The sequence below is a fragment of the Notechis scutatus genome, chromosome 15, assembly GCF_049901735.1.
Source record: "Notechis scutatus isolate UNSWTSFEM ecotype Mainland chromosome 15, rNotScu1.2, whole genome shotgun sequence".
Taxonomy (NCBI): Eukaryota; Metazoa; Chordata; class Lepidosauria; order Squamata; family Elapidae; genus Notechis; species Notechis scutatus.
The window spans coordinates 7596535-7718430 of record NC_142023.1 but is presented as its reverse complement, the minus strand read 5'-3'; the positions used below and the strand labels follow the sequence as shown (position 1 = coordinate 7718430).

General features: G+C 44.2%; 4 protein-coding genes across 39 annotated transcripts; 3 read left to right on the top strand and 1 right to left on the bottom strand.

Moving 5' to 3' along the window:
• The first annotated feature begins 282 nt into the window (after positions 1 to 282).
• Positions 283 to 64537, top strand: FNBP1 (formin binding protein 1). Of its 35 annotated transcripts, none has more exons than XM_087944224.1 (19): positions 820 to 1271; positions 18956 to 19071; positions 20489 to 20545; positions 20886 to 21033; positions 24686 to 24748; positions 25573 to 25677; positions 34074 to 34202; positions 36305 to 36451; positions 37878 to 38072; positions 41392 to 41544; positions 44980 to 45069; positions 52095 to 52109; positions 52299 to 52334; positions 55642 to 55751; positions 56694 to 56826; positions 57470 to 57594; positions 59201 to 59340; positions 60194 to 60352; positions 60819 to 64537. In XM_087944224.1, the coding sequence occupies exons 1-19, from the start codon at positions 1248 to 1250 to the stop codon at positions 60824 to 60826; spliced, it is 1953 nt and encodes a 650-aa protein (XP_087800350.1). In that variant the 5' UTR covers positions 820 to 1247; the 3' UTR covers positions 60827 to 64537. The 35 variants fall into 35 exon arrangements, with proteins under 35 accessions (XP_087800366.1, XP_087800350.1, XP_087800346.1 ...); XM_087944220.1 differs by having other exon boundaries at positions 41362 to 41544; positions 59204 to 59340; XM_087944219.1 differs by having other exon boundaries at positions 41362 to 41544.
• Positions 64538 to 67723: 3186 nt separating this feature from the next.
• USP20 (ubiquitin specific peptidase 20) lies at positions 67724 to 93363 on the bottom strand. Of its 2 annotated transcripts, none has more exons than XM_026688488.2 (24): positions 93176 to 93363; positions 91864 to 91917; positions 91586 to 91648; positions 90968 to 91099; positions 89680 to 89776; positions 89480 to 89549; positions 88407 to 88520; positions 87062 to 87140; positions 86403 to 86829; positions 85841 to 85975; positions 85202 to 85314; positions 84577 to 84752; positions 83780 to 83874; positions 83312 to 83345; positions 82626 to 82671; positions 81632 to 81812; positions 81409 to 81535; positions 80421 to 80590; positions 79063 to 79144; positions 77596 to 77704; positions 76423 to 76525; positions 70401 to 70472; positions 70068 to 70246; positions 67724 to 69260 (listed from the first exon to the last, which is right to left on the bottom strand). In XM_026688488.2, the coding sequence occupies exons 1-23, from the start codon at positions 93254 to 93256 to the stop codon at positions 70086 to 70088; spliced, it is 2721 nt and encodes a 906-aa protein (XP_026544273.2). In that variant the 5' UTR covers positions 93257 to 93363; the 3' UTR covers positions 67724 to 69260; positions 70068 to 70085. The 2 variants fall into 2 exon arrangements, with proteins under 2 accessions (XP_026544273.2, XP_087800331.1); XM_087944205.1 differs by having other exon boundaries at positions 67724 to 68985.
• A 6034-nt stretch (positions 93364 to 99397) lies between these two features.
• On the top strand, positions 99398 to 104978 carry C15H9orf78 (chromosome 15 C9orf78 homolog). Its single transcript, XM_026688485.2, has 9 exons — positions 99398 to 99665; positions 100054 to 100113; positions 100982 to 101033; positions 101275 to 101345; positions 101551 to 101628; positions 101893 to 102090; positions 102602 to 102738; positions 103502 to 103600; positions 104711 to 104978. Exons 1-9 carry the CDS (start codon positions 99583 to 99585, stop codon positions 104800 to 104802), a joined length of 870 nt encoding a protein of 289 aa, XP_026544270.1. The 5' UTR covers positions 99398 to 99582; the 3' UTR covers positions 104803 to 104978.
• Positions 104979 to 105874: 896 nt separating this feature from the next.
• LOC113426139 (torsin-1A-like) lies at positions 105875 to 110513 on the top strand. Its single transcript, XM_026688483.2, has 5 exons — positions 105875 to 106133; positions 106750 to 107015; positions 107774 to 107949; positions 108702 to 108829; positions 109299 to 110513. Exons 1-5 carry the CDS (start codon positions 105923 to 105925, stop codon positions 109547 to 109549), a joined length of 1032 nt encoding a protein of 343 aa, XP_026544268.1. The 5' UTR covers positions 105875 to 105922; the 3' UTR covers positions 109550 to 110513.
• The last annotated feature ends 11383 nt before the right edge of the window (positions 110514 to 121896 follow it).

Genomic DNA, 121896 nt, shown 5'->3' with positions numbered 1-121896 from the left:
AGGAGAGAAGCAACCTAGAACTAAGGAGGAACTTCCTAAAAGTGAAGACAATTAATCAGAGGAACTCCTTGCCACCAGAAGTTGTGGGTGCTCCATCACTGGAGGTTTTTTAAGAAGAGACTGGACAGCTCCTTGTCTGAAATGGTGTAAGGTCTCCTATTTGAGCAGAGGGCTGGACTAGAAGACCTCCGAAGTCCCTTCCAGCTCTATCCCCGATGGATTGATTGTAGTTGCAGGGTTTGGACAGCTGGCTGACCACAGGCCTGAGGAAGGTGGCGGGGAGGGGGGGCGTTACGTCCACGCGGCCAGCCCAGTTAGCTGCAGCACGTCTGCTTCTGGCCAAGCAGAGTTGCGCCCTCTCCACCCCGCGGATCCGCCTTCAAGGCATTGGCGCGTCGGGTTCTCCTTTTGCAAAGGCGCAAATCCGGATCCAGTCCGCTGCGCTCTCCCGACAGCCAGGCTAAGGGGGGGGAGGCTTTTGCGCAGCTGACCGTCACCCCCCGACCCCACCCCAATATCTTTCCACACACCGCACCCCACCCCAGCTGCTGGCTGTCCTAAGGTTGCGCTGGAAGCTTTGCAAAAGGCGCCGGCGTCTTGCTCAACCCATTTAAGGTTGGGGTCTTTGTGCGTGTGTGTGTGTGTGCCAAAGACCCCCACCTTCTCGCGCTTGCGCAATCCCGGGAGCCCCCTGCTCTTCCTCCTCTCTTCCCCTCCCCCTCTTTTGCACGCTCGCTCCTTCTCTTCTTCACCCCCGGCGCATGCGTGCTCTCCCCATTTCCCCCCTCCCGCCTCCCCGAGCTGTCAATCTCCCCCCCTCCCTTCCCTAAGCTTTCGGAGTTGAGCCATACATATATTTTTTTGCTCCGGACGGAGGAAGCGATGAGCAGATAGCAAGTCCGGATTTTTAATTTTATTCTATTTTATTTTTGCTTGGTTTTTTTTTTAAAGGGAGTGGAGACGTCCCCGAAGAGACCTGACAGACAGACAGAAAGACAGACAGACAAAGCAGGCGAAAAGCCCCCCTTTCTCTCCTCTCCTTTTGCCTTCGGGGCTTTGCAATTGGCCGGCTTTATGCCAGTTGGGCAAAGGGCTCGGAAGGGGGCTCGCCTCCGACGGCGGGAGGCGGCAGCAAGAAGAAGGGGCTGAAGACCACCCCCTCCCCGAGACCCTTCCTTCCCCTCCAGCCCAGCCGCTTTGCAGAGGACCCCGCCGCCGCTTCGCCAGCCCCGCAGCCTGCTGGCACCATGAATTGGGGCACCGAGCTGTGGGTAAGTCTCCCCTTGGAATTGGGGAGAAGGGGGGGGGCAGGACAGTGCCAAGGCTGTAGCCAGGGTCCGGGGGGAAGGGGGGAGGTCTTTCTGGGCAGCAGGGGGAGAGCTGGAGCTCGCCCCTTCCCCTCGCTCAGCCCCCTCCCGCCGATGCGCAAACTTCCCCGGGCAAAGAAAACCGGAGAGAAAAATGAGAGAGAGAGATATATTTTTTTCCATCTTTCCTTCGCAGCGTTTTGGTTTTTTTTTTCTCCTCCGCCTCCCGGAGAGGAGGAAAAAGAGAGAGAAAATAACGGTCTGCAAAAAAGCGGAGTCCTCGTGTTCTTTTGCAGCCGATCCGTTTCCTCCCGATGAGTAAAATGCATTTGTGATGGAGGGAGGGGAGGCAGCTTTTGGGGGGAGCGTGTGCCTGGTCACCTCGGCTGCAATTCTTTATTTATTTATTTATTTATTTATTTATTTATTTTATTTATTTATTATCATTCACAAAAACTACAGTGTACACAGCAAATAAGAGAACTATGCTAGGTTATGATTTATTATTATTATTATTATTATTATTATTATTATTATTATTATTATTATTATTATTTCCACTGATGCAATCGCGAAGGACACGAGCCCCGGTGGGATGGAAGCGGCCAAAAAAAAAAAGAAAAAATCGCATTTTTCAACCGAAGGGACGGAAATGGGCTTTTTTTTTAAAAAAAAAAAAAATGTGGCTGAGTTTAAGCCGATCCGTCTTGGGTGGGAGAGAAGGAGGAAGGCTGGAGTGATGGGGTGTGGAAGCGAAGTCAGAAACGCCTGACCAACAGGACAGAGACCTGGAGAATCTTTGTGTGTATGGGGGGGTGTGAATAATGATTTCCACCCACCCCCCAAAATTCTGCTTTCTTCCTTCGCTAAAATAATATTTAAAAAAAGAATAATCAGGAGAGTCTGATATTTTTCTGCTTGGTGGTTTAAGGCAAAAACTATCTTGGTGACAGAGGCTGTTTCTTAATATATATATATATTTTGCACCTTCTTTTATAGGCAGGGGTCTTCGATGCAGGCACCTCCCCTTCCCCATGTTTTCCAGCGTTTCTCCTCCGTCCCCCCCCGCCCCCCTTGCGGCCTTCCCTCCCCCCTTTCGATTCCAGCCACCAAGATAGATAGATGGAGAGAAGGAGAGAGAGAGAGAGAGAGAGAGAGAGAGAGAGAGAGAGAGAGAGAGAGAGAGAAAACCAGGTTTAGCTAAAGGAGTGTGAATGCATGCAACCTCTTTAAGGTTTTTCCAAACCAGGAGGTACCTTTGGCTGGTAGTGCTGAGAACTACCTGGATGGAAGAGAAAGGCTGAAATCTTTTTTATTTAATGGGAGGGGGTGGAAGAAAGGTGCATTTATTTATTTCTGGTTTCTGTCTGCCTTTTCATGACATGAATCAGCTTGACTGCTTTTCTTGAAAAGATCATGTCTGTAAGAGACCATGTCTATCCGTCCATCTTTTTCTGCTTTTAAAAAGACGTTTCTGGAGTCTCTCTTGACGGTTTTACCCACCTTGTAAAGGGGGCTCTTTGGCTGTTCTTTCTCAGGGCTCTCTGGCTGTTCTTTCATGACAAGCCCCCAACCCCCCCGACTTTCAGAATTAAGTTGGGGGAGGGGGTCCTTTGCTCTTCGCCCAAACCCAAACATACCCCCAAATCAGCCAGGCTCTCCTTGGCCTCCGGTGTGAATCCAACCTTTTGGCTATATAAATCGGAGACATTAGCCCACAGCTTACACATGGGTGTGTTTTATGAACATAGGAGCGGTGCTCACTCAACAAGTTTAATCTTTTTTTTTTTCTGAAGTAACAGTTTTCAGCTTTGCACAAAGATAGTAACCTAATCGAATGGGCTGAGTAGCTAGAAGAAGAAAAAGATACAAGATAGTAAGGATATCGTGTGAATGCTGCCAGTTTTCAACTGGCCTAATTGAACGTGTTGGGTGAATGCAGCCTTTCTTTCTTTCTTTCTTTCTTTCTTTCTTTCTTTCTTTCTTTCTTTCTTTCTTTCTTTCTTTCTTTCTTTCTTTCTTTCTTTCTTTCTTTCTTTCTAATATGTATTCATGGCAAATTGGAAAGCAAAAGACTTTTAAGGAAGAATGACATTCACGATGAAATAGGGTGTCTTTGGCTTCCTGTTTCTGTTGACTCACATGTTCACTGGGGAAGTGGTGGGGGGAATATAAAAGCAAGAAAGAGAACAAACAACTTTGTAGTTGCGATCAATTAAGGAAAGGGAAATTAAGGGGGCGGTGATGCCTGCATATTTCATTCACTGAATTTTCTTCTGTCGGAAGATTGGAAAGGAAAGGAGACTGCAAGGGGTTGGACTAGAAGACCTCCAAGGTCCCTTCCAACTCTGGGATTCTGTTGTAGTGTCATGCACATTTAAAGCTTTACAGTGGATTTGGGAAGGAAACCTAATTTTTTGCCTCAAATATGAAATAAGACCAGTCACCCGGTTGGATAGATTAATCTCATTAAGCCATGTTTACTTTGGATTGTTGGATGAACGTAGTGGCCTATTTTGCTCAATAGGCCATAATTAGTGGCTTACAAAACAAGGTCCCAAAAACCAAATGTACTTTTGGTTAAAAGAGTGTATGAAAATTCAGCCTGAGGGGTTGAGCATGCTTTCATTGCTCGGCTCGGTGCACAAACCGAGCTGATGTGAGGTTTGGTTTAACAACTCTGTGAAGGAAACTCTGGTTTAGTGTAACAGGTGACCAAAACTAGGAAAACAGCATCAGTGCCAATGAGTGTACAGCCGCTCTGCGCTTGGTGGTTTTTCTTTCTGATGTTTCATGACCCAGCTAGGGAACATCATCAGTGCTAGGAAGGAGGGGAGTTTGTGGAATGGAGGAGGAGGAGGACAAGGAGAGGAGGAGGAGCGTGGAGTTTTTGGTGCTCTCTGAGTGTGGTTGTTTTCTTGCAGACATTTCATGACCCAGCTAGGGAACATGATCAGTCCAGCATGCGTTCCCTAGTTGCTCCCTAGCTCTGAACTTTCTGGTTTTCTTGCAGACATTTTCATTACCCAATTACAATCACCAGTTCACTAGTAATCTACTATAGAATACTAGTAATTAATAATCAGTAGCATCAGCGGGGCTAGAAGAAAGTAGAGTTTGTGGAGTGGAGAAGCGTGGAGCCTTTGATGCTCTCTGAACTTGGATTGTTTGCATGCAGACATTTCATTACCCATCATCCAGGCTAGTGAACGTGACTTGCTCCCTGTTTATATACAGCAGGTCTGAGGTTGGTTGTCTTCTTGCAAACGTTGCCTTACCAGAGAAGGTACCATCATCAGATGCTTTATTTCCCCCCTTGGGACTTTTTATAAGTCCTTTGGAGACAGGTGGCTTCTGTCAGCCGCTGGGTATAGTGTCCTTTAAGATTGTGACACTCTTCCTTTTCCTTGTTAGACACTGTGGAGCAAGGGAGAAATGGCTACTACCTGTATTGTTTGGGGAAACCGAGCCCAACAATTTTTCCTTTGGCGTTAGGAAAAGGAGCAAAGGGTTTTGAAATGGACTTATCCCCTCTCAGTGTCGTCCAAATGTAAACTGAGACTCCAGGTGCCAGGATTTGAACTGTTGACTGAAGAGTGTGTAATGCACTTGGTGCATTTCCAACTTCGAGGCCAGGTTGCCTGAGATAAGGAAGGCGTTGATCTACTGAAGAAGGACGGCCATTTTAGAAACCAAACAGGTTGGAGAATTGCAGAATCGTTGCTTGGATCAGGGTTGGTTCTCGGCGTTTGCAAGAGTCGGAGGGCTCGGCTGTCGAGTAATCAGCCAATTACGCGGCTGATGCTCTCTTTGACGGAGAACCTGTGGTGGTCGCTGAATAAGACAAGGCGGGCGGGGGATGATGGTATGTCTGCTGGTTGCTTAGGCCCTTGAATGCGTGGAATGGATGGTCTGGGTGAGCATGCTGCTCAAAGTAACAGGTGGCGCAGTGGTTAGAGGGCGGCATTGCAGGCTGACTCTGCCGACTGCCAGCAGCTCAATTCTGACTGGCTCAAGGTTGACTCAGCCTTCCATCCTTCCGAGGTCAGTAAAATAAGGAACCAGATTATTGGGAGCAAGAGGCTGACTCTGTAAACCACTTAGAGAGAGCAGTAAAGTATCATGAAGTAGTATATAAGTCTAAGTGCAATTGCTATTCCTTCCTTCCTTCCTTCCTTCCTTCCTTCCTTCCTTCCTTCCTTCCTTCCTTCCTTCCTTCCTTCCTTCCTTCCTTCCTTCCTTCCTTCCCTTCCTTCCTTCCTTTTCTTCCTTCCTTCCTTCCTTCCTTCCTTCCTTCCTTCCTTCTCTTCCTTCCTTTCCTTCCTTCCTTCCTTCCTTCCTTCCTTCCTTCCTTCCTTCCTTCTTCCTTCCTTCCTTCCTTCCTTCCTTCTTCCTTCCTTCCTTCCTTCCTTCCTTCCTTCCTTCTTTCCTTTCCTTCTTCTTCCTTCCTTCCTTCCTTCCTTCCTTCCTTTTTCCTTCTTCCTTCCTTCCTTCCTTCCTTCCTTCCTTCCTTCCTTCCTTCTTCTTCCTTCTCTTCTTCCTTCCTTCCTTCCTTTCTCTTCCTCCTCAGGAACTAGCCCCTGAGTAGCTCAGAGCAGCCTTTGGCCCTGTCTAACCTCCTTTCACCACCCACCTTGACTTTTAGTAGATAAATCCAATGTCCTGGTTTGTTTTTTCTTGGAAATAAACTCAGGCCCTTGTTCTAATGATAGATCTCTGTAACTTGTGGCTGCCGTGTGTGTATTTGTGGTTATGGAAGGCAGCTTTTTCCCCCGGTTGGTTTTGGAAGCGCTGGTGGGGTCACGTGGAGCTCAATCTTTAATTTTCTACAACTGGAAGAGAATGGGAGGGATTCGCTCTTCGGTACCATGAAATGCTTAACATTTGGTTTGGTTTGAAACTGGTCCTTCTCTGCATATCACACAAAGCCACGCGGGACTTCATTATCAGGGTTTAGCTACTAAGTCACCCTTGGTTTAGAGAGCATAAGTCAACCCAAGTTATCAAGTTAAAAACCTCTCGTCACTGGAAGGTCACAAGAGGATTACATGACCCCAGGAAAACTATAACCGTCGTAAATATGAGTCGTTTGCCAACTGTTGGAATTTGGACCACGTGACCCTGAGGATGCAATGGTCATAAGTGTGAAACATGGACATTTTTCAGTGCTGTTTAACTTTGAGCAATCACTAAATGATTGAGGGCGATCTGTATCTGCCCCCTACTGCTTCAGCCCAAACTTTCCACCCATATATTCAAATATCTGGCTGCTTAATAGTTTAATCCATTAATTGCCCCATCCAGAAAAATCCATTTATTATTTCCCTACTGATTGATTGCTAGGAAACATCTATTATATCTGCAGGGTTTTCTCTGTGTTTTATTTATAAACCGGTATCTGATCAAAATGCCAAACTTTACATCCGATTGTTTTGTGACGAGCATGAAATCCATAAATATGGATTTGAACAGGCAAAGCTTTGGGACATAAACTGTTATTACCCAGCGATTATATTCAATCTTGTTTGTGTATCAATAAATCATAAAAGCTGTGTGTGTGTGTGTTTGTAATCGATAACTTTATTCTTCTTCAATTAAATCCTGTTGCATTTTAGCAACTGTCTTTCACATTAGACAAATTCATATAGGAGCAAAGCAAACCCTTGGTTCCTCGTAGCCCATTTGGGGATTTTGAGCTATTTCTTTAAAAGATAAAATAATCCTGCATCCTTTTTCAGATGACGAAGCAAAGAATTAATTCAATTGAGAAGTATATCATATTTATTATATTTTAAAATGAAATTGATAGGGTGCCCATCTCGCTGTCCAAGGCAATTCTATAGGTAGTCCTTGATTTATGATCACAATTGATCCCCAAATTTCCAGAATCGAGTCCCAAAATGGTGATCACATGAGGCCACCACAAAGAGGAAGGGGTCAACTTATTTTCCAAAACACCAGAAGGTAGGACAAGAAACAACAGATGGAAACTAATCAAGGAGAAACACAACCTGCAATTAAGGAGAAACTTCCTGACAGTGAAAAACAATCAACCAGAGGAACCGCTTGCCACTAGAAGTTGTGGGTGCTGCATCACTGGAGGCTTTTAAGAAGAGACTGGACAACCTTTTCTCTGGAATGGCCCAGGTACGGTCTGCTGCTTAAGCAGGAGGTTGGAATAGAAGACCTCCAAGGTCCCTTCCAGGTCTATTCGGATTGATTGATTGTCTGTCTGTCTGTATAACGGGGAATATTTTTGCCACAACCATGGCAAGAAAGACTGTACAGTGGGGCAATAATTCCTGGTGTTTGCAGGATTTTAACTCCCAGAATCCTAAAATAGCACCAGAAGATCTGGAGTTGGATCCTGACCCAACTATAGAAGATGCCCAATGAAGGCACGTTTGAGTCAAATGTACAATCTTATGTCTGTCATGAGTGCTGCATTTGCAGAAGCCATGATGCGTGTTTTAACACACCCTCCTGATCAACTTCCTCTGAAAAAAAAAAATCCCTCTTCTTTCTCGGAACTTCCTCGAGCAGTTTGGTGTCTTCTATGCATTTCAGAGTTCAAAGTGTTTCCGAGTTGTGTTTCTGTCCAATTGATTTTGACAACCAGAAGTATATCCAAGACTAATATGTTCTTATCACAGTTGGTTGCACAGCCTGGATTTGGTCCCTTCCAAGGACCTGGGGTAACCAAACCTTGTCGTTGGATTGTGTCAAAGCCATCCTGGCAGGATGTAGGCTGTGCCAGGGGTCCTGGGGCCAGCCACTTTCTCTCAGCCCTAGGAAGGAGACAATGCCAAACCGTTTCTGCAAAACCTGGCCAAAAAAACGGCAGCGGCTTGTCCAGGAAGTCTCTTTGAGAATCGGACGTGATTGAACGGAAGGAAAAATGAAGTAAAATAAGAAGGAAGTTGAGACGTGACAGCGGTGGTAGCATCTGCAGAAACCAAGAGCTCTTAAGTTGTATTTTAGCATCGTAGAAAGCAAACGTAGTTGATGGTTTTGGGGGACATCGTTTTTTAATTTTTTTCCCATTAGCACCTATTTGCCTTTTTGAAGAACTCTCAGTCCTTGTTTTTATGTATTCCAGAACAGTGGACAGTCATTTGTCTGGAATTGGGGTAGGGTTCCTGCTTGAGCAGGGGGTTGGACTAGAAGACCTTCAAAGTCCCTTCCAACTCTGTTATTCTGTTTTTTTACTTTTGCACTGAAGAGGAATTGATTTTCCTCTTTTCTTTTCTTACAATGAGAAGGAGAGGGTTGTTGGTTTGTGTTTAGAGGTCCTGGCTTTTCGGAGAGGGGGAGCAGGAGGGGAAATGTGCAGTTACGTAGGTTTGTGTGTGTGTTTGTGTGCGCGCGTGTGTGTGTGTGTGAAGTGAGGCTGCAAAATAAACCAAGCGGAGGAAGAAACTAAGAGACAAAAGGAAGAGAGAATGGACAGGAAGGTCACCCTGGGGCCAAGAATGTGCTTCCTCCATTTTCAATATTCTACACAAAGAGATGAGACAGGATGCACAAACAACATGGTGGCATTTAGGTAACACGCACCAAGTGCAGGAACCCATCACTGCTGCATCCCCATGTTCCACAGCCTTGCAAATGTTGTAAAACTGCAGTGACAAGCATGAGAGTTCAGAATGAACTTGGGTTGCAGAATTATTTCTCCTTTTCCTTCTTCACTTCCTCCTCCTCCTCCCTCCTCTTCCTTCTCTTCCTATTTTTCCTCTTATTCCTCTTCCTCCTCCTTCCTCCTCTTCCCTTCTCTTCTTCCTCCTGTTCTTCCTTCCTCCTCCTCCTACTTCCCTACTCATTATCCATCTCCTCCTCCTCCTCCTGGTTTATCTTTTCCCTGTTCTCCTTTATTTCCTCCTGGAACATGGTATGGAAAAGCAGTTTGATTTTCTTTCCTTTCTCTCCTCCAGTGAAGGAGGCGCAAGTTTCTAGATCTCATGACTTTGAAAAAAAAAAACTCTGGAAAATGCCTGGGTAACTTTGAATGAGCTGAACTCGGAGCAAACACTTTATCTTGGTCAGGATGAACTGCAGGAGGAAATCTGTCTGTGCCACTTAACTGAACATGGCCAATTTTAAAATAAAGCTTTAAAAAAAAAGAGCAATGTTTGTTTTATTTGAATAATTTATGCCGTTTGCAAAGTGCTCCCTATTTTGTCAAAATAGATGCTTGTTGCAGAATTTTAAAATAATACTGTAGTAGCTAACACAGTCTCGGGCAGATATCCTAATTTTCTCCCGGTCATGAAAAATACTTATTTTTGCACTGTGGATTGCTATTTATGCTTGAGATTCTGTTGAAGAATGTAAGCAACAAAGAACGTTTCTGTGCTAAATCCCCTCTGGAAGAAAATATGAGTGGCTTTGTGAAAATAAAACCAAAACACAGAATCGTTTTGTTTTTTTGTTTTTAAAATCGATTCCAACTGGATAGATGCATACTTTAGCAGGACTCTTGCAGGAGTTAATGCTTTTAAAGCTGTGAGTTGGGGTTTCCTCCCCGCCCCCCCCAATCTCTCTTTTGAAGAGAAGCTAAAAAGGACAAATCATAACAGCCATCAGTGCTAAACAATCTCTCGTTTGGGTTTGAAGGTTGGACTCTCCTCTCCATAAATTGGTTGGGATGGGGGAATGGGTCTCTATGGTCAGGTCAGAAATACCAACCTCTCTCTTAGCTCCTTTCTGCTGGTCTTAAAATGAGGACTACCTCCTTCCCTTTGAAAGATCTCAGGTTTGTGGAAATAAGGAGGAATTCAGGAGTGCAAAGTGGACAATAATAAAACATAGAAACAAGGAAGAGCATCGTTTAAAAACAGACGGTTCTTTCTGCAAATTCTCAAATCCATCGTAGATAAGAATCTTGTCTTCTGCCTTGTGGTTTCTTTTTCTAAACTTCAGTTTCCTTTACTTTTCCTTCCTGTGCAAGGCAGATCTATTCTCCCCCTCTTTACTCTTTTAAAGTTACACATCGGAGATAGGCAGAAAATATCATCAGGGAGGGGGAAAAAAAACACTTTGCAAGGGGGAAAAAAAAAAACATTTTGGAGAACAATCAGCAGAACTCCTTGCCACCAGAAGTTGTGGGTGCTTCATCACTGGAGGTTTTCAAGAAGAGACCGGACAGCTGTTTGTCTGAAATGGTCTAGGATCTCCTGCTTGAGCAAAGGGTTGGACTAGATGTCCTCTGTGGTCCCTTCCAACTCTGTTATTCCTTAACTTATGAGCACAATTGAGGCCCAAGATTTATGTTGCTAAGTGAGACGTTTCTTCAGTGAGTTTTGCCCCATTTTAAGACGCTTCTTGCCACGTTTGTTAGGTGAGTCACTTTGAGGATTGCAATAGCGAGATCCTTTTGATCTTTTCCAGAATGAGCCAGTCTGGAAAATGCCCTGCTATGGATTTATCCTTGCCAGGCTGGATTTTGTCTGGAGTTCTGACCAGAAGATCTAATTGGCGTTTCCTGAGAAATATTCCTGTTATTACAGCTATGAAGTAAGCGTACAATGACCTAACTCTTTCAAGGAGGAAGGACTGCAAACACAATGAATTTAATGGATGTGAAGTTCCCGTAAATAATTCATTTGCTTGCCTAAACAACGGCCTTTTTCTTGCTTTCAGTGCCTCGGCGTTCTTTGCAAATATTTTCCCCTTCTTTTTTTTTTTTTTGTTCTTCATCCACTTCTGGGCATTCATGGACATCTGAAGGGGAAGCTTGTTCACTTGAATATTATCTAGAAGTTTTTAAAGTTTCTTTAAGGAAGAAAAAGTGGTTAGGGTGAGCGGTTTTGTTTTTGTCGCTAAGCAAGGAAGTGAATCCCCACCTGATGTTATAATCAGACGTCTGACAGGCTGATTGAAACCATTCCGTTAAAAACACCAATGCAATTACTCCTGAAATTTAACAGATTTAACAGATAATCAGAGTTGGAAGGGACCTTATAGGTCATCTAGTCCAACCCCATGCCCAAGCAGGAGACCCTACACCATTTCTGACAAATGGCAGTCCAGTCTCTTCTTGGAAGTCTCAGGTGATGAAGCTCCCACAACTTCTGAAGGCAACTTCTCTTCCATGGGTTGATTGCTCTCACTGTCAGAAAATTCCTCCTTATTTCCAGGTTGAATCTCTCCTTGATCAGTTTCCTTCCATTGTTCCTTGTCTGGCTTTCAGATGCTTTGCAAAATAGCTTGACCCCTTCCTCCTCTCTGTGACAGCCCCTCAAATATTGGAAGACTGCTATCATGTCTCCCCTGGTCCTTCTCTTCACTATGAACAAGCAGCTCCTGTTTATGTGAGATGAGGATTTTAAAAAAACCTGGGAAGGAGATCTTGAAGACCCGCTGAAACTTTCTTCCGAACCTCCCCAAATCTGGCATAGGGAGTTGTGTTGGCATCTTCTTGGCATTGCCAATTTTGCCCGCTCTGCTTCGGCTGAGTTGGGCCAACTCTTCGGCTGAGTTGGGCCAACTGCGGTGAGATCATTCCGGATTTTAAAACCACAGGACAGCATGTGTTGACCTGCTTTTTTTTTGGGGGGGGCAGCGGCAATCATTGTCAATTTGAACATCCCCCTCCCAAGTCTCTGGAAAAGAAAATTTCCTCTCTCTTTCGATCCTCAATGAAGTGAAGTCTTGGGTAAATTCCATCTCTGATCTTTTGACATGACTCTTGCAAGAGGTTAAGTCTGCTAGATTTTGTGGCCAAGGTAAGGTCCCTGAGAGGACATGGGGCAGATTCAGAAATCTCAGCAGAGGTTGTTTCCATACAGGTAGCCCCTGGCTGAGAACACAGGTAGTTCTTAACTTACAACCATTCGTTTAGTGACTGTCCAAACTCACAACGGCACTGAAAAAAGAATCGTTTTTCACATGGATGGATGGATGGATGGGTAGGTAGGTAGGTGGATAGGCAGGTAGATACACATACACACACACACACATATGATTTTACAATCTTTTTGTCGCAGTTGAAGAGTGAACCCAGGGGCCAGTAAATGAATTCGTTGCTTGTTATGTCACAGTTTTGCTGGAAAAGCAGAGCTCAGTGCCACATTTTGGCAAAATCTGTTTGTAAAACTCGGGCAGCGTCTTTTGAAGGAGTTTCCCTCTAGGTTGGGGCATTCTGTACAGTCTTCAAGGGAAGCCCCAGGTAAAGCACACACCACAGTTGTCTAGTCATGACGTCCTCCTCTGTTGCTCTCAGTCTCAGCCACACTTAGAACCAGGGTTGGCTTCCTCGTTCTGTGCCCTTGGGATCGTAGTTCTAACATGAGACTTCAGGAGCAGCCTTCAAAAGTTGGGTTTCCCCCTCCACCCCCAATGACCCAGATTGAAACGTGGAACTGTTAACGGTGTCGGTAGAATTCGGGTTTTCGTTTCCCCAAACTATCCTGAGAAAAGTTGTTCCTGGGTGAAGCCAACTTTCATTTTTTAAGAGATGTGAAATCGCCCATATCATTCTCATGTTGGTTATGCAGAGTCACAAGGTGCCCTTCTGATTGTGGATCGCCTTAGCGCTCCACAATTGCGTGCTCGTAACTCAGGGCAAGGAAGGATGTGTCTTCGGGTTTCTTTGGGTAATAATAAGCTCAACCTTATTCCCAGCTAAAAAAAATATGTGCACACCTCCACCTCCGCTTCAAGTGCAAATTTCCAACCCCCCCCCCCAAAAGGAGGTGTTAGTGTCTTAGCTAAGTGCAAAAGTGCGCCTCTCGTGATGTGGTGCTTCAGCCCATTTAAGGGTCTGCTTGGGCCACTCAGTTTAAAAATAGAATATTCCTCTGACAAACCTCAGCCTGGACTGTGAAACGCTTCTCATCAAAAAGGGAAGCAATTTTAATTTTCTGGCACCCCTAGGTGTAAAATTATCTATACATTTACTACCAGGGTGGGAAAAAAGAAGCGTCCTTTGCGTTAGGAGAATTAAGTACTGCAACTCGTTTGTGTTATTTGTTGGTAAATTTTTGCTTCCCGTTTTTGGTGGCAAGCGGTTAATTTCAGATCAGCTCTTTTGTGTTCTCTGTCTGAGTCTGTGTTCCAGGAGGAAATAAGGAAGCAAATTTCCCCCCTCCCTACTCAAAAGCAGTGGGAACATTCAGTCACTAAGCGTAAGTTCCTGACTTATAACCATTTGTTTAGTGACAGTTTCAACTTATTAAAAAAAAGAGACTCGGGTCTGTTTTTCACCCAACCGTTGCAATATTCCCAAGGTCACGTGATCAAAATTCAGAGGCTTGGCCACTGGCATGTACTTACGACAGTTGCGGGGGGGCCCTTTTTGCAACCTGCTGACAACTGAAGTCGATTGTTAAGCCAGATGACTTAACAATCAGGTTACTAACAAGTGCGGCGATTTGCTTAACAACAGTGGCAAGAAAGGTCATAAAACGGGGCCCAAGTCACCCGGAAGCTGTCTTGCTCAGTGGTGGGAATTTGGGGTTCAGTTGTTGTCTACTTAAGAATAGAATAGAATTCTTTATTGGCCAAGTGTGATCGGACACACAAGGAATTTCTCTTTGTCTTAACTTTTGTCTTACTTCTACATGTTTGCAACCGGCCTCCAATTATGTACACCCTTCTGCCTGCAGAGCCCTGACTGACAACCCCTGAGGCTGGTGGGCTTGCAGCTTGCACACATCTTCCAAGATTTATTTATTTTATTTATTTATTTATTTGATTTGCCAATTGTTTACAAGATAATAAGTATAAATGTATACATAGTTGTGAATACATGAAATGGTTACATATAAGAAAAATAAAAGAATAAGAGAAACAATAGGACAGGGACGGTAGGCACGTTGGTGCGCTTATGCACGCCCCCTACAGACCTCTTAGGAAAGGGGTGAGGTCAATAGTAGACAGTCTAAGGTTAAAGTTTTTGGGGTTTGGGGAAGAAACTACAGAGTCGGGTAGAGTATTCCAGACATTGACCACTCTATTGCTGAAGTCGTATTTCCTGCAATCAAGTTTGGTGCGGTTTACTTTGAGTTTGTATCTATTGTGTGCTCTTGTGTTGTTATGGTTGAAGCTGAAGTATTCATTGACAGGTAGGACATTGCAATGTATGATTTTGTATACCATGCTTAAGTCAGACCGAAGACGGCGTAATTCAAGGTTTTCTAGTTCTAGGATTTCAAGTCTGGTGGCATAAGGTATTCTACAGCGAGTAGAGGAGTGGAGAACTCTTCTTGTGAAATATTTCTGGACTTTCTCAATTGTGCTAATATCAGATGCTCACAAAAGATGGGAAACTGCGCGGGGGGGGAGAGTGTTGGGGAGAGGGACCCTGGCTTGGAATTGCCTTCTGCTTCCTGTCCTCCACAACGTTGCCACCCTGCAGCTTGGAGCAAACGGCAGGCTGGCAGGGCTCCTTTCCACAAAGCTCGGCTGGCGGAGGGCCTGATTGGTGGAGCAGGCTGGGGGGGGGGGGTGGGCTTCCTCGAATCAAACCACAGTTAGAAATGGAACAGCCTGGCAAGTGATGCTCTATTGGTGGAGAAGACCCAGCCCCCACCCTTCTAGGAATGCTGGCTCTGTTGCTATGGCAGCAGCTGAAAACTGCCCCTTCGGTCTCTTTTACTTGGGTCCTTGCAATTTGCTGGGAAGAAGCTAACCAGACCCGGAACAGCTGCTAGGTGGATTGTGACTTAAATTCCAAATCTTTGGGAGGGGGGGTGTGTGCATTGCTTATTTTACATTCCTCCAATCATCATTCACAGTTGAGAAACAGCCCTGGTTTACCCAGTTCCCACATTGCAGGAATCCACCAGCATCCTGCCTTTCGGTTCGGCGCGGTTTGATATTTCGCGTTTAAGGCTTAGTCGGTTGCATGGCCACATCTGTTTGAGGCTAATTGGAGAAATCGGGGTTGTATTTCATGGCAAGTATGGTTATGGGGTGGGAGATACATCCCATGGCGTGGTGTTTTGGATTTTGGGAATGGTGGTGGTGGGGGCTTGGACAGGGTGGGGCCGGAGGGTGGGAAGGTATTAAACTTCACAGAATTGTTTCGTTCAATTCAGATTCTGGCTGTATGAAAAAAGTTTTAAAAGCTGCCGTCCAGAAACGGCCGTTTTGCAACTTGACTTCAAGCCACTGGTGTTTGAACGGGTCTGGATGTATTAGAATCGTAGAATGATATGATTCAGGCGGGATCCTAAGAGTCATCTATCCCAACCCTCAGCAATGTGTAGAGAAGCGAGTTAAGCCTTTTGTGAAAGGGGGCTTCCCAATCTCTATCCCCAAATCTGCAAAGATGGAGAGCCCATCAAAAAGAAGGAATGAAGGAGGGAAGGAAAAAGGAAAGGAAAGGAAAGGAAAGGAAAGGAAAGGAAAGGAAAGGAAAGGAAGGAAGGAAAAGGAAAAGGAAAAGGAAGGAAGGAGGAAGGGGAGGAAGGAAGGGAAGGGAGGGAGGGAGGGAGGGAGGGAGGGAGGGAGGAGGAGGAAGGAAGGAAGGAAGGAAGGAAAGAAGGAAAGAAGGAAAGAAGGAAGGAAGGAGAAATAGAAACATGACAGAAAGGAAAAGGATAAAAGTAACTAAAAATAAAACAAATAGAAATAGAAAGATGAGGGAAGGAAGTAATAAGAAGAAGGGAAGGGGAGACGGAAGGAGAAAGAAAGATGAGTGAAAGAAGGAAGGAATAAGAAGAAGGGAAGAAGGAAGGAGAAAAAGGTGAGCAAAGGAAGGAAAGAAAGAAAAATAAGAGAAGGAATGGAGCAAGAAAAGTTAAAAGAAGAGATGAAAAGAAGAAGAAAAAGATGAGGAAGGAAGGAAGGAAGAAATAGAAACACGAGAGAAAGGAAGAAGGCACAAAATTAAACTCAGCTTTGATGTCTTCGACTCAGAGCTGCGGGTTATGGTATAAAAATTCTGACTTCTTTCGATGCATTTCTATGCTCCCTACTGCAGAATGATGCAGGTGAGTGACAAAGAGGAAAACTCTGTAAAAAAAAAAAACATCCCTGGATCTTTCTTTCCGGTAATAAATTTCTTCCTCTGAACTCTAGGGTTGATATAGAAGAGCCCACCTTTTAACAGAGATAATTATATTTGTCTCTTTTTAAGACTTAAAGTTGCTCATTTCCAAAGGCCTTTTCTAGCTTCATGAAGAACATTTTGGGAGCTTATGCAAGATTAACGAGGTGGCTCTTGTGTCTGGCTGATTAGCACTTTGCTCATCGCCCTGTCTGTGACTTGACAAAATGCAGAATATCCAAAATATCAAAGCCAATTTTCTTGCCCTCCTCTTGCTCATCATCTAGTTTTGAACTTTTGACCCTGACAGCGGAAAGTTGAAATGTCCATTTAGGACTGGGTAGGTTAACATGGCTTCCAAATTCTTTTCTTCAAATCTTCTGTTGGAAAATGACCATTTCTGGTGCTTCTCTAGTTATCCCAAAAAGAGTTTGAAGGGTTCTGGGGAAATCTAGAAAGAGAGACAGTTTGGTCAAGTGGAGGGGGCACCAGAAGAAACCAGGAGAAGGTGAGTTCTAGTCCTGTCTTAAGGCATCAAAGCCGGCTAGGTGACTTCGAGTGAATCACCAGGAGACTGGGAGTTCTAGCCCCACTTTAGGCATAAAAGCGAGATGGATAACTGAGTATTCAGCAGGAGATGGTGAGTTCTAGTTGTATCTTGGGCATGAAAGCCAGCTGGGTGACTTTGGGCCAATCACCAGGAGACTGGGAAATCTAGTACCGCCTTAGCCATGAAAGCTGGTTGGGTAACCTTGCGCCAGGAGACTGAGAGTTCTGGTCCTGTCTTAGGCATGAAAGCCAGCTGGGTGACTTTGGGCCAATCACCAGGAGATGGTGAATTCTAGTCACAACTTTAGGCATGAAAGCCAGCTGGGTGACTTTGGGCTCTTGATTGCAATCATAAGTTGAGGTTCAGCTGTATTGTAGCTTTATTAAATCAGCAAAATTTGCACAATTTCAAGAAGAGAGGTGTCATCAGATAACGACCTTTATAAAGACAATGCATGTAATTTGTATTTTTAAAAAATAAATAAATAATCTTTTTTTTTTTTTAAACTCTGTAGCGGACTTTCCTGTGGGGAACATATTCTACTTAATTCCTTTTTTTTCTCCTCCATTTTCTGTCTAACACCTCCTTACTTAAACAGAAACTTAGTAACCAAAAGGAAAAAAAATCACTCAAATTAACTTTAAAGTTGTAACTGTTCCAGCTCCTTGCAAGAAAGTTTATTTTTTAAAATCTTAAAACTTTGTTTCCAGGGTTGTATATTTGTAAACAGGAACTAGCTTTACTTCTTCTTTTGGTCCCATTGTGCTGGTTTGACATCTTGTTTTCTTTGAAAATTGATTGGTTTTGCTTAGTTAGTTAGTTTTGTATTATAAGTAAATAACACTGTTTTTATCTTCAGTAGAAGCCAAAACAGCACAGAAAAATTTTAAAAATGAATTTGGAATACACCGAATGAAGAACAATAACCAAACAGAGTTCAAACTGGGGTGCTGAAAAACGTCTTTTATATTTTTTAAAGAAAGCTAAGGCTGCCTTATTTAGGAATTAGTTAACTTTTAATTAACTTCATTTGGTCGGCGCAATTAACTTACACCAACCAAATGAAGTTAATTTAAAAAAATCTCTTGAGTTCTTCAAGGTAGAGAGATTCTGTAGCAAATCTTAATCTAAAATTTAGGTCAGGCAAGCAAAGATCACCCATAAAATCCCTTTCCTGCATCTTTCTTAGCAACACCTGGAAATATAATAATTATTATAATAATAAAAAAAATACAAATCTGCAGATCGTAATAGGATGACTCTGGCAAAAGAAAGCAAAGTTATTATCATTACCAATTAGTAATAAGCACCTTGGGTAACCTAGCTAGGGTGACCTAGAACTCACCGTCTCCTGATGATTGGCTCAAAATCACCCAGTCGACTTTCATGCCTAAGGCGGGACTAGAACTCACTGTCACCTGGTGATTGGTCTCAAATCACCCAGCCAGTTTTTGTGCCTACGGCAAAACTAGAACTCATGGTCTCCTGGTGATTTGCCCAAAGCCACCCAGCCAGCTTTCATGCTTAAGGTAGGACTAGAACTCCCAGTCTATAACCTAGAGAAATATTCCACTAGAACCAATATTTAAGTACCGAATAGCCATAGCTTTCTGCTTAATTAACATAATTAACATGGGGTTAGGGGCCAATTAGTGTTATGTAAAGCAGATTTTGCCTGCAAATTCACATAGATATTTTTCCTGGCATTTGAGTGACAATAAGTTTTTCTTCAGAGTTGCCCATTTCTTGACAACATCGGCCTGATTACTGGGGACAAATTGGTGAGCCAAAAGGTTATGCCTCTCAGCTGCTGCTGTTTTATTCCTTTGTAATGAACATGACAAAGGTGAGACCTAACCACAGAAGCTTTTCCTTCCAAATTACTCATCGTTTAAGGTCTGATAACTTCACGAGAAGAAGACTTTTTTTAAAAAAATAAAAAAATGTTTCTTTGAAAAGGATGAATAGCGTGATTAATCTTCCTTCAGGCTTGTTCCGAGTGGCCAATTAAATATTTCTCTGTCTCTTTTTTTCCTGAGCGGTTGGGGGGGGACTAGAAGACCTCAAAGGTCCCTTCCAACTTTGTCATTCTGTCTTCCTCTGCAGGATCAATTTGACACCCTCGAAAAACACACCCAGTGGGGTATCGACATTCTGGAAAAATATATCAAATTCGTCAAAGACCGGACTGAAATTGAGATCAATTATGCAAAGCAGCTTAGGTGAGTCCGAAGTGCGTAATCCTTGTAGAACTACCTGTATGGCTAAGTAAGTTTTGAACCATGTTTAATGGCAGAGATTTGTGGATTTAAAGCAACCTAAACTGGGCAAAGCTTGTTTTAATTTTTTGGTTAACCATTTCTGAGTTTCAGATTTAGGATTTACTGGACAAAACATGGTTTTTTTCTAGATATTTTGGCCCCCAGCAATCCTTAAAATTCAAAGAACCTTCTGCGGGCTGATTATTTTCTATCCAAAATCCTGTTTATAAGATTTGGGAGTTATTTTATCAATGGTTAGACAATAAAACATGGTAATGAAATATGTAGATTTTTAGAATATAAAGAATATATAAAGATGTATTATTTTTAGCATAATCATAATATAATTATAGGATAGATTTGGGGTGATAATATGAATTGTCATAAAATAAATCAATTAAAATATGGATTATCTTGCAAAACATGAATGAATGATAGCATAGTCAAATGATTGAGTAATAATGATATCAATGTATTTAGGAATATTTGATAGATAATATGAGAACATATACAAGGAATTGTAAGTGATGACTATGAAGTGGATGCACAAAACAATTTGTAAACCAACCGACACACTGTATGTACATATGTGGAAGATGGCTTGATGTTTTTATGTTGTGTTTGTTTGTTTGTCTAAAAATAATAATAAAACTTTTTCAAAAAAACAAAAACAAAATCCTGTTTGTTTATTTGCCCTTCAACTTATCCTGTCTCCTGCAAGTAACTCCTGAATGGGAACGGAGAAGAAATTTTGCTTCATTAGTTTTGTCATTTGTTTTATGCATTTTATCCCCAACCTGACCCATTCCACTTTCATCATAGTTTATGGCCGATACAGAAATAAGACTTAACTTCAGGCCTGGGTGTCTGATTGAAGTCTCCCCTTGTAAAATGTTTCATCGTTAGGACACATTGATTGCCTCATTGGTGAATCAACTTCACCCAAGTTCCAAATTTAGCAGGCTGCACTCTCGGAGAGAAATCCATTTCTCTTTATTTTTGGGAACAATATGAAGTTATCCCTTGAAAAAGACCAAGAAGGTGTTTCCGAGAGGCTGGGTAGAGAAATTAATCTTGGTTTTCAGTTGCTTCTACCCATCAATTCAAGGACTTCAGGCTGTCCTTGTCTTCACGTTCGTGCTTGAGCCCAGAATATTTTTTTTGGAAGTTTGCAATGGCTTGTTTTGTGTTTGCAAAATGGCTTTGCTTTCCTACGAGGGGGTCGTGAGAATTAAGTCTTATCTGAAACGGACGCAAACCAACCCAAACAAATGATCTTCCGCTTAAAGAAGAAAAAAAGCTTGCTAAACTATTTATCGGCATTTATTTATTTAGTTAATCCTTCTCTCTCTCTCTCTCTTTCTGGTTTTATTTTTAGGAACCTCGCCAAGAAATACCAGCCCAAAAAGAACTCCAAAGAAGAGGATGAATACACGTAGGTTTTCAGCCCAGGGAAATGAGAAAGTCATTTGCTAATCTTGTCTTCATAATACAGATAGTCCTTGAGTTATGGCTGTTTTGTTCAGCGGCAGTGCTGAAGGAAGGTCCTCGGAGCTTGATAAGACTTTCTGATTCTGGTAATGAAGGAAAATGTTTGGGAAGCCCTGTCATTTCACAGGGGTCAAGGGGTTGGGCAAGAAGACCACTGAAGTTCCTCCTAGTTTTATGATTCTCTATGTTCTACATGCTGCCTAGGAATAATGGAATGGGTCCAACATATCAAAAAGGAATATGATGTTTTTTTTAAAAAGTGTTTTTATTTTGGCTCCTTTTAGGTATTCATCATGTCAAGCTTTCCTGGCAACTTTGAACGAAATGAACGATTACGCCGGTCAACACGAGGTCATTTCAGAGAACATGACCTCCCAAATCACCACCGAGTTAGCCCGTTATGTACAAGAACTCAAGCAGGAAAGAAAATCGGTAAGGACGTTTCTCCGTTAAAACTTTCTGATTTCTTTGCAATGGATTGAATGGACTGAATGTAGCAGAAACCCAGGGCAGCTGTTGAAAAGCTGAAATACTAATTTAATCAATTTAAATGCCACCCGACTCTGGGAATCTAACCATCACGTTTCAATGTTATAAATTTTGTTTGATGAGAGGTTGAAACAGGAAGGGAAGGAGGGAGGGAAGGAAGGAAGGCAAAATCAAGGATGGATGGATAAATGGAATGGAGGGAGGGAGGGAAGGAAGGATGGAAGGAAGGAAGGAAGGATGGATGGTAGGTAGGTAGGAAGGAAGGAAGGAAGGAAGGAAGGAAAGGAAAGGGAGGAGGGGAAGGAAGGGAGGAAGGAAGGAAGGAAGGAGATTAAGGAAGGAAGGAAGGAAGGAAGGAAGGAAGGAAGGAAGGAAGGAAGGAAGGAAGGAGGACTCTATGGGCTAGTAACTTGACATACAAGCATGCAGGGCTCCTCATGGCTGCACAGTCATTTTATTTCTTGACAAGACCATCTAAACATCTCCTGAGCCAGCAAACGAAGAAAAGCAGGTGGTTCCTCTTGGGACTTTTTAATTCCCAGTTGGATGTTTCTGCAAACATCAGCGTCCTGTTGTTTCCTTGGCACAAAATATAAATAATGCATCGGTTGTTGCCCGCCGAGGCCTCACCGTTAGGGCTCCAATTGTCGGTGTGATTTCCTCCGAAGGATGCAGAGAAACAAATGAATGTTTTGAAGACTGGCAAGGAGCAAAGGCTGGTTTGCAAACGTGCAATTAACTTTGGCTGGAAAAGGGAATGCTGACATCTTGGTTATAATCTGAATTGATATGTCGGGCGGCTTATGCAGGGCAGGAAAAGCCAGGGGGGAGGGAGAGGGAGAGGAGAGAGAGAGAGAGAGAGAGAGAGAGAGAGAGATCATTAAAAATCCAAGTTTGATTTGTTTGGAGGTTTTTCTGCTTTGCCAGGACAAAAAAACAACAAACTCTTTTTTTCCCCTCGTTTTTGAGGCCCCCAAAAATGCAGCCGTCTTGAGTTTGCACAGACACGTGGGTGGGTAAGTGGGCAATTTTCACACTGCCCCAGGGCTGGGTTGTTGTTTTAAATCTCAGCCAAAAATTAGCCGGAGATCTCTGACATTTCAGCAGCTGAAGTCTCAGTGTTGACGTAGATAAAGCGGAAATAAATCGGTCTGCCTCCATGCTAACAAAAGGCATTGAAAAGAAAAGGGAGCAGAGATTTTACCATGCTCAGTGGTTCCCTCTGCCTGTGCGTCATCCTTTCCCATCACTATGGGTAATCCTTGGTTTACGACCGGTCGACCGTTCCAAGTAATGACAGACCTTCAAAAGAGATTTGGGACTCAGATGACCTGGCGAATGCAAATTGAATTGGTAGTCCACAGCTTATGGCTTCCACAATTTCCATTGCTTAGCCAAGGCGGCCGTTAAGTGAGCCGCGCCTGACTTGGCATCTTTTCATTAAGTGAATCACATGGTTGTTAAGCGAATCTAGCTTTCCCAGTTGACTTTGCTTAGTGGAAGCTGGCTGGGAAGGTCACGTGAGACCCCAGGATTCAGCAGCCAGTTGCTAAAACGCCCAGATTTTGATGACATGACTGTGACGGGGATATTGTGGTGGTCGTAGGCATGAGGACTGGCCATCGGTCACTTCTTCCAGTGCCGGGGTGATGCCGAACAGTCACAACATGAATGGGGATCGCGTGAGCCCATTGCAACCGTCATCAATGCACGCTGAATTTTGATCACGTGACTGTGGGGATATTGTGACGGTCGTAGGTACGGGGACTGGCCATCGGTCATTTTTTTTAGTGAACAGTGGTTGTAATTCGAGGACTCATTGTAGGATAACAAGCCCTGGTGGTGCAGGAAAAAAACCAAGAACTTGGAATAACTGCTAGGATCTCTTGCCATAACGTTGTCCGTGATTGGATTCTTCTTTGCTTGTGTTGTGAGTGTGAAGGGTGTCGGTTGTGCCTCTGGGTTGAGTTGCTGCCCCCTCTGAAGAGCTAGCAACCACAAGAAGCATCTCCTCTGTGCGGCTACTTGGCTGGTAGAACCTTGTGGTCAAAGCTGTTTGTCACATCGCCAACATCTCCTGATGCTTTGTGAGGAGCACCTGATGGTTTGGAGAAGGGACGGCCTCCTTTGATGATGGCCCTGGAGTCTTTCTCCCCGGCCTTCAGAAAGCAACTTCCTTCACCCTTCACCGAAGGGTGTTCCTTCTCTGGCCGGGTGCCCAGGAGATCCATTAAGCCTTGATGACTCTCTGGTGTTCCTCGTTCTGTGGCGTGAAGGACGTTGCTCTCAAAATAGAACGGCCGACTATGTGGTTGACTGAAGGGGAAACATTAATGGATAGGGTAGAGCAGGGGTCCCCAACCGCCGGTCCGCGGACCGGTACCGGGCCGCGGAACAAGCCTTACCGGGCCGCTGGTTGCTGGGCGCCGCCATCTTTTTGGTAAAAGCGCTTCTGGTGAGCTTTTCCGGGTAGAAAGCTCACCGGAAGCGCTGTTTCGTCATAAAAAGATGGCGGCGCCAGCACTCGATGAGCTTTTCCGGGTAGAAAGCCATTTCTACCGAAAAAGCTCACGGAAGCGCTGGCGCCGCCATCTTTTTGACGAAACAGCGCTCGTGACGTCACCGAAGCGCCTTTTCGTCATAAAAGATGGCGGCGCCCAGTTGACGCCGCACCGGGCCGCGGCGCCCAGCTGATGCCGGAACCGGGCCGCGGCGTCGAAAAGGTTGGGGATCCCTGGGGTAGAGGACTTTCGCTCAGTGTAGCTGGAGAAGACGGGAGGTCTGGTCAGATTCAAGGGGGCAGGTCTAGGGTCAGGCCTTCACGGTAGGACAGGTCAAGAGATAGATCTTACAAGGATCCAAGACTGTTGTAGGAAATAATCATCCCATCTTCAACCTTTTTCCAAGGAGGGCAACGTCAAGGTGGAGCTATTCTCAATCCCTGTTGTGGCCCGCCAGTGGCCAGAGGAGGTGGCAGCAGACTCGGATAGTTGGGGAGGTTGGGGAGGGACATGGGCCAGTCCTGGAGTCTGGGGAAGGCTCGGACGAGGGCTCTGTGTCAGAGGCAGAGATGGGGCCAGGGCCATCTGACAGTTATCAGCTGCCTTCGGAGTCGGAGATCAGTGGGGAAGAAGAACAGCTGGAGCCTGTTCCCAGTGTGCGCATGCACAGAGCTGCCAGGAGAAGGGAACAGTTAAGGAACAAGGGTTGACTTGGGAGTAAAGGCACAGGTGGACAGTGAATGGCCCCTCCCATAGGGAATAAAGAGGAGGGAAAGGGGAGTGGGGTTTTGCAGGAGACAATTAGTTCAATTTATTAGGGTGAAGATCTGTTCCTGACTTCTTGCCAAGTTATTGCTGCTATAGCATGGCATTTGGAAGATGTCGGCCTAGCAACTCTCCAAGCCTGATAAAGGTCTGTAGTTGTGAAATCTGAGTCGCTTTTTTCAGTGCTCTTGTAACTTTGAACGGTCGTTAAAATGTTTGTAAATTGTAAAAGACCCACAATCATAAAAAGGGCATTCAATTTGTCTCTTTTGACCCAGTCAGCCTGTATTTTTTTTCTTTAATAAGACTTTGTGAATTCTTCCTTCCAGCATTTTCATGACGGACGGAAAGCGCAGCAATATATAGAAACTTGTTGGAAACAGCTGGAATCGGTAAGTGTGAGGGACTCCGTCCTATGTTACGTTTGACGGTTCTAGGTTGTTCGTAAAAGTCTATCTGCTAACTAAAGGATGTTGGCTTGTTCCACCCACCAATGACTTCCAGAGTAAAGGTCATCCTCATTTAGGGATCTCAATTGGGACCCACAACTCAGTCATTAAGCAAAGCGGTTGCTAAATGAGACCATGAGGGTGTTTACGGGTCTGATTTCCACTTTCCATGGCTTCACTGACCGGAGAAGGTTGTAATTATGATCTGTTTTATTGATTGATTAAACTTTTTTTTTTTAATTGTATGTTGCCCATCTCCCCTAAAAGAGGATTCCGGGTGACTTATTACAGATTATAAAGAGACAAATAGGGAAATAATAAAAATATTAAAACTACGCGGATCGAAACATTAAAACAATTTCTGGTGGCAAGCTGTTCCACTGGTTATGTGTTTCTCTTTAATTCCAGGTTGCTTCTCTCCTTGATTAGTTTCCATCCCTTGTTTCTTGTCCTGTCTTCAGGGGCTTTGGAAAATAAGTTGACCCCTTCTTCTTTAGGGAAGCCCCTTAAATACTGGAAGACTGTCCCCCTTAGTCCTTCTTTTCACTAGGCTAGACAAACCCAATTCCTGCAAGCCTTCTTCATATGTTTTTGTCTCCAAGCCCTTAATCATTGATGCAGTCCGAGACCCCAAATGCTCTCTCTCTCTCTCTGTCTTTTTTTTAAAAATCAAAATAAAATGCCCAAGCAGGCAATTAACTTCGAAGAATGATCTAGCCATGCCAGGTTCTTTAGGACTTGGCTAACTCTCTGCCTTCCCTCGTCAGAGTAAACGGCGATTTGAACGGGATTGCAAAGAGGCAGACCGAGCGCAACAATACTTTGAGAAGATGGACGCGGACATCAACGTCACAAAAGCAGATGTCGAAAAGGTAAGAAGGTTTGGGTGTGTGTGTGTGTGTGTGTGTGTGTGTGAGAGAGAGAGAGAGAGAGAGAGAGAGAGAGAGAGAGAGAGAAGAGACGCACAAGAGAGAGAGAAACTTGTTTTCTTCTATTTTAATCACAGAATAACAGATTCGGAAGGGACCTTGGAGGTCATCTAGTCCAACCCCTTGCTTAAGTAGGAGACTGTATACAATACCATTCCAGACACGTGGGCGTCCAATCTCTTATTGAAAACCCTCTTTGGGCCGCGATCCTTTTGCAGCTCACAATTACTGCTTGTTAAACGGTTGCAATCGGGACCAGATTTTCCACTGTTGTAGTGGTTAAGTCAGCCGTGCCCCATTTTACGACTTTTTTTTTTTTTTTTTTGCTTAAGGGAATCACACGGTCGTTGAGCGAATCTGTCTGTCTCCCACCCATTGATTTTGCTTGTTGAAAGCCTGGTGGGGCCGTCCCTTGTCTTGGCACCCGTCAAATCGGGGATTTCTGGGGGTTCGACGCCACGCCGTCCGTGCCTGGTGTTGCAGATGACGCGTCGCTGGCCCGAGAGAATGGTGTGTGTGTATGTGCGTATTTGTGAAGTGTGTTAATTCTTAAGTCCCTTTTCTTTGCCTGGCTGGGGACATGTGATGCGAAGCTTACATAATTGTGGTGCAGAATAGCACATTGTTTATCCACAGGGCTCCTGCTGTTGTGGTTACTTCTGATTCTCTCTCTCTCCCTCTCTCTCTCAGTTTTATTTCTCTCTCTTCTCTTCCTCTTTTCTCTCTCTCTTCTCTTTCTGTCTTGCTCTTTTCTCTTTCTCTTTCTATCTCTCTCTTCTCTTTCTCTTCTCTTTTTATCTCTTCCCTTTCTTCTTTCTTTCTTTCTTTCTTTCTTTCTTTCTTTCTTTCTTTCTTTCTTTCTTTCTTTCTTTCTTTCTTTCTTTCTTTCTTTCTTTCTTTCTCTTTCTTTCTTTTCTATCTCTTCCCTTTCTCTCTCTCCTCTTTCTCTTTCTTTCTCTCTCTCTGTCTCCTCTTTCTATCTCTTCCCTTTCTCTTTCTCTCTCCTCTTTTTCTCTTTCTCTCTCTCCCTTCTCTTTCTCTTGTTCTACTCCCTTCTTTCTCTTCTTTCTCTTTCTATCTCTCTCTCTCTTTCTCTCTCTCTATCTCTCCTCTTTTATTTCTTCCCTTTCTCTCTCTCCTCTTCCTCTTTCTGTCTTTCTCTCTCTCCTCCTCTTTCTATCTCTTCCCTTTCTCTCTCTCTCTCCTCTTTCTATCTCTTCCCTTTCTCTTTCTCTCTCCTTTTTTTCTCTTTCTCTCTCTCTCTCCTTCTCTTTCTCTTGTTCTTCTCCCTTCTCTCTCTCTCTCAGTAGCTTAGTATTAACTTGGCCTTCCCAGGATGATGCAACCAAGTTGTTTTCAACCTCTCTCTTTTGTTACCAGCCCCTGGTTTTCTGGCTTTCCCTCGGCTTGGCTGCCTCCTTCCTGTGGCACGAGATTTCCCAGTCTCTGGAGGCATCTCCCTTGGTTTCGCGTTGAGTTGCAGAAAGCTAAAACAAAAGTTGTAGAAAGCAAAATAAGTTGTATTTCGGTGAGCTAGCCAGGTTAGGACAAGTTTGTTTGGCCAAGTTTGATGGGCCGACCTTGTTTTCAGCAATCGGATCTCACCATCGCTTTCTGTTGCTAAGCAAGCCAGTTGTTAAGTGAGTCGCAGCCAATTTTACAACCTTCTCTTTTTCTGGCCATGGTTGTTAAGTGAATTTGCTGCAGTTATATAGTGAGTCACGCTCTTGTGAAGCAGACCCAGCTTCGGAGAAGCAAAATCAACGGTCGCAAGTGTGAAAAACTAAGCCACGACTCACTTTTTTTTCTGTGGCGTTGCAACTTCGAACGACCTGTCGTACGTTGAGGGCTTCCCTAGAGGAAGGGTCTGGAGATTTTGTGGTCGATTTATTTTATAACATAATTCTTTCCAGTTCCCCTCTCGGCATTTTTGCCTTTTTTCCCAACCTGGGCAGGAAGACTGAAGACTTTTGGCCGAGTTGAAAAAAAAATAAAAAAATTGTGACGGTCTTGAAAAGTGAGCAGGCTCGGTTTTTTTAGCTCCAGCTTCGGTTCTTTTACCATTTTGGGGAAACTCACAGCAGCGAAGGGGAAAGAGGCTCCCTCCCATCTGCCGTTTCTCCTTTGGCTGGCTGAGAAACAGAGGAATTGGGCAGGTCTATTTTGACTGAACAGTAAAGCCCCTTTTGCGATCTGACGAGCAAAGCCCATGAAAAACCAGATTCACTTAACCCACCGTTTTCCTGATTTAACGGCCGCAGTCATCCACTTAACAACCGTGGCGAGAAAAGCCGTAAAACGGGGGGCAAAGTTCACTTCAGAAATATCTCCCTTAAGCAGCGTGAATGTTGGGCTCCCGGGTGGTTTTCCGAGTTAGAGGGCTGGGTATTGGCAGCTTGTGTGAATTGAAGGTTAGCACATCTGGGGCAGTGGGCTAGGATTTCGGGGTAGGATCTGAGGTCACAGCTCTGGTTAGAGCCTCATTAGGGTTTTCTTTGGTGCTTGTTTCTTCTTCGCTCATTAGCCGTGGGAGATAATTGGGCTGGATTCCATCCCTATTATAATATTTGGCTGAGGCTGGTTGAGGAAAGGCTGCATTTTGATGCTTGCGTTGAACTCGCTGGTGGTTGGGAAATATTTTTCCTTTCTAAGCAGTGCAAGGGAGAGTTTCTTCGTTTTCTTCTTCCCCTTCTGCTGTTTGTTTACCTCTTCCTTCTTCTTCTTTCTCCTTCTCCCTCCTCCTAGTCCTTCTCCTTTGTCTTCTATCTTCTCATTCTTTTCTTCCCCTTCTCCTGTTTATTTATTTCTCCTTCTCTTTCTCCTCCTCTTTCTCTTCTATCCTCTCATTCTTTTCTTCCCCTTCTCCTGTTTATTTATTTCTCCTTCTCTTTCTCCTCTTCTTTCTCTTCTATCTTCTCATTCTTTTCTTCCCCTTCTGTTTATTTGTTTCTCCTTCTTTCTCCTCTCCTTTCTCTTCTATCTTCTCATTCTTTTCTTCCCCTTCTCCTGTTTATTTATTTCTCCTTCTCTTTCTCCTCTTCTTTCTCTTCTATCTTCTCATTCTTTTCTTCCCCTTCCCTTCTGTTTATTTATCTCTTCCTTCTTCTTCTTTGTCCTCCTCCTCCTTCCCTACTTCTCCTCTTTATCTCCTCCTTCTGCTTCTCTTTCTCTTTTATCTTCTCCTTCTCTTCCTCCCCTTCTCCTATTTATTTATCTCTTCCTCCCCCTTCTTTCTCTTCATCCTCTTCCCTTCTTTCTGTATTTCCTCCTTCCTTCCTTCCTCTCCACTTCCTCCTTCTCTTCCTTCTCCTCCTCTTTCCAAGGCTGTTTTAATATGTACTGATGCTCCTTGCATAATAGGGACCAGTATCCTGTTTCCCACCCCAAACAAATTGGATTTCTTTTGCATCCTTCCAAAGAGAGCACCCTTTGGGGGGGGGGGGAATACCCACCTTTGTTGAGCTGTGAAAGTTCTAATTAATCTGAAAAAGTTCTAAAAGCAACTTGCGTTCTTTTGTGCTAGATTTCTACTTGTGAGGTTTATTGTGCTAGTTTTCTACATGCAGGGATTTTTTTATTAAAAAAAAAACCTCATTCAGATGCATCATTTATCTCATTCTGCCTCATTCAATAAATGATGTATCTGAATGCTGGTTTTTTTTTTAAAAAAATCCATGCATGTAGAAATCATTATGCATGTAGAAATTATTATTATTATTATTATACTCTTCAGAAAAGGTTAATCCCAGGCTCTCGGGGCCATACCACTTTGTTGTTTTCCCTCTTGTTCCTGAAACCACCCCACTTCCTAACACGAGGGTCTCTTTTTCAAATTATGTATTTGTTTAAAGACTCCCAACCAGCCAAACAAGCCGCAAAGGAACCCCTTGATCTAAAATCAGAGGCAAAACATATCCAGTTGCCGTTATCAGGCAATCACATCGGGTTTAAATAAATAAAAAAGATGAATCATTCTTCTGGAGCCCAGCAAACTCCAGCCTCGGTGGGTGTGGGGGAAGGGTAAATTAAGTTCCATGGAAAATACAGAGAAATTTATTTTCCTCCTGGGTGGTCCATCCACTGCCCTTGTACACCTATCTACCCAATTGCAAACACCACCTCCCAAACTGCACTTTGAAGCCCCACCAAAAGAGATGATTATCTTGAATTATCTCCCTGATTATTTTTTACAAAGAGCTGATGGGGGTGAAAGCAAGTTGCTTTTACAAAAAGGGAAGTGTGCAGAGGAAACCTGAACGCAGAGCAAGAGCCCAATCAAATTGGCAGCAGCTCCTCCGAGGGTTAAAACCACTGCATAGGTCAGGGGTCCCCAAACTTGGCAAGTTTAAGATTTGTGGACTTCAACTCCCAGAATTCCCCAGCCAGCAGGTTGGAGAATTCTGGGAATTGGAGTCCACAAGTATTAAAAGGTGCCAAGTTTGGAGACCTCTGGAATAGGTAGTCCTTGACTTATGACCACAATTGTGGGGGTGGTGGCAGAATTTCCGTGGCTAAGCAAGGCAGCTAGTAGTTCTCCAAATGCCAGAAAAGCAAAGCATGGTGTGTGAATCCAACTATACGAGGGCGCGTTGGATCATTTTTATTAAATATATCAGTCCTTTCCAGCCCTTTCATTGTATGTATGTATGATAACTTACTTTGGGTGTCCCCAATGCTAGCAGAATTGAAACATAACTCTACCTTGATGGATGCGTGAAAGCTGAAGTCCAAAATTTGAATTAAAAACAAAACATTCACCAGTGAGAGTAAACCTCCTTTAATCCAGTTTATTTTTGAAACAGAACTTGGCATGTCTTGTTTCCCCAGTTCTTGCCTTGTTTATCTTCTCGGATGCACAGCTGGTTTGGCAACAGTACAATGCAGGATTTGGCCTGGAAGAGGGAGGATCACCCCAAAACCCCGCTTCATCCTCCTCAAAAAGGAAAAAGTCCTTTCTGGCTTTGAGCGGGAAATCAAATTTCAGCAGGAGTCCGGAGTTTGGATTTTGGACTGTTATTCTTTTGTAGATCAGCTGTGCTTCTCTGGAATTAGCCTCTTGCAAGGGGCAGCCCATCCTCGGGTTCCCTTTGCAGGGAAAAATTGTTTGTAGGGAATTTTAAAAAGTCTATTTAATTGCAGTTTCTGGAATCTGGGAAGGAGAGGCAGAGGGATTGGATTTTGCAAAGCCAGGCTTGACGCTTCTTCGGCTAAGATGGAAAGGAGATAAATTAGAAGGGAGGCTTAAGAGCCCATTTTGTCCAGGAATTCTCAAGAGGGACTGGAATTGCAACAGCTTTATGCCCTCTGCTCTGTGTGAGTTACTGTTTTGGATTTAGGAATGTAGGGAAAGCCACTTCCTATGAGGAAGCTCTCCGTTGTGTCTCTGTATGAGTTATCTCCATGAATGCAGGGAGGTAGTCAATATCTCCCAAGTCACACCATTCAATGCAGTATTCATTCCTTCGTCAGTTTCCTAATTCTTTCGGGACTTCCATTCCCCTACCCCCCCCCTTTTTTTCCCATTCAGCAACATCAAGCAGGAAAAAAAAATACGTTAGTCAAAAATGAAGGCCAGCGTGGGATATATGGGGAAAGAAAATTGTGTGCAAAAGTGAGTGTGAAAAAATTACGTCGCATGGAAATTTCTGCAGGTTGTCATGCAGGACCTTTAATTAGAACCAAGAGCAGTTTCCGATGAGGAAACAGGATGGATTTAATGTCAAAAAGGTGAAAGGAACCAAAATATTTGTCTCTGTTTGTAATAATGAACATATGTGGATTCCGAGCATGTGGATGCTTTTTTTTAAAAAAATGACTTGCATTCTAAGTAATTGCCTGTAGTGGATTCTGACTGCATTAAATGCTTGCATTCTGTCCATTCTCTCCCCCACTCCACACACACACACACACCATTAATGCATTGTGACTGGAGCACCCCCCAAAGGGCATTTTCCCAAAGAAATTTAAGCAAAGTTGTCTATTTTAACACTGCAGCAAAATCCATGTTAGAGCCTTTCTCAAAGAGGCTTTTGTCTTTCTGATTGTTCTCAGAGTGCTTGAGAATTCCTTTCAAACTTTTCTCCTTCCACTCCTCTCTCCACCATCTCTCTTCCTTCTTCTTCCATTCCTCCACCTCCTCCCTCTTCCTCTCCTCCTCTTCTTCCTTCTCTCCTCCTCCTTTCTTCTCTTCCCTTCCTCCTTCTACACCCATCCTCCTCCTCTCCTTTTCTTTTCCTCTTTTTCTTCCTCTCCCTCCTTTCTCTTCTTTCTTCTCTCCTCCTCCTCTTCTTCTTCCACTTTCCCCCTTCTTCTTCCTCTCCTCCTCCTCCTCCTCCTCTTCTTCCACTTCCCCCTCTTCTTCTTCCTCTCTTCCTCCTCCTCTTCTTCTTCCACTTCCCCCCTCTTCTTCTTCCTCTCCTCCTCCTCCTCTTCTTCCACTTTCCCCCTCTTCTTCTTCCTCTCTCCTCCTCCTCCTCCTCTCCTCTTCTTCCACTTTCCCCCTCTTCTTCTTCCTCTCCTCCTCCTCCTCCTCTTCTTCCACTTCCCCCTCTTCTTCTTCCTCTCCTCCTCCTCCTCTTCTTCTTCCACTTCCCCCTCTTCTTCTTCCTCTCCTCCTCCTCCTCCTCCTCTTCTTCCACTTCCCCCCTCTTCTTCTTCCTCTCCTCCTCCTCCTCCTCTTCCACTTCCCCCTCTTCTTCTTCACCCCCTCTTCCTCCTCCTCTTCTTCCACTTTCCCCCCTTCTTCTTCCTCTCCTCCTCCTCCTCCTCCTCCTCTTCTTCTTCCCTTCCCCCTCTTCTTCTTCCTCTCCTCCTCCTCCTCCTCTTCTTCCACTTTCCCCCTCTTCTTCTTCCTCCTCCTCCTCCTCCTCCTTCCCTTCCCCCTCTTCTTCTTCACCCCCTCTTCCTCCTCCTCTTCTTCCACTTTCCCCCTTCTTCTTCCTCTCCTCCTCCTTTCCTCCCTTGCGATAGGATGCAACCTTAAGCAGTCAGGGAGGCCGCTGGAAGGAAAGCGGATAGAATTTTCAAGCCTCCCCCCCCCACTTTCTCCAGAATCTCACCAAATAAGGGCTGCCAGAAGACCCAACTCTCCCCCTCCTGGAGAACGCCCCCCCCCTCCGTTTTGTATTTTTTTCTTAAACAAAAGGGGGATTCTTTCAAAGGGCAGAGGAATGCGTTCTGCACACATGCAGGGGTGCCTTTTTCACCCTTGGCGTTGTTCCTCCCCAGAGCCTGGGTCCTTCCCAATAACAAGCTGCAACATCTGGGCTGCAAGCGGGAGCCGAGTTCCAGGGGGGGGGGGAGGGATGTGCGGAAATAAAAAGGCATTGGATGCGAAGCAGATGGGAGGGAGGCCGGGGAGCCAACCGAACCGAGTGGGCTGAAAAAACGGAACACCAGACGGTGAAAATCTTGCTAAACGGCAGAGGTGGGTGGAGAAGCTGAGCTACAAAGGGATTGTTGATGGAAAATATTTATGCAAAGACAGCGCCAATTGCCAGCAGGGAATAATTTAACCAATTCCTGCTTTTAAAAAGATTCTCTCCCCACCGCCCCCCGGGTTTCTCTGCAGGAGATGCCCTTCTGGCCATTAAATGGTTTTTTGTTTTAATCCTGCCCCAAACTCAAGGTTCTGTGCATATTAATCATCCTTTCTGCTCTTCTTTTCCACACAACAACAACCCTTCGAGGTGGGTTGGGACGGGGAGAGAGAGAGAGAGAGACTAGCTCAAAGTCATCCGGCTGGCTTTCATGCTTAAAGCAGGACTAGAACTCACCATCTCCTGGCGATTGGTTCAAAGTCAAGCAATTTGATTCAATGCCTAAAGCAGGACTAGAACTCGCCATCTCCTGATTATTGACCCAAAGTCACCCAGCTAGCAGTCAAGTCTAAGGCAGGACTACAACTCACTGTCTTCTGGTTATTGACCCAAAGTACCCACTACTTTCATGGCTGACTGGGCCTAGAACTCATCCTGGTGAATTTAGTCCCACCTATTCACTGCCCAAAGGTCAGCAGGACTAGAACTCCACCGTCTCCTGGTGATTGGCCCGAAGTCACCCAGCCAGCTTTCATGTGTAAGTCAGTACTAGAACTCCCAGCCTCCTGGTTCCTAGTCCAACATTTTAACCTCTCCACCGAACTGACTCTCTTTCCTTTTTTTCTTAGCCAGTTTCTGCTTCGTTCTGGGGGTCTTTTGCGATCCTTCCCTTATTTCCCAAGCTGCTTTGGAACAGAAGTCATGGGAGCGGTCTTGGAAAGGGGTGCAAAATCTCCCTGGAAGCATCTGCCCTGTATCCCATTCGTTGGAAGGTTGTCACATTTTCCATTTCTCCTCCAGGCACGCCAGCAAGCTCAGCTCCGTCACCAGATGGCCGAAGACAGCAAAGGGGAGTATCTGTCCACGTTACAGAAGTTCAACCACGAGCAACGAGAACATTACCACACGCATATCCCCAATATTTTTCAGGTGAGGCTTCTCCTTGGCCAAATTGCAACCTCTCGCCATTGGGGCCTCCAAATTATTATTTTTTTGCAGCAAAAAGCAATACAGTCCTCGACTCATACGACCTCCATTCAGCCCAATGGGTTCTGTGGATAAGGGAGGCGGTTGTTAAAAGTGAACTTTGCCCCATTTTACAACCTCCCCTGCCACGGTGGTTAAGTGGATCACTACCATTGTTAATAACTTGGTTGTTAAGTGAATCCAGATTTCCCCGCTGAGTTTGCTGGTCAAAAGGTCGCAAAAGGGTATCACATCAGTGGTGGGATTCTACCAGTTCGGTTACCTAGAGATATTTTACAACACAAGAGTCTTCAAATACCAACTAAGATACTGCAATGTCCACAAGGCTGAGTTTCAAAACGTCTTTGCTTCCTGCAAAGAACGTCCGATTCACAGCTGGCTTTTATCTTCTTGAAGGAGAGGCCATTACCTTGCAGCCTTACTCCCGAGTTGCCTGTGCTGCTGCAGCTGCTCTTTCCTGCAAGCAGCCCTGCGCACATGCGCACTTGGCACAGGCTCCTCGGGAACCTCCTCATCGCTGCTGCCAGCCCCCACAATCTCTGAAGGCAGCAGTCCACTCCCTGATGGTCCTGCCCCCCCATCTGAGTCCTCGCTCTCCTTAGCCGTCTACACCTGCTGCCGGCTAACCACAACAACTTCCAAAACTTAAAGAAGATTTATTAGGAGTAAACATGCCGGCGCTGCCTGGGTGTAGCTGACTCTGAGACACATCATTCATTGTCACCCTTGACCCTGGTTTCCCACCACCCCCTGGTTGTATCGTAATTCATATCCTCCAATGGGACACATCCATAGCCAAGAGTCATCAATCATACTCTCCAATTAAATCTTTGCGCGGCAGCAACTTCAGTCACCTAGTTACAATCTTTGAAAACATTTAGGGAATGCAAGCTGACCACTGCTTGCCCCTCCTTCCCTTTCTGTTGGCAACTCTAAAAAGACCATAGAAATATTTTATGAGTTGACACAATGCAATGATTCACTTAACAACGGTGGCAAGAAAAGTCATAAAATGGGACAAGGCTGACTTCACAACTGCCTTGCTTAGCAGCAGGGCTCAATTGTGTTCGTAAGTCGAGGGATTTCCTGTAGTGTTTGTTTCCAAAGCACAGGAGAAGACACACGCTGAAACTTTCAAATGTCCTAAACAAGCAAATATCTGTAATCATCTGATATCTCCTATCTTGGCTTCTAAGTTCTTCTTCTTTTGGTCATCTTCATAGCCTCCTTAAAGACTCAGAACAGCCGTTTCCCTCTGTGCCAAAAGTGGAATGGAAAATTCCCAAACCTGTCAAAAGAAGAATTTGGAGTGAGCAGCTTCTAATTTTGAAAAATAATCTCCCTGCGTGGGGTTTTTCCAGGAATTGTTCTCAGCCTTTCACTAACCAGTTGCAGAAGGAAATTAGGAAAAGCAGGAAGTGTGGATGGGGTGGGTTTTATAGGTCGTTGCCTTGGGGATGAAAGTTTCAGCTTCATTTTTGCTGTTTAACCTTCCTGGATAACAGATTTTAACAGATAATCAGAGTTGGAAGGGACCTTGTAGGTCACCCAGCCCAAGCGGGAGACCCTACACCATTTCTGACAAATGGCAGTCCAATCTCTTCTTGAAAGTCTCAAGTGATGGCGCTCCCACAACTTCCAAGGGCAACTTCTGTTCCATGGGTTGATTGTTCTCACCGTCAGAAAGTTTCTCCTTATTTCCAGGTTGAATCTCTCCTTGTTCAGTTTCCATCCATTATTCCTTGTCTGGCCTTCTGAGCTGGGTTCTAATTGGAGTATTTGGGGGGTATTCTGTTTATTTATTTATTTTTAAATGTATTCAATTTTTGTAGGTGCCCATCTCAGTCAGTGATTCTGGGCAGCTTACAATTTTACAATTTTATTGGTCCCTTGTAAATTTATCTTTGTAAATACCATAATTTTTCCTTCCATTCACTTTGAGTTGTACTCCTAACAGGTGTAGACCTAACTTAATGAGGTGGCTGCAAGGACGGGGAAGATGATCCCTGGGAGATTTTTAACCTGTGGCTCCTTCCTCTTTCCAGAAAATCCAAGACATGGAAGAGAGACGGATCATCAGAATAGGGGAATCCATGAAAACGTTTGCCGAGGTGGATCGCCAGGTGACACCCATCATCGGGAAGTGCCTGGATGAGATCACCAAAGCAGTAGATTCCATTGATCCAAAGCATGTAAGTGGGCAGCTTTCTTCAAGACCTAGCATCGAACCTGGGTTTCAGAGGAAGGTTGATATTTAACCCAGTTCATCCTCAGGTGTAAACCATGTTTGTTTTGAAACTTGCAGCTCTTTATGGTTAAGGCAATGCATCTGTTATCCCCTTTCACTTACACGACGTCCTCTACTTACAACTGTTAGTTTAGGGACCGTTCAGTTACACAGGCACTGGAAGAAGTGACTTATAACCGGTCCTCGCACTTGTGACAACATCTGCACAGCCACATGATCAAAATTCGGCTGTTGGGCAACAGGTTCACATTTATGACGGTTACAATACCCCAGGGTTGTGCGATCGCCATTTTAAGACCTTCCCAGCCGGCATTCTGACAAGCAGAGTTTATGGAGGAAGCCAGATTCATTTCACAATTGCAGTGCTTTGCTCAACCACTGTGGCCCCCCCAAAAAAATTTCATGCAATCAAGTGCAATTCACTTAACGGCCGTTTTGCTCAGCAGTGGAAGTTCTGGTCTTACTTGTTGGTCGTAAGTTGGAGGCCTGCTTGCATGCCATCTCCTGCAAGCCAGGGGTAGCCACCCTTTTGAGGGATGGAGATTACAAATTTGAACAGCGCAAATTCAGGAAACCGAGAGCGGTGCATTAACTCTGGATGTATCCGATTTCCTGTTTCCTGTCATGTTTGCAGCGTTAGGATGTTAGGGCAGGGGATGTGGCATGGCTTTGAGAAGATAAAGCCAAGGGTTCAAAAAACAAAATATCAAATAAAATTGGAAAAAGAAGAGGTAGAACATACAGGATGTCGCTTCCTTGGCTTTCATTGTTCCAGTTTGGAGCTTTTCCATTCTTAATTTCCTCTTCCTGGTCAAGTTTTGGAAGCGTTACCAAGTTGGGAACACATCCGCATGTCCTTTGCAAACAACGTTGTGTGCCTTGCTTCTTCCAAGGTGGGGAGCAATTGGCTCTCTTCCACCCAGGTGATTTAGAAAGGAATGAAAAGTGTTTGCTTTGCAACAGAAAGGTTGGGCTCCGTTGTGGTTGTAAATTGAGGACTAGGTATCTGTAGTTAAGATTCTTGCCAAGGGCTGAATTTTGCCATCAACCTTTAGATTCATTTGAACTGCCCGGCTTTCCCAATTTTCCCACGCTCGACCGAATTCTGGGATATTTTCTTAGCTGATAATCCTGAAACCTGCTGTGAGAACTGAAGAAGCTTCTCAGACGAGAAGCGAAACCTCTTCAAGGAAAAAAAAAAAAAGCAAGGAAGTCCGGTTGCCTTTTGAAAAAGCACCTTTGACCAGGATGGAGTGAGACTCTCCAGGGACTTTCTTAGTTGATAGTTCGCATCCTTTGCTGGTTCCTTCCAAGTTCTTGTGGTTCAAGGTCCTCAATTTATGACCCCGTTTTTTGTGTGTCCCATCCAGGATTCTCAGCTCGTGATCGATGCCTTCAAATCGGGCTTCGAACCTCCGGGAGATGTCGATTTTGAAGACTTCACCCAGCCGATCAAGCGAGCCGTTTCCGAATCGAGTCTCTCTAACTCCAAAGAGACCAAATCCGAATCCAGATTTTCCAGCAAGTCCAAGGGCAAATTATGGCCGTTTATGAAAAAAAGCAAGGTAGATATTACACCTTTTTTTTTCTCCCCGAGTGCACACTTTGGCCTATAGTTGTTCACACTTTTTGTACAGTAGTTTTGCTACTTGTGAGTTTTTTTCTTTGAAATCCCAGCAGTGAAGTGTATTTTTTCTTCTTCTTCTCTTTTTCTCTCTTTCTCTCTTCTTCTTCTTTTCTTTTCTTTTTTTTTTTAATTTTAAATAGAAATCAGTTTCTAAGAACTAATAGCTGATGGTCCTGTATGAAATTTAATGTAACAGATTTTCTTTTCATTGGCAAAGTTTTGTTTTTTTTAAATTTTCCGATGCATTTTCCTTTGAAATTATGGTGTTCTTTTCATTATAATTTATGTTTAGCTTTTAATGCCAAATTGATTTGAATTGGTTTAAAGTTAGTTTTGGCTCTGTTTCAGTTGTATCTTCGCCATGGTGGTTACAGGTAGTCCTTGACTTACAACCACAACTGAACCTAAAATTCCCATTGCTAAGTGAAGTGAACTTTGCTCCGTTTTACAACCTGTCTTGCCAGAGGCGTTCAAGGAATCACTGCTGTTTGTTAACTTATTCATGTGGTTGTTAAGTGAATTTGGCTTCCCCGTTGACTGTGCTAGTCAGAGGGTCACAAAAGGGAATCACACAACCACGGGACATTGCAGCCTTCATAAATACAAGCCAGTTGCCAAGCATCCAAATTTCGATCCCAGGACCATGATTGTAAGCATGAAAAACATGACTGTTTTTAAAAAGGGATAAGTCCCTTTTTAGTGCTGTAACTTCGACTGTGGTACAGTTGACTGTTGACTTCATTAAATGATCTGTTGTAAGTCAAGGATTACTTGTATTTTTTTTTTTCAGACTTTCCTGCTCAATTCTAAATAATTGCTGTCCCTTCTTTTTTTTTTTTTTTTTCCATGCCTGCCTCAGTTGCTTCTCTGGTTCCATTGCTCGACCCTTTCCAGCTAATCCAATCATTAGGGAAGCAAGAAAGCCAATTTCTCCCTTGTTAAATTGGGCTAGAAGACCTAAGCATCTTCATTAGAACTTCATCCTTCCCAGTCCAACTAGGAAAATACGATTTATTTCCTCAACCCGCATGATCAATCTTTCGGCTAAACATTTGCTCCGCTGTCCACACCAGGTTTTTGGGGGTGGGGGTTGGCCCCTCACAGAGGAGGAAACCAGATACTGATGGACCACAGCCATGGGTCCTTCAACCCAACGTGTGACTTTTCCCCTTGTCCGTGGCCACTTGAAAATGGTATTGAGATGGGGAAAGCGAGAAGGAAGACCAAACTCTTTTGAAGTTGAGCTCAGCTTTCGTGCCTCATTTGCGGTTGGGACGATATCTATGGGTAACTTCTTGGCAAGCGTTTTGGGGCAGGGTAGCAAATGTTTGGGATGAGCAGGCCTACCTAACCCTCTTCACGTGCATCAGCTCCTCCTTTTCACCACCAGCATGATCAAAGCATGAACAAGGCATGCTCCTAGGTACTTCATCTTGTGTTGGGTTGGCCTCACTTCTGCAGATGTTGGTTTATCCCTCCTCCTGTGCCTTCCACATGATCAGCCGATGGGTTGGGTGTAGGATGAGTTTGGACCATTGGTCCTCCCCACATGTCACTGGAGCGTCATTTATGGATGTTTGTGGTTGCACCTCGTTCTTCGATGTCCACTGATGGTTTCCTTTAATTGATACAGGGATATTCCACTCTCATAATTCTTGGCCACAATGAAACAGGCAAGAGAATTCCGGTTGTTGGAAGTCTGTAGTTCTGCAGGACCATCCCGGAATTCTCAACAAAGACCAAATGTTGGTTGGAAAAATCTGGGAACTGAAGTCCACCGTCTGAAGTCCAAATCTTTTCCAAATCCCAGAACTTCCAACAATGGTGTCTTCACTGGGGAATTTGGGAAGTTGACATTCACTCATCTGGGGATGGACTTCTTCAAGAGCTTTCATGACCCAACTAGGCAACATCTTCAGTGCCTTGAGTGCGACTCGGTCCCTGTCTAAATTCAGTAATTCAGAGCTTGGTTGTTTTCTTGCGGACATTTCATTACCCTACTGGGCAACATCATCAGTGCTAGAAAGGAGCTAGCTTATACCCAGTGCTACATTCTAACACTGTTGATTGCAATAGCAATAGCACTTATATACCACTTTATAGTGCTTTTACAGCCCTCTCTCTCTAAGCGGTTTACAGGGTCAGCCTCTTGCCCCCAACAATCTGGGTCCTCATTTTACCAACCTTGGAAGGATGGAAGGCTGAGTCAACCTTGAGCCGTTCAGGATCGAACTGCTGACAGTCGGCAGTCAGCAGAATTAGCCTGCAATGCTGCATTCTAACCTGATGTTACCTAGTTGGGTAAATGAAACGCCTGCAAGCAAACCACCAAGCTCTACTACGGGATACAAGGAACAAGCCACACTCACTTGCACTGATGTTGTTACCTAGTTGGGTAATAAAATGTCTTGCAAGAAAACAACCAAGCTCACAGCTACTGTATATAAACAAGGAGCAAGCCACTCGAAGTTTCTGTATGCAGAAAACAAGCCACACTCCCTTCTAGCACCGACGACGTTACCTAGTTGGGTTAAGAAATGTCTGCAAGAAAACCCCCAAGCTCAGAGAGTGCCAAGGGCCCCACAGTTCAACCCTGAGCTACCAATATTCTCTTCTATCCATACTTTCCCATTTATTTAACACCCTAATTGGGAATGGAGGTTGGGAATCACCCTCTTTCTAGTTCCACCTTAGCTTCTCCTCCTGCATGCAGCATGGCAAGCAATCCTAGCATCTTAACCACTTACTTTAAAAAAAACCTGCTTTTTGATCATGCTTTCCTTTGGGAAAATATTTCTTTCCAATTCAAGACGCCAAACTTCCCCCTCCTCTCGTTTTCTTTCTCTCTTTTCCTGCCCCCCAAGCCACCTTCTGCTCTGCTTTCCTGATTTTAAAAAACAAACAAACCCCATGACGTCAGCAATTTTATTTTATTTTATTTGCTTTCCTTTGCTTTACCTTCATGGCTTTTCTTGGAAGCAATTCTTCCGAAATTTGATTTCAGCAGGTTTTGGGTTGTTGTTTTTTTTCTTCCCCTTATCTGTTTTGGTTTTGGTGCTTGTAAATTTGTTTGGCCTTTGTGTGTGTGTGTGTGTGTGTGTGTGTGCTCTGTGCTTATTTATTTATTTGGTTCCAGGTTTGGTTTTTTTTAACCTTTTGATTTCATTGTGTTGTTGTTGTTTTGTTTTCTTTTTTAATTCTATCACTTCTCCATCTCTTATACGTAGCTTATGTCCCTTTTAACACCCCCCTATCAGCCTCCTCCTCTGCCCCCTTCCTCTGCCTCGCCTTCTGCTCTTCCAAATGGCCCTCAGTCCCCCAAGCAGCCAAAGGAACCCCTCTCCCATCGCTTCAACGAGTTCATGACCTCCAAGCCCAAAATCCACTGCTTCAGGAGCCTAAAGCGCGGGGTAAGTTCTCTGGGTGTGTCTGTCGGCTTTCCTTCTCTTCTTCCATTGCACGTTCTGTTGTGACGTTTGGGTAAATCCGAGGGTTACGTCCACCTCCTTCCTTCCTTCCTTCCTTCCTTCCTTCCTTGTAGAGGGTTGTAGTGTGTGTGTGTCAGACCCGTAGCTCGGTGATGAGATGCCGAGAATTAGAATTTGACACGGGAGTCAAAAACCCCCACGGTGAAACCACACCAAAAAAAGTCACACAGACCTTTGTACATGGGAAACGATAGGACTGCTTTGAACTGCCCTGGTGAAGCCACACCTGGAATCCTACGTCCAGGTGTGGTCACCACGATAGAAAAAAAAGATGTTGAGACTCTAGAAAGAGTACAGAGAAGAACAACAAGGATGATTAGACATCTGGAGGCTAAAACCTATAAAGAACGGTTGCTGGAATTGGGTGGTCTAGTTTAGAGAAAAGACGGGCCTGGGGTGATGTGATAGCAGTCTTCCAATATTTGAGGGGCTGCCCCCAAAGAAGAGGGAGTCAATCTATTCTCCAAAGCACCAGAAGGCAGGACAAGAAGCAATGGATGGAAGCTAACCAAGGAGAGAAGCAACCTAGAACTAAGGAGGAACTTCCTAAAAGTGAGGACAATTAACCAGTGGAACTCCTTGCCACCAGAAGTTGTGGGTGCTCCATGACTGGAGGTTTTCAAGAAGAGATCGTTGAGTCACTTGTCTGGAATGATGTCTGGGACTCCTGCCTGAATAGTGGGTTGGACTAGAAGACCTTCAAGGTCCCTTCAACCCTAGGATTCTAGATTCTAGCCTGGCTTTTCCCAATCACGGGTATCCAAATACTGCAGGAGGTCTAATTCCCAACCTTGGGGAATGACACGGTGGGTTTTGCAATTCCACAGCAGGTAGGATTAAAAGGACTGTGTTGATTTACCAAAAAGGAGTTTATTTTCTGGTGGGGACTGGAAAGAGGGAAAAATATCTGATCCCTCTATCCAACAAACTCTTCATCTGCAATCACTCACGTCCCAGGACATGAATAAAATTAAATCTTGACAAATTAATTAATGGGCGATTGGATTCCAAGATCCCTTCCAACTCTGTTTTCCTGTTATTCCCGTTGGCCATCAAAACAGTCAAATCTGAGCAGTGTCTCTAGAGTCAGGGTAGTCCGGGACTTACGACCGTTCATTTAGTGACCAAAGTTGCACCAACACTGAAAAATGGTGCTTATTGCAATTTGTCGCAAATTGTTGTTCAGCGGATTTTCATTTGAATCTTTGTGGTTTCCGTTCCGATGGATGTTATTGACTCCTTCCCTTACCATTTAATTATCTCTTACCTCTTTTGCATCCAGAAAATGTGTTTTTAATCATTTGCCATGTTTTACTTTTGATTCTTTTCTCGATGTTGTGCATTGTGGGTGCACAATCTCATTGTGATTCGTCCAAGTTCAATACTTTTTCCAATCCGCCTGCCACAATGCCTAAAAAAAAATAATTAATTAATTTCTTCCTTTTTTTCAGCTTTTGGGGGATGTTGATTTTAGTATTATTTCAGCTCTGGTTTGCTTGCAGATTAATAGCGTGTGATTATTTTTCCCTGCAGCCCAAACCTGGTAGGTGGTTGGCATTATTTAGAAAGAAAAGTGAAATAAACTGTGTGGAGCAAGGGCTGTTTTTCATGTTTGGATGTTCACTCCCTCTGAAACCCCACCCAAGGTGGAAAATTTAATGTGGATTTCATTTATTTGGGATTAAGCAACTAGCTGGTGTTTCGTAGGATGGGCTATTCAAAACTGCCATTTTTAAATTGGATGGAGTATAATTCAGTGTCAAACAATCTCTCCAAAACTCTACGAAACTTCTTGCCTCTAAAAAATTAGCCTGTCAAGGAACAAACTGCCAGGCTAGTTTTCTTAATGCAAGGAGTGTTAAATAATAATAATTATTACTTGTGGGGGGGAAACACTTGAGATTTTCCTGTGACTGGATAAATTATTCAGTTTTTCTGGCTTGGAATAAGACATTCAGCCCCTAATAAAAGATAACTCAAGCCATGGAAGCAATCATGAAAATTCACTAAATGAAGCATTTTGGGGCTTTTATGATGACAGCCAGCCAAGTGGGTTTTCTAAAGTCATCTAAGCCAATGTGGGGAAGTTTACAAAATGCAGTTTAATGCAATGCCGTTCTTCAACTACAGTTTGTTGATCAAACCTATGATACATTTGTCCTTGTTCTGTTTAAACCACCCGGTATAATAGATTAGAAGCATTGCATGGAATCAGGGTTAGTGACTGTTTCGTATTTAGTTAGTTAATTTTTTTAGCTAGATTTTCCCCCCCCCCCGGGATAGCTGTTTTCTCTGTCCTGCCCACTCCTCCTTGGTGTCAGGATTCTGGCAGTTACTCCAATTAAATCACGAGCCTCGAGCCACACTCCCAAAACTAAAAAAGATTTATTTGAAGGCAGCATTCTACATCTGGCATATACCTGGGTGTAGCCAACTCTGAGATACGTAATTCACGGTCACCCTTGATCCTGCTTTCCCACCCACCCCTCTGGGTGCATCATCCAACAAAACACATCCATAGCCAAGAGTCATCAATCACGCTCTCCAATTAGATTTTTGCGTGGCAGAAGCTTCAGTCATCTAATCAGTCTTTGAAGAAAATATGAATGGAATGTTCTTTCGATTCTACACTGCCGCCTGCTCTTTGAAACTCCCCCCCCCTTCTTTCTGTTGTCAACTGTAAAACGTGCATACAAAATGTTTTATGAGTTGACACTTGGATTATCAAGATATCTGCTCAGAATTTGCATCCAAAGGAGATGCTTCTCATATTAAAGGCTTCTCATGCTCAATGGGGGAAGGGGTGTCTCTGTGTCCCCTCTCTCTTTCTCAGCTCCTTTCTGAGATCCGGAGGACCGATACTGGTAGTCTTCAAGTTACGACCCTAATTGAGCCCAGAAGTACGGTCACTAATTGAGTCATCCTGTGACCAATCCGATTTTATGTCCTTTTTGGGGGGCGGGGCATGGTCGTTCAGCCAATGCCATGGACATTAAGCGAATCCACACCGCCGTTAAGGAAGCCCACGGTCATTAAGGCAACCCGATTGTCCGCAGTCAGGCATGACTCACTTAACAACTGTACTGCTTAGCGCTGGGTGTCCTGATTCCTGGTCATAAGCCTGAGGACTACCGTAAATTAGGTGATTCCCGGTTAACCGTCTCGCAGTTCAAATTATCCTTGTTTTTTTTTGTTTTGTTTTGTTTTCATCACGCTCCGGCTAGAGGTAACCTTTATTGCTGTAAGAGGAATAAATGCAGCTCTCTTTTATTTTTATTTTTTTCCCCGTTCTTCCTCCTCCTCCTCCTCTTCCTCCTCCTTTCTTTTAACACCTGTATTTTCTTTTTGCTGACCCAGCAACAGTCTCAGTCTTTGTACTTTGACAAAGAACACATGAAGAAGCGCTTAGGCAGAGCCACCTATGCCGTGGAGGCTAGGGAATATATTGTAAGTCCCATGGATGCTGTGTGGACGGACGGCACAGCCACTGACGCGTTTGCAACGTTGCAAGGGGAGGACGTGGGCTTAGCTCCAAGATCCAGTTCGGCTCTCAGCAAACCCTGGGAGGTTGAAAAAAGCACCACCACCCCCCCAAATCCTGAAGGAGCTTCCTTCCGCCCACTCCAGGGCGTGAGCTGGGTTGCCTTGCGATTTAAAAAAAAAAATCACAAACATTGGAAAACCGAAGCAACTCTGGCGAACGGGGAAATAAAAAGCGAATGTGCCATTAAAGAGGCAGAATGGCCACTGCAGTGAAACTCTCTTTGCTGGTGTCCAGAAGATGGGAGAAGCAAAAAATGGCCATTTGGCAGAGTGATAGGCTGGGGTGAATATTGTTCTTGTTGTTGTTATTGTTGTTACTTGGTTGATGCCCAGAATGCTGGCAGCAACCTGTGTGATGACCCAGGGTGGGATACAAAACAAACACAGTCACAAAAAACAGGTGAAGCCCCTTTTATTCCTTCACTTTGCTTCCAAGCTCCAAATATCCTTGACTGGAGACAAAAAACTCCCACACAAACAGTTACAAGAAGGAAGAAATGCCGTTTAAACTAAAAATGCCATTTAAATTATAAAGAGTAAAAAACAACACAAACCAGGCAAGATAAGGGCTTGAAAACATCCACGGGTATCAGAACACACACTGGGGAGGACACCAAACTCAGAGATTAACAATAAACTAGAGATATTTCCACGCTTTGTTTCCAGCACTTGCCCATACGCATGTCCGTCCTCTTATCCAGTTGTCACAGCTGCAGCCCATGAAGAGGATCAAGGCCCTCTCCTCCCCAGTAGACCACGTCTCTCCCTTATCCTCTCCTCCCTGCGTGCCCTAGGATGGAGAAGGGATGGGCCTGGGTCCTCCTCTGACTGCCCAGCTGGCCTCTGCCCTTCCCTAGCCTCCTCCACAACCTCAGGAGCCACACTTCCACTCCCTGTCGGCTGTTCCTCTTCTCCCTCAGAGTCAGTCTCCGCCAGGGGCATGACACCCATATCAACCATTAGCACAAGTCAATGGTATTTGTGATGCATTTTTGAATGCTCAGTTGACTGTGTTTCATTTTTAATGAATAAAGTATATGATAATAACAACAACAACAATAATAGCAACAATAATTGGGATTAATCGCAGTGCGATTTCTGGGACTTCCAGGCAGGTTAGAGCCAGAGAAGGGGATTGTTTCATGTGGACACTGGTTGGATTCTCACAACCTTAAGGAGGAATTTCCTGACAGTGAGAAAAAATAATCAGCGTAACGACCTCTGAGGTCCCTCTGATTCTAAGAACCTGTTGGATCAGAAGTGGTAAATCTTCATGGATTTAATAAACACCACCATAAAGTTGGACCAAAACAGGAAGGTAGTCAGGCTGAGTTCTACACATGACTAGAGGCTATACATTTTTCTTAATTTTTTTTTTTTTTACAACTTACAGCCACAGTGGAGCCCAAAATTTCTGCTGCTAACTGAGACATGGGTTGAGTTTTGCCCCGCGTGTGTTACCTGTCTTGCCGCAGTGATTAAGGGAATCACTGCAGGTGTTACGTTAGTCACACGGTTGTGAAGCAATCTGGCTTTCTCGGTCAGAGGTCACCAAAGTGGATCGTGTGACCCCAGAGACACGGCAATGGTCGTAAGACTGAAACACGGTCCTAAGTCACTTTTTTTCAGTGCCCGTTGTAACTTCGAATGGCCACTAAGCCAACAGTCGTAAGATGAGGACTAAGTCAGGACTCCAACCAATCCACCCCCATTCAAATCATAAGTCTCTAGCTGCATTGAACATTGATTTATTAGAAGTGGCCATGTTGGCGTTAGCTGGATGCAGCTGATGCTAAAATACATCATTCATTTCCCCCTTGACCCTGCTCTTCCCCCCACCCTCTGGATGTATATTCTCCAATGGGACACATCCATAGCCAAGAGTCATCAATCATGCTCTCCAGTAATATCCTTGCACTCCGACAACTTTGGGCTGCCCGGGTGATTATCTAGGCACTTAAGGAATGCACTGTTTTACCCCACTCCCTTTTCCTGGCAGCTGAAAAGACCAAGAGGAGAATCTTTTTCGTTGACAGACTACCTGTAATTAAATCATCTCCTGGGTTGGCTTGTTCTCCTCCAGAGAGCTGGACGAGGGAGTTACACTGCAGTGGGCAGCAAGCTCTGGCTCATGAACTCCGCGCCAAGTTTGGCAAAATTGCTTTGCTCCCCCCAAAAAATTATCCTTGAAGTGGGGAGATGCTCCCGTCCGATGCTCGATTTACCGCCGAGCCTCCCCGTTCCGATGCAGGAAATAAATAAATAAACATTTGTGCCTTGCGAGGCTCTTCAGTCTTGGCCTAGCCATTTAGAATCCGCCCTCTTGCCCGCTGTAAATGAGAGTCATGGTTTGCCACATGCCGGTAACACCGAGATCCACCGGCTTCTCCATGCTCTGTTCATCGTTTTGCTTGCGGCTTTCCCCTCCCATCGGTTCCCTCCGCTGCATCCTGACAACATGAGCCCTGGAGGGTGATTGCCCTGCTTCACGTTCAAGAAAGGGGGCTTGTGGGAAATCAGAGCTTGGCCCCCCCCCCGTGCCCCTTCTTCTCCGGATCCATCGCAAACGGCCGTCAGTTGGGGAAAAAACAGCAACCCTGAATTTTATTTTTGAATTAATTGCTTATGGTTACAGAGACCTTCAACCTCTGGCTGCTTGAAGGACGTGTGGACATGTCTTCAAGGGGTCAAAGTTGACAAAGGCATGATTTTTTCTTTCTTAAAGAGCGGATCTAAAGGGGTTTGATATTATCTTATACCCCCTTTTCCCCCCACTGCAATTTCTCAGTGAAATCTACAAATTGGGGGATTAGCTCATTTATTTGGGAACTACATACGGAGCCAATTTTGCGATCGTTAGTTTTCCCACCAGGCTAAATTATCTGGTCAGCTCAAGCCGTATAATTCAGAGGTGAAATTCACGGCGTGCATCGACCAGGACATTAAATCCCAAACATGTTAACCCGGTTGGGTTAAAGCCCATTTAAGCCACCCCAAAATACAGTATCATCAAAAGAAACCAAGGTTAAGGTGTGGAAAACCAGAATCTGGTTAAATCCCAGATGCCACTGAGTCTCAATACGGTGCTCAGGTTTGCTCGTAACCGAAGAATTAAGGCAGCATATAGCTAATAAGGGCTGAAACGAGTTTCATTTCATTTATTTATTTATTTTGCAGGGCTATGAAAAACCCAGGAAGTTAAAAGAATTCCCCTAAAAAAGAACCACTATCCAATCCCTGGAACAAAAATTTCAAAAAAAAATTTATATTAATCAAACCAGTTCATTTTTAATATAATTTACATTCAGATTCTCATAATGTAAATAAAGCACAAATGAAATAAAAGATAATGGGGAAAAGAGGGAAGGGAAAAAGGGAGAAAGAGAAGTGTGGGAAAAGAAAGGAAGTGACACTGGAGGTTTTAAAGAAGAGATTGGACAACCATTTGTCTGAAAAGGTGTAGGGTTTCCTGCCTGAGGAGAAGGTTGGACTAGAAGTCCTCTGGGGTCCCTTCCAACTCTGTTATTCTGTTATGAAAAAAGATTAACTTCCAACTTCTTTTCAGCGCCATAAAATAAAAATAATAAGACGCAGCCTCAACATTTCAGTTTTGCAGGCTTAATACACATGAGCCATTGCTGTAACAGCAAACTGTTTCATTTTTTTATAATTTATATATATATATTACCTTCAGCCACATTAGAATCTGGAGGTCCACTTTCTTTATTCATCACCCCTGGTGCAAAGTTTTAAGAAAGTTTTTCAGAACCTTTTGGCAGTCATGTTGACAGTTTAAAAGACTCCACCGTAGATGCAAAATAAAAATAATAATGCCAAAAATCGGGAGGGAGGGAGGGAAATCTTGCAAAACAATACCTTTTGTTCTCATTTCCCCCTTCCCCCTCTGTCTCTCTCTCTCCCCCTCGCCCCCGCCTCATTTTGTAAGCTGTAGATATGCTGTATATATGTGTGGTCTGGCCCGTAGCATCTATGGCGTGACCGTTAAAATAGTGGTCTTGTTGGATGGCAAATCCGTAGCTTGGGCGTTGTATTTTTTTGTCCCCTCCCTGTCTAGAGAGTAACCAGCTTTGACGCATAGCGCATGCTTCTCGGAGGGATGTGGTTTTACCTCTGGCAAACCATCCCTCGTAGTTTTTAATAGCCTGCATGTAGCCATTGGAGATGTGTAGTAGCCTTGTGTCTTTGTAGATGTTCACAGCCATGAGGGGGGAAAGGATAGCGGTGTTGGGGGAGGCGGTGGGACAGCAAAGGAGATCCCCGGATTTTGCAGGCCGGGGTTGAGTGAGAAGGACCGAGAGGTTCGCCCTTCGATCTTCTGCAAGACGTTGATTGCATTTATTCCTTTTTTTTTTAATGCAAAATGCTGCAGCGTTTTGCAGAGGGGTTCAACCATCTGGGGGTGGGTTTCAGGTAAGTGCGAGGGGAAAAAAGATCATAAGCCTACATTGCAGCTTGCCACTTGGGGTTGGAAACACTAGGGGAATGGATCCACGCCTGAGGTGGTTTAATTTATTATTTATGTCCCAACTTTATTATTATTTTATCAACAACTCAAGATAGCAAACATATCTAAGCCTCCTCCTTCCTCCTCTTTCTTCCACAACGACGACCCTGTGAGATAGGCTGGGCTGAGAGAGAGAGGAACTGGACCAAAGCCACTCAGTCGGCTTTCATGCCTAAGGCGGGATTCGAACTCACCGTCTCCTGGTGATTGGGCCAAAGTCACCCAGTTGGCTTTCATGACTAATCTGGATCTAGAACTTATCACCTCCTGGTGATTGGCCCAAAGTCATCCAGCTGGCTTCTGTGCCTAAGACAGGACTAGAACTCATGGTCCTACGTGGCTGACTTGTGTTATTTAAATTTACGTGGCCCCTTAAATTGGCACAGTTCAATCCAGCAAACATAACGCACCCTCCTGTTTTGCTCTCACACCCCTAGGAGGTAGATCTTCCTCCAGATCTTAAGAGGAGACTACAATTCCCAGTTCCTAGTCCAGCACTTCACCCTTAACGAAACCAGTTCTCAACGCTTTTTATCTTCTTGACCAATTCACGGGGAAGTAAAATTGGAGGAGAAGCTGCGTATAAAATTGGAATTCTGGTGGAGTGTAGAAAGATAGAGAAATTATCCGGGTGGAAATATGTAAGAATTGTTCCCTAAGGAAAAGGGGGTTAAAGCTGTTTTTAAGTCCAGAACAACAAGAGAACATTCAGAAGAGACTCAGGTAGATGTATAGGTTTCCAGCTTGGTCTGTTGTTTTTAATTATTATTATTATTTATTTACCATTCTGATAAACTTGGATAAATTAAAATAGGCTGATGTGCTAGCTCATTATATGCAGAGAAAAGGTTTGTTTATTTTTAGAGTTTGGTTTACTCCCAGCATTTATTTTTAGACATTTCAGCAGGATATTATTTGACCTGTTTTAAAATCCAAGACAGGAAGCCATATTTCTGAGTCTGTTAAAAGGTTTTTACTGGCAGATTAAAAACCCTAAAATTGCACTGTTTTGAACAGTGGCTGTTAAAGCAAAGTCTTTAGTAACACATCATCAAGGTGGAGTTTTAATTGTTTTATGTAGTAACAAGCCATTTATTTTTGTTTCATCTAAGACTAAACTTTTAGTTTATATCTGTACATTCTATTGAGGTATTTTGGCTCTGAATTAATACAAATTCTTATTTACGTCCTTGTTTACAATTTGGGAGAATAGGTTTTTTGTTTATTTGTTTGTTTAAAGGACAGCTTTGTTGTAGTTTGAGGTGGGTTAGAATTCTTTTCAGGTCTCTCCCTCAAATTTTCTTTTCTTTTCTTTTTTCCCATTGTGCACCAAACTCCAGTTTTGAACGCCCCAATGCTCAAACTGGAAATGTGCAGAATAGCATTGTAAAGGAAATTGGATGGAATAAGAAATACTGAGAAGTTTAATTTCCTTCCTTCCTGCCTAGAAGCTAAATACTTCTTTTTCAAGCTTCTGGACAGAAAGAAAGGGAATTAAACAGTTCTCACTGCCACTTTCATCCCATATATTTTTCTTTCTTTCTTTCTTTCTTTCTTTCTTTCTTTCTTTCTTTCTTTCTTTCTTTCTTTCTTTCTTTCTTTTTCTTTTTCTTTCTCTTCTTTCTTTCTATGTATCTTTTTTCCCTTTCCCTTCTTGCCCTACCTCCTTCTCTCATTCCTTTTTCCTCTCCCTCCCTCCGTCCTTTCCCTTTCCCCTTCCTTCCCTTCCTCCTTTCCCTTTGTCTCCTTCCTTTCTTCCTCTCTCCCTCCCTTCTTCTTTCCCTCCCTCCCTCTTTCTCCATTCCTTCCTTCCTTCCTTCCCTCCCTCTTCTTTCTTATTTTATTTATTCAATTTCTATAGCTGCCCATCTCAATCCAGATCACTCTGGCCAGCAAACCAGACCCCAATAATTAAAGCCATAAAAACATCAAAATGGTTACAAATCATACTTGGAAGCAACCAACACAATCCTAACGATTACATTTAAAAAGTTGGCAAACTTTTTAAAAAGTAAAGAGGTCTAAAAAGGAATTGACTTTGCATTATTCATCAGTTCTTAAGTCACCTTTTATTTTTTTGCAGAAGAAGTCGGTTAGCATGGAAGAGAAGAGGCAGGATTTTTTTTTTTTTTTTTTAAAAACACCCTGAATTTGTATCTTCGGGCAATGGGGAGATCAAAGCAGTATTTTTTTTTTTGCCCCTTTACGATCTTGTGAACCTTTGCAAAGTTGTGTGGAAAGCAGTGTCCATTTGCACAAGCTGAGCAGACTTTGTGTGTGTGTCCGGTTCATTCGCATCATTTTATTAGACGCCATTTCAAGCTTAGTCTTCTTTTTCTGATACGTTCTTTTCTTTCTCTCTCTCTTTTTTTCCCCTTTCTCCGTCCTCCGTTTTAATGCGAAGCTTTCCCTGAAGCTGGTAAGCACCATCCCAGCATGTATTTCTATACATATATTTTAAAAACCACAATTTTATATGTGTGTGACTTGTGTAGCTTATCCAAACAGCCATGTTGAAAAATGACTATTTTTTTTCCTGTTGTCTGTGTGTTTTCGCGTGTGTTTGTGAGTGTTTATTTATTTTTTCTTTTCTTTTGGCCTTTATCAGATAACTTTGAATATGCAGGTCTGGAATTTAATGGAGGTGATCCCATTTTGATGCTGCTAATGAACTACTAAGAATTAACTTGTAGTGTTTCAGTTTAATTAGATGGCTTTCGGAAAGCCACGCGATGCAGGCTGTAAAAACGTAAATAATAGGCTTGTCATTCTGAACTGACAGATGGCCTTGAAACAGATTTAAAATAATTTAATTTGGGTTAAAAATACCCTTTCCTCCATCTACAGCTGCAGAGAATGAAGAAAACAAAGTGTTGAACTCAATAAACAACAGAGAAATGTCTGGCCAAATTTTTTTTACCAATGCTCCCAAATTAAAGGAGAGTTAGGATAGCAAGTTTTTGAAGTTACACAGGGTTCTTTGCAAATTCCAAGAATATTGTATTAGTTAAAGGTTTGCTATCCTAATTACAAATTACAAAGGAATCAGTCATTATCCTAAATTGGCAAAGTACTGAAAACATCCATCTGCTAATTTTTTTCCCCAAAAATAAAATATGTGGTATCACTTTCACTGCTAAAAGGTTTTCCTCCTAGCTGAAGCGGCCAGCTGTCCAGAAAAAAACGCAATATTTGATACCCGTGTAATGGAATATCAGGCTGTTGGGGCTGGCCAGCAAGGCAGCGCAAAACTTCTGCATTGTCCATGGCTGGTAAAGATAGTCCTCGACTTACAACTAGAACTTCCGTTGCTAAGCAAGGTGGTCATTAAGTGAATCATTCTGAATTTTACAACCTTTCTATTTTAATTCCTCACAAGCACGTTCATCGCACAGTTTTGTAGAAATCTTTAAGCCGCCTATATCTAGAAGTCTTCGGCAAGTTAAATGAGCAGATAAAATATGACCTTTTTTTAAAAATCACACTTTTTTTTCCCTTCAAATTTGTAAATTTGACTCTTATTGAGTAAAATTGCCTTTAAGTAGAATTCTCAGGGTGAGACTTTCATAGTATCATATCACTGTCACTCAAATGACTTGGACTCTGCAACTATCATAAATACGTACCTGTTGCCCAAGAGCCCAAATTTTGTTCCCACAGCTTCAGGGGTTCTGTGTACCTGTCATAAGTGTGAGGATTGGTTATATTTTCAGTACCATTGTAACTAAGTTGAGCATTATACAGTGTATATGCAGTGGGGCATGATAGCAGCCTTGGAGAGGTTGGAGAGGTTCTTCACTGCAGGATGGAAAGTCTGGGTTAAGAGAATTTTCTTAATATATATATATACATTGATCATCCTTGATATAAATCTTTGCATAGCCTTCTCTGTCCTTCACTGAGTTCAACATTAATCACAATAACTGGGACCAGCAGATGCGGTCCCCATCTTGGGTATCCACTTGTCGTGGCTTGCTAGCCAACTACGTTTTTCAGCCTTTCGCGCAAAAGTTGCTCAAACTAACGCTTTTTAATCCCTTCCCAGCAAATTTCAACCAAACCATTTTAAAAGAATAACTCCCATTTCCTTCCAAAAACCGGGGCTGGCAACAAAGGGATTGTTCACTGGAGGCTCACCTTGTACGTTCCAGCTCAAAAGAGAAGGGCTAACTCCAATAGCTTCACGGTGAACACGTTGGTGGGTTAGGTTTGGTGCTCAATTTACAATCACAATGGAGCCCCAATGTTTCCGTCGCTAAGCAAGACACTTGCTGAGGGAGTTTTGCCCCATCTTATGACCTTCTTGCCACCCTTGTTAAGTGGGTCGCTGCGGCTGTTAAGTTAGTGACACCGTTGTTTAACCAGGGGGTCCCCAAACATGGCTGCTTTAAGACTTGTGGACTTCAGTTCTGGGAGTGGAAATCCACAAGTCTTAAAGTGGCCAAGTTTGGGGACCCCCTGCGTTAAATGAAACTGGCTTCCCCATTGACTCTGCTCATCAGAAGCAGTTGCAAAAAGGGATTGCGTGACCTCCCAAAGGCACCGCAACCCGTTGTTAAGGGTGAGTCAAGCACCTCAATTTTGATCACAGGCAGGTGAGGAGCCTGCAAAGATCCTAAGTGTAAAACTGTAATGGTTGCCAAAGGACTAACTGTAATTTACCAGCTAGGTATTTCAATAGGGTATTTAATGCCCTGCAATTTTGGTCAGGGTTGGAGGTGGTTGGATTGAGAAATCTACGTGGAGTATTTGGAGGCAGTTGAGGAGGTTGGTAGATCCATCGAGTCAAACTCAAGACAGTTGATTCCACGGGCTTATCAATGGATAAGCATCTGCAGATAAGTTGGAGCCAAACCACTTCAGCCCTTCAAATTATGCTTCCCTTGCATTTTGTGAGCTGGGTTTAACAACCACAACAATCCTCCAGAGACCCTGCATAAAGCCTTCCTAGCCAGAAGGGCTTCAATTCCGCACGAGAAAATTCAAAGCAAATACGGCAGAAGGGGGGAAACATTCTTCCTTTCATCGGAGGGATGATTAAAAAAAAAAAAAGAAATATTAAATGAACAGGCTGGTTTTCTTTTCCGGGTGGAATGAAACATGCAGGAAAAGTAGGTGAAAAGTAAAAGAAAGCAGATCTTCTACCCGGAAATCCAAAACCACCTTCCACTGAGGTTTACAAAACTCCCATCTTATCCCCAGCCCGTGTTTTAATCCACCTCCTGACGAACTCTTTCCCTTCCAGAAAATAGCTCATTTCCTGCTTAATCTGACCCTGATGGTTGTGTAAATTAGTGGTTCCGCTTCTACCTCTTTTCAACCACACCTTCGCATACTGTGGAGGTAGTCCTCTGAATTACGACCCATTTAGTGACTGTTTGAAGCGGCCATTCATAGATTTTTTTCCCCCAAGCGAAGTGCCCTAAGCGTTAGTTCAAGTTAGGGAAAAAAATAAAAATAAAAATGGGAAGTTTGGTAGCACTTTTTTTCCAACAACTTATGAAGTTGGTTGCGTAAATCAAATTCAATGAAGCTTCTGTCAGAGGCAGCTCCCTTCGTCGATTACAAACCAATTTTCCTTTCCCGTTTCTCACCCAACCTCCACCTAATTTAAACCTTGGATTAACCTAGTCATTCTGTGCATCCGAGGAAGGGAGCTGTGGTTTACAAAAGCCTTTAAGCCTTTTAAGTAAAATTAGCTATTCAATGAAAGATGCTTCCAGGTTCCCCCCCGGCCCTTATTTATTAATTTTTTTAGAGAGATGTTTGTATCTTACAAGAGGGCCTTTAAGTTAGCCAAGATAGCATCTTTTGATAGCTAATTGGGTCAGAATATTGCCGTACAGGCAAATAAAATTCTCGCGTCTAATGGGAATTCATCACGATCGAGAGTTTTCACTTTTCCTCTTTTCCTCCTCCTTTTTTTTCCTCCATCTTCCTGCAACCCTCAGGGTGGAGGACCAGAAGATTATAGCAATCTTCCCCCGGAGCAACGAAGAAAGAAACTGCAGCAGAAAGTGGATGAAATCAACAAGGATATTCAGAAAGAGCTGGATCAGAGGTAGATCAAACGATAGCAAAAAAAAAAAAAAAGATGTTGAGGTTATAGAAAGAGGGCAGAAAAGAGCCACAGAGAGGATTAGGGGACTGGAGGCTTAAAACATACGAAGACCGGTTGCAGGAATTGGGTAGGTCTGGTCTAGTGAAAAGAAAGACGTGATAGCATCTTCCAATAGTTGAGGGGCTGCCCCAAAGAAGGGGTCAACCTGTTTTCCAAAGCACCTGAAGGCAGGAGAAGAAGCAATGGATGGAAACTTATCAAGGAGAGAAGCAACCTGGAATTAAGTAGGAAGTTTTTGGTGTGAAAACTTTGAAACAGTGAAAACAATTAATCAGTGGAACAACTGGCCTCCAGAAGTTGTAAGCGCTCTATTCTTAGAGGTTTTCAAGATGAGATTGGACAGCCCTTTATTTGGAATAAGATAGGGACTCCTGCTTGAGTAAGAAGGTTGGACTAGAAGACCTCCAAGGTCCCTTCTGATCCTATGTTCTAAGCAGAGTTTCTCCACTCGTGAATACTCGTGGATACTGCTAAAGAAGAGACTGGACTGCCACTCATCTGAAGTAGTCTAGGGTCTCCTGTTGGAGCAGTGGGTTGGACTAGAAGACCTCCAAGGTCCCTTCCAGCTCAGTTACTCTGTACCCAAAGTACAAATGCTGAATGCTTTTCCCAGCTCCCATTTTTGCAGATTAAATCCAAACACCGGTTTCAAAAACTGGTAAATTTTTTTGATCGTCCAGCATCTTCCCATTATTGGTGAAGAAACTTTTCTGCGGTTCATAAGATAATTGTTAGAAATAAAAGAACGGTTTCTGGTCATGGGGATATACAGGCTCTAAATGGACTAATACAGTTGCTGCTCCCCTATTCCAAGGTCTGAAAAGATGCTGAGAACGGTTTTAAGATCCTGGTTGATGATGGTTCTTCCCTCTTCCTTCGCAGAGAGGCCTTAACGAAAATGAAAGATGTCTACATCAAGAACCCTCAAATGGGGGATGCAGCCAGCGTGGACATTAAGTTAGCTGAACTCAGTCAAAACTTGGAGAAGCTGAGGCTGGAAGTACAAAAATTTGAGGTAGGGAGTTAACAAAGCATTAGCTACGTGTTTCTCTGCTCAGCAACTTTTAAGACTTCGATTCCCAGAATCCCCCAGGCAGGCTGCTTTAAGACGGGTGGACTTCAACTCCCAGAATCCCCCATCCGGTAGGCTTGAAAATGAGTCACTGTAGAATTCTGGGAACAGAAAGTCCTTAACCTCTTAAAATTGCTGAAAAGTCCTGAGTTTAGAGAAGGTGCCGCCCAGATGTGCTAGGGTGGCAAATTCCAAAATCCATAGCCAGTACAGCGTACTATGGATTCTGGGAACTGTAGTCTCAGCCCATTGAGCTGGGCATCATATGGGGACACTGCTTGGTCAAATCCAGATGGTTTTTCCAAGATGCTGAAGTATCCCCCATTTACTTTGCAAGGTAGTCCAGAAAAGAAACCCAACTCTCTCTGTATTGTCAGATCACATTCACAGAATCTTTCAAGACTGAAAGCATCTCTCCTTTCCTTTCCTCTTAACACTCTGGAAAACTTCCGAGTTGCTTCTCACCGCCCCTTTCCCATCTCTGGGCTGAGCTCCTTTTATCTGGTCTGCAATTCTTCCTCCGGTCTCCCAAGGCCATCCCCACAGACCATTAAAGTCCCTCGTTTTCCCTCCTTCTCTGCTTCAGGGCTGGTTAGCGGAGGTGGAAGGTCGGTTACCTGTCCGAACAGAGGTGATGCGCCGCCAGAGTGGAGCGTACGAGCCCCAGAGTAACACCTTGACCGTCACAAACTGTGTCCAGGACCGAGAGAGGTACAGTACCTGTACTGTGCTGGAGAATCCTTGTTGGGCAAAGGTCTGGTGCCAGGACGCTCTCAGATGCCAATCTTGCAACCTCAATGCCGATGCACCTCGCTTTGACCCATGATTTCCGATGCACCTTTCTCTCCTCCAGTTCTACCTCTACAGGAACAACAACCCTGAGAGGTAGGCTGAGCGGAGAGTGACTGGCCCAGAGGTTCCTAGAGAGTTCCCATGCCTGAGAGCCGATTTGAATCTGGATCCAATCTCCAGTTTAATTTCCTCCGAGATCTCTGGGGGATCCCATGCAGGCTGACTCTCACCCTACATGGGTGGCGAGATCAAAAGGGACCAGGTTATGTTGGAAAGGTTTAAGAGATTAAGAATAGATTGAGATGATGGCCTTTATTATCATTTTTTTTACTGTGAGCACCCCGGCACACATTAAAAATTCTGTTGCCTGCTCTGAAAAGAAAGTATATATCTATCCATACACATATATAACACACATATAAACATTATACACACTCACACACACACTAATTCCTGTCCATTTTGAGTGCATAGCAGAAAGAGAAAACTTGAGAGTTTGCAAGGTTGATGCTATACCGAACAAAACTGTGACTGAATCTGGATGTTCTGCTTTGGATACCACGAAGCCCCCTCCCAAAAGGAAACAAGGAAAAGAAGGCCATGTAGAGGATAAGTAGCATCCCAAGACAACGCTGTGGACCCTGCTTCCTTCTGGGCTGGTGTGTGGCATGTTCCACGAGCACTGTGCATTTTGTTTGCCTGGGGCACCCAGCCCTGCAAGGAAGCACATGGCTGGTATTGTAAGCTGCAGTGTGCTGCGGCTGCCCCAAAATGAGCCAATGGAGTCCCAGGCTGCATCAACAGATGGATCATAGCGACCAGATCACACGAAGCGATAGCGTTGCCTTATACAGCAGCGGTGAGATCACCCTTGGAATACAGCATCCACTGCAATATTAAAAAAAAAAAAAATGCTGAGATTCTAGAAAGAGGATTAGGGGACTGGAGGAACGTACGAAGGGCGGTTGAATAGAATTGGGTATGTCTAGTTTAAGGGGTGACACAATAGCAGTTTTCTAATATTTGGGGGGGAGGGCTGTCACAGAGAAGAGGAAGCTGGCCTATTTTCCAAAGCACCAGAGGGCAGGACAAGAAGTAATGGATGGAAGATCATGAAAGAGAGATCCAACCTAGAAACTAAGGAGAAATTTCTTGACAGCGAGAACAATGAATCCATAGAAGGACTTGCCTGCAAGAAATTGTGGGTGCGCCATCGCTGGAGGTTTTCAAGAAGAGACTGGGTGGCCATTTGTCTAAAATGGCATTGGGTGTCTTGCTTGAGCAGGGGTTGGACTAGAGGACCTCCAAGGTCCCTGCCACCTCTGTTATTCTGACTCAAGTGTTTTCCCAATAGGGAAGCCACCTATTTTTCAAGGCCCCTGAAGGCAGAATTTCCCGCCGGCGGTGGAGACCCAGGTGGAAGGGCAGGGCGAGGGGGGGGCAGCGTCTCCTCCCCTTCTTCTCTCCAGCCGACCTGAAAGGTTGCTATAGTGGTTGCCTTCTCTTTTCCTTTTCCTGTCTTGAGCAGTCCCGATGGCGGTTACACAGAGGAACCCAGCCAGGAGAGTGAGATGAAAACGCCGACGACCGAATTCGACGATGAATTTGACGATGAGGAGCCCCTACCCACCATTGGTACCTGCAAGGCTCTGTACACCTTTGAAGGTAAAGGTGTGTGTGTGGGAGGGTGGAGTTCTCCAAACAGGACCCAGAAGCTTCTGGTGAAAGATTCTGGCACGCCCTGGGCTGGCTTTGCAAAAAATGTACAGGGGCGGAGATGGGGGTTTCTACCTTCAGCATCTGGATGTCTTCCTCTTGGTTGCAGCTGTGAGAGGGCCAAGGACCAAGGGGCCTCTGATAACAACAACAACAACAATAATAATAATGAATATTTGTAGTTCCAAGGTTGAACTATGGGGTCTCTAAGCTGGGTGGTTTCCTTGCAGACATTTCATGAGCCAACTAGGGAACGTCATCAGTGCTAGAAGGGAGTGAGGTTTGCAGGGAGGAGGAGGAGGAGGAGGATTGTGGGGTCCTTGGTGCTCCCTGAGCTGGGTGGTTTCCTTGCAGACGTTTCATGACCCAACTAGGCAACGTCATCAGTGCTAGAAGGGAGTGAGGTTTGCAGGGAGGAGGAAAAGGAGGAGGAGGAGGTGGAGGACAATGACTGTGGGCTCCTTGGTGCTCCCTGAGCTGGGTGGTTTCCTTACAGACGTTTCATGACCCAAACAAGGGAACGTCATCAGTGCTAGAAGGGGGTGGCATTTGCTTCCTCTATATAGAAACCGATTGGGAGAATGTTCTCGGGGTTTTGGTAAAACGAGGACCCAGGTTGACTCTGTAAACCACTTGGAGAGGGCTGTAAAGCACTGTGAAGCGGTATATAAGCCTTAAGTACTATGGCCTGTGATTTTCTGCTCTCTTAACAGGCAGGACTAGCGCTGAATTTAGAGTGTTTTTTTCTTTTTTTTTTCTTTTGGATTACCTGTACTAACCCACCTCAACCTTTCCCTTCCAGGACAGAATGAAGGAACCATTTCTGTGACGGAAGGAGAAACCTTGTATGTCATAGAGGAAGACAAAGGAGACGGGTGGACTCGCATCCGGAGGAACGAGGATGAGGAAGGCTACGTCCCCACTTCTTACGTCGAGGTCTTTTTGGAGAAGAACGCCAAAGGTAACATGGCTTATGTGTGTAGTCCTCAATTCATGACCACAGTCAAGTCCAAAAACGTCTGTCACTAAGCTGTTGTTGAGTGAGTTTTGCCCCATTTTAGGACATTCCTTGCCACCGTTGTTAAGTGAATCCCCGCAGCGGTTAAATCAGTCACACGGTTGTTAAGTGAACCTGCCTTCTCTGTTGGCTTTGTTTGTCAGAAGGACTCAAAAAGAGGATCATGTGAGGGCCCCCCCCTCCCTTGGGACACTGCGACCGTCGTAAAGACGAGCCAGTTGCCAAGCGTCTGAATTTTGATCACGTGGCCATTCTGCCACAGTCGTAAGCGTGAAAAATGGTCAAAAACTCCCCCTTTTCCAGTGCTGCTACAACTTTCAATGGTCTCTTGTAAGTCAAGGACTGCCTGTCCATTTCTTCTTTCCCTGCTACTCTTATAGTTTGCATTTTATTTTATTTTATTTTATAGATTCCTAAAGAAAAAAAAAAGAAACAGAAATGTCACTTGCTGCCACAAGAGCCTCGGGACAAGCTGGGCACCCACGGAGAAAGAAACGGACGATCGGATTTTTATGATTATTTTGAAACAGTGTCCCGTTTTTTGAAACCACTTCTGGCCGTTTGGCGAGCTTGGGATGAAAGGGAGAATTCAGGCCCCGAGGAAGGAGAATGAAAGCACCCGCCTGAAACTGTCCTTCAAGCTCATCCTTCATTGCCTCTCACGTTCACCTGCCTTTGAGCTGTGGCACCAATGAATCCACCTTGGCTGGGTTTCCACCACCGCTTACCAGATCCAAACTGTGGGGATCGCCTCTCTCCTTCCTCCAGGGATGGGATGGAATCAGGCCTTGATCAACCATTGCCCTTCCTTGCCCCTTTTCTCCTCGTCCCTCAAAGGATTTTGCAAACAGGTCCTCATTTCTCCCACACAGAAGATGAGAAACAGGGAAACCTTCCCTAGCTGGGGTCTTCGAAGCCAAGGCATTGGATGGAGGGTCTCACCGCTAGGTAGAATTTAGGATTTGTCATGAAGTCTGACGTTGTAAGTTCGATCCACAGTTGATTCATGGGCCTTAAGGCTCAAATAATGTTTGTTTTAATCTAGCAGATCTATTGGTCTTTGGCTTTGCACCCTGGTTGCGTGAGGAGGAAATGGAGGAACGGAAAAGATTTCCCATGGTGCTTAGAGCAGGAGATAGGAAACGTTTCCTATCGGGAGTCCATAGGACCTCTTAGCCGCGTTGAGAAGATGACTTCCATCCCACATTGGTTAGGCTGGCCAACCCTTCTTGAAGACCCTAGGGTGGAGAAGACCTTCCTGAAGAGGTTGGGCAAGGTGCTCCTGGTCCGGCTTTCCCCAGGGAAGAGTGCAAAGGACGTTCCCTTTTAGTTGGGTGAGTGGTTGTGTTTGGTGTGACTGGCACCGCGGTGTGGTGGAGGGACCCTCTTTCTCCTTTCACTCACTCCATCTATCCATCACACCCAGAGGAGGTTCATTGGAAGGAGAACAGGCTTCTAGAGCAGAGATTCATGTAGAGTGATAGAAGATACCTCTTTAGGCCAAGGGTTGCTCCTTGGTGGCCTTGAGATCACCCCAAATCAACTCCTAATTTGACGGGCGTTACTGCCAAGCCACGCCTTGCTCTTCAAGTCGGATTTGCATCATGCTAAGAACTTAATGGTCTGGCTTGGTCCAGGGTTAGTGGAGAAGTCTCCCAGCCATGGTTTAGTGCAAAGTGTCTCCATAACCATGGTCTCGACCAAGGCTTATTGAAATCCAGTCGTAGCGGGATGAAGCTGCAGAGTTTGGCCATTCACGGTGAGCCCAAGGGGTGCCCTTGCCTAGACCAAGGATGTTCAGAAACACCCTGTTTTGGTCCTGGGTTCAAGCAGTTTCGTAGAGCCTGAAAACTTGCAGAAAGAGGTTCAGAGGTCCTGGTTTGAAGCTGCTGAGATGGCCGAATCCAAGGGATCTTTGGGTACCCGTGGTGTTCACCAGGACTTCAGTTCCAAGTCTCGCCTCCGCTAAAAACAAACAAAAAACAACAACCCATGACTTGGTCTGCAGTTCTCCTGCAGGAAGGAATTCAGATTTCCATTTTAGGAAGTGCCTATGGATAACAGGTCCCATTCATCCTCTTACTAAGAATTAGGGATATTTTCCCTCCTCCCCCGGGGGTCAACCAAGGAATGAATCTGATCTGCAGGTTTTCTCCACCTCGGTGGCTTTAGGAGCAGATGCACTTCAACTCCCAGAATTCTCAAGCCAGCCCAGATGTTGGCTGATGAGTTTTGGGAGCCATGGCCCAAGAAAACCTGGCTGCCCCCAAGACCTTGAACCTTTCTGCCTTGCCTTGCCAACTGGGAAGCTCTGCTGGGCTGGCTAAGCTGGTTTGCCGATCGCAGGATGCCACTGGCCTTCCCAGGGATCTGTTTGCTCACTTGCATGGCTTTTATTTCACTAATAGTCCTTTAGTCACCCAATATCTTTCATGCCAATCTTGATTTCTTTCTCCTTTCAGCCTGTTTGTTCATTCTTCTGTCCTCTCTGGGTTATTTTTAAGCCCCTGTTTACATCTCCTTCTTGTTCTTTTAATTTATTAAATTATTTTGCATGGCGCCTCTCTAAATCCACCTCCCCCGCCCCCTTCTCTCGCATGGCCATCCCCACATTTATTTATTTCAGCTTTTCCCGACCCCGTCCTGCTTGTGGGCTCCTACATTGGACCAGGAGGCTGGACTGGAGGATCTTCAGGGTCCCTTCCAGCCCTCGGGTTCTGTCATCCATGCCAGCCAAATTTCACTGTGATTCCTGCCCTTCTCGGCTCTCACCTGCTCTCAAGTTCCACCCCAGTTTTTAACTCTGTTTTGGGGGCTATGCCATCACAGCGAAGTTGCGGCTTGATCAGTGTCCTGGAAGACTTAAAATCCTTCTAAAAAAAAACCAACCCAAAACCCTGGAGCTTGTAGCAGACTGGCGAACTTTATTGCTGTGCCGAGTTCAAGAGACTGCCAGTTTCGAACTCGCCTCTTCTCAGGAGGCGCTGCACTTTGGAAAGGGGGCTGGGGTAGCCCCAGATTGCAGCTTCAAGTTAGCTGTGCCTGCAGCCCGATTGGAAAGACAGACTTCCAATCTCTCCAAGGAGGAGGACGGTGAAATCTCATTTCTCCATCCGAAGAGGTGAAACCGATGTGCTGGAACTGATTTTCAAGGAATTTTGCAGGATTCCCTGCCTACATTAAAGCATAGCCGAGAAAACTTGAATTTTCCTGACGTTTTTTGGGGATGGAGAAGGTTGTAAGCAAGGAAGTGAAGAGTTGGAAGCTGAAGTGGACGTTGGAAACACACCCTCCAGGCAGTTTAATACGAGCGGACGATCAAATGTCCATTGGTGGATATAACTGCACCATTATAACTCTTTCTGCATTCTCCTTGCCATTTTACAATATCGCGGTGGGAGGAAAGTGAAACTTTGACTGCTACAAACCTCAGCGAGCTAGGAATGACCAGATTGGATTTGCTGAGGATTGGGTGACCACAAGCCCAGGGAACTAAATTGAGCCTCCACTATTGGGGACAGTCTACCTGTGGGGATCAGAGATTGGGGAGGGAAAAGGCACAGTCGAAGCAGCTCTCAACCTGCAGTGTATTTGCGTACCTGCCTGGGTAGAAGCATGGAAATTAAGCATTTCCCCCCCCCAAAATTGTTATCCTGGTGGACCAGGCTAAACCCACACCCCAATTTCTCTGGAGCAGAAGGCAGACTAGCCTTCCAGGTTTCCTACCCCGCAGGGAAAGTTTGAGGAAGCCCAAAGCAAAATAAAATAAAAGTAACACCATGAAAATAACCTGAAATTCTTCTTTCTCTGTAGCCCAGGAAGGCAAGAGATCTTTGGCACCTGGGCTTCTCCAAAATAAACATCCTGCTTTAATTAAAAATTCCCGATTTTTTTTTCTCCTTTCCCAAATCTGGCGTCCTTAGAAAAGGGTTAGGGCTACTTTCCCAAAAAATAAAATTTAAAAAATGCTTCTTGTAGGCTTCATGTTTATCAGATCTGGAACATCCACGCAGATAGATAGATAGATAAACCCAACTGTAGTTTGTTTTCCACAAACCAAGGTTGCAATTGATGCAGGGGTTCAATCTCCTTTTTTATCCAGGTGCTAAGACTGAAAAAAAATAAAAATAACACGAGCTGTGCCATCATGAAATTAGGGAGATCACTGCCAGGTTGGTTATCAAATGTCCAGCTAAGCATTTCTGCAAACTTTGAGATGACATGGGTTTAATTTGGGGAAAAAAAGAAGTTGTTTAAAACATAGAGCAAGGGTCTTCAAACTTGGCAAGTTTAAGACTTGTGGACTTCAACTCCCAGAATTCCTGAGCTAACATGATTGGAGGAGGAATTCTGGGAGTAGAAGTCCAACAAGTCTTAAAGCTGTCAAGTTCGAAGACCCCTAACATAGAGGAAGGGAAAATTATCAATTTTTTTTCAACCCTGGAATAGGAGTAAATGCCTAAGACTTGTTTTCTTTAAAATGCTTATTTTTCATGCAACAGTAGAGAAATAAAGAGAATTGTTACCTTCCCTTAAATTTTAATTCATTTTTGTTTATTTTTTGGTTGCAGGGGATTTTGCTTCTCAACCCTTAGCCACCTTCTCCCCCACACACACACAAAAATGGCTGGGGGGAAAATACTTAGGAAATCATGGTGCCAAAAACTGTAGTTTTGAATCCCAATATGTGTTTTGATTTGGAAGGCTTATTTTGATATTTTTTTTTAAATTTCACCCCAGAAACTTTCGTAGATATTTGTCGCGACTACGCAACATATGCGTTTGCATCGAAGCCACAGCGACCTGAAGGATGGCATTCATCTTCATCAGAATAAACCCTGTATAATAATTATATGCGACGTCTATGTAAAATGCTGTGAGGTGAAAACTCTATGCATTAACCACGATTCATGTGATTGAGTTCATACGAATAATTATCATTAAAAATGGTAATCATGGGTAATAAGGGTAATCAGGGGGTAATGAAGGGTAGAGGGGAAATCATTATAAATATCGAGTCCCAGGAAACTGGGATTAGATCCAAGTTTATTTTGTTTGCTTAGCTATTATCTCGGAGTCCTTACGAAGGAAGGAATAAACAAGCTTTTGTGTTAAGAAATACTGAAGCAAAGAGTATCTTATTTTCTCCCTGCATTTGTGCCAAAGAGTAGCTGAGAATATTGCATAATAAATTTAAGAGAAATCTTTTCAAAATCTTCCTGATTCAGAATATTGTCCCTTGACCCCTATATATTGAAAAGTTTCATCTATGCTTAAAAAGCGTGCATGGAATTTGGATGAAGGGCCTTAGAGGTATGAATTTGAAGTAGATAAGTAACGCAACCAGTTTCTTTAAAAAGTTTTTTTCCTCCTTGGTTAGGATCAGACTAAAAAGACAAGATTATCCTGGCCTCTCAACTCATTCTCTACTCTTGCTAATGCCCTTTCGTACCATCTGTAAATAGACGAGAGATTAAAAACAAATATTTACTGAAAATGTGTTTTAACGCTGAGTATTTTTCAAAGGTTCTGCGTACTTCGCATCCTTCCTTCTCATGCTTGAAGTGTCAAAAAGATTTAAAGAAAAAAAAAAAACCCGCCAAATTATATTTTAACATAAAACGTCAAAGCACTTTTTTTGTGTTTTTTCATTTTTTTAAAAAAATTGTTTACTTCTGTAAGGCACTGGATTCTTTTTATGTAGGTTTTTTGGTGGCGACTTAAATGTCTTGTATGTATGTATGATTTTCCTAGCTGGGAAAAAAAAAAGGTGTAAAGAAAATCCGAGTTCTAGTGTTTTTGACTCATTTTATTTCTGGAGACAGAATTCAATCAAATAAAGTGCTTCCACTTGAAAGCAAGCGAAGGCTCGAGCTACAGTTTGTGCACATTCAGTGTGGATTTATTTTAGAAAAGAAAGGTAGGAAATTAGGAAGGAAACAATTACAAACTTCGCACATATGTATTTGCAACGGAATACTTAGGACCAGAATTTCCGATGCTAAGAAAAGTGAGAGGGAAGTGAATCGTGTCTAATATTACCTTCTTTTGACAAAGGTTGTCAAAGCAAATCATTAGCAGTTGTTAAGTGAATCAGGCAGTATGTCATGGTTGCATTCTTTCTTTCCTTCCTTCCTTCTTTTTCATTTCTTTCCTTCCTTCCTCCTTCTCCTTTCTTTTCCTCCCTCCCTTCCTTCCACTCTCCTTCCTTCATTTTCCCTCCCTCCCTCTTCTCCCTTTCCTTTCCTTCCTTGCTTCTTCCCTCCCTCCCACTCTTCTTTCATTATCCCTCTCTCCTTCTCCCTTTTCTTTCTCCCTTATTTCCTTTCCTTGCTTTCTCCCTCCCGCCACTCTTTCACTTTCAATTATCCCTCCCTCCCTCTCCCTTTCTCTCATTCTCCCTTCTTTCCTTTCCTCCCTCCCTCCCACTCTTCTCCCTTCTCATTTTCACTATCCCTCCCTCTCCTCCTCCCTTTCTCATTCTGATGTTTTTTAAAACCGCCTCCTCCGGTTTATGGAGCAGACAAAGCTGCAAGTTCATTTGGTTTTAGGATATGTAATAAGAGCTTGAAGAATTTCCAGACTGGGGAAGGAGGAAGGACAGAAAAGGGAATCTGTGGTTAATCAACCAATGCCAAGAGCAAGTGGATCCTTTGCTAGTTCTCCCAGCCACTCCAAGACCTGCTTGATATTCTGGCTGAAGCAAAAGATCCCCAAGCAGAAGAGATCACTTTTCGTCTTTCTCCTGTTGCAATTGGGTGGGCTTCCTACCAAAAAAGGCGGGGGGGGCTAATTTTGTCAGGGCTGCAGGGAAGGATTGGTTTAAAAAAAGAAAGAAAAATCACCCCAGCCAGCCATGAATGATTAACCCCCAGAAGGAAAACTCTTGTGATGCCAAGCAGAGCTCAGAACAGCTGATCCAGTCACTCTGGGATGCTACAAGAACCATAAAATGCAAAAAAAAGGTTAAGTCCCTTTTTTCAGTGCCGTTAACTTCGAACGGTCATTAAATTGAGGACTACTTAAATATTATTATTATTATTTGAATGGTCGCTAAGTTGAGGACTACTTATATATTATTATTTGGGCGCGCACGCTTGCCCTAGGATTTTAAATATGCAGTCCTCGGTTAGTTCCCATGCTCCCAGACCTTCTCAGCCTAAGTAAATCCAGGCTGGGCCTGAGGAGTTAAAATTACACCCCTTCCCTTCCCTTTTTTTTTCTTTTCTTTTATAGGGCTGACCCTTGGCTACAGGCTCAGGGGATAATAGTAGCCCACCCAGCTCAGATCGAAGCAAAGCCAACTCAACAGTCTTTTTGAATGCGAGTGAGTTTTATTGGTCGATGTTCTTGGCAGGAAAAAAATAAAATAAAAATCAAATCCATTTTGGGCACCGGGATGAATCGTCCGAGGTCCAAGTCTCCAACAAAATAGATCCAGGCCGGACGATGAAAAACAAGGCCACCCTGGAAGGACTGTGGGAGGGGAGGAAGCAGCAAAAACAGGTGGCCTCCAGCCATTGAGTCACCTGGCCAGGATTTCTCTCTCTGGGTGGGTCCTCAACCCAGCCTTTGCCATTGACGTTTCGTCTTAAAAAGCCGATTCTCCCAAGTTCACATTATATTCTGCATCTGTTCCTCCTCCGTGGCTGCTACTCCTTTCTCCAGAAAAATCATTATTATTAATAATAATAAACTGGCTGGTTGAGGGCGATGCCATTCCAAAAAGTGAGGTTGTGGGGAGGTGTGAGTTTGGGGAGAAAGGTGTTGAGTGACAAATCCCTTAAGAATCTCTTCTCTCGGATTAAGCAACCGGGCTCTGTCGAAGAAGCGAGAAGCGGAGACGTCCCAAGAGGCCAGCTCTTCATTCACGTCCGAAGTGGGATGGCCATTGGCCTAACGGAAGAACTCCCTTAAGCTCCGTCTTGCCCTAAGCATCGCCCGGGTGGATGAGAAAAGTCACGAGGAGGAATTTTTTGCAGGAATTATTCCCTCATTTTGGGTGGGTGGGTGGGTGGTTTCTGGCTGCAGCCATTTGGGTGTGCAAGGAACCCCTGGATGAAAATTTCAAGCGTGTCTGTGCTTCGTTTTAGGGGTACCAGTGTTAGCAGTTTGTGCCGGGCAATACTTGGGAGGGGACAGAGACGAGAAGAACCAAGGACAATCCACGCCTTGCAAATAAATAGATAAATAGTAGGGAATTGGGGTGTGTGTGTGTTTTCCACCCAACCCTTTTGATCCGTACAAGGGAAGGGAGGAATATATATATATATATATTTGATGTGCCACCAAAGGAAGAAAAAAAGCCAAACTCTATTGCCCATGTATTCCTTTCAGGTGATGAAGGTTCCTTCCAGGTGGCTTCAAAATGTCTCCTGCATGTGCCCCCTCCCCTACCATCCAGGTAAAAATTCAGGAGAGGAACCGAAAGGAGAACCAAGACAATGGGGCGCTTCTCCTTGGTACCCCAAGAACAGCTGAAGCCACAAAAAGGCCAGCAAGGTGACGAAGGAGAATGGTTATGACACCGGCTCCTTCCAGCCCAAAACTTGTCCAAAAGAATCCTTTCCCGGCTTCTGCAGGTGATGGGATGAGAAAGCAGGAAATGAAAAACCGAAGCAGGTGCGCATCCTGGCCTGGAACGGGACGATTTTGGGACAAAGGTAGGCAGGTGGGAGGCTGCGCCCCCCCCCACCCGGTCAAAGAGGGAGGGAAAAGCGACCGAGCCTCAAATTAAGATGGGTGCCCAAGGGGCTTGCTGGGGACAGGGCAGCGGGTGGTAGTGGTGAGAGCAGCGGCTGGATGTGTGTTGACTTCCAAAATGCAGGAGGAGTTTGACGGGGGAGCCGACCTAAGGAAAGGAAAGGAAAGGAAAGGAAAGGAAAGGAAAGGAAAGGAAAGGAAAGGAAAGGAAAGGAAAGGAAAGGAAAGCAAAGGAAAGGAAAGGAATGAAGGAAGGAAGGAAGGAAGGAAGGAAGGAAGGAAGGAAGGAAGGAAGGAAGGAAGGAAGGAAGGAAGGAAGGAAAGAAAGGAAGGAAAGGAAGGAAGGAAGGAAGGAAGGAAGGAAGGAAGGAAGGAAGGAAGGAAGGAAGGAAGGAAAGGAAAGGAAAGGAAAGGAAAGGAAAGGAAAGGAAAGGAAAGGAAAGGAAAGGAAAGGAAAGGAAAGGAAAGGAAAGGAAAGGAAAGGAAAGAAGGAAGGAAAAGTCAAGAACAATTAACACTACCACCACTACCACCACTTACTACCACCACCGAGTCCAACATTTCTGTTGCTAAGGGACGTGGCCGTTAAGTGACTTTTGCCCCGTTTTACGACTGTCCTCGCCACCGCTGTTAAGTGAATAACCGCGGCTGACAAGTCTCACAAGGACTAATTTCTGGCGGAGTTTGTGGGAGAGAAAGAAAGACTTCTGCTGCTTCTGCTGTTTTCCTTGCATGGAGCCAAAAGTCTCTCTCTTTCCCCCTGAGAAATGAGCTGGAGACGGTATCCTGCGATCCCAAATAAAGAACGATCGATCGGTAGGAAAACGGGGGCGGGGAATTTTCCTGCAGACCTTTTTGTGGGGGATTTCCCCAGGGTCTCTGGGATTTAAAATGATGAGTTTGGCGGTCCCGGAGGTCCAAAAGGTTGGCCGACCCCTGCTCCAGACAGATTTACCTGAATGTGTCCCTCGTTTTAAACAGCCCTGGTCTCGGCTTCGATCTTCTGCTCCCCGTGGAGGCTTTCCACCTCCTGCACCTGGGCCACGTTTTGCCGGATGGCGATCTCGGGGCCTCCGCCATAGAGCGTGCTCAAGTAAATCCAGGTCTCCTCCGAGATCTGCCCGTAATCGGCTCCTGGGGAAAGACGCGAGAGCCCGATCGAGGGAGCATCCAAACTCAAGACCTCAAGCACTGATCAAAGGCAGGTTGGGTTTTCTCCGCTCTTGGACTGGCCCGATGGGAGACCGGTGGGCTGGTGGACAAGCCGATGTTCCCTTTCCGTACTTACCCTGTTTGACTTGCATGTGGCCGCTTCCTTTGGCCACGGCAATTTTGGTGTTGTCGATCGGGCCAGGGGGCTCTGTGGAAAATAAAAAGAGGGGTTATGAGTTGCGGGTCGGCGAGTGTGCAGCGTTGAGGGCGGCCTCCTGCTCTGGATGTGGTTTGGCCAAAGGGAGGATACAAATACAATTATTATTATTATTGTTAGGTATAACATTGATACCAAATATGGTTTGGGTGAATAAATATATAAAACTTAGATATCATGGTTTAAGTGCTTATCACTTTAAGCACAATGCAGCAGGCAATTAGCCGATTAAGGGTGCGGTTAGAAGTTACAATATAAGGAAGCATTAGAAGCTGGAAAGCTTACTGTCTGTTACTGTAACTGTGTGCTGCTGCGACTTACTGTGTGCTACTGCGACTAACTGAGATTACTGACTGTGAGTGCCTGTGACTGAACTGTTATTGTTTGCTACTGTTTGTTGATTTACTGCGTAATTCTACTGAATATCCAGCGTTTGTTTCTCTGGAGAGTGAAACCGGAGGAGGAGAAGATATCTTTATCGGCTGATAAAGATATTGCAAGGACTCTTAACTTGGACTATACTAGTGAGTCTTACTGGATGGAAATACTGTGAATGACTTAATGGACTGAATGACAATGCTTTAAACTCTAACTGGATTAAAAACTATTTAAACTACAAACAGTGTTTGTGTTCAGTGTGTGTATACTCTGGGGCCCTTCCACTCTCGTTTGGCTTCCTGGCTTGACTACTGCTGCAATACTCTTCTAGGGGTTAATTCCCAAATCCCTAACATTGGTTATGGGCCCAGCAGCATAGTCTAACTAACCAGGATATAGCAGAGAGAGTTGGTGTGAGTTGCACATTACTGTAAAAACAAACTGTTTTAATTAGTTTAAAATAGTCAAAATATCTGAAGAGTAATGGCACAAGTAAATTTGTCACAACTGTCCATGATATCCAGGCTGGATGGAACAAACTATGTTTCATGGTCAATGAAATGTAGTTTAATTCTACGCAGAGAAGGTTTGTGGGACATTATAGCAAACCCACCAGATGTGAGTAGCTGGGATCCTGCTAATGATGATGATAAAGAAAAGTTACAAGACTTTAAACTGAAGAATGAGCAGGCTTTATGCATCATAGGACTGACTCTCTGTGATCAGCAGCTTGTCCATATTCGTGGAGAAGAAAATGCTGCAAACTGCTGGGAGAACCTCAGGAAGATTTATGTTCGGGACAGTGTAGGAGCACATATAAATCTTACACGGAAGCTTTTTGAGACGCATCTTCAGAGGAATGGAGATATGTTAGTTCATTTAAACTGTATGAAGAGCATTTTCAAGATTTGCAAGAAAAAGAGCTTATATTTAATGAACTGCAACAAGTCTACATAATATTATCTTCATTAGATCAAAGCTATGATGACTATGTGACTTCATTAGAGGTATTGCCAAAAGAAAGCCTCTCATTAACCGACATAACAGGCAGGCTACTAGAAGAAGCCAGAAGAAGGCGTGAGCGTGACGAGCTGAGAGAAGATAAGAAAGAAGAGAAATTATCTTCAAAGTTTGAAAGAAACCAGCAAAGCAAAGTAAAGCACCCGGAAGAAGAGAATTTATCTTCGACGGCATACACAATTAAAAAGTGTTTTAATTGTGGAAGCAGAGGACATTTGGCAAGATTCTGCAAAAAGAGAAAAAGCCAGAATGTAAAAAAGCCAAAGAAAGCATTTGAACTAGCCACGTTTAGCAACTCTGATGTGAAGAATAATTTATGGGTGGTTGACAGTGGCGCATCCCACTGCATCACAAGAGATAAGACAAAATTTATAAAAATGTCTAAAAGCTCTCAACATATATCTCTTGCCAATGGCTGGAACCTGAAAGCGAAAGGTCAAGGTTTTGCACGTTGTCCGTACATAAACCAGGATATAAAAATGTTGTATGTACCGCAACTAAAGTTTAATTTGCTTTCAGTAAGGGTATTAGATAAATTAGGTTATGTAATTACTTTTAAAGATAATAATTGCATAATTGAAAAAGATAACAAAAGGGTAACTGCAGCTTTAAATGGAACATTATATGTCTTAGATAATAGTAAGAAAGGGAGGCTCAAACTGTATTTAATAATATAAAGCCTCATGAAGAATGTATCCATTTATTGCATAGGCGTTTGGGGCATGTAAATTTTAAAATGCTAAAACGTACAGTTGAGTTATCTGAAGGAATAAGGTTAAAACCTTGTGATAAATATTTGCGTTGTAATGTTTGCTGTGAAGATAAAAGCAAAGTATTGCCTGCAAATAGGCTAAATGGTTTCAAAACAAAAGAACCTTTAGAAGTGGTATTTGCAGACATCATAGGTCCAAAGAAACCCAGTATGGGAGGTGCTAGATATATACTGAGCATTATGGACCATTATTCTAGATATGGGTTTTGCTATTTAATGAAAAGCAAAACTGAAACATATCAACATTTTTCAATTGGCTTAGGTTTGCTGAAAGAAAGTCTAAACGACAACTGATAACCCTGGTGACAGATAATGGTACGGAATTTATTAATAACAAATTCCAGAACAGACTTAAGATAGCTGGAATAGAGCATAAGAAGTCTGCTCCATACAGGCCAGAACATAATGCTTTTATTGAAAGAAGAGGCCAAACACTACAGGCAATGGTTAGAACAATGTTAAATGATTCTGGGTTACCTGATTCTTTGTGGGGAGGCTACAATGTGTGCTAATAACATATTGAACAACGTTGTTAATACAACAACAGGTGAAATACCATTTACCAGATGGCATGGCAGGAAACCTGATCTAAGTTACCTGCACACATTTGGTGCACCAGCATGGGTGCATATTCCTGCACAACTCAGAAAAAAGGGCAACATAGAGCTAAAAGATTTTTCTTCGTTGGTTATCAGGCAAACCATAGGGCATATAGATTTTGGGAGAAAGGCACATCTAAAGTGTTATGTAGTGCTAGTGCCCAATTTCTAGAACATGAAGGATGGGAGAAATTAGAACAGGATGCCAATAAAGATGTAATTATTGAATCCTATAGAATCCCATTAGTTATCCCTGTAGCTTTAAAAATAAAGTAAAGAGAAAATACAGGATGAGATAGTGCCCATAAAGGAAGAAACAGATTCAATAGCTGAACAGGATGAGGAAGATGAACAGGTAGTAGTTCAACAAAGTCTTCCTGTAAGCCCTGTAATTCCCAGAAGAACTACACGTATATCTAGACCGCCTGATAGGTACCAGTCTAACACAGTGTGCCAGATTAATCAAGTTCCTAATTCTGTAGAAGAAATTAAAAGTATCCTATTAAGGAAAAAGAAAGTTGGTATGCAGCAATGAATAAGGAACTGAATTCATTAAGTGATATGAAGGTGTATGAAAATGCCAAATTACCTGCAGGAAAGAAATCCATTGACTGCAAATGGATTTTTAAGGTAAAAATAGATAAAGATGGTAATTTAATCCATAAGGCAAGGTTAGTAGCCCAAGGTTTTAGGCAGAATGCTAATGACTATGATGAGGTGTTTGCACCTAGTCTTAAGGCAGCAACCTTGAGAGCAGCTTTAGTGTGGGCAGCTAGTAAAAACTATATAGTTAACCATTTAGATGTGGAAACTGCTTACTTGCACGCCCCATTAAAACATATTATTTATATGAAAAACCTGTTGGTATTAAAAGTGAAAATAAGGATAATAATGATTGTTGGTTGTTAAAGAAAAGCCTCTATATGGTCTTAAACAATCAGGCTATGAATGGAACCAGTATATTGTAAAGGAACTAGACAATATAGGATTTAAAGCTGGTTTAGCCGATCCATGTTTGTTTAAGAGGGAGACAAATGGGAAAGTATCATTATTATTACTATTCACAGATGACATTGCATTGATAACTGAAACTAATGATGAAGCAAATAAAATAATAGCATCATTAGGAAGAGAATAAAGATCAAGCAATTAGGGGAGATAAAGAAGTATCTCGGTTTGAATATAAAGAAAACAAGGAAAGGTTTTAAGATATCTCAGGAAGATAAGATAAGCAAATTGCTAAAAGATTACAAGATGGAGCTTTGTAAGCCAGCTAAGACTCCAATGAGTCAGGAGTTTTGCAACACTGATGTACAAAGCCCTGAGTTTGATAAGGTGATTTATCAATCTTTAATTGGTAGTTTGAGTTATATTAGTAATTGGTCTAGACCAGATATATCGTACTGCGTGAATCAGTTGGCTAGATTCAATTCTGCACCATGTGAAAGACACTGGATTGCAGCTAAGAGGATATTAAGATATCTTAAAAAGACAATGAATTATTCATTGTATTTAGAACCAAAGGGTGATTTAATTCTGTGTGCTTATGCAGATGCTAGCTTTGCATCAGAAAGAGACACTAGAAAGTCGACTTCAGGAACAGCCATAATGCTGGGTAAGACATTAATAGGCTGGAAGTCAATAAGACAACAACATATAAGTTTGTCTACTATGGAGGCAGAATTCTCCTGTTTATCATTGTTATGTACAGAATTAATAATGTATAAACAAATGTTAATTGATATAGGTATAACTGTAGATTATCCTATAATTATATATGAAGATAATCAGGCAGCAATTCAAATGGCCACAAATATTGGAGTAAAAACAAGGAGCAAGCATACAGATCTAAGATACCTAAACGTGAGACAATCTGTAAGAAGTAAGATGATTCAGCTAGAGTACTGTATGTCGGAGGACAATTTAGCTGATAATTTTACTAAAGCCCAAGGTGCCATTAAGCACCAGGAGTGTTGTGAAAAATATGGGATTAGATTGTAAAGGTATTATATATTTATTTCACCCAAAAGGGGAGTATGTTAGGTATAACATTGATACCAAATATGGTTTGGGTGAATAAATATATAAAACTTAGATATCATGGTTTAAGTGCTTATCACTTTAAGCACAATGCAGCAGGCAATTAGCCGATTAAGGGTGCGGTTAGAAGTTACAATATAAGGAAGCATTAGAAGCTGGAAAGCTTACTGTCTGTTACTGTAACTGTGTGCTGCTGCGACTTACTGTGTGCTACTGCGACTAACTGAGATTACTGACTGTGAGTGCCTGTGACTGAACTGTTATTGTTTGCTACTGTTTGTTGATTTACTGCGTAATTCTACTGAATATCCAGCGTTTGTTTCTCTGGAGAGTGAAACCGGAGGAGGAGAAGATATCTTTATCGGCTGATAAAGATATTGCAAGAACTCTTAACTTGGACTATACTAGTGAGTCTTACTGGATGGAAATACTGTGAATGACTTAATGGACTGAATGACAATGCTTTAAACTCTAACTGGATTAAAAACTATTTAAACTACAAACAGTGTTTGTGTTCAGTGTGTGTATACTCTGGGGCCCTTCCACTCTCGTTTGGCTTCCTGGCTTGACTACTGCTGCAATACTCTTCTAGGGGTTAATTCCCAAATCCCTAACAATTATTATTACTGGTCTTTTAATGACTCCGTAATCCCTTGTATTGGGGTGGAGTCGGGGCAACTGAATGGAGCTGAGTGTTTACTGGCCGGGTGCTTTTCCTGTCGCCAGTGTGGAGTTTTATTCAGCAGACAGATTCTCATCTTGCCCAGAGAGAGAAATATCTGCCTCTAACCTAGAATTGAACTCACAGCCTCCTGATTAGGAGGGCGAGAGCTCCACCTCTAGGCCACCGCACCAGTCCAGGATACAAATACAAGGAAATAAAATAAAGTAAAGCAATAAAATAAAACCATAAAACCAAACGGGAATGAGATTAAAACAGAATATGGAAGGGAATGGAAATAACCAAGTGAGCTGAGGAAATTTGAAGCTCCGCCATTTTGCAATCCCTCCCGATAATTAAAGGCTACCCTTTAGGTAAAACCAGCGTCCTGGAAAATGTCGGTTCCTGGTTCACGTCTTTGTGGGGTCCTCACTGCCTCCCCCCCCAAGCCGGGGTCTCCCCCACTCTCACCATTATCCTTCCCTTTGACGAAGGCCTCCCACTCACGGAACCACTGCATGCTGATGCAGAAAATGACGCTCGGGCACTCCTCCGCCTGGAAAGCTTTGTTTAGCTGAGAGGACAAAAGGGAGAGAGGTCAGGCTGGGGTTGGGGGGGGTCATGAAAATAAGTTGATCCCAATCTTCTTTGTGGTAGCCCCTCAAATATAGGAAGACTGCTATCATGTGTCCCCCACCCCACCCTGGTCAAAAGGGCCCAGCAGAGATTATGCTACCTGAGACTTTCTCAGGAAACAACAACTGAATGAAAAACTGCTGGTGACCTTCTCCCACTGCACCACACAGAGTATCTTAACTTATTGCACCTCTGTAGGGTTTGCCAATTGCACAGGGGCAGATAGGAAAGCACTCCAGAGGGTTAATGTCATTGCTCAGAGGATCATTGGTTGCCCTCTCCCTTCTTTGGAAAAGCTTTAGAGCTCCCGCTGCCTTAAGAAAGTTCAAAACATTCTCAAAGATCTATCTCATCCTGGGAACCCCCTTTTTTTGAACTATTACCATCTGGCAGACGGTACAGGATAATAAAAACAAGGACAAATAGGCTGAAAAACAGCTTCTATCCCAGGGCAGTAGCTCTGTTCAATTCTACTACATAGTGCAGTTTTGGGGTTTTTCAATTCAATGTGTGGAGCGTGAAGGGTGTGTGTGTTTATTTTTTCAGGGTCATGGTCATGATGTGCACTGAAGATGGCCTTTGATTTCGTTGTATGAGGTGCAATGACAATAAAGTCAAGTAAAATCTGCCAGGCCCTTGATCGTCTTTGTCGCTCTTCTTTGCACTTTGTCCAAAATCTCAACATCTTTTTTTTGTCACGTGGAGACCAAAACTGGATGCAGGATTCCAGGGGTGGCCTTACTAAGGATTTATAAAAGGCCCCCTAAAAAAAATCTCACCCCCAAAGCGAAGAAGGCTGCCGCAACGAAGCCGTTGAACTCTTAAATCTGCTTTTCAGGGCTACTTATGTAATCAATGGATAGATTTCGGCTCCTGGCCACCATTGTGACTCTTTTGACCAAGCCCTGCAATCTCTCTTTGTCTTGCAAAGTAGGAAGTAAAATTGAACCCACCACTGGGGCTCCCTACTATACCAGGCCAGCTCTGGGGGATGGAGGGACACGTTACCTTGATGAACGTGTCAATCTCCATTTTCCTCCGCTTAGCCAGGGCTTCGATCTCCACCTGGCACACCGAACAGACGTAGAGGTGATTCACAGCCGGGCCGCCCCCAAACCTGAGCAGGGAAAGAAAACCGGGTGGTAAATTCAATGAACGCCTTGCACCCTGGGATCGAACGCTTGCAGGGGTACTCTACTCCGGACTGACAAGGTGGGTTTTCCTGGGCCTGGTCACTCAGGAGATCAGGAGGTGTAGAGAGTTACACGGGAAGCCACCAACTTATAACCATTCTGTGATGACCCAGGGTGGGATACAAAATAAACACTGTCACAAAAAACAGGTGAAGCCCCTTTTATTCCTTCACTTTGCTTCCAAGCTCCAAATATCCTTGACTGGAGACAAAAAACTCCCCCGCAAGCAGTTACAAGGAGGAGGAAATGCCATTTAAACTAAAAATGCCAATACGTTATAAAAACAACACAAACCACACTGAAGCAATTAAAGGAACCGGGCAAGATAAGGGCTTGAAGACGTCCACAGTTATCGGAACACACACTGCGAAGGACGCCAAACTCAGATAGGAATGGACAGGCTAGAGATATTTCCATGCTTTGTTTCCAGCACTGGCCCATACGCATGTCTGTCCTTTTAACAAGTTCTCACAGCTGCAGCCCATGAAGGGGATCAAGGCCCTTTCCTCCCCCATAGACCACGCCACCATTCACATCTCTTCCTTATCCTCTCCTCCCTGCATGCCCTAGGATGGAGAGGGGATGGGCCTGGGTCTTCCTCTGACTGCCCAGCAGCCTGTACCCTTCCCCAGCCTCATCCACAACCTCCAGAGCCACACTTCCACTCCCTGTCGGCTGTTCCTCCTCTCCAACAGGGGCATGACGCTTTCATTCAGAGGCCATGTGAAGTGTGAAATGAACAGAGGTGGCCCTCGACTTACAAGCCCAAAATTAATGTTTAAGCGAGACATGTGTGAAGTGAGTTTGGGCCCATTTTACAACCTTTATTGCCATTTAAGTGAATCACTGCAGCTAAACCCAGTTCTTAAATGAATCAAGCTTTCCCCTGTTCCCTGTTACTCACAACGGCGGTGATTCACTCAACAACGGTGGCAATTAAAGCCGTAAAAATGGGGGCAAAGTCACTAAAGCGCTGCCTCTGCCTAGCAACAGGAATGTATCGGGCGCACTTGTTAAGTCGCAAGTCGAGGATTAACTACTGAAACTTGTACAACCTGGGTGAGGCAAAACCGTATCGAACATGCCCGATGAAACAGCAGCACAACGATTAAACAGTTCTTAATTCGAGATAGTGCAGAGAATACAGAAGGAAGCGGGGACAAGCCCTGGGTTAGTTTCCTCCTGCAAATGGTTTTCCTGGGGGTGGAGAAGAGAGGAGACCAAGAGGAAAGAACAGAAACTCCCAACGGTGGCTGAACCGCTGGAAGAGGAAATTCCTCACCTGTTATACAGGTATTCCCAAACATTCTGGGGCAGAATCACCACCAGATCGTCAATATAATGGTATTTATTCGGCGGAATTCCTATTGAGAAAGAGAAAACAAAGAGTTAAGAACTGCACTGTTGGAAGTCATCATGGAACTGAAAAAAAAATATGACTTTCGACCAGTTCTCGTGCTTATTGACCATTGTGGTGATCCGTGGGCAACTGTTGTGGTTATCCGGCAGCAGGTGCAGACGGTTGAGGAGAGCAAGGACTCAGATGAGGGGCCAGGACCATCAGGGAGTGGACTGCTGCCTTCAGAGATTGTGGGGGCTGGCAGCAGCAATGAGGAGGTTCCCGAGGAGCCTGTGCCAAGTGCGCATGCGCGCAGGGCTGCTCGCAGGAAAGAGCAGCTGCCGCAGCATGGGCGACTCAGGAGTAAGGCTGCAAGGTAATGGCTCCTCCTTCAAGAAGATAAAAGCCAGCTGTGAAGTGGACGTTCTTTGCAGGAAGCAAAGACGTTTTGAAACTCGCAGTATCTTAGTTGGTATTTGAAGACTCTTGTGTTGTAAAATATCTCTAGGTAACCTTATCTGTTATTCTTGGCAGCCTCGCAGAGTTTTGGCGAGGCTCGTGCTTATCAAAAGTTAATTAGTTTGCAGCAGCCTTTTAACCGGGGATTCGTAAGAATCATTCAAAGGTTTCTGTTCCCCTTTGGTTCGTGTTTCTTTTATTGGAAAAAGGTTTTGGGTCAGAACAGCTCTCATTTACGACGGTTGTAGGGGATCAGGGGATCACTATTGGAGACCTTATCAGCTCTGGACAAGCGAAGTGAGCTGGGAAAGGCAGCAAGGAAATGTAAAACCAGGTGGAGTTATGTGAGGCCTCGCAGAACGACCAAGCCACTTAATGATGAATTTCCTGTTTTCAATTGTGGTCGTAAGTCAAGGACCAATTGTAGAATCAAGGTGGGGTGACGTATAACTCCCTAAATCTACTTTTTGCCCCACCTGTGAGCGTGCTGTTGTGTTCCTTGCTACAGGCAGTTCTCGAGTTACAACCATTCTTATAGTGACTGTCTGATACGGTTGCAACAGCACTGGAAAAAAAGGGAGCTAGGACTGTTTTTCACACTTACGACCGTTGCCGCATCCCCGGGGCCACGTGATCAAAATCCAGACCCTTGGCTCATATTTATGATGGTGGAAGCGTCCCCTTTGGTGACCTTCCAACAAGCCAAGTCATTCCCTTCGCTAACTTTAGCAACTGCAGCGATCCAGTTAACAACTGGGGCAAGGAGCCTGCAAAAAGGGGGCGCAACTCACCCAACGACATAAATTGGGGGCTCAGTTGGGGGCGTAAAGAAACTGCCTCACCTCCATGGGAGCACAGGAAGGTGTGGTTGCTGATGGGCCCGGGCTCCGTGAAGGTGTTGAATTTGTTCAGCCATTCGCGGGAGATGTAGAACTGGAGCAGGCCGGGCTCCTTCAAGGTGGCCAACGAGACGACTTTCTGGCGCTCCCGGACAGCCTCCTCGCTGCTTTTTCTGTGGGACATCCCAAAAGAGACAAGAGGAGGAGGAGGAGGTGAAGAGTTTCGGTTTTGTAGAAAAAGGCACCGGGGCTAGAAAGTGGGAGACAGTGAGTTCTAGCCTCGCCTCAAGTATGAAAGCTGGCTAGTGGCTTTGGGCCATTCACCAGGAGACGGGGAGTTCTAGCCCCATCTTATGCATGAAAACTGGCTAGGTGATTGTGAGCTGATCACTGGGAGACAGTGAGTTCTAGCCCTTCCTTAGGCATGAAAGCTAGCTGGGTGACCTTGAACCAATCACTAAGAGAGATGGTGAGTTATAGTCCCATCCTAGGCATAAAAGTCGGCCGAGTGAACTCAGGTCAGTCACCAGGAGACTGGGAGTTCTAGTCCCCACCTTAGGTGTGAAAGCCAGCTGGGTAACTTTGGGCCAATCATTAGGAGACGGTGACTTCTAGTCCTACCTTAGGCATGAAAGTCAGCCGAGTGTGTTTGGGTTAATCACCAGGAGATGGTGAGTTCTAGTCCCACCTTATGCGTGAAAACCAACTAGGTGCCTTTGGGCCAAACACTAGGAGACGGTGAGTTCTAGTCCCTGCCTTAGGCATGAAAACTAGCTGGGTGACCTTGAGCCAATCACAAGGATACTGTGAGTTCTAGTCCCCACCTTAGGTGTAAAAGCCAGCTGGGTAACTTTGGGCCAAACACTAGGAGATGGTGAGTTCTAGTCCCACTTTAGGCATGAAAAGCAACTAGGTGACTTTGGACCAATCACCTGGAGATGGTGCAATGGTGGTCATAAGTTGAGGACTACCTGAACAAGGTCACCCTTACCTGTAAAACAAGACGTAAGCCTCGGCGTTCTGCACGACCGTTTCGTGCACTTCCGTCACGTACTGGTCATCGAATTCGTACCACTGGCCATTGATCATGTTCTGGCAGTAGGCAATGTAATGTCCACCTAGGACCGAGAGGCCGAGAATTGAAGCGGGGCCCAAGGCCCTGTGTCCGGCATCCACTTGGAGGAACCGAAGGAGACGAAGGAAAGGGGACTTACTGCCGGCCGTGCCGTGGTGGCAAATCACCGAGAGGAGGTCGTAGTTGGTGACTTTGGAGACGCTCTCCTTGGCCAGGAAGGGCCGGAGGTCCAAGCCTTCCAGGGGGAAGGAAACGTGGCTGTTGATCTTGAAGGAATACATGACTTCGTGCCGGAAACGCTTCAGATGGATGCAGAGGACCTGGAGGCGGGCAGGGAAGAAGAGTCTGAAAAATGCCTGCAGGGGTCATAACCCATCAGGAAGTCACCATTCTCCCCCTCCCTTTTTCTCATCTCATCTCACCTCATCTCCTTCCTTCCTTCCTTCCCTTCCTTCCTTCCCTCCCTCCCCTTTTCTCATCTCTCATCTCTTCCTTCCTTCCTTCCTTCTTTTCTTCCGCCTCTCCTTCTCCTTCCCTTCCTTCCTTCCTTCCCTCCCTTTTCTCATCTCCTCATCTCTTCTTCCTTCCTTCCTTCCTTCCTTCCTTCCTTCCTTCCTTCCTTCCTTCTTCCTTCCTTCTTTTCTTCCTTCCTCTCTCCGTTCCTTCTCCCTTTCCCTTCCTTCCTTCCTTCCCTCCCTCCCTTTTCTCATCTCTTTCCTTTCCCCTTTCTCTTCCCTTCCTTCATCCATTTACTTCCTTTCCTTTTTCCTTTCCCTTTTCCCCCAAAGGTGCTTTCTCAAGAGGCTACAGGGGCTTTCTCTGTTTTTCCTTGAAGCTGTTTCGCTTCTCACCCAAGAAGCGTCTTGAGTTATGACCGAATGGTAGGGAATCCCTTTCCCTTTTCTTTCCCTCCCCTGTCCTTTTTTTGTTTAGAAAACTGTCTTCCACAATATACCTCCCCAATGTGTATATGTCACCCTGCCCACGTCTTCCCTTAGTAGCGCTGTCCTTCCAGAGTGAGGGCTGTGGAACATATATCCCTCACTCTGCAAATAGCGGATAGCATCATTAACCGAGGAAGAAATTTAGCCAAACGGTGTTGGGGAAAACCAAGCAAAGGGAAAAGTGCTCACCTCAGGCAGTTGAAGCACTTTACAATACTTGACTCCGTTCCGTAACCTGGAGGAGGAACAAAACAAAGAGAGAGAGAGAGAAAGAAAGAAAGAAAGAAAGAAAGGAGGAGGAGGAGGAGGAGGAGGAGGAGAAGGAGGAGGAGGAGGAGGAGGAGGAAGAAGAAGAAGGAGAAGGAGAAGAAGAGGAGAAGAAGAAGAGGAAGAAGAAGAAGAAGAGAGAAGAAGAAGAAGAAGAAGGAGAAGGAGAAGGAGAAGGAGAAGGAGAAGAAGAAGAAGAAGAAGAAGAAGAAGAAGAAGAAGAAGAAGAAGAAGAAGAAGAAGAAGAAGAAGAAGAAGAAGAAGAAGAAGAAGAAGAGAAGAAGAAAGAAGAAAGAAGGAGGAGGAGGAGGAGGAGGAGGAAAGGGAAGGGAAGGAGGAGGAGGATTGGTCCAGGGTTTCTCAAACGGTGGTGACGTTTAAGATCTCCGGACTTTAAATTCCCCAGCCAACTTTCCTGGATCCGCTAACGCAGCCGCTTCTGGGCTGCTTCCAATTTTATTCTCCCAACCGGGATGCTGAGCATCGTTCCTCAAAATTTGCAAAAGTGGGAGCCACCAGGGAAAATATCCCTTTTTGGGGGGAGTGGTTTTTTTTTTATGGGAAGGGAGGACTTCTCCCCACGACGGAGGGTGGGAAAAGGGACTTACTTTTTACACCTTTCACAGCTGTACATGTTGTCGCCTAGGAGAGAAAGTAAGATAAAGGCAGATGTAAAACAGACAATGACCCACATTTTTAATTTCTTGCTCTCTCTCTCTCTCTCAACCAAAAAAAACAAACTATGCAAGGCTGACGGTTTGTGCTTCGATGGGGGACCACCAGGTGATCGAACTGGAAAATGAAACACAAACCCACAGGTCTACAAATAGTCCTTGAACTACTTGTTACAATCTCAACTGGGACCAGCATTTCCACCGCTAAGCAAGGCAGCTATTCTGACAAGTGCCCGGATTTTGGGACCCTGGGAATGCTGTGTCGGTTATAAGTGTGAGGGCTGGTAGGTCGAGGGCAACCTGTAACCCCACTCCCCTTTCTTTCAAGGGCCTGGGTGTGGAAGCCGCACGAGAGGGTCGTAAGCAGCCTTCCTCCCTGCACACACACACACACACACACACCTTTCAACTCGTCTGCGGCGAAAAAGGCAGCCAGGCAGTCTTCCAGGGTAACGACGGGCCCCCAAAACCAGCTGGGGATACAGGACACCACAAACCTGGAGAAGGCAATGTTAAGGTATTGGAGGTTTAATAGCTGACCAGCTGCTGTAAATGCTGATGCAATGAGGATGAGTCAGCAGGGTTACTGCCGCTTTAAGAAGCTGTCTATATAAAGGAGGCCGTGAGAGGGTAGATCTCTCTCTCCTCGTGTTCTGTCTCCATTGTAGTTATCTCCATTGTAGTTACTCTCCGTGCAGAGAAGCGCTGTGTGAGTCACTATGGAGCTAACACCCTCCGTTCTAGCACTGATGATGTTACCTAGTTTGGTAGTGAAATCTCTGTAAGAAAACCACCAAGCTCAGAGGACCACCAAGGACCCCACAATACTGCTCTCTACAAACCCTGTAGAGCAGGTCTTAATGCGAGCATTGAAATGGATCGGGGAGACCCCGGGTTCAAATTTGCCTGCATCCACGCAGCGCATTTTAGACCCAACATTCACTCTTGATGCTTTGCCAGAAATGTGACTGTGAATTTGGCTCTCTCATTGTTAACATTAGAAAAGAAAAAAAACAGGCTCCTCCTTCTCAACCAATGTGGCCTGTTCTGAGCTATCAAAGTCAGTGGGAAAACACAATAAATCAAGAAACAACAGAGCGCTGTTTCTTAACCTTAGCAACCTTAAGAGGTGTGGACTTCAACTCCCAGAATTCCCCAGCTGGCCTCAACATCTGAAGGCGCTCCCAAGATCCACAGACCTGCGAATGTACTCCATGATGAAGGCAATCCAGCCCTGCGAGGCGGCGTAGTTGTCGCCGCATGCTCCTGCCTTGATGGGCACATTTTGGTAAATGGCTGAATGCAGTTTAGCCAAATCTTCCTTCCCGGGAATCGGCAGCGACAGATCTTGGAAAGTCTCTACAGTGGTGGAAACCTGGAGGGCACCGAAGGAACAGAAAAGTAACTAAGTGGAAATGAAAGCCAACGAACAAGGACATACATTCAATTTCGCAGCTACTAAGATTGTTGGCCAAGCAGGTACAAAAATAGCCAGGGAGATGATTGAAGCCTGGGAAATGGGCGGCTTGTCAGTCAACAGGAGTGCTGATTTAACACCAGCCTATCAGGTACTTAGGAGCCGAGGACTTGGCAGCACAAGGAAACAGCAGCCAATCGCTGGCCATCGACACGCCAATCAGCCAATAGGAAGGCAGCACATAAATACAACGCACAGAACAGCCCAAAACAACCCATTCTGATAGATAGAAGTTCCCCAAGGATGGGTTCCAGCAGGAGTCCGAAAGCTCAGAAGGCTAAACCTCAGGTTTTGGTGACCGACCCCGATGGGATCTTGCAAGAAAAGTAAGTTGCACAGAAACTTACTCGGTCACAGGTGAGGCATTGGACGAGGCTGAGAATGGAGCCGTCAAAGATGTCAGAGATGACGCTACGGTAACGTAACTCTTTCTTCTTTTTTCCAGCAGTCAACAGCTGAGCTGGAGAAGGAGGTGAATAAGGACAGAACGACTGCGGCAGAAGGAAAGAGACTGATCCGCAGCGATAGGCTCCTTGGGTGCAATTGCAAAATAGCCGGAAACACTACCTGCACACCGACAGCAACAGCACTTAAGCCTTCACGATGATGCTTTCCAGCCCTCCTCTCTAAGCGGCTTAGAGTCGGCATCTTGCCCCCAACAATCCTCATTTTACCCACCTTGGAAGGATGGAAAGCTGAGCTGGTCAGGATCGAACTCCCGGCGGTGGGCAGAGCTAGCCTGCAATCCTGCATTCTAACTACTGTGCCACCACGCTCCTAACACTGACCAAATCGCCACCAGTCAATTGCAAAAGGCAGCTTTGCTTGGAACAAGCTGACATCCTGCAACGACGCCTATCAACCCCATCCAACATTTGCCTATCCCTTCGGATGCCCAGCCAATGGGATTCACAACCCCAGCAGCAAAGGGGCCAATCAGGTGAGGACTCAAATAACCCCATCGCGTAGACATGTTCTCCTCCTACCTTTCTTCAGCACGTACGAGGGCCCCAGCCTCACCGGGCTGGAATGGGGAGGATTCGAGAGTTTGGCGTACACATCGTGGTGGACGGGGCTGCAGGGCCGCGAGGAACAACGTGGGTAAGCATCATTATCTGGTTCTGGGAATGGATAAGATTTGATGCATTTTATTTATCAAATTTTTATGTCTCCCCTCTCCCCTGTAAAGGAGACTCTGGGCGGCTTAAAAAATGCAGAGAGGAGAAGGAGAAAGAGGAGAAGATAAAAAGGAAGGGAGGAGAAGATGAAAAGAGAAGGAGGGGAGGCGGGGAAGATGGGAAAGGAAAAAAGGAGAAGGAAGATACATAATAACGGAGGGAGGGAGGATGAGGAGATGGAGGGAGGGAGGGAGGGAGGAGCGATGGGAGAAAGGGAGGGAGAGAGGAAGGAAGGAAGAAACATGGGAAAAGAGAAAAGAGTAGATAAATGGGAGAAAAAGGAAGGAAGGAAGGAAGGAAGGAAGGAAGGAAGGAAGGAAGGAAGGAAGGAAGGAAGGAAGGAAGGAAGGACGCCTCACATAGATCCTACCTGGGATCCTTGCAGGGCTGGCGGGTCGAGGCGGGGGTGGGAGGAGCCCTTCTGGAGAAGCCCCGCCCTCCACTGCCATCACCGAGGTGTCAATGTCAGCATCTTCGTCGACTTGCTCCGAGTTGCTCCGCCGTTGGTGGCAGGAGAATTTCCGCTCCTTCATCCGCTCCTTCTCGGAGATGCTGCGGCCCGCCTCCTCCTGGATCAGCAGCTCCGCTTCGGCCGAGCCCGCTTTGCTCTGCCCGTCCCCTTCCCCGCGGTCGCTGCTCGAGTCGCAGGAGAGGAACTCGTCCTCCGAGGGGCTGCGGTCCCCCTCCCTCTTCTCGTCGGTGTCGCTGGCATCCGAGTCGCGCAGTTCGGCCACCATCGGCTCCTTCAGCTCTTCGTGAAGTTGGTCCATCAGGCAGCGGAGGAATTCTTGCGTGTCCTGGGAAGGGGGCAAAAAGAGGTTTGTTAGGGGGAAAAAATGGGTTTATTCAAAAGACAGACGTCCCGCGAACGAACTTCAAAACGTTTTGGCGACCCAGATGTGACTGAGGCAAGACTCCGTACCCAATAATAGGGAAGTGCTATTTCCACAGCGAGGAAGATTAAGAATCACTTGTAACCATTTGCAGGAGGGAGATCCCAGGTAATTCCCACCTTAGCAAGCTGCTCACCTGTTGTGCGTAGCCCCGGAACATGGGGTTGATCAGCTTGATGCTGTGGGAGAGGCTGCTGGGGACCACGTAGCTGGGGCTAGGAGGAAGGGAGGACAAACGGAAATAACACACAATTAGAGGCCATCTAAACAGCCAGCAGTTTGCTGTGGGGTCCTTGGTGCCCTCTGAGCTGGGTGGTTTTCTCGCAGACCTTTCGAGACCCAACAAGGGAACATCATCAGGGCTAGTGAGTGTGGGGTTTGCTGTTTATGTACAGTAGCTCGGAGATTGGCTGTTTGCTCGCGAGACGTTTCAGGACCTAACTAGGTAACATTATCAGGGCTTGTGAGTGTGACTTGCTCCCTGTTTATATATACAGTGACTGAGTTGGGTTGCTTTCTTGCAGACGCCAAATGACCCAACTAGGGAACGTCATCAGAGCGAGTGAGTGTGGCGTCTGCTCCCTGTTTTTTCATACAGTATCTCTGAGCTTCGTTGTTTGCTTGCAAATGGTGGCATTACCCAACTAAGTAACTTCAGTGGAGTGGAGTTTGGGGAGAGGAGGAGAAGGATTGTGCTCCCTGAGCTTGCTTGTTTTCTTGCAGACATTTCATTACCCAACCAGGTTTCATCATCAGTGCTAGCGGGTGTGACTTGCTCCTTGTTCGCATACAGTTGCTTGGAGCTTAGTTGTTTGATTGCAGACGTTTCATGACCCGACTAGGTAATGTCATCGCCTTACATAGTTCAGTACTGAAAGGTCTGCAAGAAAACAAGCTTCTATAATATATAAACAGGAGCACACCTCACTTCTTCCTAGCACTGATGATGTTAACTAGTTCGGTAAAGAAAGGTCTACAAGAAAACCAAGTTCAGGGATGAGTGAGAGGATTGTGTGGGTTTTTTTTTCCTATCCATGCATCCACCCGCCACCAATGCTAAGAATTTACTTTAACCTCTCAAACTGGGTGTCAGGGCTTCAAGAAATCCACCCCCATTCAAATCAAAAGTCTCCAGCTTCATCTCAGAGAAAAGAAAAATGATTTATTAGAAACGGCCATGCTGGCGTTAGCTTGGTACAGCCGATCCTAAATTACATCATACATACATTTCCCCCTTGACCTTGGTCTTCCACCCATTCCCTGGATGTATATTCTCCCATGGGACACATCCATAGCCAAGAGTCTTCAATCATGCTCTCAATAATATCCTTGCACTCCGACAACTTTGGGCTGCCAGGGCGATTATCTAGGCATGTAAGGAATGCCTTGTTTTCCCCCACTCCCTTTTTCTGGCAGCTAAAAGGACCAAAGGAGTATCTATCTTTTTGAGTTGGCATTGGTGCTCTCCTCAACCAACTCACCGTTTTTTGTGCCAGACTTCGGAAATCAGCTTCTGGTAACTTTTGCAGAGCGCTGGCTTCTTGTCGGTTCTCACCAGCCCCCCGCATTCCAGGAAGAACTGTGTAAGTGGGGGGCTAAAAAAACGGGGGCAAGAAGGTGGGTGAGGTTTCCGGCGGTTTCATGCAGATTCACAAGAGCAAAAAACGGAAACAAAGAAGAGTGTTCTTCATTCAAACGTACGGGGAGTCCTCAAACCTACGACTGCAACTAAGCCCAACACTTCTGTTGCTAAGCGAGACAGTTGTTAAGAATGAACTTTGCCCCGCTGTACAACTGTTTCTTGCCATGGTGGTTAAGTGAATCTGGCTTCTTCTGTGGACTTTGCTCATCAGAAGGTCGCAAAAGGGGACCCATTATGACAGTTTTTCACACTTACGACCGCTGCAGCATCATCTCCCCCCAGCATGGTCAGGTGATCAAAATCCAGACGCTTGGCAACTGACTCATATTTATGGTGACTGCAGTGTCCCGGGGATCTAAATCACGTGACCTAAAATGGACACCTAACATCAAAAATGTCATTGAAAAAGCCCAACAAAGAATGTTCTTTCTGCGCCAACTCAGGAAGCTCAAACTGCCCAAAAGGAGCTGCTGATCCAGTTCTACAGAGGAATGATTGAGTCTGTCATCTGCACCTCTATCACTGTCTGGTTTGGTTCTGTAACCCAACAGGACAGACACAGACTCCAGAGGAGAATTCGGACTGCAGAAAAAACCATTACTACCAACCTGCCTTCCATCGAGGAGTGTATACTGCACAAATCAAACAGAGGGCTGTGAAAATATTTACAGACCCTCTCACATCCTGGACATAAATTCTTTCAACTTCTACCCTCAAAATGATGCTATACAGCACTGTACACCAGAACGACCAGACACAAGGACATTTTTTCCTGCATGCCATTGCTCTGCTAAACAAATAATTCCCTCAACACGGTCCAACTATTTACAAAGATGGGGCCAACTCGCTTAACAGTGGGCTCGTATTTTCGTAACTCGAGGACCACCTGGCAATGACAGTTCTCCGACTTACCAGTTCGAGAGAGCCTGGAGAGCAGCGTTCATGTAACACGAATTCCCGAGATTTTTCATTCCCGTAAGGCCTAAAGGGGGCAGGAATGCCAATGGGTGAAGCTCTTGACACCCCTTTGTTGCTTTTTGTAACGCTTTGGTTCTCCCCACCCCAGCCACACACACACACACACATGGCAAAAGGAACCCCAAACTTCTCACCTCGTGGTTTGAGGTCGTCATCTTCCGATTCTGATTCTCCTTCGTCAGCGACGGCAATCGGAACGGCTTTGAGCAGGTGGGCAGGTGGGACAGCATCCTGGAGCAGGAATGGGAAAAGCAAGATTTTTGGGGGGTGGGGTGGGGGCACAGCATTCTCCTTGGAAAAGCCGTCATCTGGGTCCTGGCAACGCTCAAAGTTTTCGCTACCGGTTCTCCAGAACTGGTCAGAACCTGCTGCATACCACCTCTGATACCGGTAATAATAATAACTGGAATAATATTACTAATGTTTACTTATGTATAATCCAATTCTTCCTGTCATGCCCGTCGGAATCTGATACGGAAGGGGAAGCCAAACAGATGACAGGGAGCGGGAGTGTGGCTCCGTTGGCTGTGGAAGAAACTGGGGAAGGGCACAGTCTAGCTGGGCAGAGCAGGGAAGAGGGAATTCAGAGGAAGACCCAGGCCCACCCCCTCTTCATCCTAGGGCGAGGGAGGAACGGAGAAGGGAGCAACGGAGAAGGGAGCAATGTGGGTTGCATGGCTTTCAGGGGGAGGAAAGGGCCCTGATTCCCTTCATTAGCTGCAGCTGGGAACACAGTGTTTAAAAAGGGAAGCTGTGCACAGCAAAGTTGTTGGGAGCAAATCATGAATTATCTGGTATCGTCGTGGCTTATGTGTGTTCCTGGCGTCTTCCCAACTGTGTGAGTTTTGCTGGCCTTTCAAGGCTGCAATTCCTTCTCCTGCCCTGTCCAGTTAATTGCTGCAGCGTGGTTTGTGTGGATTTTTATTTACAGTTTGTATGTACTTTGTTTTCGAACTGAATTTCCTCCACTTAAAGGCTGTTTCTGGGAGAGTTTTTCCCCCCAGCTGAAGGTAACCTGGACATTGGGGGCAAAGTTGGAGATAATAAAGGGACTCTTCTTACTTATGTGACTGGGTTGCCTTAGTGCCGTGCCCCGAGTCATCACACTTGCATTATTCACTTATACATATCAGTGTGCTTTCATCTTCTAATGTCTACCTCTTTTATCTAACCGTTGATAAACAAATCCCATGTTAAAAATATTCTTCTTCCTTATCTCTTATTATTCATGTCAATCTATCCAACTCCGCACAGTCTAATATTTTTTCTAATTATACTTTCATCTGTACGTGTGCCCTCATTTTTCCAATATTGTGCATAAATACAATTTTTGCTGTTGCCCAGCAACTCTTTCGCGTTCTCGAACCGAGAGGGGGGGGGGGCGGTAAAGAGGAATAAAGTCCACAAAATAAGACTCGCTACCTGTTCCATAAATTTGGAAGGCAGGTTGGTAGGATGGGAAGCCAGGTTTTGGTCCAAGAACACCTCCTTCTCGCACGCATAGCACCACACCCGAAACGTGGTCAGGTTCACCGTCAAATTGTGCTTTTTGGCCTGGGTGCGGGTTGAGTGGGGAAAAGGATAAAAGAAAAAAAAAGAAGAAGCAGCAAAATAGCCATTAGGCTTTGTGATTCACAGACTTCACCAAGTTACAGAATAACAGCGTTGGAAGGGACCTTCTGGAGGCAAGCTGTTCCTCTGGATAAGTATTCTCACTGTCACGAAATTTCTCCTTAGTTCTAGATTTGTTCTCTCCTTGATTAGTTTCCACCCTGCCTTCTGATGTTTTGAAGAATCGGTCGACCCCTTCTTCTTTGCGGCAGCCCCTCAAGTATTGGAAGACTGCTATCATGCCACCCCTGGTCCTTCTCTTTACTAGGACTAGCCAGGCCCAGTTCCTGCAACCGTTCTTCGTATGTTTTAGCCTCCAGTCCCCTAATCCTCTTGGATGCTCTTCTCTGCACTCTTTCCAGAGTCTCAACGCCAGGAAATCAACTCAGCTCCACTTAAGTCAAATGAAGTCGGCGGGAAGTCCCTCACCTGGGCGTGCAAAGTGCTGTGATCCGCAAAGGACTCTCCACAACCGACGTAATGGCAACCAACCTGGAGAAGTAGAGAGACCGATTTAAGCTGAAGTACACTGAACTGGAAGTGGAAGGCGGCTGCATTTGTAACGCGGGCAGAAAAAAATCAGGTCTCTGTGCCCTCGAAGGACCATCAGTGGTCCAGTTATCTCCCGAGATTTGACAGCGGGAGGAACACAACATTCCCCCTTCCGCAAAAGTTTGGTTTTCAAAGTGTGGGGAGGGGTGTCTCACCTGAAGGCAGGCCCAGAGATTTGGTCCTCCCGCACCGCAAGACTGGCATGTTCCCTAGATTCAAATGGGAGAGCGAGGGGGGAAAAAAATGAAAAATGTTGACTCATTTTGACACGCTCATTTGTGTTCCCAACAATAAACAAAGTGGTGATGTTATGATGTATTTGCAGGCTATATGTTTTATTTAGATAGACTGTATTGTTTTGATATTATTTGATTGCTTAGTAGTGGTGCGAAGGCCTGGGTAAAGGCAGTTCTTTCTCTCTGGGCACGGTGTGAATTTATCTGCTGAATAAAACTCCGCACCGGTGACAGGAAAGGCATCCGGCCAGTAAACACTCTGCTCCATTCAGCTGCCCAGACTTCACCCCGCAAAGGATTAGGGTGTCATTAAAAGGAGACCATGATTGTTTGATTGTTTAGTATACAAAGCTTTCGTATTTTCAGTTTTGTGTTCTCTTTTTTTGTTAAACTGAAACAAGAATGTGCAGAATGAGACCTTAACGTGCAAGCATTCATTTAGTGACTGTTCGTAGTTACGACGCCATTGAAAAAAGGGCCGATTTCTTGGTTAGACTAACCATGTTACTAAAAAATAAGGAAGAGGGGGAGTTTTTTTTACAATTTGGAATATATGGTACAAATTGTTGTATAAAAAGGAAGTAAAGATGTCTAGTGAAACCGATTAAACAAACAACAAGGGAAAATGGAAATAAGGATAAATGTCTATATAGCTATGTATATATGTAAAATAATATAATTAAATATTGTATTCTAATTGTAATAATAACATAAAAAAGTAAGGATTTAGGAAATGTTATAGATTTACTTGTAGCAAATGACTTTAATTGACACTAATAGAAATGTACACTGCTATGAAAACGTAAAAATGTGAGAACGTTTCTCTTTTTTAAAAAATATTTTTTTGAAACTTTCAATAAACATTATTAAAAAAAAGAAAAAAGGACCGATTTCTTCACACTTATGACCGTTACAGCATCCCTGTGGTCACATGGTGAAAATTCGGGCGCTTGGCAACGGACTCGCATTTATGACGGTCTTAGTGTCCCAGGGTCACGCGATTCGCAAGCCAAGTCAAGGAGGAAGCCAGATTCACGTCACGACCGTGTGACCAACTTTATCAACTTAAGTGACTCACTTAACAACTGCAACAAGAGAAGTTGTAAAACAGAACGAAACTCGCTTAACAAAAGTCTCGCTCAACAACAGAAATGTTGGGCTCCATTTTGGTCCAGGATTATCTGTATATGCCAGCAAGGAGAAATGCTGCTGCAGAGAAACAGCCTCTTACCTTGGACTTGAAAAGCATATCGTCCTTGGTGACCTCACCTATGCAATCCAGGTGAGGACAGAGTTCTCTTGGGTCCCCCATTTTGTGCCTGAGCTCCCCCTAAATGGAGGCGAGAAAGAGCTCGGAGAAAGAATGGCTTCTGTTTCCAGGCCAGCTCCGTCCAACCATCTGTGCCTGAAACGAAAAGAGAAGGGATTCCAACCTGCTTCGTTGCATTAGGATGCAGATGACTGGATTTCAAGAAGAAGGCAGTTGAAATATTTAACCTTCCAAAGGTTTGTATAATTCATGGGCGCTTGGAGAGGATGGCAGTCTAAAAAGGTAGCCAATAAACAGAACAGTATTTATAATTCCAGTATAATTCCAGTATTAACACTCTGCCTCCTCAATTACAGGGCACCGAAGATGTAAAAGAACATGGAAACAATTAAAAATAGGGTTTTCTCTTCTATTCTAACACCCTAAAGCATGCTGGCTGGGGAATTCTGGGAGTTGACGTCCACCCATCCGAAAGCAGGGTGGTTGGGGAAATCTGGGAGTTGAAGTCCATATATCCTAAAGCATCCTGGCTGGGGAATTCTGGGGAGCTCACATATTTCAAAGTTGCTAAGGTTGAGAAAAATTAGGAATTCTGAATGACAGCAACTCGCAACAATCCGTTTGTCACTCAGTTTGATGCTTCAGCGGTGGCACCAAGTCAAAATACAAGATGAAAAATGAACTGCAACCTTGATGTGATACCCACTCCTCTCTTTTAGATTCACCAGCTGATTTTCTCTGTTTCTTTCTGACTCACTCAGCGTTGAGTATACTGTGGAGGGACCAAAACCACAGAAGGAACACGCCCTTTCGGATCCACTGAGCTTGAAGGAATTCCCGTGGCTTTCCAGGCACGGGCTAGATTTTTCCAGCTACTTTTCCAGCTCTTGGCCAAATACAATAAAAATATAATACTGCTCCACCGACTCTTGAATCCTTCTCGAAATCAATCAAGGCACGCTGGCGGCCTGATAAATACTAATTAAGATGCAGTTCACAGAATGTTCCCTCTTCTGCTTTGCCTGGCTCAGTCAAAATGCAGCCAACAGAATAGAAGCTTTAAATGGGTTGTAATTGGTTTTGACCTTGCACAACATCCAATGTGGTAGTTTTGGCACAAACACAGCGCTTCCTGAGCATTTTAAAAAAGAAATCAATATTATAAAGGAGAAAAAGAACTCCAGAATTCACTTAATATCTCATGTAAGCAAGTAAATCTATCTACAGTACCTATCCATCCCTATCTATCCATCCATCTCTATCTCTTTCTCTTTTTCTCTCTCTCTTATCTCTTTATCTATCTATCTATCTAATTTTGGAACTGCTCATGGGGGTGTACAAATCATAAAATCACAGGGCTGGGAGGGACCTTGGAGGTCTTCTAGTCCAGCCCTCTGCCCAAGCAGGAGACCCTATAGCATTCTGGACAAATGACTATCCAATCTCTTCTTAAAAACTTCTAGTGTTGGAGCATTTACAACTTCTGGTGGCAAGCTGTTCCACTGGTTAATGGTTCTAACTGTCGGGAAGTTCCTCCTTATTTTTAGGTTGCTTCTCTCCTTGATTAGTTTTCACCCATTGCTTCTTGTCCTGCTTTCAGGTGCTTTGGAGAATAGCTTGACTCCCTCTTCTTTGGGGCAGCCCCTCAAATATTGGAAGACTGCTATCATGTCGCCCCTAGTCCTTCTTTTCATTAAACTAGACATGCCCAATTCCTGCAACCATTCTTCATACGTTTTAGTCTCCTAATCATCTTTATTGTTCTTCTATGCACTCTTTCCAGTGTCTGGACATCTTTTTGTTATAATATGGCAACCAAAACTGGGATAAAGTATTCCTGGAGCAGTCTTGCATCCACACTTAGAATTCGACATATATTTTTCCCAGTAGAATTTCCCAATTCGGTGCGTTTTATTTACCTACCAGATTTACACAGCTACCCAACTCATACACAGTGGCTGGTTTTGGAAAAAAAACTCCTGTTTGGCCCTCCTCGTTTAATTTGGCACCCTTTTGGGCTGTATTAAATAAACCATTTTCTGGAAATCACTCCCTAAAATTCCCCAAAAGCATCAGCTGGTTGTTCCTAGCACGGATCAAAACAAAGCCTTCACGTGGTAGCTTGGAGTCTTAGCAACCAATTATTATTTTTTCAGCTCCGATGGAGGCTGACTCATCATTTTCCCCACAAAAGCTGGAACTGTCCACAGCCAGATTTTTTTCCGCCAGCTGTCGTGAAAAGGGTAGGCTCCTTCCTCATCTTCCCAAGGTCCTTTCCATCATGAAAACTCTGGTCTTTGAGAAGCCTCCCTACACGGAAGACAAACTACAGGCAGTCCTTGACTTACGACCACAATCAAACCCAAAAGTTCTGCTGCTAAGCGAGGAAGACAGTTGCCTAGTGAATTTTGCCCCATTTTTAATTTTGCTCCACTTTCTTGGTTAAGTGAATCCCAGCGGTTAGTAACCTGGTTGTTAAGGGAATCTGGTTTCAGGAGGTCGCAAAAGGGATAACGTGTCCCCGGGACACTGCAACAGTTGTAAATATGAACCTGTTGTCAAGCAGCAGAATGTAAATCACATGACAACGGGGATGGTGCTACAGTCATAAGTGTGAAAAATGGTCCTAAGTCACTTTTTTCAGGGTCGTTGTAACTTTGAACGGTCTCTGAATGAATGATTGTAAGTCAAGGACTACCTCTACTGTTATGAACAAAACTGTAAGAACAATATCCCATGAGGGATCTTATAAAAACAGGCTCTATTCTCATGTTCCCGGTAGGTTAACTTCTCTAAAGTTAACGTACTAGGAATTAACCAAATATTTGTTTGCACCACACATTAAACCGTAAATTTAGCCCTCTAGGCATTCTTACAACAGACTAACAACAGCACCACAAGCAAAAACTACCAGCTTTAGTACAACACACCAAGACATGGTTTGTTTTAGCCATAGTTTGTTAAACCCACAACGGCCGGGTTCAGACCTAGCACTAAACCCAAAGCCAAGAGGATAGAGCGTGAGTCTGCATGAGATGGGAGTGAAGTTGATTTAAATCCAAAATTACCATTCATCAAACCATAATTCAACATTAAACCTGCTCCTTTGTGCAATCAACCACAAGTCAACTTAGACACAAACTGCAAAGAGAACTGCAAATGTAGGAAAAAAAACCATCCAATTTAAAATCTATTGCAAGACAACCACCTCATTTCCCAATAAAATTGCTTAGAGGTGGCAGGACCCCTTCCCCAATTCGATTCCTAAAAATGTGAATTGATCCCTGGTGATTTCCTCTCTTATTTCTCAATTTTAAGCAGCTTTCCGTCTTGGGGCCTTCAAGATGGCTTGGACTACAACTCCCATCGGCCAAGTCCAGGGAGGGAAGCAGTGTAGGGAATTCGTCCAATTTGGGAGTCCACCCCGTGCCCTGAAGCCAAGGGGTTGTTGGGTTCACAGGACACACCCAAAAATAACCCAGGTCGAAGCTGAGCTGGACTAAGAGGAGGTGGGAATGTAGACCTGGAACCAGCTGGGGAAGGGTATGCGTGCAATATTCTGCTCTGGTTTTGGGGGTGGGAGAGATATGGGGAAGCCCTCCTCTCCCCCTCATCCATCCATCCAATTTATCTATCTATCCATCCATCCATGCTTCAAAGTCCCTTCCAACTGTTATTCTGTTCTGTCTATCTTAAGTTATCTATCTATCTATCTATCTATCTAATTATCATCCATCCATCTAATTATCTATCTATCCACCCATCCATCCATGCTTCAAGGTCCTTTCCAACTGTTATTCTGTTCTGTCTATCTTAAGTTATCTATCTATCTATCTATCTATCTATCTATCTAATTATCTAATTATCATCCATCCATCCATCTAATTATCTATCTATCCATCCATCTATCCATCCATGCTTCAAGGTCTCTTCCAACCATTATTCTGTTCTGTCTATCTATCTTATCTATCTATCTATCTATCTATCTATCTATCTATCTATCTATCTATCTAATTATCTAATTATCATCCATCCTTCTAATTATCTATCTATCCACCCATCCATCCATGCTTCAAGGTCCCTTCCAACTGTTATTCTGTTCTGTCTATCTTAAGTTATCTATCTATCTAATTATCTAATTATCATCCATCCATCTATCTAATTATCTATCTATCCATCCATCTATCCATCAATGCTTCAAGGTCTCGTCCAACCGTTATTCTGTTCTGTCTATCTATCTATCTAACTATCTATCTATCTATCTATCTATCTAATTATCTATCTAATCATCATCCATCTATCTAATTATCTATCGATCTATCTATCCATCCATCCATGCTTCAAGGTCCCTTCCAACTGTTATTCTGTTCTACCTACCTACCTACCTACCTACCTACCTACCTACCTACCTCTGTTAACTTCTATCCAGCTCATCTATCTCTCCATCTGATTTCTATAGCTGCCCATCTCCACAAAGGTCTGTGGGCGGCCCCCAATTGGAAAACATTATAAGCAAATTCTTAAAAAACATGTTAAAATAAAAAGCATTAAAACGTCTAATTTAAGCCAAAAAAAAACTCTAAAAACATCAAGGGTTAGGGGAGGGGTCCTGCTTTAAGATCCCTTTAGGTCTTAAGGGGATTCCCCCCCTACCCAGTTTCCCCAGCCAAACTCGGCCACTGTCACAACCGCCCCCCCCCTCGAAGATCAGACTCGCCCGGCCGCTTCCGACGCGCCTTCCTCGGCTGGGAGCGCAAGGCGAGTCCGGGGCTTCGGAGCAGGCTAGGCCGCAAACCCTTCCTTCTCGCCTTCTTGGCCACTGGGCCGGGAGACGAAGCCGGGAGACGAAGCGAAGCCCCGGGCGGATCGAATGGAGTCGGGGGTCGGGCGGGGAAGGGCGCTGCTTACCGGCCGGGGCCGCCTCAGAGGGCGCCGCGCCGCTCGGGGGAAGCCGGGGAAGGCGATGGTGGCGGTGGAGGGGGCGGGGCCGCGGCGGAGGGGGCGGGGCGGGGCGGGGCCTCGGAAGAGAAGGCAGTCCTGAAGGGGAGGAGTCGGGCAAGATGCCCTCGGGATGTCCCACGCACTCCACTTTCTTCCTGGACGATGGGCAGGATGACCTCTGGGCCTGGGGGACCCAAAGGCTCCTATTCTCCTATAGACAGTAAGCAAGATGCCCTCAGGGTGCCCCACAGGCTGTTTCCTGTCTAGGGACAGGGCAAGATGACCTCTGGGTGCACCAAAGACTCCGTTTCTCTTCTCAACGGTGGACTAGGTGGTCTCTGTTGGGCTTATAGGCTCTAATCATGTCTCTATAGATTGTGGACAAGATGCCCTCTAGAGTCCCCACAGACTTCCACTCTAAATCTCAGCAAGATGCCCTCTGGGGGCCCCACAGGCTCCAAAGCCTCTCTATAGATTGAAAACTCAACGCTTTGCTACAGATCACTCTGAAATGAATGACCTTAATGCATGCTTTTAACTACAGGTTAAAACCACAATTACAACCACAATTGAGCCCCAAACGCCTGCTGTTAAGTGAGACAGTTTTTAAGTGAGTTTGCCCCGTTTTACAACTTTCCTTTCCTCCGTCGCTAAGTGAATCCCTGAAGTTTATTTGTAAGTAGCCCAGTTGTTAAGTGAATCCGCTCCCCCCCCCTGACTTTGCATGTTGCAAATGGGGATCCCGTGACCTTGGTACACACACACACACAGCAACGGTCATAAGTATGAGTCAATTGCCCAGTGCCTGATGCAGCAAAGGTCGTAACTCTGAAAATCTCTGTAACTTTGAATGGACGCTAAATGAACTTTTGTAAGTCAAGGACCGCCTCTATTGCTAAGACACAAGACACTCAATGTTGCCTCCTGGGCAGACAGACCATCCTCCCGCCTCGCCTGCTTTTTATATGTGATGGAGCCTGCATTGAATACCTGCCCTATAATCTTTTACAATTTTGCATGCAATACCAGCCAGGATATTTATTCCCTTCTCCGAATGCAACGGCACACAGGGCTGTTGTGGCTTCGCTGCAAAAAAAAATAAAAAATGCCAGTTTGGAATTTCCATCTTTGGAGCAAATTAGGGCTCCTTCTGACAATCTAATAAAATAAATTAAAATACAGGTTTTAAAAAAAAATTAAGGAGATCCGTCTTTTCTCCCCTGTACCATCCATCTATATTTTTCTATAGAATCCCTTGCCCTGCCCTTCTAAGGGCAACTTAGATCCACAGCGGGCGGCTTCGGCGCGTGGTGTCGACGTCACGCGACGCGCGCCCCCCAGGTTGCAAAACAGGAAGCGCTTTCCAAGCAACCGCCTTGAAGCAAAATCGATTTGGAGGCGGTGGGAGGCGGGCAGGGTCTCTAACTATGCCGGCCGGGAAGAGTTTTCGCCGGAGGAAGGCCGACTCGGAGGAGGAAGAGGAGGATGAGCTGGTGGCCGAGGAGGTTCGGTGGGTGCCGGGGCCGAGGGGAATGAAATATTGGGGAGGGAGGCGAAGTTGAAAAGAGGTTGAAACTTTGCTTCTATTATTATTATTCTATTTATTATTATTATTCTATTATTATTTTTAAAAAATATCATTTATTATTATCTATTATTTACTTATTCGTGTCAGAAACACCCCAATTAAAATAAGATGTACTATATGACATAAAATTTAAAACATAAAATCTAAGATTAAAATATGTACAAGTTTGCTTCGCTTGCAAATCATTTTTTTAAATGATCAAGGCCAAAACCAGGTTCAATCTCAGCACCTTTATGGTGTGTGGACTCCAACTCCCAGAATTCCCCAGATCTTGGTATTTAATTATTTCTGTTCTATGATTCCGCTCCAGGTTAAAACTAGAAGAAGCGAAGGAAGTGCAGAGTTTAAGAAGGAGACCCAATGGAGTAAGGTAATACTAATTTTTCCATGGAGTTTTAAGGTCAAGGTAATCTTTGTAGCAAGCACAGACTGAGATTCTAGGTTTTTGTTGTGAACCGTTTATATCCGTAGAAACTAAGATTCTAAAATACATTTACCATTCCTTGTGAACATTAAGGTATGTCCTCATCTCTGCCATTTGGCTAAGAATTGTTAGATTCTGCCCACAACCTCACCAGCATGTTGCACGGAGCCAACCAATTATGGTTTTGTGGATCAGGGCTTGTTGGAGTACATGATGAGTTCAAGAACAAGCAAGGATTTGAACCTGGGGCTCCCTGAATCTACTTTAGCACTGTGCTGTATAAGTAGTCCTTGATTTATAACCATTCACTGAGCGACTGTTCAAAGATACAATAGCACTGAGGGAAAAGAAGTGACTTATAGCCGATCCTTCCACTTAGGATGGTCATAGCATCCTTGTGGACACATGCTCAAAATTCAAATTATTTCAAATAATTTAAATTAGTATGAGTTTAGTTCACTGTAATTAGTTCAAATTATTATTATATAAAGTTCCAATAATTAAACTATGGCGAGTTGGCTGTGGCGAGTTATCATAGACCCAATAAAAAGGTGGTTAAATCAAGCACAACTCACTTAACAATGGAAATTCTGCTCCCAGCTATGGTCATAAATTGAGGACTACCTGTCCCGACTCTTGGACGCCAATCATTGAAAACAAGTATTCTCAAGGAAGGAAAGGAATATCAAACTCTCCTAATGTACTGTAACCCAAACTGACGCTGGGTTGCATTGTGACCAGATTTGAGATAAAAATGAAAAGTTCTCTTAAATCATCCTAATTCTTCGTCCTTGTCTGCTTTCCCCCCCCCAAGTGCTGCAGCCTTGCTTGTCGGAGAAAAGCTACAAGAAGAGACAACTTTGGTGGTAAGATCAGAGTGGGAAGCCTTGAGATGAGAGGCCTGTAAATATCCCTCCCTTCCCCGAAGTGAAAACACAACCCACTTCGGTGTTCCCCATAACAGTGGTTTTAACAACTCATGATTTAACAGGAATTAGGTGATCCTGTTGACTGAGGAAGCCCAGTTGCGTAAATCAGCATTTATGGCCCTCAGTTTCCAGCATCTGCAAAATGTATCTTCTCTGTTTGTTCTCTCCACATGGCCAGGATGATCCCTTTAAGATCAAGTCAGGCGGAATGGTGGACATGAAGAAGTTGAAAGAGCGAGGAAAGGAGAGGTGGGCCTGGACCCTTTTGGGCCCCAATTGTGTGACTGGAAGTCGAGGAGTAGCTTGTTCCTTGAGGCACAGCCTCTTAGATGTTTTGAATTGGGGCTATGGATTATGACAGATGGGCTTGAGGGTTGACCGAAGATTAATTCCACTGCTTCTGGCTCTTTCGTCTTGATGGTGCTTAGAGTCATCGTTTGTTGCCCTTTTATAGGATCAGCGAAGAGGAAGACCTCAATCTTGGCACCTCGTTTTCAGCCGAGACCAACAGGAGAGATGAAGATGCAGACATGTAAGTGACTTGCCATCATTTATTTATTTGCTTGCTGGCTTATATCCCTCCTATATTATTTTTACGAATATCTTAAGGTGGCCAACATATCCAACATACCTTCCTCCTCCTATTTTCCCCACAACAACCGTCCTGTGAGGTGGGTTGGACGGAGCGAGAGGGAGTGGCCCAAAGTCACCCAGCTGGCTTTCATGCCTAAGGCGAGACTAGAACTCTCCATCTCGTAGTGATTAGCCCAAAGTCACCCAGCCGGCTTTCATTCAGGATGAAATACATTGAAACTGAGCTGAAGAAGAGGAAGGGGATTATGGAAAACGAGGAGAAGAAAGTGAAGCAGAAGAACGCAGAGGATTGTCTGTACGAGCTCCCGGAGAGCATCCGTGTCTCTTCGGCTAAGAAGACGGAAGAAATGCTGTCCAATCAGATGCTGAGTGGGATCCCCGAAGTGGACCTTGGAATCGAGTAAGTTCGACAGTTTCTGATCCACTAAAGAATATTTGAAATTGAAATGAGGGGACCTTGGTGTTCTCTGAGCTTGGTTGTTTTCTTACAGATATTACCCAACTAGACAACATCATCGGTGCTAGTGAGTGTGGGGTTTGTTCCATTTATATACAATAGCTCTGAGCGTGGTTTTCTTGCAGACATTTCAATGCCAAAGTAGGCATCATTGTCAGTGTTAGTTACCTAGTTTGGATAATGAAACATCTGCAAGAAAACAGCCAAGCATAGAGAGCACCAAGGACCCCTCATTTCAAGTCTGAGCTTCAAATATTCTCCTTTAAAAGAAATTTTGGGTAATCTCAAGTCCTCTCCTTGTCCAGAGAGGAATTATCAGAGAGCAAGTCAACTTACTCCTTCTTCATTTCACAGTGATCGTTAGCTGTTCTCTTTAGAGCTATCATCAGTCCGACATTTCTTCCCTGCAAGTTTGAAAATATCTCAGCCTGATGTTGTTTCTTTTTGGTGGTAGGGCCAAGATAAAAAACATAATCTCGACCGAAGATGCAAAGGCAAGATTGCTGGCTGAACAGCAGAATAAGAAGAAAGACAGCGAAACATCCTTTGTCCCCACCAATATGGCGGTGAACTATGTCCAACACAACCGATGTGAGTACCACAGGATTTCAGCTGTCCTGGATAAAAGCTGATTGACACATAATCAAATAGCAGGATTGGTTGATGTTGGAACAAGGTTGAGGTTAGAATGAATTGAGTTTGTTGGATGGAACCTGGTGGCCTAAACACATGCCTGATGAAAAACCATAAAATATTTTTATTGATGATGATAGCGATAATATAAATGGTTTATACGCCTCAGTAGTGAACTTGCATATCACACAAAGAATAAAACAAAGAAAACATATTTGGTTGGAGCAAACGCATGCCAGACTTTAAGCGGCGAACTGAAATTTACTTTCTGGTGTGAAAATGCCATACAGGTAGTCCTCGACTTACAACAATTCATTTAGTGAACATTACAACACTGAAAAAAGTGACTTAGGACCGTTTTTCACACTTATGATTGTTGCAGCCTCGCTACTGTCACATGATCAAAATTCAGGCGCTTGGCCACTGGTTCATATTTATGACAGTCATAGCACCCAAGGGTCATGCTGCGACCTTTGCACAAAGCAAGTTAATGGGGGAGCTAGATTCGCTTAACAACCATTACTAATTGAAGAACTGCAGTGATTCCCTTAACTATGGCAAGAAAGGTCATAAAGGGAGGTGTAACCACTGTCTGTCTTAACGACTTAAATTTTGGGCTCCATTTGTGGTTTGTAAGTCAAGGACCACCTGCGTTTTGAAAGCTGCAAATTTATACTTGGGTTGATCCTAAGTTAGCATGATCTTTTTATCTCTTTTTCAGTTTATCATGAAGAGATACATGCTCCGGTAAGAAGAAATAAAGAGGAACCTAAGGCTCGGCCCCTGAGAGTGGGAGACACTGAAAAACCCGAAATGGAAAGTAAGTCATGTATACTGAGGGGTTATCTAGCTACTTTGGTCTAGTTCTCACAACAAGCTGGTGGATAAATGGTTTTGCTGCTATCTTCAAGAGGGCAGAAATAGAAACTGACTTCCTTTGGGAAAAGCTGGCAGGGAGCGTTTGGAAAGAACAATAACCTAATGATGGCTGATCCCACTAGGCCACACTATCTAAAGATCATTGAAACTTCAATCCTGCGGGAATAACATATCCTGGATTTTGGACACATTCCTTAATTCGGCCTATCGGAGGTCTGTGGATTCAAAAATTGTTGCTCTACAATGCACCGTTTCGGCCAAGGTTACAAACACCCAAACAGGAGGGTTTTCATAGTATAAAGATGATAATTTGGAGCATACTGTTCACAGCATTGTCATACTAAATAATAGCAATAGCACTTAGACTTATATACCGCTTTACAGCCCTCGCAAAGCCGTTTGCATATTGCCTCCAACAAAAAAAACAGAAAAGAAATCGATCTGCCAGCCGCTAGGCACAAACGGTGAGATAGATCTGAGAATGTCAGACACCATTCTCCCGTATCTTGCAGCTTTCCTTGTATTTTATCTCTTTCCAATGGCTAATCTTTATTTATTTATTTATTTATTTATTTATTTGATTTGCCAATTGTTTACAAGATAATAAGTATAAATGTATACATAGTTGTGAATACATGAAATGGTTACATATAAGAAAAATAAAAGAATAAGAGAAACAATAGGACAGGGACGGTAGGCACGTTGGTGCGCTTATGCACGCCCCTACAGACCTCTTAGGAAAGGGGTGAGGTCAATAGTAGACAGTCTAAGGTTAAAGTTTTTGGGGTTTGGGGAAGAAACTACAGAGTCGGGTAGAGTATTCCAGACATTGACCACTCTATTGCTGAAGTCGTATTTCCTGCAATCAAGTTTGGTGCGGTTTACTTTGAGTTTGTATCTATTGTGTGCTCTTGTGTTGTTATGGTTGAAGCTGAAGTATTCATTGACAGGTAGGACATTGCAATGTATGATTTTGTATACCATGCTTAAGTCAGACCGAAGACGGCGTAATTCAAGGTTTTCTAGTTATGTCTCTTTCTAAATTTTGTAGAATCTCCGCCGAATCGCAAGCGCCCACCAAATGAGAAAGCCACCGATGATTATCACTATGAAAAGTTTAAGAAGATGAACCGGAGATACTGAAGGGAGCTTGTTTGGTTCTCAGAGACTGGGCTGCATTTCTAACGTTTCTCACTTCTTGTTCGTTTTGCTTCCGTTTTACTCCACGAAACTGCCTTGCATTGTAGTCACTGATAGATGTTTTTCATACCGAAATGTGTATGGCACGTGCAGCAGTAAAGGTTTGTATTTTAAGCAGAGGATGGCCTGAAGGGTTTGTCTGTTTCTGTGTTTTCTGCATGCAATGACAGAGGATGGAAATCTGAATTCTCGCCATCCCACCAAAGATTTCAAATAAGTTACTTGGTCCTCTCCAGATACAACATAGAATCATAGGGGTTGGAAGGGAACCTTGGAGGTCTTCTAGTCCAACCCCTTGCTTAAGCAGGAGACTCTATACCATCCCTGTCAAATGGCTGTCCAGTCTCTTCTTAAAGGCCACCAGTGATGGAGCACCCACAACTTGGTCCTTGAAGTCTTCCAGCGTAGTCAACGCTGAATTAATGTCACATCTGTCAGTCAATCAGTCAAATGATGGCTTTTTAGATGTTTTCATATGACTTCCTTACTTTTATTACTCTTTATATAGTTCTATTGTTCTTTGTATATTTAATTGTTTGCAAGCCATTCAGATTCCTGTAGCGTATATGGAAGATGGGCAGCTATTTAAATGGGAGTAATAAATACATATATTTGGGGATCAGACCCAGAGCAAAACCACCCTGCAATTCATCCTTTTACAAAACCAGGCCCTAGCGGGCAGAAATAGGTCGCCCTCAATTTTAAAAAAAGAGAATTTCTTGCAATTCACACGAGGGCTGGAACACGTGTCAGTACTTGGGCGTCCAGGTGGACGTGCATCCAAGACTTGCGGGTTGGGGGTGACGTTGAAAACGCGCGATTTGGCTTGCTGACCCGGGTCTACTGGTTGTGCGAAGACCCAGAAGGCGGAAACCCCGACCGGCTGCAAGCAGAGGAAGCAAAGCCACGCCCCCTCTGTCTCCGGCAGTCAATGGCCTTCCCGCCCGGGCTAGCTTGCCCGACGCAAAGATGGCGCCCGCGGGGCCGGAAGCCGCTCGGGCGGAAGCGGAAGAGCGGCGCTGAGGTGAACTAGGCAGCGGCCCAAGCGTGCCTGCGGGCGGCGATGAAGCCTCTCCGAGCGCCCGGGGCGGTGTGGGGCCTGGCCTTGGTGCTGTGCCAGCTGGGCCCGGCAGCGCGGGCGATGGACCCGATGACCCTGAGCATCGCGGTGGCCGGCGCCGCCTCGGCCCTCACCGGCATCATCTCCCTTCCGAGGCTCTATTGCTATTTCGCCGAGTGCTGCGTGGAAAGGCCGGCGGCGCTGGTCGGGAGAGGTGGGTGACGTCAGGGCTGTGGGAAGGGGCGGGGCCGCTGGGGACGTGGAAGGGGAGGGCGCTTTGACGTCAGAGGAGATGGGCGGGGCGCCGCAGCAGGTGACTAACCAGGACGTCCTCGACTTACGACCACCAACGTTCAGGTTGCTGAGCAAGACCGTCATTAAATGAATTTTTGCCCTATTTTATGACCTTTCTTGTCACGCTTAAGAGAATCACTGCAGGTGTTACATTACACCACTGTGAAGCAAATCCGGCTTCCCCCTTGGCTTTGCTCGGCCGAGAGTCTGAATTTCGATCAGGTGACCATGGGGAGGCTGCAAACGGTCGTAAGTGTGAAAAACGGTCATAATTCGCTTTATTCCCCGGTGCTCCTGTAACTTTGGACAGTTGCTAAAGGAATGGTTGCAAGTGAAGGATTCACCGTACTCCCTCACCGCTTTTTTCTAAGTGGTTTTAAAACAGTTTTTTTAATGAGTTTTATTGATCTCCCCTCAGAAAGTAGGTAAAACATTACTCTTGTTTCTGCAGAAAACTTTCAGGTGATCGCTCTTTTTTTTTTTTTTTTTAATTTCTGGCTTCTCCCACCGTTCTTCTCCTCCCCTCCCCACTGCAGATCTTAAGGACAACCTGGGGAAAAAAGTCTTCGGCCAACACCTGGTGTCGGAGGTGGTTGTGAAAGCCGTGATGGGGTTTCTGACAAACCCAAACCCGAAGAAACCCCTGGCGCTCTCCCTGCACGGATGGACAGGGACGGGCAAAAACTTCGTCAGCAAGATTGTGGCGGAAAGCCTTTACGACGAGGGGCTCAAGAGCAAGTACGTCCACCAGTTTGTGTCCACGCTGCACTTCCCACACCAGCAAAATATCAGTCAGTACAAGGTGAGCTGATCTGGAGGACCCTGCAGGCAAGCAAGCCCATTGTTTTCCTCAGTAGCAGGTAACCCTCGACTTACAACAAGTTCACTTAGGGACCGTTCGAAAGGCCCTGGTCGTTTGTCGCACCGCCTTTGCTGGCCTCCCCAAGTTATGTGATCAAAAGTCGGACTCGGGGGTCATTTGATTGCCTTTTGTGAGCTGAAAGACATTTCTTTACCAAACTAGGTAACATCATCAGTGGTGGTGAGGTAGCACTGCTTTCGTTTTATACACAAGCCTTGTCAGTGTCGGTGAGACTGTTCTCAGTGGTTCCTTGATTGGGCTGCTGTCTACCTTATTTGTTTGAGTTGGTAGTTCCTTGTTTTGTTGACTTCTTGATTGTTGGTCTATTGATCATCATCCTCTTTTAATGGCCCCATAATCCCTTGCGGGATGGAGTCTGGGTAACTGAATGGAGCTGAGTGTTCACTGGCCGGATGCCTTTCCTGTCGCCAATACAGAGTTTTGTTCAGCAGATATATTCTCAGTATGCCCAGAGAGAGAAGTATCTGCCTCTACGTAGGATCAAACTCACAACCTCCTGATTGTGAGGCAAGAACTCCACCTCTAGGCCACTTTAGTGTTGACCTACTATTAATCTTGGTGTTAATCTCTGGTCATCTGGGTGTGGATTGCCGGGGAGTGTGATTATGCCTTTTAGTTTCCTTTTCTGCTTTTTTGGGGAGGGCTTCTTCAGTTCAGCTTTGCTTTTAATCTCTCAGGACCAATTGCAAATATGGATTCGTGGCAATGTGAGCGCCTGCGCAAGGTCGGTCTTCATATTTGACGAGATGGATAAAATGCACGCTGGACTCATAGACTCCATCAAGCCTTTCCTGGAATATTATGAAGAAATAGATGGCATCTCGTATCGAAAAGCGATTTTCATTTTCCTCAGGTGAGGCACCATGCCAGTGGGTTGACAGCAACAACAACAAAAAATGTATATTTTAAAACAAATTTGCTGGAGAGAACATTTCCTAGATTTCAGGATTCAAGTTTTTAAAAAATCCGGGTTATTGTAAACCTAATTTTTGTCCCTTTATTGCTTATGTACCAGTGTCACTTCTATATTTCTTTCCTTCTCAAATATTTCCCCAGCAAATGCGGGTAGTCCTCAACTTATAGCCGCAATTGGGACCAGAATGTCTGTTGCTAATTGGGAAGGGGGGGCAGCCATTGAACTGAATTACAGGTATACAGGTAGTTCTCTACAACAGTTTGTTGATATAAGAGATGATACAAGAGAAACTCACGTTTGCTCTCAACAACTTGCTGCATGCAGCTTGCCTTTTTTACACTGTTACCATGAAGGGAATCAGGGCCCTTTCCTCCCTCATAAGCCATGCAACCCACATTGCTCTCTTCTCTGTTTCTCCCTGCGTGCCCTAGGATGAAGAAGGGGTGGGCCTAGGTCTTCCTCTGAACTCCCTCTCCCTTGCTCTACCTCTTCCCTGCTCTGCCCAGCTGGACTTTGCCCTTCCCCAGTGTCTTCCACAGCCAGCGGAGCCACAATCCCACTCCCTGTCAGTTGTTCGGCTTCCTCCAAGTCAGATTCTGACAGGAGCATGACATGACCATGCGGATACTGCAACACTTTTAAGTGTGAAAAAGAGTCACAAGTCATTTTTTTTAATGCTGTTCCTTCAGCAATGCCGGAGCTGAAAAAATAACCGAAATGGCTCTCAACTATTGGAAGAATGGAAAGAAGAGGGAAGAGCTGAGTCTGCATGTTTTGCAACAATCATTGTCAAATTCTGTGTTTAATAACAAAAATAGTGAGTAACACATTTATTTATCATTTGTTTCCACCCATTGCTTCTTGTCCTGCTTTCAGTTGCTTCAGAGAAAAGCAGAATAACAGATTTAGAAAGGACCCCAGAAGTCTTCTAGTCCAACTCCCTGCACAAGCAGAACTTACACCATTATGGATAAATCTGTTATCCATAGTATAGCATTATCTCCAATCTGTTTTGAAAACCTCCAGTGATGGAGCACTTACAACTTCTGGAGACAAGTACTTCCACTCATTTATTTTGTCAGGAAATTTCTTAGTTCTAGGTTCCTTCTCTCCTGGATTAGTTTCCATCTGTTGCTTCTTGCCTTGCCTTCTGGGGCTTTGGAAAATAAGTCGACCCCCTCTTCTTTGTGGCAGCCCCTCAAATACTGCACTGCCTATAGTTGCTTTTCTTTTAACCGCTTTACAAAGGAATCCCACTCAAGGCAACGTGCTTTTTTTTTTTGCAGGTGGATTTTGGCACAGCAGTCTGATCGACCGAAATGTCATTGATTACTTCATCCCCTTCCTGCCTCTGGAAATCAGCCACGTGAAAATGTGCATCAGGTCTGAAATGGAATCTCGGGGTGACGCGGTCAACGAAGATGTGGTCTCTCGGGTGGCCGATGAGATGACCTATTTCCCCAAAGAGGAGCGGATCTATTCTGACAAAGGATGCAAGACAGTTTACACAAAATTAGATTTCTATTACGATGTTTAAAATCATTTTCCGCTTGCAACTTCAGAGAAGTGGGGAGAAAATGCACCTGGACAGAGGACTCAAAAGAAACCAAATCGCTTTTTTCCCCAAATTTAATTTTATCCTATGTAAATAGGACAATTAATTGAGACTGGGGAAGAGCTGGGATCTTGGAAGTCTAAAATTGTGGCTCATTCGTTAAGAGAACAGTTTCTCAGTCCATCCGTGGAAAAATTGTTTTTAATCATGACTGCGTTTTGGTCCACATCACGAGCTCTTTAGGGAACACGTCTGTCTATCTGGAAGTGAAAACAGTTCTAATTAGATAACGGTTGATATGAAAAGTATTCTGATTTTTGTCTTTTTGAAACATTTGTGACTTCTAAGAAATGAATGTTTTTGAATGCATGCATTTAAAAAAAAATTCTACAAATTAACAGCTTGAATCTTTCCAGCAATCTTGAGCTAATGTAGTACACTTCGTTAGAAATGATTCTTTGGATATCATTCGATCTGCTTTTAAAGAGCCTTTATTCTGTATGGAAACCAGTGTTGGTGCTAAAAAGAGAGAGAAAATAAGCTAGAAAAGTGAAAACAAACAAAAGATTTGACACTATTTCTGGGAGTTTTTTTTTGTAACTTTGGAATAAAACACAACTTGCTATGTTAACTACTGACCGGGCTGAACAGCAGACATATTCCAAGTATTTTGAGAATCAGCTGCAATTCCTTGAAGCAAGAACATATCAGAACCAATTCTGAAAGCGTTGCCTTCATGCCGAGACACAGAATTTCTGAGAAAGTTTTAATGTTGGGGTCTCTGCAATCACTAGCACAATATTCCTTTTCTTCCACCTATCCAAATAAAATGGCTTTGTGAAGCAGCTTTCCTTAACAAGAAGGTATTCATCTTTTACGACAGTGTTGAAAGTTCTGGAATATTTGCGTGAATAAAGAAAAGAAAACCCGGTTGGTTAATTCTGAAGGCCATTGTCCTAGCCTGTCTGGAGGGCACAACATGGTGGAATATATTGAGAGGGGCTTCATTAAAAGTGCAACTTGCGTAGATTGCTGCTGCCATGGGAAATGGGGTGGGATTTTTATTATATAGTGGATTTGTTAATTTTTTTTAAAAAAAGCCATCCCCTTGCCAAGACCTCCTAAACCAGGAGTCCCCAACTCTCCGTCTGTGTAATACAATATCCAAAAAATCACAGTTTCTCCATTGCAACTTTATTCTAACACATGAAGTAGAAAAAAGCCAGTTTTTCGCAATAGTTGGGTTTGCCCAACACAATCAGTCACCCACTTCAGAGTGCTGTGCAAAAATAGCTTGTATGGGTCATTTATAGTGTCATTTAAGGGCAGAAAATCTGGTTAATTCCATAAACCACATTTTAAACCATGAAGAAATGCAGCCAAGACAGCCATTTATTATTTTGCACTTTCAGACAAGCTTTTGAAAACTTTGAACTGGAATGTGGGGGGAGGGAAGAGTTCCTATAATAGAAAAAGGAAGAAATAATTTTGAATTTGGGTTACATTTCTTTCCCAGGGCAAGACACCATGTATCAAAATAATGATAACATTTAAGCAGAATCCCTAGAAAGCAAAGTAAACTGGTCTGGGGATTTTGCTCTTAAAAAACACAAGGGGGTGGGGGATAACATTCAATATTTGCACAACAAAATAAAACCAAGCGCTGCCTGGCAAGATTGTAACAAGGGTGGAGAAAAATGCAAAGGAACAGAAAAAGGGGTTGAATTTTAGAGAAGTTTTGGACTACAGTTCCCATTAGCCAGCCTTTTTTTTGGGAGGGGGGGGGAATTGCCTCTCTTGCAAAAGACTGGCTAATGGGAACTGTAGTCCAAAGCACTACATATAACCATTTTGTTTTATTTTTTGTAATTATTAAATTTTCAGATTTGTTTTTTAAAAAAGCAGGAGGGAACCTGCTCAACGGGGGGAAAAGCTCTCTGTGGCAAGAAGGGACGGTCCCTATCAACAGCCCTACCCCGGGGGTGGCTGATGGGACTTTTAATTCTCAGCACAAGCCCAAGTCACCCTCTGATCTCTCAATGCTAAAAAAAACACCGCTGCAAAAATAATGGGGAGACTTTGAAAACTGGGCCTTTGCAGCGGGGGGGGGGGAGGCAAGCCCCCCTAACCCTACTCCGGCTTCTCATGCACAGGGGGAGACCGATGGGATATGTAGTCCAAAGGATGGCCGGGCAGGGCGAAAAGTCCCCAGAGGGAGCGAAGCTTCGAGAAGAAGGCATTACACACACACAGCCTCCAATCTCCCTCACCTGTGCGGCCCACCTGGCCCTGATGAGGCGTCTCCATGGCAACCGCCCCGGGAGGCGAGCCCGGCGGGGGGTCCAGGGCGGGAACGGAGGACCACCGCACGTATGCCACCGCGCGCCCCTCCCGCCCGATTCCCTCGGGTCCGATTCCCTCCACGCCTACCTCGCCCGTTCATTGGCCGCTCTGAAAACCCGTCCCTCGGATTGGCCGGGAGGCCTCTCCTCTCCCGAGGGGATGGGGCATTTAAAAGTCGGCGGGCTCCTCAGCTGTGTGCCAAATTAGCGAGCGCGCTGCCGAAGCGGCTGCCGCGTCTCGCGTCTCTCGTCCCTCGAAAAGGGACGATGCTGCGGGGCGCCGGAGAGCCCCAAAAAGTATCTCAACGGCGCCCCCGCAGCCCAAGCCCTCGAGCTCAAGGCTGGGCAGGGCCTTTTGAGCTTTTGAGGTAATTCTGAGACTTGTTATAGTTATAGGATACGGAGGGGAGCGTGAGTTCTTTAGATAATTAATACTAGCCTATTGTTCTCGGGGAGTAAGGATAGCACCTGTGGTAATTTTAACCACGACGTGTATTCTAAGGAGTAAAAAAGGCAGGGGAGGCTGAGGTAATATCTCAAAAGGTGTGTTATTTAAAGGACTCCAATACCTCAGTCTTGCCAATAGGTTTGCTTCAGGGAATAACTCAAACCAGTGGAGTAATTCTAGTCAAGCCTCGAGTTTTTAAAAATTTGGTGGAGCCTGAGGTAATTTCAGCCATGTCCCTTTTAAGAGGACCAAACCACCACAGGTGTGAATAAGAGTTAAAAATTAGTTTTAAAGGTAAAATTGCCTCAGGAGCTGACCTTGTTCTTAGGAATAAAGTGAATTGTTGGGGTCTGAGGTAATTTTAGCCAAGGCTCAAGGTTTTAGAGTAAAAGTTTGGTGGAGCCTGAGGTAATTTCAGCCATGTCCCTTTTAAGAGGACCAAACCACCACAGGTGTGAATAAGAGTTAAAAATTAGATTTAAAGGTAAAATTGCCTCAGGAGCTGACCTTGTTCTTAGGAATAAAGTGAATTGTTGGGGTCTGAGGTAATTTTAGCCAAGGCTCAAGGTTTTAGAGTAAAAGTTTGGTGGAGCCTTGAGGTAATTTCAGCCATGTTCCTTTTAAGAGGACCAAACCACCACAGGTGTGAATAAGAGTTAAAAATTAGTTTTAAGGGTAAAATTGCCTCAGGAGCTGACCTTGTTCTTAGGAATAAAGTGAATTGTTGGGGTCTGAGGTAATTTTAGCCAAGGCTCAAAGTTTTAGAGTAAAAGTTTGGTGGAGCCTGAGGTAATTTCAGCCATGTCCCCTTTTAAGAGGACCAAACCACCACAGGTGTGAGTAAGTTAAAATTAGCTTCCAAGTAAAGTCTGAGGTAATAATAGCTATGTCCTTGGAGACTAAAAGTACAGTACTTCAAGTAGGTAGAGGAGAAAATTAACTAAAATTACTTGAGTAAGAAATTTACCAGATTTTAACTTCACTCTCAGGAATATGAGGCAATTTTAGCCAGGGGCAATTAAAAGGGCAAAATTACCACAGGTGAACAACATTAAAATTAGCTTAAAGGAAAAATAGCTTCAGTATCTGGAGTTGCCCTTACTTTCTTGAATAAAGTCAACTCTGGGGACCTGAGGAAATTTTAGTCAAAGCTCCTTAAAAGAAGCAAAACATGTAGAGGACTAGTTGGTTTGAGCAACTAAAGGCAAAAGTTGATGAAAATTACTTCAGGTCCAGGAGTTGACCTTACTTTCTTGAAATAAAGCCAACTCTTGGGGGCCTTGTGAGGTAATTTCAGCCAAGGCTCAAACTTTTAGTAAAATATTGATAGAATTCAAGGTAATCTCTGCCATGCCCTGTTAAAACCCACCATAGGAGAGTCAAAATTAAAGATAGTTTTAAAGGTAAAAATAAAATTACCTCAGGAGCTAACCTTGCTCTTAAGAATAAAGTGATTTCTTGAGACCTGAGATATTTTTAGTCAAGGCTCAAGTCATTAAAATAAGCAAAATATGCAGAAACTAACCAAGTAACCAAAGGCAAAAGCTATCTAATTACTTCAGGTCTAGGAGTTGGTCTTATTTTCTTGAAATAAAATCAATTCTTGAGGTCTGAGGTAACAATTCTTGAGGTCTGAGGTAGCCAAGTTCTTAGAATAAAATTTTGGTGGAGCCTGAGGTGATTTCAGCCATGTCCTTTTAAAAGGACCAAACCACCACAGGGGAATAAGAGTTAAAATTAGCTTTGGAGTAAAGTCTGAGGTAATCTTAGCTATATCCTTGCAGACTAAAAGTACTTCAAGTAGGTAGAGGAGAAAGTTAAGTAAAATTACTTCAGGCCCAGGAGCTGAGTTTACTCTCACAAATAAACATGAGGCAATTTTAGCCAGGGGCAGTTAAAAGGGCAAAATTACCACAGATGAACAAGCATTAAAATTAGCTCAAAGGAAAAACAGCTTCAGTATTGGGAGTTGCCCTTACTTTCTTGAATAAAGTTAACTCTGGTAACCTGAGGAAATTTTAGTTACAGCCCCTTAGAAGAAGCAAAAGATCTACAGAACTAGTTGTTGGTCTGAGGTATTACCAAGGGCACAACCTTCCAATTCATTAGTCCCTTTGTAAAAATTACTTTATTGATATTCTAACCTCTGAACATCTGTTGGTCATTTGGTGACTGATTTTTTTTTTCTTCAAAGGCATGAATCCAAATTGACCTGTAGACGAAGAAGAAGACATCAACAGTAAGACAGGTGGTTTAATTCATTCTCAGGTATATTGTGAAAGTGAGGAAGTCTGGCAGGTACTGTTTATTATGTTTATTACTGCAAAAATATTTGGGCCTTGCTAAAGTTTACTCTTAAGGCTTGCTTTAGCAAAATTAAAAAAAACATTACAACATATCGATAGTAAAAAGAGCAGTCATAAGTGTTACAAACCTAGATAAAAAGTATCGAAACATTTCTGACCTAGCATAATTTTGGCTATTGGCTGTGGTTCTTAGAACCAGAGCGCATTCCACATTCCAACACAGGCTGGAGATGGGGGTGATGCCCCTGCTTAGAGGTTTTTCAGCCCCTGAGCTTCCACTCTGATGCTCACACTGAATGAGCCTGGGAGTCCATCCGCTCCCTGTCTCATTGAGTCCCTGAGCAGACACGGTGGGAGACTCACACTGGAAGTCCTCTCTGGGGTCGTCCTTGGGGGACCCTTTCAGTCCCTGAGAGAGCACTGAGGGCGAATCACACTGGAAGAGACAACTGCACCCAGCTAGAAGCCTCCTCCAGTGCCTGAGGACCCCCTCAGTGTGGTTCAGGCTGCAAGGGAATCCTTTGGGATCACCTCCCTCCCACCTTCACACCCTAGGAAATAATGCCAGTACCAGTCAGGCTCACAGTTGAAATGATGCGTCCTTGATGCTCTCTGAGCTAGGTGGCTTTCTTGTAGAGGTTTTCTCTCAGTTTGTGCTCTAGTCTAGTGGCTTCTTTCGGTGTTGGTAGAAATGGTCTTGGAGGTCCTTTGTTGAGTTTTTGTTGTTAGCTTCTTTGGCAGTTGCTTGACTGGACCATTCTTTATTATGATAGCGCTAAAACCCCAACGGCCATTTTTAATGCTAGGTGTGGCTGTTGACCTATAAAAGATCTTAGTTGTCTAGTTTTGCAGACTGAAGGGAGGAGCAAGTGCGCCGTTGCTGCCAGATACTTGAAAGAGACAACGCTTGCTGCGCATGGCAGAAGAACGAAAAGCCAAAGAAGAAGAAGAAAGCAAGAAAATTTATCCAGCCCAAGACTGTTAGCCTGCTGTGACATCACCTTCTATGCTGTGAGGTAAGTTCAGTTGAGTCTTGTATTCTTCAAAGTTTTGGGTTAATGGAGAGGGTTGGTCTCCCATTACTTGATGGTCTGTTCTGCCTAGGTAAGTAAGGGAAACCCCGGCATCTCAGGCAATAATAACCACTGTGTATTGTGCAATCTTAGGAGTAAATCTCCAATGGCAGCTGAAGTAACGATTTTTTTTTTTAAACTTAATGGCATGTGCTACAGGCTCTAAGAAGACAGAAGACTCAGTTGTCAGCCTGCAGTGTTGATAGTAAAAATGGAAGAGGAAGGAATAGAAAGCAATAATGAATATGATCTTGACCAAGAATGCAACTTCACTAAGTAAATCAAAACTGTCCTGCAGACAATAGATTTCATACTTTCTGGCCTGGCATAAATTTAGCCCTGGCGATGGTTCTTAGAACCAGAAAGGAAAACCCACCAGCCGTTTTTAATGCTAGGTGTGGCTGTTGATCAATTATAGATTTTATGGATTTCTGCCTGGCATAATTTAGCCCTGGCGATGGTTCTTAGAACCAGAAAGGAAAACCCACCAGCCATTTTTAATGTTAGGTGTGGCTGTTGATCGATTATAGATTTTATGGATTTCTGCCTGGCATAATTTAGCCCTGGCGATGGTTCTTAGAACCAGAAAGGAAAACCCACCAGCCATTTTTAATGCTAGGTGTGGCTGTTGATCGATTATAGATTTTATGGATTTCTGCCTGGCATAATTTAGCCCTGGCGATGGTTCTTAGAACCAGAAAGGAAAACCCACCAGCCATTTTTAATGCTAGGTGTGATTGTTGATCGATTATAGATTTTATGGATTTCTGCCTGGCATAATTTAGCCCTGGCAATGGTTCTTAGAACCAGAAAGGAAAACCCAACGGCCATTTTTAATGCTAGGTGTGGCTGTTGATCGATTATAGATTTTATGGATTTCTGCCTGGCATAATTTAGCCCTGGCGATGGTTCTTAGAACCAGAAAGGATACCTCAATGGCCATTTTTAATGCTAGGTATGGCCAGTGATTGATAATAGATTTTATACCTTTTGTGCCTGGCATAATTTAGCCCTGGCAATGGTTCTTAGAACCAGAAAGGAAAACCCACCAGCCATTTTTAATGCTAGGTATGGCCGTTGATCTGTAGAAGATTTTATAATTTGTGAGATTAAGGGAAGGAACAAGTGCACGCCAGCTGCCAAATGTTCCTTGAAAGAGACAACACTTGCTTTGGCATGACAGAGGAAGAAAGAAAATGAAAGAAGAAACGAGCGCAAGAAATTGTCTCCAGCCCAAGTCCTTTTACCCTTCGGTTGTGATGAGGCCTCTATACTGTGAGGTAAGTTCAGTTGAGTCTTGTATTGTTTGAAGTTTTGGAATAATGGAGGGAGGGGAATGATCTTCCACTAAGTGATGGTCCATTCTGCCTAGATAAGTAAGGGTAAAACCTGGGCTAGAGGCCATATCATAGATATTGTACTCTCAAATTGCAAATGGAGACATGAGTACTCTATCTTTCTTATCTTCATTTTTAAGTGCTTTGGTTTTATTGTATTGCGAACAGTTGCTGGGGTGCATCCACAGTTTCGTTGTACTTGTACAATGATAATAAAGTTCTTCTAATTCTAATTCTAGGAACAGTAAAATCTCTGGTCTGAGGTATTCCCAAGGGCACAATGTTCCAATTCATTCTATCGTGCCTTCTTTCACTGGTGGGATAAACCACATAAAAGTCCCTTTGTAAAATTACTTGATATTCTAGTCTCTGGTCATTTAGTTAGTGTTTTTTTTTCTTCTTCAAAGGCATGAATCCAAACTGACCTGTAGACGAAGAAGAAGACATCAACAGTAAGACAGATGGTTCAATTCACTCTCTGGTATATCATGAAAGTGAGGAAGCCTGGCAGGTACTGTTTATTATGTTTATTACTGCAAAAATATTTGGGCCTTGCTAAAGTTTACTCTTAAGGCTTGCTTTAGCAAAAATTAAAAAAAAAACCTACAACATATCGATAGTAAAAAGAGCAGTCATAAGTGTGACAAACCTAGATAAAAAGTATCGAAACATTTCTGACCTAGCATAATTTTGGCTATTGGCTGTGGTTCTTAGAACCAGAGCGCATTCCACATTCCAACACAGGCTGGAGATGGGGGTGATGCCCCTGCTTAGAGGTTTTTCAGCCCCTGAGCTTCCACTCTGATGCTCACACTGAATGAGCCTGGGAGTCCATCCGCTCCCTGTCTCATTGAGTCCCTGAGCAGACATGGTGGGAGACTCACACTGGAAGTCCTCTCTGGGGTTGTCCTTGGGGGACCCTTTCAGTGCCTGAGAGAGCAGTGAGGGCGAATCACACTGGAAGAGACAACTGCACCCAGCTAGAAGCCTCCTCCAGTGCCTGAGGACCCCCTCAGTGTGGTTCAGGCTGCAAGGGAATCCTTTGGGATCACCTCCCTCCCACCTTCACACCCTAGGAAATAATGCCAGTACCAGTCAGGCTCACAGTTGAAATGATGCGTCCTTGATGCGCTCTGAACTCGGTGGCTTTCTTGTAGAGGTTTCATTATGAAATTAGGGAACATCATCAGTGCTGATAGGGAGTGCAGTTTTCTCTCAGTTTGTGCTCTAGTTTAGTGGCTTTTTTCAGTGTTGGTAGAAATGGTCTTGGAGGTCCTTTGTTGAGTTTTTGTTGTTAGCTTCTTTGGCAGTTTTTTGACTGGACTAGATGACTGGATGATAGCGCTAAAACCCCAACGGCCATTTTTAATGCTAGGTGTGGCTGTTGATCTATAAAAGATCTTAGTTTTCTAGCTTTGCAGACTGAAGGGAGGAACAAGTGTTCTGAGTGCTACCCAGTGTTGTGATTGATGATATATTTTATAGATTTTTGCCTGGCATAATTTAGCTCTGGCAATGGTTCATAGAACTGAAAAGAAAACCTCAATGGCCGTTTTTAATGTTAGGTGTGACTGTTGATAGATTATAGGTTTTATAGACTTCTGCCTGGCATAATTTAGCCCTGGCGATGGTTCTTAGAACCAGAAAGGAAAACCCACCAGCCATTTTTAATGCTAGGTATGGCCAGTGATTGATAATAGATTTTATGCCTTTTTTGCCTGGCATAATTTAGCCCTGGCGATGGTTCTTAGAACCAGAAAGGAAAACCCAATGGCCCTCTTTAATGTTAGGTTTGACTTGATCGATTATAGATTTTATAGACTTCTGCCTGGCATAATTTAGCCCTGGCGATGGTTCTTAGAACCAGAAAGGAAACCTCAATAGGCCCTTTTTAGTGTTAGGTTTGACTTGATCAATTATAGATTTTATAGACTTCTGCCTGGCATAATTTAGCCCTGGCAATGGTTCTTAGAACCAGAAAGGAAAACCCAATGGCCATTTTTAATGCTAGGTATGGCCAGTGATTGATAATAGATTTTATGCCTTTTTTGCCTGGCATAATTTAGCCCTGGTGATGGTTCTTAGAACCAGAAAGGAAAACCCAATGGCCCTCTTTAATGTTAGGTTTGACTTGATCGATTATAGATTTTATAGACTCTGCCTGGCATAATTTAGCCCTGGCGATGGTTCTTAGAACCAGAAAGGAAAATCCAATGGCCCTCTTTAATGTTAGGTTTGACTTGATCGATTATAGATTTTATAGACTTCTGCCTGGCATAATTTAGCCCTGGCGATGGTTCTTAGAACCAGAAAGGAAACCTCAATGGCCATTTTTAATGTTAGGTTTGACTTGATCGATTATAGATTTTATAGACTCTGCCTGGCATAATTTAGCCCTGGCGATGGTTCTTAGAACCAGAAAGGAAACCTCAATAGGCCCTTTTTAGTGTTAGGTTTGACTTGATCAATTATAGATTTTATAGACTCTGCCTGGCATAATTTAGCCCTGGCGATGGTTCTTAGAACCAGAAAGGAAAACCCAATGGCCCTCTTTAATGTTAGGTTTGACTTGATCGATTATAGATTTTATAGACTTCTGCCTGGCATAATTTAGCCCTGGCGATGGTTCTTAGAACCAGAAAGGAAACCTCAATTAGCCCTCTTTAATGTTAGGTTTGACTTGATCAATTATAGATTTTATAGACTCTGCCTGGCATAATTTAGCCCTGGCGATGGTTCTTAGAACCAGAAAGGAAACCTCAATTAGCCCTCTTTAATGTTAGGTTTGACTTGATCAATTATAGATTTTATAGACTTCTGCCTGGCATAATTTAGCCCTGGCGATGGTTCTTAGAACCAGAAAGGAAACCTCAATTGGCCCTCTTTAATGTTAGGTTTGACTTGATCAATTATAGATTTTATAGACTCTGCCTGGCATAATTTAGCCCTGGCGATGGTTCTTAGAACCAGAAAGGAAAACCCAATGGCCCTCTTTAATGTTAGGTTTGACTTGATCGATTATAGATTTTATAGACTTCTTTCTGGCATAATTTAGCCCTGGCGATGGTTCTTAGAACCAGAAAGGAAACCTCAATAGGCCCTTTTTAGTGTTAGGTTTGACTTGATCAATTATAGATTTTATAGACTTCTGCCTGGCATAATTTAGCCCTGGCGATGGTTCTTAGAACCAGAAAGGAAACCTCAATGGCCATTTTTAATGCTAGGTATGGCCAGTGATTTATAATAGATTTTATGCCTTTTTTGCCTGGCATAATTTAGCCCTGGCGATGGTTCTTAGAACCAGAAAGGAAAACCCAATGGCCCTCTTTAATGTTAGGTTTGACTTGATCAATTATAGATTTTATAGACTCTGCCTGGCATAATTTAGCCCTGGCGATGGTTCTTAGAACCAGAAAGGAAAATCCAATGGCCCTCTTTAATGTTAGGTTTGACTTGATCGATTATAGATTTTATAGACTTCTGCCTGGCATAATTTAGCCCTGGCGATGGTTCTTAGAACCAGAAAGGAAAATCCAATGGCCCTCTTTAATGTTAGGTTTGACTTGATCAATTATAGATTTTATAGACTTCTGCCTGGCATAATTTAGCCCTGGCGATGGTTCTTAGAACCAGAAAGGAAAATCCAATGGCCCTCTTTAATGTTAGGTTTGACTTGATCGATTATAGATTTTATAGACTTCTGCCTGGCATAATTTAGCCCTGGCGATGGTTCTTAGAACCAGAAAGGAAAATCCAATGGCCCTCTTTAATGTTAGGTTTGACTTGATCGATTATAGATTTTATAGACTACTGCCTGGCATAATTTAGCCCTGGCGATGGTTCTTAGAACCAGAAAGGAAACCTCAATGGCCATTTTTAATGCTAGGTGTGGCCAGTGATTGATAATAGATTTTATGCCTTTTTTGCCTGGCATAATTTAGCCCTGGCGATGGTTCTTAGAACCAGAAAGGAAAATCCAATGGCCCTCTTTAATGTTAGGTTTGACTTGATCGATTATAGATTTTATGCCTTTTTGCCTGGCATAATTTAGCCTGGCAATGGTTCTTAGAACCAGAAAGGAAAACCCAATGGCCATTTTTAATGCTAGGTATGGCCAGTGATTGATAATAGATTTTATGCCTTTTTGCCTGGCATAATTTAGCCCTGGCGATGGTTCTTAGAACCAGAAAGGAAAACCCAATGGCCCTCTTTAATGTTAGGGTTGACTTGATCGATTATAGATTTTATGCCTTTTTGCCTGGCATAATTTAGCCCTGGCAATGGTTCTTAGAACCAGAAAGGAAAATCCAATGGCCCTCTTTAATGTTAGGTTTGACTTGATCAGTTATAGATTTTATGCCTTTTTTGCCTGGCATAATTTAGCCCTGCCGATGGTTCTTAGAACCAGAAAGGAAAATCCAATGGCCCTCTTTAATGTTAGGTTTGACTTGATCAATTATAGATTTTATGCCTTTTTTGCCTGGCATAATTTAGCCCTGCCGATGGTTCTTAGAACCAGAAAGGAAAATCCAATGGCCCTCTTTAATGTTAGGTTTGACTTGATCGATTATAGATTTTATAGACTTCTGCCTGGCATAATTTAGCCCTGGCGATGGTTCTTAGAACCAGAAAGGAAACCTCAATGGCCATTTTTAATGCTAGGTATGGCCAGTGATTGATAATAGATTTTATGCCTTTTTTGCCTGGCATAATTTAGCCCTGGCGATGGTTCTTAGAACCAGAAAGGAAAACCCACCAGCCATTTTTAATGCTAGGTGTGGCTGTTGATCAATTATAGATTTTATGGATTTCTGCCTGGCATA

Bases quoted from the DNA above. Each gene is read 5' to 3' on its own strand.
- USP20 (XM_026688488.2), bottom strand. From the start codon at position 93,256: ATGGGGGACCCAAGAGAACTCTGTCCTCACCTGGATTGCATAGGTGAG. The intron at 91,918-93,175 runs GTAAGAGGCTGT...ATTTGAATCTAG, and splicing joins ATATGCTTTTCAAGTCCAAG to GGAACATGCCAGTCTTGCGG. The intron at 88,521-89,479 runs GTAAGTCGGAGA...CCGTTTTTTTAG, and splicing joins CTCCAGGCTCTCTCGAACTG to CCCCCCACTTACACAGTTCT.
- FNBP1 (XM_087944206.1), top strand. From the start codon at position 1,248: ATGAATTGGGGCACCGAGCTGTGG. The intron at 34,203-36,304 runs GTGAGGCTTCTC...TCCTCTTTCCAG, and splicing joins ATATCCCCAATATTTTTCAG to AAAATCCAAGACATGGAAGA. The intron at 41,545-44,979 runs GTAAGTTCTCTG...TTGCTGACCCAG, and splicing joins TCAGGAGCCTAAAGCGCGGG to CAACAGTCTCAGTCTTTGTA.
- LOC113426139 (XM_026688483.2), top strand. From the start codon at position 105,923: ATGAAGCCTCTCCGAGCGCCCGGGGCGGTGTGGGGCCTGGCCTTGGTG. The intron at 107,016-107,773 runs GTGAGCTGATCT...TTAATCTCTCAG, and splicing joins AAAATATCAGTCAGTACAAG to GACCAATTGCAAATATGGAT. The intron at 108,830-109,298 runs GTGAGTAACACA...TTTTTTTTGCAG, and splicing joins TGTGTTTAATAACAAAAATA to GTGGATTTTGGCACAGCAGT.
- C15H9orf78 (XM_026688485.2), top strand. From the start codon at position 99,583: ATGCCGGCCGGGAAGAGTTTTCGCCGGAGGAAGGCCGACTCGGAGGAG. The intron at 101,034-101,274 runs GTAAGATCAGAG...CCACATGGCCAG, and splicing joins AAGAAGAGACAACTTTGGTG to GATGATCCCTTTAAGATCAA. The intron at 103,601-104,710 runs GTAAGTCATGTA...TAAATTTTGTAG, and splicing joins TGAAAAACCCGAAATGGAAA to AATCTCCGCCGAATCGCAAG.